Raw genomic sequence first — 144,179 nt, 5'->3', positions numbered from 1 at the left:
TGGTGAAGTCAAGCGCGGTATATTTGACTTTAAGGGCACTAGTACTGGTGATGCTATTAGAATTTTTTAAAGATACCCAGCCCTAGTAATCACAGCATAAAGAAAAGCCGTAACCACAAAGTGCTACATGGGTAAACTCAGTGCTTCAGTCATATTTTATTAACTGGGTTAGACACAGGTCAGGCTAGGACATATAAAACAGAATGTGTGTCAGGTTTCGGTCAGGCTGGGTCACTTAACTCTAGGGCTCAGGTCAGGCTTGAGCAGAAATATGCGGGCTCATGCACACTAAATATTATCTGTAACACTGCATACAATATACACTTACTTTGAGAAGCAGTCAGCTGTAATAAAGAGAATAACATTTTCAAATTTAGTTAAAAAAAAAAGAATTTTGAATAAATTTGTCTGGTTTTAAAACTCACAGTAAATACCGAATTTCTGCACTTCAATGCTAATATGTTACTGGGACTCCAAAGGTCTTCCTCTGTGTGACAACTGTGTGTAGTTTCATCATGTGGTTCCATTTTGTTGTTTTCTCTTTGGTGACTATATTTTTTTCTCCCAAGCAGCTTGCCATGAAAAATTAAATGGATGCTAAGTGACTAATGCATTTTCTCAGTCGTGTGTTGAGACAATAAAAAATTAACAATAGAAATAATTAATTTTGATTGGTGCCTACAGTACTAAAAAACTTGTGTTGTGCCCTTCTAAGTAATTCATATCTCATGCAAATTCTCCCCTTCACTTACATGCAAAATAATGTTGCTTCCATGTTATATAAATTCTGAAAGACTTTTAACTTATGTTCCGGCATGTTGTGATTACAACACGCCCCTGTGCACCTCAGCCTGGCTTTGAAATTTTATTTGCTTTTATTTTGAAGTTCCACCCAGTCATCTAATATGCATTTAACCAGAGGTAAACATGCATCCCGAGCAAGATTTCACTTTGTAACTATTAATTCTTACCTTTCTCCCTGGCATGGCTCATTGTCACACTATTGTAAACATCTCCCCTTTTGTTTTGCTGTCTGCTACTTGGCATATCGCTACGAGCACTGCATGCCTTGGATTTAACTGTCATTTAGCCTAATCCAGCATCCAGTCTTACTTGTTTACATGATGTTAGCCTGACTACTACCACTGTGGTAACATTAGATTGTTTGTTTCCTAAAGTGATTCAACAAATAGATTTGATGCTACCAGGGTACCTACAGTATAAGTGTGAGTCAAAATCTTTACAACAAGAACAGGGATGCTAATTACATCAAGTACATAAAAGTGATGGGTTTTCTATGAAAGTCGGCTGAAGGGTAACATCACATGGTCAGAATTTGAGCTATGGACTGCACTTTAACGGTGTGTTTTTTCACTGGAAGCAGATGGGATTGACTGTTTACACATTCATGGCTACTTTATTGTAATTTTGATATAATTATTTTTTCATTTATGGATTCAAAACAGTATTTCAATAAGAACGTAATGCACTTGCTGCTTTGTGCCCTGTGCTTTTCAAATTGTACAATGCAGTTCCTTTGCAGTGTGTGCCACAGGTTCCAGGTGTCTCACCTGTGCACCATGATCTCAATGGTCTTCAGAGCAGTCACATTTTATTTATGTATCAGCTGTATATGTACAGGAACAGTGAATACCAAACTATATATAAATAATCATGAACAAATATAAGCGAGTATAAATTATAGATGCTTTGGTACCCTATTTAGCTAATGTCTCCTGTACTTGTCCATGTCTAGATATTGGACAGGTAGACATAAACAAACAACACAGTGAAACATAGTGTAAAAATATGTATTTACAACATAACAATTACATACATTTTCCCTCAGCCCTGTCTCCATCCAACCAACACTGACATAGACAAGTAAAGTTCTCCCTGTAAACACTACTTAGCACACACACACACACACACACACACACACACACACTCCTCTCTACCCCTTATGAACCCTTTGTTATCCCCGTATGGCATCTGGCTGAATGAGTGAATCCATCCTGACAACAAATGGGATATAAGACAAAGAATATGTTTCCCTTCACTCCCCTGTATTACTAATAGATAGACTGTTGGGTTGCATAGCATAAATACTTTAACCATGTCGCCTCCATTTGTAACTGTGTGGCCCAAACAGATTCAAACAGGAACATATGAAATATAAATTGGCATTTTATAATGGTCCTTTGTGTGTGTGTGTGTGTGTGTGTGTGTGTGTCTAAGTGCGTGTGTGGCATTGTAGTGATGCTCTGCAGGGACTCTCCAGCCCTTGTAGACAAAGTAAATTGAGGAGGAAGAGAGACCGAGCTTTTCTGTGGGGATTTGAGATGTGATGGTAGGCAGCTTTAGCGGGTCAGTACAGGAAAAATATATTTCATCCAGCAACTTTTCTGCCCTAATTACCCCCCCAAACACACACCCAACCACTTAAGAATCACAAATAAACACATAGGAACTCCTTTAAAACAAGATGTACAAGATGTGTTAAAATGTGATTATTGCATCTATCTATATGTAAATAATGGAGAAGAGGTGTGTATTGATAGATGTCAATCAATAAAGAAGTAAATGTGACACTTGTACTGTCATAATCTTGATGCTCCAAATTTAAAAATCAGTTTGCATATTGGAATATGTCCTTATTATTTTGTGCACACCTTATATATGTTTACACATGACGTTTAAAATTGCACAATGTCAGAAAGCAAGACAAAAGTTAAACAAAATACAGCAAAGCAAGGCAAAATTCTAAAAAGAAAGGGTCAAATGAAGTACTCAAGGAAATGAAGGAAGGAAAGAAGGATGCCAGAGAGGAAAGCAAGCTGCCTGGAGGTGAAAAGTGCTTGTTGCTTACCACGAGAGGAAACCTAGTTAGCTGAGCAAATGCACAGAGCATGTTGACCAGAAGCAACATGGTTTCTCGGCGCTTGTACTACACTCCTGTTGGACATCATGTCAACCCAGGGCTGATCCATCACACTCAGGAACACACGCACACACTCCGGCATCTCCGACTGCAGATCTGTCATTGTAAAGGCTGTAGAACATCTTGTCTGTCTAACGCGTACACCAGAGCTAAACTGCTGTACTACATCTTAAATCAAGGGTCCATCATTGTACTGTGTGAAGAACATCTTGTCCGTCTTGTTACAAACCTAAGGCTGCAAACGGAGGCAATTATGGCTTTCATGGATTTTACACATAAACCCACACGAAGAAAATGTTATATTGACTTAATTATATGGACATAATACATCTGCACACACCATTAAACAGTGACTTAATTACAAGGACATAAATAGCACAAATAAATGACTGAGTGACTGTAAGCTCACCAGCTGACATGTCTGACTGACCAAAGACCCTTCCTTTCTCCTCACGCAAATACATAATTACAGCAGTTCTCCTTCTTAATACACAGACAGACACACAAATGAAATCACACAAGTACTCATCATCACAGAGGCTGTTGGTATATTCCAAATGAAACTAGGCATGTTCTTTTGTTTTCATTCATTGTCAGTATATAATGGTGTCAATGTCAGACTCATACACCTCAGAGTCAGTGCACACTTGTAAACTATAACTGTAACTAAACTGTTAAAGTTAAGATTTCCCTAAACCGATGGCATGACTTTGTTTACTACCTTTAGATGATGGTGCATTGTAAAACTATACGCAAAGTATTTGACATGTCCAATAGCATCCTGTCAAAGGCAAATAAAAAAGGAAATACATGAAATTCTACTTTGAAGCTTTGCTGCTGCCTTTACTTTCACTGAAATCCACATATGAGCTGTCTGAGTCTGACTGTGACAAGCATAAATTGTATTTGGCAAACCTATACCAAGTCTCAGTGGAGATTTGATAAAGCTTTCACAATGAAAGAAGATGCAAGCTACAAACTTAATAACTCTTCAAAGCCACCTCAGAGCCTCGAGAGAGTATTTGAAACCCAAAGGAAATTGAGTGTAAGAGTATTCTTGTCATGTATGTATGCATGCATGTATGTATGTATGTCCTTTGATTTTCTTGACATCCGTTTATCATCTTCACACTTAGCGGGTGTATTGCTGATGACCCAATATATTCTCATAGAACAATATCTTACAAAAATGCAAGCACAACAGTTTGTATCATATCCTACAAATTACTGCCCCACAAATGACATTATGTCCTTGATGTACAGTTACATAATTAACGTAAAGTGAGGTTAGGTTTAGGCAAGTAAAGTTACTGTGGTTAAGTTTAGGAAAAGGGACATGGTGAGGATGTACCTTTAAATGACTCAAAGTTGACTCGAAGTTCACACGGTTTCGATCTCGCATCTCATGGGTAATTTCCACAGGGAGTGTCAATTTTTTGACCCATCCACCACCCCAACCTGCCTCCTTACAAGACCGCTTGGGTCTTCTTCCCTGTTTACCCATGTCAGCGTAGAGGTCACGTGATCCCAGCCTTTCAAAATATGTGGGACATGTTGGGTGCATTCATTTTTGTAGGAAAACATACCAACAGTTTGTGAGAACAACCTTCAGTTCAGTTCAATTGAATTCACTTCACTTCAATTCAATTCAATGCTTTTATTGTCACTGCACAGCAGTACAATGAAATGTTGTGATCTCTGGGCTATTACACATAAAGACAGCAAAAGACAATAAATAATAACAAGTGTCTTGAAATCTACTGCATATATTTATTGGTAGTGCATCATATACACACTGTGTATTTAGAGGGGACCCATGTTACACAACTGAATGGCATGCTGGGTATGGCTCTTAGTCTCTTGCTCCAGTATATTCAAGAACAGATGAAGAAAGAGAGACTGGAGATGTCACATTGTAGCACACTCAAGCATTTCACGCATCAGCAATGTAACTTTCGCAATGGATGCTTTTGTTCCCAGAAATAGCCCAGTCCCAAATAGCGAGCAGTTCGCAAATGACACGTTGACTCCTAAAGCAGAATTTATACTTCTGCATTGAATCGATGCCATACTTACGGCGTAAGCTCTGCATCGTTGTAGAGCCTCTGCTGTACCCTACGCAGTACCCTTTTGTTTCACAGGTTAGAGACAATAAACTGTGAAGACAATAAAGCCTCCACAAAATAGCATTTTAAGTCAGCGTAACATCTTTAGTTGATTATAATGGATGCTCCTTGCTGCGGGCATGCCATGGCAGACATGCCGTGTCGTGACCATGTCCCATGTATTTTGGCCGTGAGTTGTTAAAAGAAAAGCCTCTTCTACCTAGTGTTGTGTCGTTTGCGAACAAATCGTTCAAAAGAACGAATCTGTTGAGTGAACGTACTGAACTGAATCATTTCCGGAACTGATTCGTTCATTTCTCAGTTCAGTTGAGCTCAGCAGCGAGCGTGCAGGCTGGGAGTGGAACTGCTGATTCGGTCTGTGCGAACGACGAATCACTCGCGAATTGCGAGGCAGCCAGGGTGCAGGGAGGGACTGCCTACTGTGCAACGAATCACTTGGTAAACAAATCACTTAGTGAACAACGTAACCCCGATCCCTGCATGATTCAAATAATTTCTTCTCAGCGATACACTTTCATAGGGACGGTTTTCTCCAAGCTAATGTAGCCAGGAGTCAAGCCAAATGAACACAATCACACACCTTCCCATTGTTTTAACAGACTTAGTTTCCAAATAAACAAACTTAAAACGTTAGGCCTGCCAGTAATGAGATTCGCCAGTGGAGGGCAGACGCAGCAGCAGCAACGGAGAGAGACTGAGTCGGACTACGCAGTACACAGTCAGGGCTCCTCCCGCCAAGCACTGAACGATTCAGTGAACGAATCTTTTGAACGAATCTTTTTAATGAACTGATTCTAGTGATTCAGTAACATCTAAAGAAGTGCTTTGCCCATCACCACCTCTACCACCTTAGTTCTTTCATCAGGTGACAACTTGTTGATTCGATCCTTGATTTCCACTGAGTTTTGAAATAAATAAACAAATGTTACCCCTCAAACCTTCATTGGACACAGAGTCACATAGTCTATATCTCAACTTTTTAATAGTTCCCAGGTGAACAGGCTTGAACTTGATACTTTTACAGGAAACAGTCCACTCAAGTGCAACAACTGAACTACAGCCCATCTTAAAGACTTTTGGTTTCTGGAAGAGTGTTGAATAGATTCAGAACAGAGGGAGGAAAAAGAGAGACAAAAGAAAAAGTGAGGGAAAGAGGTAAAGAGACAGGAAGACTGTGTAGATGTGCAAGAAACTGAGAGAAAATTGGGTAATGAAGAAGTGACAGAGAGGGAGAAGAGGAAGCAGAGACAAGCCTGTCCATCCGGCTCAGAGAAGTACCAGTTCAGATAGCACTGCCAACCTTTGATTTAGAGATAATCTCCTTATCCTCTCCTTTGTGATAAGTGGACATTGGATCTATCTGGAGTGACTCACTGCTGCTCTCTGTCTGCCTGCCTGATTGCCTTGTCTGACACACACACACACACACACACACACACACACACACAACCTTGCACCCTTGAACACACAGTCTGACCATGCCCACATATACATGCACACATGCACATGAACAACGTCAGGGTCATTATCAGATCACACAATTTTTCAGCAGAGACACAGTTTTACATCCGCTCTGTCTCTCTCTCTCTCTCTCTCTCTCTCTCTCTCACACACACACACACACACACACACACACACACACACAGTCTGAGGGTCTGGTTGAGCACCCAGGGGATGGATAGCATCACATTTAAACACTTAACTGACCAACTGGCTGTCTTAATGTATCTCAGACTCTTCCTCCCCACCCTACAGCTGCTGTGCGAGATAGACAGATACTGCAGATGTTTCTACTAATGGATCAAAAGACAAATGGGGCTTTAAAAGGGACACCTTCCCCCACATGGGTGGTGTGTCTTGAGGAGATAATTATATGACATATTCTTCGTCTGGTGATTTTTATCATATGCTATTTTTTATTAGCTGAGCTGAAAATGTATTCGGCAACTGCAGCAGTGCAATGCGTCACATTGTATACTGCATGTTTTATGATTTTCTGCAGCCAGTGATTTTGTCATAGGAGGCTGTCATCGTGAACAGCTATGAGAGATGACACCAATTTCATATTGTTACCAGTGAATGCGTATTATTTCTAAGCTGTCAACTAAAGTGTTTGGCAAGTGTGAGGTTTATTTGTTAGCTTAAGTGACCTCATTTGACAAAAAGTTGCATTCTTCTTCTCCCATGGTTGAAATTTCAGTGTCAGAGAGGAAAAAATGAACATCAGTAAGTGGCAGTAAGTCTCTTGCTCTTGCTGATGTTATAGCCTAATATACAGCTGTTCACTGTCCTGTACTGTACTGGCATCTTATTAAAACATATTTTAAAATACATGAAGGTGGATTAGCCACAAGAATCTGATTAAAAAATATTTTCGCATCAGATTTGAAATTTTTAGAAAATGAGAACACACCATTTGCGCTGGAATCGAAGGCTGGGTCCAAAATCATTCACTCATTCGTTACTCCCTACTCACCAAACAGGGAGTTCCATGTAGACTATATAGTTAGCTCATCTGTAACAGGAAAAAACACTTGCGGACACCACCCAGGTCATTTTCTCAGCGCTGTTAATTACGTCATTGCTGTCGCACAATTAAAACATGTCATATCCACGATAGATAACAAATACTGACATGCATATTTGTGATAAAGATGTGAAATTATATAGAGCGTATTTGTTACAAAATACTTTGTGGCCGTCTGTTTAACCTTTCTAGTTTTAAAGGTTGTTTGACCAGTCAGTCATGCAATAACTTGTGAATTTAATTATGCATTACACCATTAAGGCACAAATTAGGGCTAGCAGCAACCCAGCTCGCTAACATTAGCTAGCATTATTAACCTTAATATGTACAGTAACTGTGAAGCACTACAAAAGATCAATTGCTGATTTATTTTAATCTCTTCAGGGACCAATGACTACACAATAAACTAACAATTAATTGCATGGCAAAGAAACTGGTAAAACAAACTTTAACATGCTATTATAAGGTAAACATGTACAGCAGGCTATAGCTGAGTTTCTTGCTCTCCTCTCGTCCATCTCGGTGTCCGTCCCATACAGTTCGTCCATTCTTACAATGCATGATGGGTTATATTGCTTGGTCAGTGACCATCGCTTCTACACTACTTTTCATGGTGCATTGTGGGATACTTTGAGTGTACTATGTAGGATACAATAATTCCCATTATACATTTGGACAGCACTACATAATGGCGAACTCACTATAGTGGACTATATAATGAGTAGTGAGTGACACAGCCTAAATCTCAGAGACAGGGTCTGGGGAAGGGATACTCAACTTGCTTTGCCTGAGGGCCACTTTTGCAGAATGACAGGAGGCCAGTTAATAAACAAACATTTATAATATTTATCATATAAAATTAATTTAAAGACCCATAATTTATCTTTTGTAAAGGTCAGGAGTACGCAGGGGTGTTTTTTGTTTGGAAATGGTCAGCAGGCCACCTGGCACCCCATAAGTAAATTGAGTATCGCTGATCTGGGGTATGGAAAGACAAACATTTTTTTGTTTGTTTTATGAGTAAAGCAACAGAATGGACAATAAAAATACGGTATAATTTTTCATTTTATTTTGTTTTGTCTTCATACAAATATATGCATAACATAAACAGACATAGGAGGACATGACTTTGTATGATGTTTGGTTGTTGTGACTGTGAGTCTTAATGGCTGTGTGGCCGTACCCTTACCAGCCAAAGTGAAATACATACAATATGAAACCATCAGTAGTGTTGTTTCATCTGTTTTAGAGCAGGGAAATGAGGAAGAGAGAGAAAGAGAATGAGAGACAGAATTAAACCATTAGTCAAATGTTATTAATGACTCGCCCATATGCATGTGCTGGACAATTAACCATTCACAGGTGAATGTAACCGATAGGCGCCTTGCTTTCTCTGCGGCAAATCGAATGAACTTCGATAACATCAATGGCATCCCTCTTTTTTTTTTACTGCACTCATTCATTCTGCTCTTTTTTTTTCCTTGTGTTGCCCGCAGGATGCTGGTGTCCCTTTGGTTATCAAACTATCGCCAAAATTTGCTCGCCCATCTATCGAGGCGGAGAGAGGGAAGGAGGGCAGAAGAGAAGGAGAGAGGGAAGAGCCTAATTACTTTAGCCTGTTCCTCTGTCAGGTCATTAATAAAACCTAGTTATCTTCCAGTGACGCCCCAGCCAGGCGCCTCCCTCTGCCATATCTTCGCCTTATCTACTATAAAATATTTGGGAATTTTTTTCTCTGAAAATAATTCAAGAAAAGGGGGGAAAAATATACTGGCCATGCCAGAGATATTCATGGCATAATGGAAAAGTCCCTCTAAGTGTGTGTGCTTGTGTCTGTATGTTTCTATGTGCATGTCTACACGCATGTGTGTGTTCCAGCTGGATAAATGTGCTAGAATTACACTGGCCTCGGCTTCATAAACATTGATGGATCTGGGAAACCTGCAAATGCAGATAAGGACTGTGGAAAAATCACTGGGGCAGCTTTTCTTACTTCTTGGCCAATGTATATTTAAAAAGGAGTATATATGCTATAGGTTACATATGCATTACTTATTCCTTTGCCCACATACATCAATGACAAACAGGGAAAAATGAATAGTCAATAATAGCGTGGTGGGGTTGTCTCATGGAGTCTAGACGTGCATATTTTACACCCACCCCTATCAAATAGAAATAGTTAGGTGATATTGAATTCATTTCCTGTAGTGTAACCTCTTTGGCCTGTTTGCTCGGGAGTCTGGTAGATAGGAAACAGAGCGCAGAGTTTGTAAATCACATTGCAAACATGGGGCAACACTGTTTTTTACTTGCTATCATCTGTCTAGCTACAAGACTGCGACTAAGTTAACATTTTTTATCCATGGCCAGCTGTATCAAATCAGGCAAACAGCTCACCGGACTTGCAAGGTCTGGTTTTGGGCACAGTAGTAGCCGTCAAAGTGATTATTCAGGGTATTATGTTGAGTTTATTTTGGCAATTTTTCTTTTGGTGTGCGATAACAAAGAAAGATCGTACCAACTCAGCTGTCTTATGGCAAACCTGTTCCTTGGGTATCACATTTAAACACTCAAAATGTGTGCGCACATGTGTCAAGTGCGCATGATGTTCCTAAGCTTTCAGATACAACCCATAATACCCATCCATTATCATCATCTCACCCCCCCCTCTGATGACAGCTCGTTTCCAGCTGCTTTGAAACAGTAGCGCTCTCAGCTGTGTACAGGTCTCTGATCACACAAGAGCAGCATTCAGCAGGAAATCGAGTCACTGGATAACCGGTTATGGATTATAAAGGATGCTGCTCACTCAAAATATCCCATCCAAAGCATTCCACTGTAACTCAACTCAGCAGAGGAGGGCGGAGGGGCGGAGAGTTCAAAGGAAGTGTCAAGAGAAAACAGGAACAGGTGTTTGTCTCCTCGTGTTCACTGAACGAAGAGAATGAAAACCTATATTCAGTCTAATCCAAGTCATTATACTGTTTATATGCAGAACAGAAGCAGCCAAATGTTTCTTTGATTTGGTAGCAAAATGAGCTCTATCCATAATTCTCAAGAATGGAAGTTGAATTATTGTGACTTACAATATCAACTGCATCCTTGTATATCCTACTTTGAAATCAGTATTTTTAACTTTTTTTAGTATGTTTTGATGACTGAAGTGTTCTTTGTTGTTGTACTTGCCAATACAGCAGCTCCATTTTGGCCAGTTTATAATTGGCCTTTATGACGAGAGTAGATTTTAAAGTACCTTTTTCTTCTCCATTTACTTCAAGAATCATACCAGTTTTTCTGCGTGCTGCAGCCCCTTCTGTGTATTCCCTACATCACTTTGTCATTATAAAGGATTTATTCGGATTTACCAAAGTCACACAATAGCACAAACAAACTGTGGAGGCAGTGGTAGACCAGCAGCTCCCGTGCTTATTGAGGTAAAGTTATTGTTTTCGTCAATGGAATCTGGCTTTAAAGACAGTATAAATTAGTTTCCATTTTCCATTCAGTTTTAAATCCTAAGGTTGTGGGGAAAATGTATTTGTTTGGGAAGAACTGGGTAAATCAGACTTGGGTTATACTGCACAAGATATTTAATAATTTGTAAATGGATGTTCATAGTTTTGCCCTTGATATACCAACCGAAGTCTCACTCCAAAGTTGTTGAAATCTGGCGCTCAGGCAGTGATGAAAAAAGCCATCCTTTCACATCAGCGGAATATGCAACCGGTTGCCGTTATAGTTTAATGGCACTTGGTGGCGTCAGGGGAAAAGTTAAGGCAGCAAAAGTCCGCAGTAGGATGACTGGGAGGGGTGGTGGATGGGTCTAACAACCACCGACTTTCACCCCAGAGGGCAGTGTTTGCTTCCGCTATGATTTTAAAGCCAAACCCAACCACGTGCATTTGTTGTTGAAGGAAAAAACATAAACACTTGAATTTGCTGTGTTGTACCAACGTAGTGCCTTTATTTTGAAAGAGACTGTGTGTAAACAGTAAATTTCCTGTGAAAACTGAAGTGTATTTTGAAAAAAGGCAATGCATGTAATATGACACGGCATCCCAGAACATCAACAACCAGTACTATACACCCAGGGTACCTTGCACATTGTATCTGGACGTGAAGTCCATGCCCAAATGTCGACACGTGACGAGGTCAGAGTGAGAATGTGTTGGTAATACATGGATCCCAATAACTGAAAATCATAGACAATTTTCTCCATTTTTGGATTCTTCATTCACTTTGAAGGCATGCAAGAAAAACAACGTTTTCTCCATGAATTCAACTTCACACGGGGTGAATAACTGATATACGAATGATTATTTGGGTGGTGAAGTTATCCTTTAACTTTTGGTCCGGCCCTCTCTCATTGAATTACACATTCTTCGTTCATTAATACCAACAATAACATTGTCAAGTTATACCAATTTTCGGCCATCCCATCGCTCTAACATATTTTGCTGTCTTGAAAAAAATGGTCACCAGTACTGTAAAGTGTGTATGATTTATTGGTAATGGGCTGAAACATTAAAATCCCCAATGCTTCACAAATGTATTGCATAACCAGAGCACTATTAAAGCTGAATATATCCTTAAAGAACACCAGAGACAACATACAATCCAAATTCCCTCTTCCCTCTCTGACAAAAACTTGGGAGTGTTGGACATGACCAAAGAACAGGTTAAAAAATAAAGATCACATGTGCTCTTTGTTTGTCTTAGATGGCCCTGTAGATAAAGTCAACATCACAGCTGGTGCGCTGAGTTTGATTCAATCACACTGCTTCCATCTAATATCCCCCACCACGCACACATACACACACATACACACATACGTAACCCACCCCCTCTGATTCAGGGTCAGCCAAGCCCATCTCCTCTGCTCTGCATTTAGGACTCATGAATAAGTAATGACATCTCTCATCACCTCAGAGCACTGACAGTCAGGCCAAGAGCTTTCATCTGCTCCAGCCCATGTTCAATGTTAATGTTCTTCTTCCTTTCTGATCATGTGACAGACAAGCAGCTGACCCGAAACCACCATAAACAGTGGCAACCTGTAAGTGCATGACGGTGAGGAAATGGAAATATCAAGCAACATTATTTGATTTTGATAGAAAGTCATTACTTAGGCAGGGTCAAGGCTCGAGTTTGCATACTTTTTTAAAACCCCAGTATTAATGTTAAGAAACTGAATCTGTTTTATTGTGTATCAAGTTTTTAAAAGCCGTATATGGGTTGGTAACTTAAACACAGCCTGTTTCTGCCAGGAACTAGAATGAAAAAAGAGTCAATAAAGAAGAATGCCCTTAAGTGAGGACTCACAAGAATGAGGTTGCTCTCAGGTCACTGAAAACAAACACAGATACAGTTAATTCAATAAAAACACAAAGGCAGCAACATCTTACTCCTATGTCCATTGACTTTATCAGGACAGTTAAGACCAACCAGCAGTCAGTTTCTTTTTTAGGCCCCAGGAACGATCAATTAGACCAACAGTTTTACAGACGTTTCTTTTACAATGGTGGCCCATGGGGAAAATGCTTTTTGAGCCATGTGGGTTTTTTTTCACTGCAATACCGTGAGTAACCACTGGGAACATTTTCTGCAAAGCTGAGCAGCTTTCCTGGGGATCTGGTTTTGAAAAATGTCATTAAACCTGGAAACTGCAGCAAAACGGTGCACACCTGACTTTTTGGTATTGTCGCAGAGACACTGCTGTGAAATCACAGTGAAATGCAATCACCAAAATAAAAACCAAACAAAACCAAACACCAAAAACAGGGATTTTGCAGAGTGCCAATTTTTTTTAAAAAAAGACAAAAAAAAAAAGAGAGATCTAACACGTGTTGAATGCATTTCCTTCTCTTCGCAAAGCGGGATATTCCCAAAAGTTTGACACCTGCATTGTTGTACATCCCTGCTTATTTGCTAATGATCTTCTTGTACTCTGCTTTTTGCTGCGTGTCTTGGCACATTACCGCCACCTGTAGATGATGAATATAGTGTGCAACGATTTGCAAGAAAGTGCATCCCATCCATTGCGTGCATCCTTGAACAAGCAAAACAGGAATCCTCATGTTAAAAAAAAACAATGCTCCATAGAGCTACTAGTGATCAGAAACTCTACAGCAGGGATACTCAACTTGTTGTTCAACGGACCACGTTTTCAATAATAATATTTATGAGGAAAAATGAATAAATATGAAGGCCCATAATTCATCTTTCTTTGAATGTATTCATTTTCAAGAGGTGGCAAAATAAAGCGTTTCCTGGATTTGAGGACATTCAGGGTGTAGCGAATCCCAGGCCAGATAATGATGAAGCATGCTGATGTTTTCAAGTCTTTATGTTCAGCCATTATCTACATTATTTTAACACCATTGTTAGCTCTTTTTTCTGAAACACCTTTTTTCCTTTTAAAACACCTCTCTCCAGAAAGCACTGTAAGAGCTACAAAGCACACACAAGTAAAAAAAATGAGCTCTTAGCCATGTGCAAACATAACTGTAATCCATAAATACCATATCCAGTGCATAAGCTTACATTACAACATCAACCTTAAACCACCGTGATGGTACCAATATTCAATTAAGTCCGCAGCTATTTTTAACATGATAGCTGCTGCAGCCATACATTTAAATTTAAATACACGCTCACTGTTGAGTCAATTAAAACACATCTCACCACACAAAATCATAATACATTAAATGACACAGTACCTTGTTCCCATTCCAGCAGAGTGCTTCACTATACAAGAAACAAGGGCTTGATATTGCAGAGCAAAGCTGTATGTCTTCCCTCTTTTCTTCTCAGACTTTTCTGCTTTAATATCCTGTTTCCACCAAGAGAAGGCATCAAAATAAAAGTCCCATTGGATCAAAAGGAGAAGGGGACCACCAAAATAAAGGCTGACAGGAAGTAATTTTAATCTTAGCTTCAACCTTATTTACAGACTGTAATTTACCCTTTTAAGTAATGTACCCCAACACACTCTGAATCCAACCTCGTCACATATTGACGTTTGGTCATGGACTTTCCACATCCAGATACGACATGCAAGGTACCTAAGGTGTGTTGGTTGTTGACGTTCTGGGACGCCGTGTCAAGTTCTGCCTGTTGCATGCATTGTCCTGTAGCATGTCAATGAAAAATGGACAGACAAATTTTCCTTTATTTTGCCACCTCTTACAAAGCATACAGTCTCTTTCAAAATAAACCTACTACATTGGTTCAACGCAGTGAATTGACGTTTTTTTTCCTTCACCAACAAATGTGGATAGGTTTAGGCAACAAAAGCATGTGGTTAGGTTTAGGAAAAAAGAACAGGGTTTGGCTTTATAATCTTATGGAACGCGAGCGCCAGCCTCCTGGGTGAAAGTCAGTGTTTGTCCGACCCATCCCACCCGTCCCATTCTGACTTCTGGCGCCTTAACTTTCGTTATTGTCCCGCTGTCTTTCCCCCTGACACCACTGGGCCCCATTAAACTATGATGGTGACCACATGCATATCACGCCCATGTCAAAGGATGGCTTTTTTCATTGGTGTCTGACGTTGTAAGTCAGTGCCCAAGTGCCGGATTTTGACGACTTTGGAGTGAGACTGGGTCGTTCACATGGGGCTTAGCTTGGACCTCTGTCAGGGGGTCCAGGGGATTGTTTGTTGTTGTTGATTTTCTTTTGTAAAGATCTATTTTAATGCATTTGTGTACACTCCAGAAAAGGAAAAGGAACCTTATTTACATTCAAAGTACTAAAAAACGTCTCCAGCATGAATCAGGTTATTTTCACTATGACTTAGAAAATGGTTGGTGGATCAACTGACACCCTATCACGGGCCAAATCTAGCCTACAGGCCATAAGTTGAGTATCACTGCTCTACACATTACCTTTAACATTTAGTTAACATTATGGAAATATTGTGGTTTTGGTTAAACACCAAAAAAGTCAACACTTCCCATGTCGCACATCAGTCAATACCACAATCATTCACCAACATATCACCCAGCAGACCTGGACCTGGTGCTGAAGTAGCCCTACAAAGCCTTGTTAGTGTTTCCACAGGTCTGTTGATTTATCTCAAGTGTTACAGTAGTGATGTATTTTCATCAGTAGATTTATTGATATGTGCAACAATAAATTGTGATTGCGATTTGGCTCCAGAAACATCTTATTTGTCATCTTGAAATATGGTGAAAACCAAAGCATCAAGTGATGGATTTGCCTTGAAGATGAGAATATGGTTTTTAGAGGTAGTAACTAATAATATCAAAGCCGTCCCCATCCGTTATGTCTCTCTCTTTTTCCCTCTCTTTCTCTTCCCTTTCATTTATTTGTCCTCCTCTTTTGTCATTGCTGAAGAGGTTGGCCGATGCCCCCCCCGTCCCTCCTTACTTTTGCATATTTATTTCATGTTAAATTGATGGATTAAGTTATCCCTGGCTCAGAATCAATCGTGGCTTGCTATTCCTTATTCCTTTACACTGGACCGCTATCCCAGAGAGGGAGAAAGAGACTAGGAGAGGGAGAATGCATTGAGACACTGATAAGGCTCAGTCCCATTATATGTCATTTTAAACAAAGAAGCAAAGCAGCCTGTGGAGACTCCCTATCAGCTATTAAACAGAGACGTAGCATGCAGCCTGAGATTGATGATTAGCATTTTCTCCTGGTAGAATAAAGATGCCGGCCTGGACTAGCGATAACCGGAGAGAGTAAAAAAAAAAACAAAAACACTTCCCCTTTTTTCTACCCTCTTTTCCTCCTTTTTCTTTTAGTATTTTCTTGAATCCATAAATATCCATAAATAACTATTCCTTTCTCTTTTTTTTCTTCCGTCCTCTTTTCCTCCCTTTCCTCCCTCTCCCATCACCCCCTTGACTCCCTCGCCTCCCTCTCCCCCTCTCTCTTTACCAAGGCAAATAAATGCACAGGCTGTGTTGCTGTTCTTTTGTCTTTGCGTCCTTGTGTAATCTGTTAGGAGTGGACAACATGGAATCCCTTATGTCACAGCCGGAGACTTGTAAGTCCTGGCCAGATACAAGGCAGAATGACACAGAATGAAAGCGGGGTAAAAGGGGGGATTTAAGTAAGAGTTTGATAGGAGCGTGTAGGGCCATTGTTTTCTTTGCTGCAAGACCAATGTCAACCATTGTGCCGGGACAGTTTTAACACCATGTAAGGGCTGCGAGACAGCTGGGTTTTAGATGTAGAGAAAGGATGTTTCTGCTTGATAATCTGTCTGCTGTTGAATATCATTGTACGCAGCCACATTGGAAAATGACATTAACTCTTCAAACCATACACTGAATTCTCTTGTGCTTTGTTTTGTGAGAGGTTTTGCGAGAAAAGTCTTTTTTTTCTCATAATTACAAGTTATGGAACGTGTCACCCGCAGTCACCAGAGTCAAATGCACACTGACCTTCACGTCTTTGCTCTCTTTCGCAGTATGTCTTTGTTAATGTGCTGTCTGTTTTGAGTTTTTGTCTTTAATTCTTTTAAAATGGACAAATGCATTTGTCATTTTTTCTCATTTAGGCATAGCACACATAATTTAAGCTATAATTACACTGCTACATACATCACTCTATTACAAACAAGGAGATTTAGACTTGGGCAGTTTGTACGGTTTAATTATGTTCCTATATTTGACTTTCTAAGTCATTTTACTAAATTCTGCTCTCTTCAACTTTGAGAATTAGGACTTCATTTGAACTATTGCAATCATTTTAAAAGCTACGTTGGTCCAAATCTCTATTAAGGTGAAAGTTAGGTAGGTTTGGCAGGCTTGTGATGTCTCTTCTGGACTCTAACATTTTCCTGCCTCTTTGTCAGATACTTCAAAAACAATAGATTCACAATGCCCAAACTTAAATGATAGTTTCAAAGTCTTGATGACTTTTAAAGCTATAGAACTTTCCTGACTTTCCAGATGGTGACATCACAACTACTTTTACTTACTGGCCAATGCTGGAATTTCTTTTTCCATCCCAGTATTATCCATCATATATTCCAGAACCAACAGACTTGCACACAGTTTCTTTCCCTGGGCCATCAGAACTCTAAACTCCCATACCTCATAAACTGTCCTAATTCTCATTTCCAGTATGGGTGACATTACATACATTAAGTGCAATAACAACATCTGCCTCTTATTATTGATTATTATTTATTTCATTCTTATTTATTGGTGATGTGATGAAGGTATTTTTCTGGGTTGTCACTTGTTGTTCCTTTAAACTTGCACTATGTACAGTTGTAGCTTTTAAATGTCATTGTTCTGGTACAATGACAATAAAGAACTTCTATTCTTTTCATTTCTGACAACATGACTTTACAAGTTCACCAATATTCAGTAACCTCCACATTTTCTATGCATGCTTGTTCATCTATTGAAAACCCAAAGTTGCATGAAATTTCAAATATAGCACTTCATCAGTGCAATTGTTTTTGTGCATTTCCTCTTTTTCTTGATGCAGCAAATCTACTAAGTCAAAATACAGACATGGTCAGTATGGTTCTGCAGTTCTGGGAGAATCCAGCGGTCATTTTACGCTGCCAACTGCTGCTTGTGACTATGCATGTGTGTTGTTTTTACCTATAGGTGATCTTTCCCTGCTCTAAAGCCAAGCGACATACTTGTGCTAAAATATTTAAACATTGTACAATTCAAATATAGTGCAGCCAATCACACGAAACTCTCAGTCAAGATAGTTTATCATGTGATTCTTCTGAAAACTGGCATAACCAACCAAACTGTACATCATAAAGCAGATGGACCTTGTCTCATTCTGACTCAAGAGACACATTTCACCAACCATACTAGTAACTATATGTCACTTCACAACCGCATTGTTTTTAGTTGATTCACTAGAATTCACATTACCACCCATACACACACAAAATACATATAGGGACATGCACATATTGTAAACAGACATGCATACATATTCACATAAAACCACTCTTGGTTCCCATGCAGAGACAAAATTATGACCACAAAATGCATGTGTATATTTGTGCAGTGTATACACACACACTGTACAGTAAGGAGGCTTACACACACATTCATGCAGATGTAGATCTTCACACACACACACACACACACACACACACACACACACACACGGGGAGACACAATGTTGGTGTTGTGGTCCTCCCAGTGGTCTTCCCATGTGGTCAAAAGAACATCACTAGAGCTCCTCCACTTGCTCACAGCTAGTACTGCAACAAACAAAGTCCTGTAGGACATCCCACTGTGTAGCATGTGACAACACATGTACATGTATCTATTAAATAATAACTCCTAGAAAGAGAATAATAATATATATAATACTGTTGCATGTGTTATCGTTTTACAGTGAATGATAGTCTGATACATTCTTAGCTATGCATCATGCTGTTTGCTGACCATATTTGTTTCCTGTTTGGTATATGTCCTATAATGTGTAATTCACAAAAAATGAGGTCCTAAACGTCCTTAAAATTTGTTTCATAGTAAAAATAAATCATACCACTGAACAAAATAATTACAAAGGTCATCTTTGGATGATGCATTAAATCAATTATTCTTAAAATAAGTGAACATTAAAATAAACATTTAAAGACCAATGAAAAGGTGGCTGATCAATATCGTAATGAAGGTCAGTGCTGTAGCAATATTTCCTCAAAAGACCAATGTGTTTTCCAGACAATATTACCAATTATGTTATATTATGTTGAGCAGTTGGGTTAATTGGTGGTGGTTTGTTTTGAATTTTCCAAACTTCATTCTGCAAACTGCATCTTGTTGTTATTCATTCACATCCTACACTCAAATTCTCCCAAGTCTGAGGATTATAACTGCTGACCTACAGTCATAATCTCTAACCTCTGGGGTTGTCATCACTGCCATAGAGATTTGAACTAGCTGCCCCGGAGAAGATGAGGAAATGGCCGAGGGAAAGAGACAGAAAAGTCCAACAGGAAAAGACAGCATGAAATCAAAATCCTGTTGCTTTGATACCTTTGTCATCACCATAGATGGTCAATTAGACTAAACAGTATCTGCCTTATGGAACAGGATGTGACAAGGGAGTCCGAGAGGGAGAAAGAGAGAAAGAAAAAAAGGGCACATTTGTTGCTGTGTTGACATATAAGGAGACAAGCAAGGGTTTTTCCAAAAAGGAAAAAAAAAAAAAAAAAAACGTACCCGAACATTTGACAAGAAATGTGACATCAACCTTTCACCCATGTGACAGCGAATTTATCCTCTCATGCCCCCCACACTTCTTCCATTCCTGCATTCCCTGACCACTTGTTCCTATCAAAGGAGGGTAATTTTGTTTTGGTCTACATCTTTTCAATCTGCTTGTCGAGAAAAGAATTCACCCTCTGTTTCTGTCTTTCCTTCTCTGCATACTGCACAGGCTTGTCTACTTGACATTTGCCCTATCTGCTGTTAAAGCTCGCTTTTGATAGGCTTATTATGGAACCTGTGCTGCTGCTTTTGTGTGCGACTGAAAGAGAATGAAAGTTAGAAGAAAAGGAACTCACCTCTTAATCACTAACTGAAAATCATTTGGATGCTTTTTAAGATACTTGTGGGTATGCTCGCCTCTCTTTTTGATAGTGTATAGAAAAGAGGTTTACAAGGATCTCAAGTCCCTCCCTATGTTCAAACCAGGGTCATTGCAAACACATGGTACATGTCTAAGTGTCTTGCTTTGGTGTCCTTCCCAACAGGCTGTGCTGCACCTTGCATAGGAACTCTGCTGCTATTAGAGTGTGATGTAATGTGTAAACAAGAGTATAAAGTGCTTTGTCTACTGATGAATAAAGACATTATGTGGTTGCAGTCTATAAACCATTAGGAGTGTAAGCCCAATATGGCCTCCATGACGCCCCATCATCTGGATACTTAAAAATCAATAGAAATAGTTACTTCCTCTGCATCTGTAAAGGAATAGTTCAGCTTTCTTGCAGAGAGTGTAATGAGATCATGGCATGGCGTATTATTTTATTGGCCAGGTTCAGTAACTTCCTGGTGTTGGCACTGGTTGCTTGGCAACTTCATAGTGATGACGAGACTCTAGTCAGGCACATGACCTACCTTTACACCATGACATGTTGTTTTTACACTTTAGTTTTGGTACATATTAAACAAACAAGATATCCTTTTACAATAGTTCACATCAAATCATAACAAAATGCACACATAATAGTTCATATGATATCCTATAAATACGTGTCCCACAACTGATGTTACGTCCTTATCATAAAGTTAGGGAGGTTGGTTTAGATAATTTAAGTTACTGTGGTTAGGTTTCGGAAAAGAAACAGGGTGACGACATACCCTAAATGACTCAAAGTTCACTTAAAGTTCACATGGTTCTGAAGACTGACTTCTGACTTTTCTTGGGGGAAAGTCCTGTGTTTTGTGACCCATCCACTGCCCCAACCTGCCTCCTTACTGGACCACACGGGACCGCTTCCTTCTTTACTACACTCAGTGTTCTGGTCATGTGATTGCAACTTAACAAAATACGTGGGTTTTGCATTAATTACTATATCATCATTACGTGGGATATGTATGAATTGTGGTGCATTAATCTGGATAGGAACATTGTGTTACCTTTAAAATTAGCCAGGCTAGCTGGCTACCTGGTTTCCAGTCTTTGTGCTAAGCTAAGCTAAGCTAAGCTTCATGTTCACTTAACACACAGGAGTGGTATCAGTCTTTTCATGCAACTCTCAGCTATAAAGCCAACATGCTCATTTCCAGAAAATGTCAAACTACCTACTGCAGTCCTTCAGCTCTAATGTGTGATACTACTGCTTCATTGACCACGAATAACAAATAAAGAAAAAAAAAATGTTGTGCAACCTTCGAAATCCCTCTACCGTTTAGTGCAGCACATCTATCTGCTCGAAAAATCAAATTTAACAGAACAAAATAAAGAGTTATCTTTCCATCTTAAGTGCACAGACTTCAACTCCTTTATGTTTCCAATGGCAAACGAGACACAGAAATTAATATTTGGCAAACACAGACCAAATACGGGGCACACTGAAATGACAAATTTCAAAGCAAAGCCAGCTTTACGGTGTTTATCTTCAAGTACCTCACACATAACAGGAAATGTGGACCACTGAAGTGATGGGTGTGCCTTTTAGTGAGTATCATTTAAGCCAAATCATATACATAATGGATTATTCCTACTAAATAATGAAGCATAACACCTGCCACACTGTGATGTTGGCAGTGTTGCTTTGTACTTCAGAAACCAGAGCGATGCTGGTTGAAAGATCTGGTTCTTTAACCGGTGCATCATGATAGTCTGGTGGAGTATCTGGTCAGCATTGTGAAATTATGTTAGAAACAAAACTGAATAAAAGGAAATATCTGAATATAGATGATCATAGCCTGTAGCCTGTGTGTTCCCCTCTAAAGCAAAGCCTTGGGTTTATGTGTATCTCTCATACACACACTCATACACAGACACAGGTCACTGATGTCCTAGTGCCTTATCACGGTTTTAGCACTGAGGCAGATCAGTGCTTTCTGTCAACTAACACTCGACCCTTGATGATAGCACAACGGGGCATGGGTATCTATATTGTGTGTATGTGTATGTGGGTGTGTGTGTGCATGCAAGAGTTTATCTGTTTCCTCTTCCTGCTCTCTATCATCCAGTCACATTCCAAAGCCGTGACCTCCCCTTTCATTCCCAAACAGGCTTATGTCTCTATTTGTTGTCCCTCCTCTTGTTCACTTCGGTCTTTCTATCTTTTACTTTCCTTCGGGAAGCTTGAAAACATCACTGAAAGTCAAGCTTACACAGAGCAGATCAAAAGCATGCTGAAAATCCCAAATTCTCCATCATTCTGTGCTCACGCCGGTCATCCAGCTCTCTCCCAAGGTCAAAGGCCATCTCTTGACTATCCCAGCGACATTTTTCACAAGTGTCAAATGTCACATTCACGTGTTCATCGTGTCAGGTTCACCTCCTGACTGGCCGAGTCTTTTGAGATGGAGGGTGATGATTCTCTTGCGTCAAACATTACCCTTCAGAGGAGGGCACTCAGCACCACTTACTGAATTTCTTCACAAAGAAAACACACACACACAAACACACGCTGGCATAATCCCTCTTTACACGCCCCCCTGTGTAGCACGTCTTTGTTTTTGCCTGTGTAAAATTACAGTTGTACAGGTGTCCAGCCAGCAAAGCGACGCTGACAGACAGGCACGCAAGAGGACAGCCAAGCACTTGTGTTCGCCACAAAGATCTTTCTTGTCTTACAACTGGCTGTCCTGCCCAGCATGTGGCTTTGGTTACAAAAACCCGCTCTTCTAGCAGGAGCCCCCTTCATCTCCCCGAGGAACACAGAGGACGATTGGAAGGTGCTTTCTGAGATGAGCGGCAAAGTGGCTTCCTCTTTCAAAGGGCCGTGGATGTACATGGCTCATGGATTCCTGTGTTAGCTGTGAGATAGCGCGGCACCTGGAGAGGCCAGACAGGAAGAAAAGGACAAGAGACCAGAAGAGAGAGAAAAAAAACCAGAGAGAAGCAGCTTAGATTCGATGCCAGAGAAAGGGACCGGCAGCTCTCTCAGATTTCAAATGTCCGTTGTGTGAAATTGTGGTTTCAAATGCTAACAATCTGACTGCCTCCCCACCCTTCTCCTCATCCTGCTCTCATCATCAGCATATCATGAAATGTGTAGATTAGCGCTTTCACAAAAGCTGAGTATTGTCAATTCCACTTTTACCTGTTGGACAAAATCCCCTCTCTGGAATAAATCTACAGTATTATACATTTTGTTTGAGCTTTTTTTTTATCTTAGAAAAAAAAGTGTTTTCGCTTGGAGCCAAATGTAAAACAGAAAATTCATGTGTTTATATCGCGTACAAAGACAAATGAGACAAAAAGGAAACGTCTTTGTTCTTGAAGCTTGGGACAGGGGTAAAACAAAGGGCCTTTGGTGATTGACACATCCAGAGAGTCCCCTGCCAATCTTGCGCACAATCCATTTCCTCAAGCCAAAGTGTTCTCTTTGTGTGTTGAATATGTTTTGGAACATGCCGGCCATTGATTGACATGGGCGCAGGGGCTGGTAAAACATTACTGTGGTGTGAAGCAAACAACAGTCCGTCTGTCACACGGCCTCAGATGTTTGGCCTGGGGGGGTGTACTGGTATAATAGTGGTACAAAAATCTGGACATTCTCTCTCTTGCTTTCATTCTCTCACCTCCCTTTTCCTTTCACTCATTCATGCTGCATTCCTATTTGTATTTTTGCCCTTTAATTATCTTTCAACTCTCAGCCTGGCTGTCTGCGCTGATCTGCTGCTGTACATCTGTCTCTTATGCTCTACTTTCTTTTGTCTCAGCAAGACACATCCGGTCATCAAATTTCCTTCATGGCCAATTTCATGGGCTGATTTGGCCACGTGCAAGTTTCAATTTTGGATCTGGGTTTAAAAGCACATTGGCAGTGATGGTAAGCCAAACTACTGCATCACTCACATGCCCCTTGGGAAGTGGAAGTACACCAAATTCTCCCCTTACTTTTCCTACAGCAATAAATCTTAGGCTTCATTTAATGATGATCACGGCAGTAACAAAGCCACAAAAATACAGTGATAGTCGTCCCATTTTTGGTTTTGCAGCACATGTGCATGTGGCTTTCTAGTAAATACTATGCATACTAATGATAGTGATGTATTTATACTTGTTTAGGATATTGAAACTTCTTTTTCCCCCCGTCAAACAGTTGGAAGGCATAGCAGTGACACCCAGTGCGAGCCACCACCTTGCACCTTTCTCTTTCCAAATGAAAACAATAGAAAAAAAAATGCTGTATATATAAAATGTCCTGATACTTGTGTATTTCCAAAATGTCATATGGATTGATTCAACACTGGCATTACAATTTTAATCAGCGGTGTAGAACCAGGTGTTAAAACGCATGCGGCAGCCCTCCGGGCCATAAGAAATTGGACAAGGCACCAGGAAATTGTGTCTCCTCCAGAAACAAGTGTTTTGTGATTGTTTACCCCATGTCTTTAAATTGCATTTCTTCCTTTTTAATTTAAGCACCTCAGCTATGGGATTGAGGGAGGGGAAAGAGAGAGGAAAGGGGATGTAGGAGGAATGGGGGAAACCTTTTCCACATTTTTTTTCTCCCTTTTTCTATCCCTCCATCTTCTCCAGTATTAACCCTGTCTGATGTGATTCCTGTCAAATGCAAATGTCACGACCTGATATGGTCAGCCCACAGGGCACTTTGACTACACGTTCCACACCCAAATTAAAATATGAAGTCTAGTAGTGTGTGCGTGTCTGCGTGTATGTACCTGCAGAATCTGCAGGCTGCGTGTCCGTGCACATGCCTGCGTTTGACTGGCTGATCTTGACATGCTTGCAATTACAAAAACCGTAAGCAAAAACACGATTGCCGAGAGGACGAGGAGAAATCAAGTGTGATAAATAAAGTACAGCTTCCAAAATACGGCGGCTTTGTTCACACCACACGCTTGAGTGCCTGTGTGAACATGTAGTCCAATCAATAGGTTTGCGAATAGCGACTTGAGAAACTGCTGTGCATGCACAATCCAGCTTATAAGCAATAGAGTAAAGCACTGTGGTAAAGATACATGCTGCTGTTAGCTTGTCTTTGTCTACAAAAAAACTTTTATTTCCAAAAAAAGTCAGGCTATGATTTAAAGCTGACCTACTTCAGTATGATGAGCACTTCATCACATACTTGGACAGTGGACATATAAAAATTAGGCAAATAAAATGTGACAGCCAGGCTCAAAATTGGCTAACTGTTAGCATTAATCTGAAATAATTGTTGTATTGTCATATTGCCATGAGTTTTAATATCATCATGTCTAAGCACACAATTCCAAATCTTTCTTAACTCTCATTTTAAATGAGAATTGAAGTCAGTTTAGTCAATAAAGCACAATGTTATAATTTAGACCTAGATTCCTTTTTTAAGAATGAACAGATAATGATAAAACAAGGTCACTGATGACATTAATGTTACATTGCACTCAAAGAAAATTTAAATTTAGACAGCACTTACACATTTATTGAATAACAACTTTTTTTGCTGGATATTGTTCTTTGAATCTTTCTGATTATCGTTTTATCCAATGATAGTTTTGTATTGAGGAAAATCAATCCAGCATCATGTGCCATGAAGGCAATACGTTTTTTTTAGCAAGTTACATGTGGGCCATCTCAAACTTGTAGCTTTATCAGTGATTAAGTTTTGTCTCAGTTGGTGATGAGTCCTGATTCTTATCAGGTCGTGACATTTTCTAGCTGAATGCTTTGAATTCAGTTGCTCATCTAGTGAATAAACCTTAACTTTACACCAGTTGTAATTTGATGGTGTTGGCTGTCAATAAGTGGCAGTATTCCATGCTTTGCTTGGAATAATAAGAAAGGCTATACAGTTTTACTACTAGAATTGGGCACCCAAGTGGCTCATCTGGTAGAGTGGGTGTCACATATACAAAGGCAAAGTCCTTGCTGCAGTGGCCTCAGGTTCAGTTCCAGCCTGTGGCCTTTTGCTGAATATCACACCCTCACTCTCCCCCCCTTCAACCAATTAACTGTCCTATTAAATGAAGGCAAAAATGTCAATACATATATATATATATATATATATATATATATATATGTATATATATATATACACACAGTACAGGCCAAAAGTTTGGACACACCTTCTCATTCAATGCGTTTTCTTTATTTTCATGACTATTTACATTGTAGATTCTCACTGAAGGCATCAAAACTATGAATGAACACATGTGGAGTTATGTACTTAACAAAAAAAGGTGAAATAACTGAAAACATGTTTGTTTTTGGAGGCCAGGTCATCTGCCGCAGCACTCCATCACTCTCCTTCTTGGTCAAATAGCCCTTACACAGCCTGGAGGTGTGTTTGGGGTCATTGTCCTGTTGAAAAATAAATGATCGTCCAACTAAACGCAAATGATGACCTGGCCTCCACAGTCACCGGACCTGAACCCAATCGAGATGGTTTGGGGTGAGCTGGACCGCAGAGTGAAGGCAAAGGGGCCAACAAGTGCTAAACACCTCTGGGAACTCCTTCAAGACTGTTGGAAAACCATTTCAGGTGACTACCTCTTGAAGCTCATCGAGAGAATGCCAAGAGTGTGCAAAGCAGTAATCAGAGCAAAGGGTGGCTATTTTGAAGAAACTAGAATATAAAACATGTTTTCAGTTATTTCACCTTTTTTTGTTAAGTACATAACTCCACATGTGTTCATTCATAGTTTTGATGCCTTCAGTGAGAATCTACAATGTAAATAGTCATGAAAATAAAGAAAACGCATTGAATGAGAAGGTGTGTCCAAACTTTTGGCCTGTACTGTATATATATATATATATATATATATATATATATATATGTATATGTATATATGTATATTTAAAAATAAAAAATAAAAAAAAGAACTGGCGTCCATCTATTCAAGTAGGCTAATAGAGGAGAGGGTCAAAATGTACTGCAAAGTAGATTGCATTATCCACAAGGGCTGTATCTGTATCTCCCTTGTGGACGTGTGTGTGTGTGTGTATGACTGAGTGGATGCAGTGTTCCAGTATTTTTTATTGAGATGTTACCCTGGCTGTAATGTGAGGATTTTACCACTAGAGGGAGGCATATAATCAGTTATCAAGAGACATTAAATCCAAATCAGACACAATACTAGAAATGAGTAACATGTCAGAACGTATCAGGTCTCTGTATGAGATGAGTGCACATTGTCAAGTTTCCTATACACTATATGTAATATATTAATCAATCAGTCATATAGTGCTGAATGCATCTATACTTTCATGAAGCTTAGATTAAAGTTTCAGGGATAGTTTTTTTTTTTTTACTGTGAAACATTTATGCAAAAGACCAAAGTGAAATGCCCTCATATTTGGACTTACTTATTTCTCTTTAAGTTTACAGGTTTCATTTCATAATTGAAAAAAAAAGAGGGGTTTCCTCCAGTGCGGCTATAACTTCATTACTCCCAGGGCCCATATCAATTAAAAATAAGGGGACATGGATCTGTATTAATTCAGATTAAAATAAGAAACATTTGGACATAATAAAATGTATACTACCTACTGTCACTTACATCGTTGACTGCTAACTTAGCATCCGTCTACAATTTATAGCTCCACACAATTATGCAATGATAACACATAATTATATATGATCTATGAATATATTATTCATGATGTCATGTTGCATCTGGTTGTTGTGAGTCATTTCACAGAGCCTGTGACTGCACTCAGCGCATTACACCCACTCAATTACTTATGTGTGCGTTCACACACACACACACACACACACACACACACACACTAGGGGCAGATATAGCTCTTGTTGACCATACAACCCACTTTACAGCACATTTACACCTGGCCATCCAATAATAGACACTAACTTTTATGACTCCCACTCATCTGCTCCATGAACGCCAGTTCTAGTTCACTAATAATAGGTCTGACTTTTCCTTTGGCCCTAAGTTAAGCAGACAGTACTGCCTCCTCATTAAGAGCATCAGCCAAGAATAGTAACTGAGTAGATAGATAGATAGATAGATAGATTCACAAATGTATGGGCTAAAATGCATAAATATAAGGAGGTTTTGATTGATTAAGCAGTTACAGTCTCACAGTATTTTAAACATAAGCTTTACAAATGTGTTATAGGGCTACTGTTTTGGTTTACATAAGCCTATTTTGTACTTGAGTTGCTTCTATCTTGTCCATGCCCCCAGCCAGAAGTAGGAAAGAATTCCAAATCTAAGTTGCAGTCTTAAAATTACGATATTTTGGAGTCTTCTGAAGGCACCATCACGTCTTTTTAAGGACAATACGAAGGATGTGCTGCGCATGCGCCCTGTCCGCAGAGCGGAATCGTGGCTCCGTTAGCATCCAGAGCTAGCGGACTGGTTGGGGGGAACGCGGTGTGGAGGAAGGCGTCCTGCGCACTGTAGGCAGAAAGATATCGGCGACTTCAAATATCCCCAGCTAATCCTCGAGCTAACCATTATCCCTCCATGCTGTCCGCGAAAGGAAGATAACGGTAATAACCCTGCACTGCCACCAAAATTAGCCACCGTGCAAGACAGATTAAGGGGAAACTGCGTTTTGCGCGAGGAGTCTTCCTTTGAAGCAGCAGCAGCAGTTTTCTGCTCGGAATATTAACAAAATATAGCTTCAACCTCAACCAACGTGACTTCTTGTGAGAATGAGGTTACCGAGGCATTTTGCGATGGAGGGAGACGGGAAGAAGATGGACCTAGCGCCTCCGTTCAGAAACCCTTTTGTGCACGTCTTGAAATTCACCCCTCTGGAGAAGGCAAAGGTAACGTTAATGTTTAAATTACGCTTACAGGCAAATGCTTTTCTCTGGTACACATACGTTAACATGCTGTTCTAGTAGTTTCTAGTACGGTAACACCTCGGTGCGACACAGTGGAGAGGCTGTCACCATCATTTAACTTGGTTTTTCCTGACTGCATGTAGTCAGCTGAGCTAGTGTTAGCTAGCCAGCTAACTGTAACGTTAGCCATATACATGTTGCTTTCTTCCTCCTGTCTTGCTGCCTTTATTACCTCGCTTTCATGCCGCTGGAGAGGGATGAGTCCCTTTTAAATAGATGCTTTGCTCCAGCTATGAGGTGTATTTCACATATGAGTGTGTAAAACATATACATCAACACCTCTCACTGAGGAATCCGCTAACAAACCATAAGGATTGAATAGCGTTACAGCAATTTGAGCATGGCCGCCTGTCTAGGATGGGCCTATAGCTTGTTGCTCTTTAATTGTCATCATTAGCTTTCAGAGACGATCATGTTGTGTGGTAGCTGTTACTAAGATGTCATTTGGTAGAAACATGCCTGTAGCAGCACACATGGTACCGTTTACTGGCTTCCCTTGCATTTTTTTCATGCTTTATTGCTTATCACTGTGCGCCCCTCTCAACCAGCAACCAACACGTGTGGCTGAGGAGGCTGGAGGATGGGATGGAAAACTGACAGTCATGTCCCCCTCCCATCTATAACTTAGATGTATTTCCCCCAGCTGTTAGAGTTCACAGGTTTCTGCTATTAACTGGCTGTTAAGATTTTATGGTTCTGCAGCATAAAGTAGACAAGCAGACCAGTTACCCATCACTGCTACTGATGATCAGATTTGCTTCAACTTTCCAGCCATTGGTTTTATATCATTGAGCTTCATTGCTCCAAAACTGTTAAAATGCATAATTGGGGATGCAGCCTGCAGAGACGTAACAAGACAGCAGTTTGAAAGGCTTCTTAATCTCATTGTTATTGCACACCTGACATTTAAAATTGTCTTTTTGTGCAAATTTTGCAGCATGTGGCAGCGGGCACTGATGAAGGAAACCCCAAGTCATGTGTTCTTGTGAGCATAATATTATCTGGGGCTGCTTATAAATTTGGAGGCACATGTGGGACCTATGCAGTTCACCTCACATGACCTCTCTGAATACCTTAAATAGTTTGGTGTGTGTGTGTGTGTCAGCCCTGAGCCATGGGTTTGCATTAATCAGTGCACTGAGTAATAGATCCTGCTGTGTTGAAAGAAACATACATTGATACAGCAACGTAGGGATTTAGAAGAGGTTTAAGAGACTTTTAGAAGCTGTGTCCCTGTTGAAAAAAAATATAATATTTCATATCATGTTTAAGTACGAGGTAGCTGACATTCACACTGGAGAATAGTCTAATATGAAAGTATAAAAACGCCAGCATGCATTCTAAAATTGTTCGATACAAGTGTATTGTTTGTGTACTCTTATCACCCATAGCTCCAAGATAAACAAATAAATTATTAAATCTTGGCAAAACTAGTTTGCTTCCTCTTTGTAAAGCTTCCAGATTTGAAATTGGCAGGAGCTCCCCAAAGTTTGATTGACGTCCAGTTGTGCTTTTTTTGTTTTGTTTTTTCCCTGTAAGAATAAAACAGTAAAGCACATTAATTTCTTGCTCAGGCTATTAAATGGTTATCATATAGATTGTTACATAGGGTATACCGTAAAGTATTAGTAAACATTGTGGAATTGGGACACAGCTGTGAGGTATTTTCAGTAACAGAGTTCAGTCCGATGGGAGAGCCTCAGTTTTATGAATGGCGCTACTCTGGCATAGCAGGCATAAGCGAGTATCTTGTTACAAGTAAGAATAGTGACCTAGGGAGGTTCACACGTGTTCTTCCTGGCTCTTTTCATAGAACAGATAAAGGGAGAGTGTCAGGCGGATGCAAGCCAAGTGAATAAGCAGGTTATCAGTTTCTTTTAAGGCTAACATAATATCATATACGCTTGCCATATATTTAGATCACCATACGTGGTGATTATGCGCGAATTACAGTAGAAGTTGCAGAATAATTAATTTTGACGCGCTGTGCCAAAATTAAAAAGCCATATACTGCACACAACTCTCTTATTTTTCCCTTCAGTGGCATGTGCTTGGTAACAGAGCCTTTTCTTGCAGAAGTAAACACTAAGCTCTGTAACAAAAGTGGGCCATTAAATGATGAAAATGAGTTTCGTAGTTGTTCTGATGTAACTGAGAACAACTGTTTTCGGCATGTTGCCCTGGTCTTGCTTTCACATCCGCAGAAACATGAGGAAGACACAACCTGAACTGAAAAATTGAAGACTAGAGCAAAAAGCGACCGTTCTCTCTACCATTTAACTAGCTGACAGGTAGATGGTCTCACAGAATCCTTTTATGGGTTCAAGTAGAAAAGGGATTGTTGTACGTGTCCCTTGTCTATTGTGAAATTACAGTGATGAGTAACAGGCCGTTACTGAATAGCATGAGATGACTCAGGATTGTTTCACTAGCATCACAATTACTGTAATGACACCTATGCAAATAAGGTTTTTTGTGTGTGTTGCAGTAGTTGGTTGGAGGTGGATAGCATTGTCTTTTGATGAGCAAATCGGTTTTGGCATTTAGAAGATCCTCCATATTGCCCACTAATAGGGATTACAGATTATAATAGGAACAGATGAGTTTTCTTGGATTAACCCATGCCACAAGAATATGGTTGATGTTAGACCATAAAGCTACATTACTGCCTGTAAGAGCAGGCTAAAGGCCTGAAAGCTAATTGGCTGTACCTGAATTAAAAGCGATCCTGTTTGCAACAAGCCAAATTGGCATTGTTGCTCACGGTTTAAGTTTGTGCAGTGTAACCCTACAACTGAGAGGAGCTGGGGACGTCTTTGCTAATCTGTGAGTTTTAGTTCTTCTGTGACAAAAAGGGTTGCTGTCCAGAAAAGGCCGCACAAGTGACTGACTAGCTCTCAAATCTTGTAGCAACTGTGGAGACAGTAGACTGTACTGTAATTCAGTGGCATGACCTTTCAATCCATATAAAGATGCTCTTGCAGTTTTGCACCTTGGTGAGCTCATTAATCGATCTACAGAGCTGATTGGTTTAGACCTAATGTGAGAACACATTGCAGTGTTTTTGTTACAGAGTTTAGAAGCATCATCAAACATTCCAACCGTAAAGCCTAAATGTTGGTATGGTGTTAGAAGACAAGCTACTAATGTTAAAGTTGATTTAATTCCAGGCTTAGGTTTGACACGCCCAGTTTTTTTGTGTGATTCATTGGGGAACCCCACAAAGACCCAAATCTGTTTTTGATCCTGCCAAAGCAGCCATGAGTCAATAGCTTATTCCCACACTATATAGATCAGTAATTCCTTGGATTGGCGTCATAAGTGGGCAACCGATTTGTTCCTCACCAGAATAGTCATGCATATTTATCAGACCGAATTTTAAGGCTCAGTTGGCTTAGTGTAAGGCCCAAGGTTGAAAAGGTTAACTCCCAGTACAGCAATTATAAGTATTTCTTGTTATTGAGACCTGAGGATGAGGTTAAAGTGAAGCCTAAAAGGTCTCCTATGAATTTGTCTCTTCTATTGTGTTGTATTAATTTTCATCATCCATTCTTTACTCTTTCAAAGTCATGAATGTATTACTATTTTTCCCCCACCGCTACCTGAAGCAACGCCCACACCAACACAGATCCTTGCTTTTTTTTTTTTTTTTTGTTACAAAGTGCTATTTTTGGTCTGAGTGCCCACTAACAGTGGAGTGACTGGCATTGATCAGTAACTGTTGTGAACCCCTGCCCACAAACAACAATTATTCTTTGCAAAAGCACAGTAAAACATCACTAATGGCCCTCTTAAGTGGCCAGAATGAGGGGGGCATTCCACACTGTTGTTTTTCCATGCATATGGGCAAAATCTGTGTTTATATGCCCCACCACCACACACAACAACCTTACCAATGAGCTTGAGAAACTAAACGCTGTCCTGCCGCTTCTCTCTGACCTTAAACTGACTACAATGATTGAAGAAGTGAAACATCTGCATTATAAAAACAGAAAGCTTTTACACAGGTAGATCTTCTTTTGCTTTTGTTAACATGACTTCCTGTCAAAGTGTGAATCAAGTCAAGAAAAGACAATAGCTCCTTTTACACTGCCAGATGTTTCTGCGAATGTTACAACTGCAGACAGGTTTCAACCTTGCAGGGTCTTCTTCATAAGTGCAGAGATAATAACACCAGACTGGTAACATCTGGTTTACAATCCACTGCAATCGCTGGTTTGCATTTTGATTCTAATATGGCTACACTGTGAGCACAAAGTAGAGTTCTGCTGTTTTAGACCAGTCCTTGATTGTGATACCAAGAAGCCCAAGTTAATTTAGTATATTTACAGTGTCTTTACAATGTGGAGCACTCTTGGCAGCTCCAATATAATTCCCAACTTGCATCAGCCCAAATGAATGTTTATTTTGTTCTCACATCCCCCTTTAAAGACTGAGACAAGCCTTTATTGCATGAATTTAAAGATGCCTTAGCACAATGCCTGAATTCACTCTAACCCCTAATGCCTTTACTTTAACTCTAAGTGACATTCATGCATTCTCATGCTTTGGGTCTGAATAAATCTTTTAACAAATGCATTATACAGTGGCTCTCAAGCATTCCTGGCAGGGCCCCTTTTATTATAGGGAAAAAGTACCAGTTGTTTGTTCTTTCGTGTGCAAAACTGTATGCTTGGTATTTGTATAAAAAGAGAACTGTGTGGTAGACATATTTAATTAATTCATGTATCTTAAGAGGATCTTGGGAAAGTAAACAGTTTGGAGGACTGTGAAAAGAGAAATAGAAATGAGGCTGGTGTGTCAATGTGATAACAGTGGTGGGATTAGTTTGTCATGTAATTTTTCGACTCACTGAAAACGGAGCAAAACAGATCTATAATGTAGATAATACCATCATAATGTAGACGTGAATATTTCTCCGATCAGCGTTATGTTTTTGGGAAAGAAAAAATGACTAACCAGTCTCCATTTAGACTCCAACATTTGATTGCTGCTCATTGTCCGTAATTAAACAGGCAAGCTTTAAAATGATTGATTTAATGTGACCAAGCTGTCAGACAAGAACTCTCCCCAGATAAGATAGTGCAGACAGACTCCATGCTCCTGAGTTGTGGTTTGCTATCAAGACAAATATTGACAGAAGATAAGCGCTGCTATCAGGGAGTCATTAGAGGCTGTAAACAGTCACCATTACAAACTATGTAAGGTTTTGTCAGAACCTTTAAGAATCAAGAACATATGTTATATGTAGCATTTTCATGATTAGGATGTAAGCATATAAATAAGGGCCATATTGTGACCTGAGGGCAGACACAACATCTGATTTAAATTGTCTAACATACCACAGAGCTCTTTATGCAGGATCACTGGTGTTTCGGATTGCTAAGTTGCCATTGACCACTATGATCAGAGACTGTGCTTCAGGCATGCTGCCCTGTGTACTGTATAGGAAGGGACAAACAGCTCTCAGCTTCATAATGCATTGGATGTTAAACTACATATGTTGTTTTCCCTTTACACCAGATGCTAATAGTTAATTGGTTCTCATAAATTGAAGGCATCATTGTTTTCTGATGGGCTGTCTTTTATTTTGCTTCGGCAAAGAAGTAATATAATCAATAATGTTCTTGTCTCTTCCCTCCTGACAAAAAGTGCCAACCTGTCAGTCTGTTTTTAGAGTAAACTTTTTGTAAATGTTGTGATTTTTGGCTCTGACTTGCAGACAAAGCATTTATTGTAAAGCAAATGAAAAAAGTTGTGGAGTTGGCATTAACAAAGGCTAAATACTGCATAGACTTGGGTCCAGCTGAGACGTTAATGGTACCGAGATGACTGACAAAACATTACGGGTGTAAATCACAAGCAACAGCACAACTTGATATAGCGATTCTTTGGACAACAGTACAGTAGTTGCTAATATCACAAAGTCTGCTACAGTACGATTTCTGTTTGCTTCAATTCAGGGTCCTGCAATCATTATTAGTTGCTAATAGTCTTGTCTTTTTCCTGGTTGCTTGCCATTGTCTGCCTGGTGCTAGACTGTTAGCACTGTTTGAATGTTTCGGAAAGAGGTGTGCTTGAACAGAGGTGGTGACACAAAGGTATCTTAAAGGTGATGATACATATTGATGCTTTCACTTTACAGTGATCATACTTGTTCTATGATTCAGTGTATTGTTGCACTCGTGCATAACATGTTGTTGTTTGATCTGTTTCTTTAACCCTTGTCCTTTTCTCTTGTCCCAAATCTCTTCCAGATTGCATTAATGACAGTCACACTGTTCCCCATCCGTCTACTCATAGCAGCATTCATGATGCTGTTGGCTTGGCCTTTTGCCTTCCTGGCCTCAGTAGGGCGCTCAGAGACCACCGTCGAACCCCAGTGCCTCTGGAGGAGGTGGGTGCTTTGTCACGCACTTGTGTGTCTGTCTGTTTGATGGTGAATTTCAGGAAGCACTATAATTCTTACAAACGTGTTATTTACCACATCAGCAATAGTAGAATGCTATGGGCAGGGCATTCAGTATGAAGAAAATCACAAGGGTTGAAAATGCTACTTCAGTCAAGTTTTCAAACAGTTGCACTAAAATGCCTTTTGCCTTTTTTGTGCAGGAGCATCTATTAATAAATTAATTGTAGCATTGGTTTCTAGTAGTCCTTCACGCCTATCTCACTTTATTCTGAGTAATTCTTAAGCTTTGATAGTTCAGATGGCCCACCCTCTGTGTCAGTCTTATTTTCATTGCTCCTTGATTGTGCAATAGTTTGTCAGATAAACCTCCACAGAAACAGCAGGACTCCTCTTTTTAACCACTTGTCTAAAACTAAAGACTGAAAATACCACCTCAAAGGTTAATTAACACGCAGTAGGGTTTCCCACACATTCATTTATTTATGGCGTACTGCCATAATATGAGCATTCGCTGCCACATATAAATTTTCTGTTTTTGGAGCTGCGTCTCTCTCTCTCGTAGCCGAGAATACTCTGGCCACAGACAGAGTAGCAGAGCACCAAGTGCAGTGAAAGTGAAACTTAACTGTCCGTCAATTTATATAGTTTTAGTTTAGTCTATTAATTTTCCAGCCCTACTTTTAGATGAAACTGGCTAAGTTCCCACGGAACAGAAAGTTTGCTTTCACTCACGTCTGCAGCAGCTACTTTTTATATCCATTGATGTGATCTGATCAGGTCTGATCGCTGCGACCACAGACTGATTGAAAGGAAGTCTAGAGTGTGATGGTCAGACAGTATGTTCCTCACTTCTCCGTCTCACAACTCAAACTCAGCAAACTGCTCCTGAGAAAGAGAAAATCGTTCGTGAAGTGGTCTGTCTATGCTGCGTTCATGGACCCGCAAAAACCAGAATGAACACAAAGGGACACTCGCGTACACAGGGGAAAAAGGAAAGAAATAAAACACTAAACAGAAGGTTTGCTGATCAAGTGTAGCTCAAATGTGGCGATAAAGAAAGAGGAGTGTTCAGTGGGCTAGAGGCAGAACAGGGTAATCTACACTTATTCTACGTATGCACTGGAGAAATGCCTCACAGGGTGTAATCAGGGTTATTTCTCGCCATTAAATAGTGCTGTTTTCACTCTTGTCACTACTCACTTACCCTATTTAATTCCTACCACATCAAAGTTCTAAAACTACAGAGCCTTAATCATTTATGTCAACTTTGTCATGTCATTGGACATATGCATCTGTCATATTTTCCAGTGTTATAGATTTTATGTCCATTTGCAGTTTGAAGGAAAATTGCCCCTCACACTTGCATGCTCTTGTTTCCAGAGTGGTGGACATAATTCTGAAGATCATCATGCGGGTCATGTGGTTTGCGGGGGGTTTCCATTGGATGACCGTGAAAGGACGAAGGGCACTGCCCGCAGAAGCACCCATCCTCACCCTGGCGCCCCACTCGTCTTACTTTGACGCCATCCCAGTCACTATGACAATGGCCTCAATTGTCATGAAGGCCGAGAGCAAGGATATACCTCTCTGGGGCAGTAAGTTGCAAACACATACCAGGATGTATTATCGTTGTTACATCTATGACTATGGCCTAAATTGGAAGCGAGAGAACAGGTGCTCTAAGGAAATCTGGAAAAAAGTCATCTCATTCTACCAGGGGAAGGTTAAGTATATACAGTATGCGCCTTGTGTTGTGATGTGCTACTTTGTAAAGGGCAGGTCACAACAGCTTCTATGATTTCGCAGAGAGGATTGCCCAATCCACTTTGCAGCGTTGAAGTTCAGTACAGTTTAGCTAATGTTCACACAGCAGTGGTATACCATAAACATACATGCCAAAAATACACATGCCATGCTGTAGTATATATCCAAACATAGAAACATTGACTTGTCAACACTGACTCAGAGTTACTTCTGTAAACCATTATGACTTGTCAACCTTATGAGTCCTTATGACAGTGTTAAACTCATAAAACCGTCCATGACACAAGGAAGCAAAAATTGAACTTTCTTGTCTAGATAAATGACCACACTCGGACTAGGAAAGGAAACAACGCTCAATGCTATGGATCTGAAGACTTATGGTTCGACTATTCGACACAGTGGCCAATAATAACCATGAATGATTTTTGGTTTCAACCTGCTGTCAGTTCCTACCTTTCAATGAATAATTTTTGGGAATAGATATGTCAAATGAAATCATCCACCTACTGTTAAAGGAGGACTTTATTATGACTTTGTTGTAACACTACTACCAGTGATGGATCCCACAAAGCAGCGGGACCATCCAGATAGCTAACTGGAGCACCAAACAATACTGACTGTTCAGTTGCAGTCAGGACACACAAGTGTAACAGCAGATCCCATTAACTAGCTTATAAGTTCAGTTACCTTTCCAGTTGCCAGTTTAGGCATTTGTTCTCATGCCCCTGGCAGCAGGACATGCAGTAAAAGGCCTAGGTGTGTGTTATTTTAGCTGCACTCTCTCCTCCTCCTGCTCTGCCTACAAAGTTGGTAATTAGCCAGTTAGCTACCTCCAGACTGAGCGCAGCTCGCCAAGTTACTGCAGCCTTACTTGATTGTATTACAGGAATGAAACCTTAATGTGAACACCTTTGCTCATAAGCAAAGTGTCATTATTTGTAGCATGATGTTTGGAAGAAGCCTGAGTAGCATTAGCAACGGTTAACATTTCAGGTTTAATTTATAGTATTATTTTTGGTTAAAGGTATCCGCTAATGGTTCAACTGTAGTTTGACTAGTCATGCTGGCCTTGTGGTAGGAACCAGGCACCAATGCCTGGCCAAGCAAGTGGAATCCAGAATAGGCATTAAGACCTGATCAGCCATGGTGACGTGTGTAGAGTGACTCTCTGGGTACCAGCTAGAGGCCTAATCCCTTCCTGTCGGCAGACAGCTCACAGTTGGAATCAATTTCTTCTCCTCATGGCCTCACTTCATTCGTTCCTCATGTTGAGTTAACCCCACTCCCTGACTTGTGTGTTTCTCTTTCTATTTGACTCTGTCTCAGGGCTACTGGAAAACATTGCTTTTGCTAACTTTTGTATTTTGGGTATTATTAGAGATGGGATGTAAAGGAAAATGCTTCCACCATCTACCCACCCCCTTGCAAATCTAACTTGGAATGTTACCACCCAGTTTTTGTCTGATCACAGTTCCTCTTTCATTTCCTTCTACATTGTTCTTTTGTAGTTCATCTATGCTTTACAGTTTTCACGATGGGGACGCCTGCATTCTCTGCTCTGCAAATTGTACACTATGCAAATATATTTCAGTTGAGTTCTCCCCTCATCATGCACAGCTTTCTGTTAACTGCATTACACTCTGTGTGACCTTTAAGACCGTTCTCTCAGTCTCAATTAAGTCGCTATGCTACAGGAAGTGAAATTAACAGTAGTGGTGTCACTTCGGTGAGAAACCTTTTCTCAGGTTGCTTCATTGTTCTTCAGAAAAATGGAGGTTGAATAGTGGTGAATGGACTATGGTGTGTAAGGTTATTTCCAACATTCAGAGTTAGAAATCTGTTTGTTTCAGTGGTGTGTTTGTTGTAAAATAGTCAGACTTTTTGAAGCAAATACAGTTTGGCTGTGTGGCAAATATCACAATACAAATCATGTTTTTGTCGTGTCAGTATCAATCATGCTTTTTGAAATAACACTGTAGCTGCCACTACGTCACACCTCGCCTGTAATCAGAGAGGGAAGCCAGAATCTGTCTTGCGTTCATGATTAACATGTGAGACTCATCTGACTTATGAAACCAGCATCAAGGAACACATGATTCTGTGTCAAGTGTAGAAAATACAGCATCTAAGTTAACATTTGTGGTGAAGCTTTGCCTTCACCAACAGAAGTTTCTGGTAGCTATACAGATAACAGGCTTTCATCTGTGTTTTACAGTTACATGGATGTCACAGAAACAGAGAGGAATGTTTCAGGACAGTCACATTCCTCCATTCTTCACCACTGTGCATCACTTTTGCAAAGTGATTTGGATTTAAGTGCTGTGTTTATGGACACCATTAGAGTTGTGGTTGATGTAAGGAGGAACTACGCTCTCTTCCCTTGCTGGCTTTTCTTAGCCTGTACAGTCAAGTGTTTGTGCCACCAGGTGTAGCAGATTGTTTTAAAGATGTGATCATGATGTAAAAAGCAATACTATCTACCATATTAGGCGATACAGACATATCCTGTATTATAGGGGTTAAGTGAAAATGAAGGTGTGACTGACTTCTTGCACATTTTACAAATTCCAGTTAGAACCACAACTCATAGTTCCCCTTTCTCACCCCACTTAACACCTAAATGCAGTAGATACAGATAATGCAGAGGAGCTATAGTTGCTCAGCTGTCAGAGGAAATAAAAAAGAATAACTGTTTCTGTACTCATTTGCATTTTCTCCACTCTGTGTCTGCTTTCTTGCTCCCAGCTTTGATTAAGTACATCAGGCCAGTGTTTGTATCACGGTCAGACCAGGACTCGAGAAAAAAGACTGTGGAGGAGATCAAACGCAGAGCCCACTCTGGAGGGGAATGGCCTCAGGTAAACGGATGGAAAGTCTTGCGCACACTTTGTGAGCGTACATACATAACAGCACCTGATTTTAACTATAACAGATTTTATTTGGATATTTTTTCTCACATCTGTGCCTAATGACGGACGACAATATCAGGCAACAGTTATTGTGGCCATTTTAAACTTAAATGATTTACTGACTTTAATGAATCCAAGTTTAAAAACAAATATGTCTGTAGAAAAATACAGTTTATCTACAAAAACACCCTTAAGTTTACAACTGTAATCTCCATTCTCTGATAGCATGACTGACATAGGATATACTCCATGGTGAAATACTGAGCGAATACTTCAAAATAAGATGGACATCACTGAAAAACACAACAGAAAATGGCCATTTGGCCAGTAAAATCTAGTGTTACAGAAAACACAGCTATAACTAACTTCCTATCTGCCTTACAGCAACTTAAATATAATGCACGCTAATGTTTCTCCTTTGTAACATTTCCAAAATGCTTCTCTTGCTGTTTAGGATATGTCCGCTTTTTATAATGTGTGAACCATTTCTTCTTTCCTACAGATTATGATATTTCCAGAGGGAACATGCACCAATAGATCCTGCCTAATCACCTTTAAGCCAGGTAAAGCTCTCCCGTCATCATTTTTTTTTTTCTTATTCAGCTTTCCTTCCCTTTTTACCTTCCCTTCCTTTGAAGTCATGCTGCCAACTCGTGTGAATGCGCTAATATTTCATACTTAACCGAGTGGGCATATTGACACATTATTTAAATTAAATTACACATTGAATTAATGTCCGGTTTAGCTTTAAGTGTGATGTGTGGTCTCAGTCGTCAAGGAACAAGGCTGGAATTCATTGTCGGCATTGGCAAGATTTGAATTATGGTGTGAAAGTGTAAAGGTTGTGTATGCAACAGAGCATTAATATGGCTGCACACCACTATGTGCTATGTACATTTGTAGTGGAGTAATGGCATCCTGAGCAGAGAATGACGTCACACTACCTCTTTGTGTGTGTTGTAATCTGAGTTTCACCATGGTTTGTTTTGGGAGATGATTTGGCTGCGCATTCATGTAAGAGCATGTGTGTATCCCACTGGCAAACTCATTGCTTGCTGCTTCGAACTGTGCTTATTCAGCAGTTACAGCTGACATCAGAGTGGCAATGTCATGGAGTGAGTAGCACCCACCCTCTGGTTCCCCCTTAATTAACACTGTTGGCTCTGTCAGCTCTGTTGATATTGTTTAGCTCTGTTCATGAAGTTAGCACTGTCAGCTGCTACCTGCTGGCTCTGCCTCCTCTATGTTGAGATTCATGTCCAGACAACTCATACACTCGGAACATTGCAGAGGGCCCATTTGAATCTAAGTTTAACCCTGACATTTGCCTTGCGACTGTGATTTTCTGGAAAACAAACATCTCTGATATGCAAATAAGTAATATTTTTGAAATAGGATTGGGTAATTGGCTGTATCTGTGGCTGATGGACTTAACTTGGCGGATGGTTAAATCGCCAAATTATGTATATTTCTGCATTTGTCACTGTGGTGTTTTTGTAATTATCAAGTGCACTTTTTCAAACATACTACTGATATTCTAATGTGTATGTGCCCTTGTTTTCTACCCAATGAATTGTTTATGCAGATCTGTCAAATTGAAATCTTTCTTACTCTTGCAGGGGCCTTCATCCCAGCCGTACCAGTGCAACCTGTCGTGATTCGTTACCCTAACAAACTGGTAAGATTATTTATAGATACATTACTTACACAGCTTAGTGGCACAGTTATTTTTACAAAAAAGATTGTGAGTGACTCTCCTCCTATCTCCTTAATTGCAGCTTAGCATTGTGATATATTGCGAACATGATCGGTCTAACGCTGGTTTCTCTGAACATCAGTCAGTGACCTGCTCACCTCATCTATTCCCATCAGCAATCTTATGAAGTCTATTCTTCAAGTACATGTAGCAGATAGTAGTACTAAGAGATTGTATCAGGTATCTCAACTGTGTCAACATACGATAAGTGCATGTTATTTAAAGTATAAAGTAAAAGCATAATTGTGGCAGTGGTAAGAGATTAAATTACATGAAATGCTTGCAATGCTAAAATCTTAGTGCTCTGTGTTAGCTCTACGAGGCATTTGCATGGCCTATATTGTGTGTGACTGTATGTATACTATGTATGCCCTGTAGCCGGCTTGGCACTTTACCAGAGTCTCACTCAGTGGGTAGGTAAAGATCTTGCCGGTCACGTGGTGGGAAGAAAGATATTGTAGATATATATAGTATCATGAAGGAGAAAATGTTCTGTGTAATGCAGAAAGATTAGCAAACTCAGCAGAATCCTGCATGGTGCTGTGAAATTATCCTTAAGTCAGTGCTTGATGTCGTGGTCATATAGTGTAATTTTTTGAGATTGTTATGCTCTAACAGAACTAGTTCCTATAATGTGTTATCTTACCTTGTCAGAAATCATAAGTGCAACACTCCACGGCTACAGTCCACAGATGTTATGTGGGTCTGTCTTAAAGGCTTTGTAATCTTATGAGTATAGTAGTTATGCAGATACAACGTGCTGAGGGCATATGGGACTCGCGGCCACGACAGCAATGACTTTATTATTTTGTTTTATTTGTGAATCAATAATTTACATCTGTTTATTTAATTTATGATTCAAATTTACATGACATTGTGCTTCACAAACAGCCCATGGCAATAATGATATAAGCTTTCACTGGGAAAGAAGTGAGTTTGCCCTGTTTAAGTTCTTGATGGTAAGATGAGTTTGTCAGTTAACTAAGTTGTGGCTGACTCTGTTGAATAATGGACTCTTGATTCACCTACCAGCAGTCCAAAGAGGCTGATTTAGCTGAAGTCTTTTAAGTCAGGTTATGAGAAGGAGTCGGTGAAGCGTGCAGAGCCACTGAAAGCTTCACTGGGAATCTGGCTAATCACGATATGACTCAGAAGGCAAATCCAATGCATTGCTCAGGCTTGTTGTTAGTGAGGCTGCATGAGGAAAACTAACTGAGGACATTGTTGGAAGGAGTTGTTAGGGGATCTCATAAATCCCGTAAACCTGCACTGTCTTCTGCAGAAGGAGGTAATAGTTAGATGTTCTGCAATATTTGAGGTCAGTTGCAGAAATCACGAATGTATTTGCAGAACTTGGGTGTTGTCAGTTCTGTAAGTGTGGTTAGACTATGTAATCAAAGGAGTCACATGGTTAACACATATAGAGTGTGTAAAAAAAAAGAAAGAAAAAAGATTTTGCTGAGTCACTGTATTAACATGCTTTTTAGTGACTTCTCGCTTTTTGCAGTAACCTGATTTTGGAAATGTCTGTGTAAGCGGGACATTTAAACCTGGTTAACCCAAGTACATCCCTGTTTAGGAAACCTGAGTAGAGTTTGGCCATGTACAGCCTGGGCTTGGATTTTTCATGTCCACATTTGTATTTGAAATAACTCAAAGTTAAAGATGAACAACACTCATTTTCAGAATACATCCATGTTTTTCCAATGGTCCAAAAATATTAGCATACGTGATCAAGTCTCTCTGTAAATCCAAAAACTAGAGTGCTAAAACTCCAGCTTTGTGATGTCATAGGGTATAAAGTCTGTAACTCCTCCAATCAGACAATTGGGTAGGATGTTATAGATGACAATAAGAGCATCCAGGGGATTATTCTGAGTATATGGGTACATTGTCTGTCTTAGAATAAAGGACACTTGAACGGAATAAAGCTGATTTGCGTATAAAAAAAGATAACAAACATTCTGTGGGTCTGAAACATCAGACGCTCATCCATTGTCAATTGTCACGCTTTCCACTTGATGACACCACAAGTTGGAGACTTAAGCTGCGTTCAGAGGGCTCGGAGGTTTCCGAGGACGTAAACAAACACAGCTGTACAAGGCTATCTTTGCTGTAGCCCAGTGGAGCTGGGCTGATGTTGTTAGTCTTTTTGGCTAAATGAAGAGGTCAAAGACGTTTTGCTAATGTATGGTGTTGGCAATGTTACCAATTCTGTGTATAATTATACATGGAATGTTCAAATTACGTGTAGCAGTGGAGAATTTGCTTAAAGACGTCTTTGAGATTTATTTATTTTTTTACCTAAGAAAATTATCTGACTCGCCGGTAGCGAAGGGGGCTGCCATTGCTGTAATGTCATGCCACGTCAACTCAGGGTCCTCGGGTTGCTACACTTCCGCACGATGTTCTGAGCGAAAAATTCTGCTCCGATCACGTGTTCAAAGCACTTTTCCCCCGAGTTAATGGTCGGGACCTCGGAACCTTGGACCTTATGAACACCGCTAAACTTCTCTGGTTTCTGGCTTTGAGAGAGAACAGCTCATGTTCATAAAATATTGATTGAATTGTCCCAGGCCCTGGAAATAACATCGTAATTCCTCATTTAGGTGGTGTTCCCCTTTTTAAATACCTTTTAAATGTACCAAAATTGGTATAACGTTTTCATAGGTGGCTGAGGAATGTGATTGTCCAGACTACATGTAAAGCAGTGTAGAAGAAGAAATGGGAAGTGATTTTGTGGCATAACCTGATTAGGGCTGCAGCTATGGATTATTTTAGTGATCAAGTATTCTACTAATTTTTCTATCGATGAATCGAGTGATCGGATAAGAGACTACTTTACCAGGTGGAGAGTAGGGCTGCAGCTAATGATTATTTTCATTGTTGACTAACCTGTCGATTATTTCTTCGAATAGTCGACTAATCATTTTATCGAAAAATGTGTTAAAATGTTGAAAAATGTCGGTCTGTCTCTCCCAAACCCCAAAATTATGTCATCTAATGTCTTGTTTCATACTCACGCCAAAGGGTTTTAGTTCACCGTCATGGGAGAGTGTGTGAAGCTGCCAATATTTGAACATAAAAAGCTGCAATAGGAGTATTTTAGGGTACTTTTATAGTACTTTTCTATGAAAAATGACTCAAACCAATTAGTCGACTACTAAAATAGTCACAGATTATTTTGATAGTCAGTTAGTCATCGATTAGTCAACTAATCGTGGCAGCCCTAGTGGAGAGTGAGTTGTAGCTCTGGTGACAGACCTTCAGTTAGCAGCTGTAGCAATTCCTGTTCAGCAGGTGCAAACCCTAGCGCTGGGCAGCCTTCATCTCAGCTAGCAATCATATCAATTTACGTTTAATATTAGCAATAATGTTACCTTGTTGTTGGGTCTGCTTGTTGACTGCTGAGATGCTAAAGCATTGACGTCTTGCTATTGTGGTTAGCTAGTTTGGTTTTATAGTAGGGGTACTGTACAGAGTTTGCGTTATGTTTCAGCTTGAAATGAAACCTCTTCCTCCATTTTGCACCACTAAATCACGTCTTCTTCACGTCACCTGTCCACAGTGTAAGCGTGTTGTATGATAGTTATGCATACTGAACGAAACTACATCGATGAGTTGTAGTTATCGCGGTAACTCAAGTTTCTTTAATAAGTTGTTTCAGCCCTAAACATGATTACACAATAATCTGTTTTTGGTCTGCAAATAGGATAAACAGTTTAGTGCAAGAACAGCTGCAGGAAAGAAGTCAACAATTTGTCTTAAAATGCATGCAGAAAATATTGTAATTGGTTTTTATTTCAATCTGTCTAATAATGTATTTGCTTCATGTACTTTTTACAGGACTCAATCACATGGACGTGGCAAGGACCTGGAGCGTAAGTACAGTTTCTTCATCTCACATATGCTGCGACTTGCTGTTAAAGTACAGAAGAAAATGTGTTTACTTTTTTAAAGTTAAAGTGTTAGTAAACAAACCTCTATGTAAGTTCAAATATACAGAAATTGTCTAAACTACTACTACTACTACTACTGTTTTGTGTTCCTCCAGACAGCAAAAAACACCAAAATTATTGTAGAAAAGACCTTATTTTAACCAAAGCACAATATATGATTCTAAAATTACACTGACTGTCATGTATCACAGTAAAGCTTGTCATTTATTACTCTCTAAAACTGAAGTGCAGGCTACTATTTTGGAGATGAAAATTATAGTCTGAACCAGAATCTCTGCAATGAGATCTCAGTGGAGGCAGATTAGTTATGGCTAGAGGAAAAAGACTGCCCTTGTTATCCGTCTCTGTAGCGTCCTCAGAATACCATGTCCTGTTTTGGTTCAGCTTCCTTCAATATGGTGTGTCTTTGAATGTAGTTGGCTGTCTTCCCAGCTCATCTGAGCAGAACTACACTATAGATTATTTGACTTAATCTCTTAAAGATACACACAACCTTGAACGTATGCACAGAGAGTATTAAGTGACATTTCCCTCCAAACATGTCATAGTAAGTTTAACAGTAATACCACATTTACATATGTAGTTGTACTACTTGGAAATATCTTGTTCTTAATTTATTGGACACATAAAAATACCTGGAGATCTCTGTCTAGATCCAGATGTGCACAGCTGTAAAGACACTGCCCTAAAAGATCAGCATGTATTCACAGGGGCAGTTTTGGTTTTGAAAGTAATAAATTAACGATGTGAATAATTATGCAAAACTGTTTCATCTAAATTTGCAGAAAACAAATATTTGTTGCTGATGATGCCCTCTTATCATCTAGGTTTGAAATCTTGTGGCTGACACTCTGCCAGTTGCACAACGAGTTTGAGGTCGAGGTAAGCATGAAATTATCTCTCCATAGTGCTGTCCTTCATGTTGTGAAGATGTTGCCTGTACAACAGCACAACAGCACAGACGGTACAGATTTTGTTTCTCCTTTCTGTGTTTAATGATGATATAGTTTTCTTTTCAGTTGTCCACAATAAAAGAGAATGTTTTTGTGAATGCTTACTCACGTACAATAATAAAATCTCTTGTGATGTCTGAGATTTGGCTAATTAATCATTTCCACCTCTCTCTGCAGTTCCTCCCCATCTACACACCCTCAGAGGAGGAGAAAAAGAACCCTGCTCTCTTTGCTATTAACGTGAGGCGTGTCATGGCCAAGTAAGTAAAAATGTATTGTTCACTAGGGCTGGGCAATATATGTTCAATATATTTCTATATTTTCAAGCAAGATATAGATTTAGACAACACAGTTTATATCATTTATATCCATATAGGGTCAAGTTACTTTACATAACACATACCAGTGTGCAATCTCTACTCACTCACTCACTCACTCACTCAAGAGACACAGAGCTGCTACTCTGTTTAATCTGTCTGTTAATTAGTTAATCGATCTATAAGTTGGAGGTGCTACGCTAAATCAGTCTTGAGGCAAATGAAATTAGCGCAGTAGCACACGTGCAGTACAGCGGCGCACTGCATATGCGTGAGACCGAGCTGCTTGATTGTGTCAAGTGAGCGTTTGTTTGCTAGTTTGTGTGTGAGCTGGATCATAGCGCATCGTCGTTTTTCTTGGTAGTTGTAGTCTATTGTGTGACACTGAGACATTGCCTGGATGCAGGCTAGAGATGTGTTTTTAAAACTGCAGCAACAGCACAGACATTTCATATAAAAACATATATATCGGGGACAGTGTCTCTGTTCCTGTCCGTCCTTCGCCATAGATTAATAGCCTAAGTAAAGAAAGAATCATTTTCCAGTACTAGATTCATTTGAAAAGCCATGGAAAATGACTTTAACACAACCACAAAGATATTATTTGTTTCACACAACATGGATTTAGGCCTACTTGATACTAATATTACAGTTTTGTGTCCTGTGCTGCAAACCTTTAAACCTCTGTAGCTCCAGTGCTACATGCAAAAACGTTAATGTACGGCCCGGTTATTTATTTTATGTAGTTTATTTCATTTACATGTTGTGCAGCTGTATATTTTTAAACAGAAAAAAAATCCCTGTCTTTGCATTTTATTTTGATCAGCCTGTTTTTAGAAAAGTGCTTGTAACATCTTAAATGTGACTTTGACTTGTAACTGAAAATTAGAAAATACCGAGATATATTTTGTATCACCATTTGGCCTGAAAATACAGAAATATACATTTTTGTCCACATCGCTCAGCCCTATTGTTTACATGATGTGTGGCAGTTCATCCTTTGAATGTACAAAAAGCAAAGTTAACCAAAATAAATGAGTTATCAAATAATAACTCTCAACAGTTGTTATTAACTTAGTTGCTTTGTCTTGCTGGCCATCTGCCAAATGAAGTGAAGGGGGTGAGCCATGAAGTTAGAGAACAAGGTTAGCCTTCCTTAAGGGCTGGTAAGGTGGACCGGCTGTTCTAATTGTAGTGAGCCTCTCCGAAGCAGATGATTGAGGAATGTTTCTCCTGATTTAATGAAAAAATTATATTGATCCGAACTCCAACTTCATACATTTATATCAAATATTTTGCTGTTATTTAGTGTTCAGTTATCTCAGTTTAACTCTGATACCAGAAAAAAACGAACAACACCAAAGTGCTCAGGTTTTACCGGCTATACTTGCAACTTGTGTCCTCATTCACTCCCACACTGTGTGCTTCACTTCTTGAAGCCAGAGATGGGAGACGCAAGTTTTGCAGATGGACAAAAAAACCTGTACACATTGTTCTCAACATCAAAGTCGCCATATCGGCTACTACATTGGCCTTTATGAGCCTCCAGCAAAGTTCGTATTGATTTGCACACACTGATGTCCCGTCATTGTCTCCTCTGTGCCACGCTCAGAGCCCTGGGGGTACCCATCACAGACTATTCATTTGAAGACTGCCAGCTGGCCATGGCAGAAGGCCAGCTGAGACTGCCAGTCGACACCTGTCTGCTGGAGTTTGCCAAGCTCGTCAGGAGACTGGGGTGAGTCACTCAAACCTTCCTATGCAATGCTCCCATCAAAGACAACCAAGTAAGGGGCAAAAGGGTGAGACAGGGGCAAAATACTCACCACGCGCCGCAGGGATCCGGATTCAATTTCTGGCGGTGGTACCTTCTGCATGGCTTGCATTCCAGCAAACGCAACTGGTCATGTGCACAGGTGGGAAGGCAGTTTGGGATTGTGTCCTTGTCGCTGTGCTGTTGACTCCCATTGGTTGGTCAGGTGCCTGCGCAGGAGGGGATCTGGAGGGGGTTAGTGTCATTTCTACACAGGGTCTGGTTTTGTGGTGAAAACTCCTCTGGCAGGTGAAGGGAAGCAATTGGCAGCACCATGCGTATTGGTGGAGGCTCATGATTACCTACTCCCTCCCCAGTCCAATAGTTGGCAGCGACAAGGACCACTGACAGTGCAGGGTAGAGAAAAGGGAGAGTGGTAAAAACAGGGGAGGGAAACATGTAAATAATTTGGACAAAATACTGGAAACCAATGGAATGCATCCCAGCAAACTACAGATAAAAGAGTCAAAGGAGTGGACACAACTCCATGGTACAGTCTTTGTTTGGTTTCATACAAATACAGTGCATATTTTTTACCATATTTTCAGAAAATAGGCAAAAGAAAATGCTAGTTTATGTGCTTTTTTATCTACTACTGTTATGCGAATTCTCTGAGTTGATTCATCAGATAAACTTCAAACTTAAAAATCAGATTGTCTTTGAACCCGGGATCAAGGATGGTGGTTAAGGTAGATCGTGCCTTTGTGGTAGCCGCTCCACAGCTATGGAATAGCCTTCCACACCCAATTAAATCCTCCCCCTCCATCAACACTTTTAAGACAAATTTTAAAATGCACACATCTTCAATGGCCATTGGTTGTTTTGGGTGGTTTTAATATTTTAGTATTTTATGATCTGTTCACATTTGTATCGGCTTTATTTTGTTTTATATTTTTGTACTTTCTATATTGCTGAATATTTGTGTGGCGTTCTTTTGTTTTTCGCAGCACTTTGGTCAGCTGCGGTTGTTTATAAATGTGCTATATAAATAAACTTGATTTGATAAACAGCAGGCGACGCTAATTCTGCTACTGCAGAAGATGGTGCAACGAAATGAAGTGATTAGGAGTCAACCCTCAAACAAAGGGAAACAGTGCATTTATAATAAGGGGGAGCACTCTGGACAATGGAAACAGTGTTTTTGAACAGCTGATATTACAGCTATCAGCTCCAGGAAGAGTTCTGTTAAAAGGCCTGTGTGCATAAGCATGTTGAAAGCCACGAAGAGATGACAAAGATCTCGCAGCAGCCTATGAAATGACTGTACATCATGAAAGTACTTAAGCTGTTTCCATCGCACTTAGTCAGATTTATCTTTAATAGATACACAAACTTTCCACCTTCCTTGAAGTGTAAAAACATATTTGCGATATATTTTAAGATTTTATCGATTATAAGTTGTTTACATTAAGGTTTTTTTAATGCGCAAATTGAAAATGCACATATAAACAGATGACTGGAAATGCACCTAGTGTCTCTGCTGTACTGATTGTACTATTTGATTCTTGTTTTTCTTTATGATTGTGTTTTTTCTACATGACCTGGTTCACACTATTGCCAAGTTATTAATTAACATAATGTTTCCTCCTCTTCCTGCCTCAGGCTGAAACCCAGGAACACTGAGAAGGTTCTGCAGGATTATGGGAACAGAGCCAGGAAGCTGGAAGGTCAGAAGCTGGACTTGGACGCCTTTGCTCAGTTCCTCGATGTGCCAGTGTCAGAGATGCTGCGAGACATGTTCGCTCTTTTTGATGAGGTAGAGACTGTGGAGATTTTTCACTCACAACCATGATAGCGCTACACACTTCCTCAGTGGCCACTAATAAATAACCTCTTGCATTTAGTCTGATGATTATGAACTGCAATACAATAATATAGTTACAGTATATTACTACAAATGTGATATGTGTGTAGTAAGCAACATATTATTCAGTTTAGGGCATGGACGAACTCCAAGCATTCAGTTAACAAAGTGCTTCTGTAAAAACACAGCTAAGACCGGAGGCTGGATCCAGTGTCAGATGTTTTTTTGAAACTAATCACAGCACCTTGGTTTCCATCCGAGGATACATTTGCAGTATAGTACCCAAACAAACAAACAAAGGTTTTATTGCAGCAATGTGTTCACAGCCTTAACAACAATCACCCGCAGCTACTCGTGTGAAATAAATAAACAAGTAGCCTTGCTCACATCCTCTGTCTTCATCTTTTGCAATGCATTGTTTTCTCTCGTTTTCCCCAGCACGAAGATAACTGCATGGATATCAGAGAATACGTGATAGCCTTATCTGTCGTATGCAGACCTGCCAAAACTCTGGAAACGATGAAATTGGCCTTCAAGGTATGTTCTTGTTTCAAGCTCTCCGCTTATCTAACCAGCAGGCAGAATAGAGTTCTCTGTGCTCGCTTAGGATCAGCATGACATTTGCAACGCTAAAATGCCACTTATACTGTAGGTCATCTTGTGTTTGGGTTACAGAGTAATGAAATGGCTCTTGCATACTGAGATGTTTACACTGTTTACCTCCCCATGTTCAAGCTCAGATCTGTGTTTCGCAACCTCAGATGAAATCTGCAATGAGGGGTTATCATTATGACCGATCTATTGTTGCAACTGCACGGAAACTAAATGGCTTGAGTTTCAGTCATCTTAATGATTTCACTTGAATTGCTTTTCGTAAGTCTTGAAGTTGACCACGTTCTGTGACCTTCGGGCTCATGAAAGCCATTGAGTATAGTTTTAATATTTACAGTATCATCCGTTATTTAAGAAAAAGGGAACCCACTTAAAGAACAGTGTCACTGGCTCCTAATCTGACAACCCCGGCAGAGTGGCATGCCTAAGAGAGATGACACCTACATTTCTCCCCATTGCGTCTTCTCCAGATGTTTGAGGCAGAGGAGGACGGCGCCATCACAGAGATGGAGTTGGCAGTTATCCTGAAGACAGCTTTAGGGGTGACTCACCTCAGCGTGTCACGTCTGTTTACCGCCATCGATCCTGAAGACAAAGGGAAGATCACATTCGGTAAGAGACCGGTTAAAATAAACCACTCCTGGTCAGCAATTGGTCTAAAAATCTCGTCATCAAATCTTTGTTTTAATGTTGCTTGGTTATCAAAGCAGTGTTCTTCGTCTCAGGTTTTTTCCACCCTCCTGTGAGCAGTAGACTCAACAATCAGGCCACTTGAGTTTTAAGTGCAGTCTGGCTCTGGGCTTTTTTTTAGGCCCTTGTCTCATGTTGTCTTTGTCTCTGGCGCCCTCCTGTGGTCTCTTCACAGATAACTTCAGATGCTTCGTGGAGCAGCACCCAGACTTTGCTGAAGAGTACCTGTACACAGAAAACGCAGGCCTCCACAGTCACCAGACAAATCCCAGCCTGTCTTCCCAGGACCTGCAAGGCACTGCCACCACCAAAACAGCTAACGGTATCTGCCCCGACTTCAGCCCCAACGACCATGACGGCACAATAGATGGACTCCTCAAGAAACACAACTAAAAGAGTTTAAAATTTTAGAGGGAGGAAACGAACACCTCTCCTGGTGAGAGTGTGTTGTGCGTTAGGGCAGGGGGTAGTTGTAAGGAACTTGTTTGAACAGTAAGGGACTACATTTCAGTAACCACAACTACAAAAATGAAGAAGTTTACCTTACCCTTTTTTTTTTATTAGTATTGTATCCATGAATTTTTGAGGTTATTTTCAGCCTGGTAACGAGTTTATTTTATTATTAATTCCTTTTTCTTTTTTTTTCTTTTTTTCTTTTTTCATAGCAAGGATTGTCAAAATGCCAAACATGGCCGTTTCAGAAACAATGCTTGAATACTCGAAGGGCAAGCACTTATGTAAATTCCTGGGGCAAATTTTCTTTTCTTTTATTTTTCTTTTCTCTCCAACATAGTGCTAAATGTGCATGTTTTTAACATGAGGTAAGCAAGACAAAAACAAAAGCCCTAGACAGTCAAGTGAACTAATTTTTAGTGAAATCAGTGTTGGATTTTCTTTTCTTTGTAACTTTTATTTGTTTCCTCTCTTTAATGGTAGCTGCCTTTTTAACTGAAAGTGCAGAATGCATGGGCTCATGTTATTTTGAGCAGTACTGAGGATTATTTATCTAAAGAAGGGAGGCCTGAAGGTACCGGTGACAATTGTGTGACTGCTTTGAGCGTAACGCTCCAGCAGCCACATTTGAGGTGAACTCGGGCCTCTTGTGAGTTGACGGTCATAATTGCTATGAGCCTGTTACATATACAGTGATATATTTGATTTAGCTCAGGGTTCAGTGACAAAAATGAAAAATTTAACTTGTATGATGTCATCATTTTTGGCACTCACTGGGTTATGTGCATGTCTTCGTTTCTTACGACATCAGTACTCTTCTGCCCAGTCATTCCTCACTCACATCAACGTCACATTTCTTTTAGGTCGGCAAATTCAAGTGTCTTTTTTTTATTGTTGAAATTACACAACGTGGACCAAAAATACATTTGGGTGATTTAACGTCACCTGTCATGTTTTGTACTGTCCTTTTCAGTCAGTGGTGTAATGGCTGTAAGCGGGCGGGATTCACAATGTGTGGCCAGTGAAAGCACATTCAGTTAGGTGGCTTTGTTGGGTTTTCTAAAGGCAAGGTCATACTACTTCCCTCTCTATCATACACTGCAACATTGTTATTCATTCCCACTGTTTTCACAGCATATCCTCAGCCGGTCTGAAACTCCTACTGTTGAGATGTTAAAGGATTTAATAATTAAACATTCATCATTCACTGTTAGTGATGGTTTAAAAGAGACCCAAGCGTCTTTGCATCTAATCACAGTCAAGGGACCAGTAGAATTGGAAACTATCGACCTTTAGTAATATGTACGCCTTGTTGTTTTCTCTAATAGTTGTCGAATTGGCACACAGATATTTAGTCACTGACAGTGATTTAAACTTCTCAGTGCATTGATACGCCTGTAATCACAGGTCAGGTAGGCCTGTTTAAGATTACAAATTTTCATCGTAAATTGGTAAAATAATGGAGTTGTTCATTAGCCTTTTGTGGTCTTAATATTGCAACCCTGATTCCAAAAAAAGTTTGGACGCTGGGTAAAACGTACATATAAACAGAATGCAATGATTTGCAAATCCTTTCAACCCACAGTGGGGGAAATTATTCAACATGTCTTTTATTTTTTTATTAAACACGTTTTTAATGCAGCTATTCGTGTGAAATTTAGACCAGACAATGGTATTAAGTCAATAAAACTACACCAATAAAGAAATTGTAACATTTCAATCCACAAAAAATTATGTGCAATAAAGTGGAATGATGCAGGAAAAAAGTTTTGAACGCACTAAATGAAATTTATTTAATACTCTGAGAACGTTTCCTGTATGGAAAAACTAATCTCTCACACTGTATAGGATATTTGGCCAATTCTTCCACATGAGCAGTCTTCAAGTCAAGATTTTGAGGGGCCCTCTTGTCAATCTTAAAGAAATGTCACTTTTAAAATGGCAACAATTAGCGTCCTTAGTCCCCGAACACTTAGAGTGTTATTAAAAGAAAATGTGCTGCAACACAGCAGTAAAACAGTGTGTTGCAGTATTAATTTCAGAATTATTGCATACTTATAAAAACAAAAGTTCATCAGTTTGATCACTAAATAGCTTGTCTTTCGAAAAGGGATTTGCAGATCATTACGTTCACTTATTATCTACGTTTTACAAAGCGTCCCGACTTTTTACAGTATCTGGTTTGTCTTAATATTTTAGGACACAGTTACCTTGATTATTACTGGAAAGAAAGTCGTATTAAAACTTTGCAACACCCCCCTAACATTTTTTAATTTGTCCAATATTCTATATATAGATAGTTTCTTGAAATAAGTTACAAAATATATATATATATATATATATATATATATATAATATATATTTTGTAACTTATTTCAAGAAACTATCTAATTACAATCAAGTTTTGGATGTATCGGCAAAATTTTCACACAGTGATGCTCATTTCAATCATTTGCCAACAATTAATTGGCTGTCTCTAGAAACATGCAAAATAACCAAACTTAAAAACACACACACACACACACACACACACACACACACACACACACACACACACAAAAATTAAAGTTACATTATGCTGCAGCGTCGTACATCATGTCATTTTTACAGCACAATTGTTAAAGGGAATACCTCTTGTGAGCAGATGAAATGAAACACATTGGAATCTGTTTGTGGCCAGTTACACTTGGGATCTTTGCATTCATGGTTCGATTCTGTTGACTCTTTGTTTATGGATATCACACAAACACGTACTACTTTCTAAGTGTTTTTTGTTTTCTTCAAATCCTGTAAGTTCATCGTGTCGGTGAGCTTCACATTCCCATCACATCCACGACCATACTGCAAACTGTACATGTGTGTTTCCATTACGGCTTTCGGTGAAGCAATATTTCACATCTCTTAAGCCTTCTCAAGATGTATGCTTTTGAAGAGTTCTGATATGTATTTTGAATATTCCAAATGCAGGACATTTTGTGAATTTTTGATATACGTATATGAATGATTTTTATTTTCACTGCCATGACAAAGATCTGTGATCTTCTCTCCTCTGCAGATTGTATTGATGGTGAAAAATGAGCCACATTTTTCTTTTTTTGTTCCTTTGTATAATACTGCAGTTGTTTTTGTGCTGTATTCCTCCTACACAGTGTAAAGTTTTATTGTTGTTATATTATTACTATTATCGCTGAGTTGACTGCTTAGAAACAAAAATGCAGATTTCTTATGGAAACCGATAGCCTTGAATCTATAGAATTTTTATGCGAAAAAAGAGAATGTATAGACAATCTTGTCACAATCAGAAGCTCCTCAAAGCGCTGATCTCCAGTGGACATTTTCCGAAGAAATCATGGTTTTCAGATGTACACTTTTTATCCTGTTTGAGCCCTCTCTCCATTGACTTTTTTATGTTTTATGTTTAAGGCATGCAGGTTGAAATAAGCAAAGTGGGAGTGTGTAAGCGCGCCAGGCCTTGAGGTGATGTCTGCCACCACATGACGGGCCACATGGCACAAACACTCCAGACTGTGTACGCACATATAAACTAACATTATGTCAAATTACAGTCTTTTAGTATTTCCCCCTTACTACTTTGTCCTTTTTAAATTATACGTATTTGTGCTTGCACTTTAGATTATTTTCTTTATTTTTTAAGAAGTATCACATTGCTGTAAAGCATGATAAGTTTGTAGGTTACAGTATTGTAGCTCAAATTTTGTTAATATGAACAGTTTTGGCATTCATATATTTGCTGCAATAATGGGAGCACAGAGGAAATTAGGGATCACACATTAAAGGAAGCTGTCCCTTGTCCCACATTTCGTTTTTGTACTTTAAGAAAGAGCTGGGTTAGTTTAAACATCCGAAACACTTTTTAGACCTACTTTTCTGCCTTTTCTCAGGATTGTGGAAATTTTGTAGCTTGAAACGACTTTGTAAACTTGTAAGACTTGGCAGCAACGTACTGATTTGAATGACTGTAAAACTACACGGTAGAATGGATAAGTATTAAATGTACTCCTAAGTGATGTGAATTTACAGCAGGTGGATGGTTATACAGTTCACTCTGCGTGTATGAGGGAGACCATACTGTTTTTGTACATAGGTGGAGAATTTGATTGTGAATTTCAACTGAGACAAAGCATTGATATTTAAGACTTGATCCAGAATGAAATGTATTGAGCCACTGTAACCCCTCGTGCATTTTTGTTTGTTTATTTTAAACCAATATTTCCATGTGAACGTCTAAAGGATGATACTGTATTTCATCAGCAAGTCAAATATGTACATTTATATTTAATAGTTACATCCAAAACGATTTGGCATTGGGGCTATTTGGCAAAAAAGGATGGGTCCATTTCTTTTCGCACTTGTTTCACTTCCCTTTATTTCAAATACCTCTGCAGAGGTGAATTTCCATCTTTTGTACTTGCTATCAATCTGATAAAAATGTAAACCTGCAAGAGATAAACTTGTATTTATGCTACTGCTGCCTGCTTACCACAGTTTGTCCAGCAGTGAGCCTAAGACGAAAGACTTGTGTACTCCGATGGAGCGATAGTGTCTTTCTGATGGCTTATTGTCGTGTGGACCAAGAAACTGAACTCTGTTTTCTCTGTAGCTTTACTTCCTGTCTTTTTCTATACTGAACAGGTTTTATTTTATTAATGCATTTTGATGATGATGAAGAGTCATTACCGCAAGCTACTTTGAAATTGTCTGTTCAGGACTGCTATGATATAACTTGTTAATGTGACTCTTGGATTGAATTAAAAAAAGAAATGTTAACACACAGTTGTGTCGCCGTTACAGTGGTAATTGATGATGTGTGTGTGTGTTTGGTTGAATGTATGTGCATATGACTGTGCTGCATGTGAACGAGTCTGTTCTGCTTCCTCAGTTTTCCCTCCTCATTTGCTGCCTTATTGTAGAAATGTCTCCCTCTTGAGGTAACATAGGGGCAGTGCAGTCTTGAGTGCAATTGCTTGCTGTGTGTTGTTTGTCACAGGAGTCATATCCAAATTATTAGTGTTATTCCTGTTTTGCAAGACCCTCGCAGCAGGACTCCACCTCATCAATATTAGTGGACGTGACGGTCAATACCATTTTTATATACAGTCTGTGGTCAATACCTTTTACATAAAATGTCGATGATATATGATGTAGACCTCAATAGTCAGGTCGAGTTAACCGTCATCAAAGCTCTCCTTTACTAGCCCTGTGTTTGCTGTCATTGATTACATGTTGATATCAATAGGTGATTAGTCTCACGGGCGTGCAGAAGACTATTGTGTGGATTTATTTTATGACAGTGACTTAAAGTGATTTTTCAACTGGCTATATAGTATATTATTTCTCTTTTGTGTTGGTCTCTTGCATGCCTGGCTGTTTTTCATTTGTGTTACACTCCTATTTCTCTCCCTGCAGGTTTGAGTGACTGGCAGACTACATGGCAATATATTCTGGTCCTTTCATTAGCTGTGCTACCTCGGGGCAGCTGGTCCACCACTTTGGTCCAGACTGTCTCAACAACTACTTGATGGTTTGTCATTAAATTTTGTCCAAGCACTCATGGTCCCCAGAGGAGGACTGTGGTAAACCCCTGACTTTTCCTTTTGTGCCATCAGCAGGCTAGAGTTTTCATTTATCCTGGGAAATATCTACACATTTACCCCATAGATTGTTACAACATTGTGTACAAATATTCAATTCGTGGTTCCGAGATGATGTATCCTAACAACTTGGACAGGACGGCAGAGGAGATACCTGCACACCAATGCAACTGGGCTGGACAGCCACAAAAAAGTCCACAGCCTGAGATCAATGCAAAAAAATAGTCAATTTATGTAGGACATCTATGCAGAAAAAGAAAGGTGCTCAGAGTGCAGAAAATAATGAAAAGTGAATAAAAACAGCAAACATTTCAGTCCTTGGCTATCATCAGTGCTACTGACATGAGTGCTTCACAGAACAGACGTAGACACAGACAGATTCCTACCAGGTGTGATGAATAAATCAGCTGGTACCACTAATTAGGTGAGATCAACTCTGAGGAGCAGCCCAACTGCAATGGTGTGTGGGTATCTCCTCTGCTGTCCTTTCTTGTCTATTCTATCAACACATCCAAGACAAACTTCCATGTTGTCCTTAGTAGGCGCAGTTTCACAACAACCCTAAGTCCTAACAACTTTGGTCATCACCTGCGCTACAATTAGTGTTCCTATTTGTTGTCCATTTGAAATATCTCTACAATTATTTGTTTGTTGTATAGCCATTCATAGCCCCCAGAGGATGACACCTGATGAACCCCTGACTTTTCCCTCAGTGCCATCAGCAGGTCAATGTGAGAAATATCTACACATTTGCTACATGGATTGTTACAATATTTTGTAGAGACAAGGAAGGTTCCCAGATGATGTATCCTAATAAATTTGGCCATCACCTGACTTTTCCTGTACCGCTGCAATTAGTGTTCCTGTTTGTTGTTGAATTGAAATATCTCTACAATTACTTGATTGTCATGATATGTTTGACAGTCATTCATGGTCCCCAGAGGATTACTCTTATTGACCATTGCAATCCCCTGACTTTTCCTCCTGTGCCACCAGCAGGTCAGAGTTTTCACTTATCCTGAGAAATATCTGCTCATCTATGACATGGATTGTTACAACACAGACATTCATGGTTCCCAGATGATGTATCCTGACAACTTTGGTCATCACCTGACTTTTCCTCCAGTGCTACAAGTACTGTTCCTATTTGTTGTTCATTTGAAATATCTCTAAAATTATTTGATTGTTCGTCACGAACTGTTGCACAACCATTGATGGTCCCCAGAGGATGACTCCTGGTGAACCCTTGACTTTTCCTTCTGTGCCATCAGCAGGTCAGAGTTTTCAGTTATCCTGAAAAAATATCTACATATGTACTACATGGATTGTTACAACATTTTGTACAGCCATTCATGGTCCACAGAGAATGACTTCTATTGACCTTTGTGATCCCTTTCTTTTCCTCATGTGCCACCAGCAGATCAAAGTTTTCACTTATTCTGAGAAATATCTGCTCATCTGCTACATGGATTGCTAAAAGTAATTTTTTAGAGCCATTCATAGTTCCCAGATGATGTATCCTAACAACTTTGGTCATCACCTTGCCCTCTAGCGCTACAATGAGAGTTCCTATTTGTGGTTTTGAGTAAAATGGCTCAGCAGATATTGGATGGATTGTAGTGAAATTTGGTACAGCCATTCATGTCCCCCTTTCGATTAATTTAAAAAACTTATTCTGTATCTTTTCCACAACGTCATCATTATTATCTTTTTTTTTTTTTTGGTTTATGACCAAACGGCCATTATGCAAAACATTCTAATCAGTAGCCTCACAGAGCTGTCTGCATAAGGTGTATACAGGTGGAGAGTGATTACCCTCCTGAGACCTTAGCTGTTGTTTGGTATGCATTTTTAATTTCTCCTGGCTATTTAGGATCAGTAGGATCTGGATTGTATAAAAAAATTTACAAAGTCAATAGTAATAAAGTCCCCATATCCTCAAACCCGATGATAATAAATTCCCAATGTTTTCAAATGACTACTTTTTAATCAATAGTAACATTTGTTGGCATATCAAACTACTATCAACTATTAATCATAAATAAACAAGTCTGAACTATTTAATGTGATCAGGTTATGTGCCTTGCCCACTTATATTTTGGGGTTGGCTGCAGACTGACTTGGCAGTGATGTCTGCCATCTTGTTTTTATATGGATTTGTGTATTGTGGTCTTACTACCACTAGATGGCACAAAGAAGTGTCCATGAACGAGGACAACAGGTCTAAGTTAAGCAGAATGGAGTATAAGATGCAGTAAACCCCAAATGTATTGTCCTCACGTGAGGACCCAGGGTCTCATGAGGTTACTGATATTGCCTTGTGTGCAATGGGGTATTAGCTGCTCTTATTCTTGGTATGTAACTTCAAACAAAGTATTTTCTCATTACCTCCACAGACAATGTAGTGAGCACCAATTAAATGTTTTCCTCTAATCAAGAAATATTCTCTCTTGCAGATTGTATCATGCACATTTATGACTGAATGAGACTTAATTAAGAGTCCCCACTGTGTTGCTCAGCAGGTAAAATGGTCGTCTGTGTTTGGGGGGTAAGTTCTAATTGTCTGGAATCACTGGTTATGGTCATGACTCAATAGACAAAGAATTTGCCCTCATTCCTCCTTTGTGTCTTTTTTTTCTTCCTGCAGGAGTAAGCTCACACACAAAGCAAGACAAGTGGAAGGAAACCATGTGGTACACTGATTCTTAAAGTATATGTTCTGCCTTATAGATTCAGATCCAACAGCTTCAACAGAGCAGAGCAGCAGAACATTCTTGTTGCCAGCTAGTATGCAGTGTGTGTGCATTTCCGTTCTATTTCAGGACAGCAGGTATTAGAGGTATTATATGAGCAAGCTAGAGCAACCGTTAGTTATTCACATTAATTACAGCAGCTTTCATTTAGAAAGACAGGTGATTCTTAAAGGCCCAGGGTTACATAATATGCACAATATAGAATGCATTCACTTTTGCCACCACTTTTTGTCCTCCCCTTTGTTTCCCCTTGCACCATTCCTCCACCCTCTCCTATCTCTCTTCCTCCCCTGCCTCACCCATCTCCTGCTCTTCCCCCCTCCTCCTCTTTACCCTTCTCCTCTGGGTCTCAGCTGTTGCATTTATGAAAACAAGACACTCGATTATGTTCACCTCATCGTTGTCCGAGCTCCATCGGAAACCTCATACATTCAGCGCGGCCTACATCAACCCACCAGTTTCTGATATGTGGCCCAAGGCTTGATAGATGATTGCACTTTAGAGGTGTGTGTGTGTGTTGTGGTGCCGGTGCTGGTGTCGGGGATTAGTGGCCGATTGATCGCTACGATTGGCTTGCAAACAACAAGCTGTCATTCTGGACATGAGGGTCATAAATCTGTCCGTGGGGAGCGGGCTGATTGGGTTATTTAAAGCCCCGGCCCTGTTTTGGTTGAGTTGAAATGGGAGAGGTCTGGGTGACAGGGTTGATTGTGTTTAGGCCTGTTGGACATTACAGGTAATGAGATTTCGGCCTATTGACAAGGTGGGCTGGTGGGTCATTGGGGTCTATTGAGGGGTGGGAAAAGAAGCAAGGAAAAGAAAAAGGATAAGGTGGCAGGGAGGGATTTGTTTTTGTTTTATAGAGTAGAGTTAACACTGAAATTAGAGGCCCTGGAAACTTATTTGCTCAGTCAGCGCCTACTACCGGTGATGGCGTCCTACTGAACTGCCACAGCTCAGGTTTTTTCTTTTTCAATTGAGAGAGTTCTGCATTTGTGTTAGAATGAGGGCTTTTCTGGGCTTGGCCGGAAAATGTTGATGTCACTTGATCCTATGAAATATTCGAGATTTAACCATATGTGAATCAGACCCTGATCATAGTTGTTGGGATCAAGTTGCTAGGACATAGTCAGTCAAATCCTAGCACACCATACTCAAACAATCCAGATCCATATTTTTATGTTAAATGACTGAACTTGCTCTTTTTTTTAAACCCTAACTGTGATCATTAGTCTGAGTCAGAAATGTATAGAGCTATTGAGAACAGCTTAAGACAGGGATGTCAAACATAGGCGGGGGGCCAAAGGGTCCAATCCGGCCCACGGCCTCAGAGGCTTTTCCACCCTGCTTGGAATACACTTCTCTAAAATAACAATGAATGCTGACTGTGGTTGTATCTAAACGATACTAAACATTGTGCAAAATATTGTCAACCAGCAGCTTCAGTACAAAAGAATCTGGACCAGACTTCTATCTTAAAGCAATATGGGTGAAACCCCATTGCTAAGGCACTGAAAAACTTCAGATTTGTTCATGAAATTTGCACATATTTTTCTCCATATATCATCATTTGTTTTGTAAATGGATGAAAGTTTTTATAATGCACTTGAACATCTTTTAATGGCGGATTGGCCATCGGGAAGTTCGCGACGAATCCCGCGTCCCACCCATGTTGTTTGACTGCTGTGAGATATTCAGAGGGAACGTAGATGTCAATCTTGCTTGAAGGAGGGGATAAGAGCGGCCTCCTCCAATAGGAAAGAGGTCCTCGTTTTTCTTGAAATCTGATTGGCTCAGCCGCTGTGATCAGTTATTACTCACGGCAGACCATGCTAGTGTGACCCTTAGTGCTAGCTACTGAGAAAAGAGAAAGACAAAAAACATGGATAAAGCCGGTAAAAAAAGAAAGGGTGGCGCGGAAAAAAACTCCAATAAAAAAACTTAAATCTTTACAAGAATAGGCAGTAAAGTGCTCCAACATAACCGACCTATTTGGCCGCGGCGTTGGTTGACGGGCTGCTGGATGGAGCTGGAGCCGACGGCGCTATTATAGCAGGTGCATTAATGTTAGCTAATGTTCCTGTGTGTGTAGGTTGCAAGGTTAGCTTTGGCAAATTACTATTTCTTCTAGGTGTCTACTATTATTAGACTACTAGGTATTGCATTAAGTCATTATAAATCTAATTTAAATCTGAACTAAAAGAAAATATGTGCTTGCTTTTTTCCTGTGGGTGCATGCAATTGTCATTAGGTGGTGCTCCCAGTCCTAAGGACAATGAAGCTGAGGGACAGACTAACCCCAGTCGTGATGATGAGGAGGATAAGACCAGAAATATGACAGGTGCAATGTGAAGGCATAGCCTAAGCCTACTATGCATTACATTTTAGCCAGAGGAAAACCTGTTTAGTAGTATTAAGTGGGATTTTTTTGTTGTAATAACTTGACTTAAAGTCGACTATAGGGCCTATTGCCCAATTTATATCTCCTTTGTTCACGGCTGTGAGCCATGGAGATATAAATTGGGCTTATGTAATACAAGAGCAGGGCTGGGCAGACATTTATATCGTGCATAAAATTACATGCATTAGGATAGAGTCATATGCTCTTATTTTAAGTTAAATAATAAGCACATAGCCATTTGTGGCCAATTCATTATTGCATTTACTTTATAGTCTGGAATTAAACAATAACTGCTGATTTTCGTATGCAGTTGATTCTGAGGACAGTGTTTGTGTAGTGTGTACAAGCATATAGAGGATTATAGGTAGAAACGTGTGGGCTGGTGCTGAATTTGTGTCCCAGTCCACCCCTGACTTCTTTACACTATAAAGGGGGAATATTTTGAAGGGATTGTTATTTATAGGTTATTATGCAGTGGTTTTACTGGTCCGGCCCACTTGAGATCAAACTGGGCTGTATATGGCCCATATGAGTTTGACACCCCTGGTGTAAGATTTCAGACCAAGTTCTCAGGGGCTTTAAACAGTGTTCACATCTTTTCTCGCAGACATAACTTATCACAAACAACATCCTGCTGCACTGATTACTGGTTAAGGAGTTTACACCGGTTTACTGCCAACCCTGCTACAGTTACACACATTACTTAAGTTACTTTAACATAATAACAAGAAGCTTTAGCCACAACTGTCACACTGTTGCACCACCCTCAGGGTTAATTGGAGAACGGATGCAAAATTAAGATCTCCATTCGAATCAATAAGACAATTAATAATAACTTTTAAAATCAAAATCCAGAAACAAATGTCACTATGTTTTTATTTGGGATGATTTTAGAGGTGAAAGAAATGCAGTAACAATCACAGTTTGTATTTGCATAGGGACAATGCAAGATTTATTTATTTATCTTTCATCTCCCAAGAGACAAACTCTACAGGTATCACTTTTATTTATTTATTTATTTATTTAACATAACATGGTTTATTTTCATGTCATGCCTTGTTGTGACAACCTACAACTGCTCTTTGTGTTATGACTTGGAATCCTCAGTCCAGTGAAGACTAGATCATACTGGAGGTCGACTACCTTAAAGCTACTGCCTCAGCAGTTGTATTCTTGGGCGATGAAAGATCCATAATGTTCTTCCATTATATACTGGTTACCTTAGCATCAGGTGGATGATAGTCAAGGCAGACAGAATATTTCAAATATGGCACTTACAAGAAATTTCATTGTATCTGTGTGTTCATGTTGCAATATTTAATTTGTTTATTTTTGTGTTTACTTAACAGATTAACATTCAAAAAGACATCCAGAAAAATTCTTAAATCAGGTGAGAAAAAAATGCAATGACTGGAGAGAGAGGAGGAGGAACAGACAAAGCTTGGGTAAGGTGGGAGGGAGGAGAGTGACGGCGATTGGGGGGAGTTGTTGATTGATTCTCATACAAGAGTGGTAACGCAGACAGATCTCCATACCAGACCACAGGGTACTCTGGGCTCTGTGTGTCTGTCACTGGAGCCAAGGAGGGTGGGAGGGTTTTCTTCTACTCCTCTTAGATTACCAGTTCCTCTCATCTTTTTCTGTTTTACTGTGACTCTATCGCTTAATATCTTTTTTTGTTCTGTCAGCTTCCCTCAATATTTTTGCCTCAGTCTGGATCCGAGTCCAACTTGTCAAGGACGGTCTGCGTAAATATGATCAGCACCAGTTTGCAGCGCAGTGAAGACTGTCAGCGCGACTGGAATTAAATTGTCCAAACTGAAAACAAGAGGAGCTTTCACCTGTCATATTTCAAAGGTGAGTGTTTTATTCCCTAGAAACAGTTTTTTTCTTTTATGAAATGTTCCTTGAGTCATTTTATTTCTAATAATGTAGCATTTGACCTTAAACTATGGTGTTATCTCTTGTCTTATGCTGACAGGAAATTTACAGAATACATTATTTGCAATTTGCCATCATCTTTAGCAGTTCAGTGGAGTAAGAGAGGTTTAAATTATATTGAAATGCTCACATAAGCCTTGCAAGATCAGATGGATATTCAGTTTGCAAAACAAATTTTAGACTAAGTCAAAAAAACCAAACAAACAGAAATATGTTACAGCAAAAAAAAAAACATATTTTCAATTGTATAATTTTAAAACAGTGTTTTTATGATCACTTTCTTACAGTTGAAAAATGAATAGGGCCTAATACTGGTACTTTTTCTACTAAAGATCAATTTAGTGAAAAGTTTGGAGCGGGAATTTGAACAAAATGTGGTGGACAACATGTTGCGGAGAGATGGGGTTAGTAGACACTGGGCCAAATCTGTGTGCAAAATGGCGATCAACAAGAGTGAAATTAAATGAGCACACTGCGATGGCTTGGTGGAGACGCTCTCCTGTTGCCGTCAGCCTGGATCCCACTTTCTGTTGCTTTTTCTGTATTTTATATAGCAACCTGAAATCTTGATATGAAGTAATATATTTAATTACCCATAATCCTTGTGTATTTATCTCCCATACAGTCTGCTTAACATGTTGAAAGATTAATCAGATTTTTTAACAGTTTTTAGTGCTGAATTTCTCCCTTACTGTTGTGTAGAGCCCCATTAAGTCTGATTATATTTGCATAATAACCCATATCCCAAACAGGGAATAATAAAGTTCCACCTTGTGTTTTCTCCAGACTCTACAGCTGCACTTACTGTCATCTCTCCTCCATAACCGCTGGCATTTCACTCCCGAAGGCTGTGCACCCCTCCATGCTGACAGAGAGAGTCCCTGTCGGCCTCATGTCCTCGGTTGTAGCCCCAGAGAAGCCCACCTCCAACACCATGGGCCCCAAAGAGGTAAGTGCAGATCTGACACACATGTAGTGGATTAATGGCATACAATTCAGTCTGATTAGGAAAACCCAATTGAATCCCAGCACGGGGCGAGCTTCTTAATTAAGAGCATTTCTTTCTGATTTGGTGTGTCTGACTCAATTTATGCAGACCTAAAAAGCATTGGGTTGAAAAAGAACCATAATCGTGAAGAAAATTTGAATTTCCTGGAGACTAAAATGAACTTAGTGACTTCTTGAATATAATTCTTAAAATCTACAATTAACTTTGTCAGAGGACAGAATATAAAGCCTCGACTATTGCATGAAGAATTGATGAAATGAAGGTGACTGTCTCCGTCTGTCATGTGTGGGTAGCAGGAGAATGAGACTTTGGCCACTAAATGAGTTTTTAAATCACCCTAGTGTGTATTCAGCTCCTACTGCATCTGATTGAGTATTAGCTACATGACTTCTAACTCATTAGGTGGAGCTGATCCTGGTGAAAGAGCAGAATGGGGTCCAGTTCACCTCAACCACCATAGTGGCTCCGACTCCTCCTCAGACCAACCAAGAGGAGGAGAGGGAGACCTGGGGGAAGAAAATCGACTTCCTCCTGTCTGTGATTGGGTTCGCAGTGGACCTCGCCAATGTCTGGAGATTCCCCTACCTCTGCTATAAGAATGGAGGAGGTGAGCTAGATTGAAGGGGTGAGGGGAAGAAGCTAATGTTGGCCCATGTCTAAAGAGGGTGGATGGTGAAGGGAGTAAGGAAGTAAAGGAAGGATGTAGGATGTGCTTTATGTGAGAACAATATCATCCTCCTCTCCTACAAAAGTACTGAAGGAATGGTTAAAGGAGTGTGTGCGCGTGGTTGTGTTGAAAAGAAGGTGAAAAGAAGGTGAAATGAAGGTGGAATTTATTCACATGTGTTTGCATGCTTTATATTTTCAACTGCATGTATACATGCAGTCATGTGCATACACATTACTTGCACATGTACACAGGTGTTTGTGTGTGTGTGTGTGTGTGTGTGTGTGTGTGTTTCAGCTCCATGTGCTCACTGGTTGTTGTTTGAGATTTTTTTTTCAGCCCCTTCACAGAGATCAAAATAGGGGAAAAACCACCACAGCTGCTCCGAATAGATTAGCTCTAACAATCACTGCCACTAATTATGGCTGTTTAACATAGAGCCCTCATTATGTTTAAGAGCTATAAACGACACTGTGGCTTCCGTCAAGGCTGACCATATGTCCCTATATTTTACAGAATGTCGCATGTTGTCATACCTGTATGTAGGGAAAATATTACTGAGTTAACCCAGTTACTTGGGGTGGGGGGGTGGGGGGGGGGGGGGGGGGGGGGTGGGGGATGACATGCAACAAAGGTTCCTGGTTGGATGCAAACCAGGGGTGTTTTGGTTCATGGTCAGCGCCTTAAAGTTGTAGTTGGTAACTTTTATGAAAAATAGCTTTTATTTTATTTGCTGCAACTGTTTCAGTATTCACACAGCATTAAATGAGACTGATAATCTATCAAAACAAATAAAAAATCATATTTATATATATATATATATATATGTATATATATATATATATATTTTAGTGTACTGTTCAGCTGTAGAATGAGAATGTTGGTCCGGCTGGTGAGCTGTGCTTAATACTTTCCAACATGGTGGGCGGGTCACAAAAGTTCTCATTTTACAGCTAAACAGTACACTAAACTATGTTTCTGAAAAGATTTAAGGTGAGATTTAGGCAATGCAGTAACGAAATCTTGATTCACATTTGATCAGTGCTCCCTGGTTTGACAGTTTGACCGCACAAGAGTAGTACAGCTGCGTTAGAGACTCCTCGGCTCTGATTGGCTGTTGTTAGTGTGCTGCGGTAAATTCCAGCAAAATTCACTAGAGGCAGTAGGAAGAAGGGGAAGGGCATTAACCTCCAAGCCACCAAGGTGCTCTGAACCCAAACTATTTTTAAGAGTATTGATAATCACCATATTCCCTACCCAATGACTGTACAGGTGCTCTGTAAGCCTATCATTTTTGGTAAATTATAATATCTCCAAAAACCTTTCAAAGGCTGTTATACCTTATTTACAAAAGGGCCCTGAACAAATGTCACTAAAGTACTATCCACTTTCATACTTTATAATTGATATGGAGTCATTAAACTTTTCATTTTCTCCTGAATGTAATTTTTCATCTCCAGATGAAGTTTTACTTGTCTCTTTATGTGTGCAGGTGCGTTCCTAGTGCCATACCTGTTCTTCATGGTGATAGCAGGCATGCCTCTCTTCTACATGGAACTGGCTGTGGGGCAGTATAACAGAGAGGGGGCTGCAGGCGTGTGGAAGATCTGTCCTATATTTAAAGGTAGGGAGGACACATATTCAGATATCAGGATTTCTGGAAATGTTTTGAATGTATATTGTTTTGTCCATTGTTTAAAACATGTTTATAAAAATCCCAAAACATGTCGAATGTTACATAAAATATGTTACTTGTTTTACTAATGTAAAATCTAGTGCTGCGCTGCGTGACCATTGAGATGTAACCGGTATCAAGTAATACATAAATGGCGTCATAGTCAAGGCCATACCCCCTTTTGGGGGAAAGAAACACGCTGTCACATCAGGACTGAAACATGACAATGCTGAAAAGCTGTTATGTAGCAAGTTAACCAAGGCTTTCATACTGAGATTCGACCCACTTAAGATTCGTGAATATCCACTGTCAGTGTAGTAAATGGCTAAATGATGCTGCTGACAGTTACTACTGATGGATAGCTAATGCTAGTCTGTGTGGGAGGCTGCTGCAGTACAGTCATGCAGTGTAGCAACATCAGACTGTCATCTCCAACTAAATCTTAACCTAGATCAAACAGTTGGCTGTTAACAGTCGACAATATCTGGTGATTCAATCAAATATAGGCTGCATATTTGATTGAATCACCAGGTATCTTGATTCAGACATGTATACATGAAATATCCACCCACTGTGTTGGGTCATTGAACCACTTGGATGGGGGAAGACGGACGAGACATGACGGTGGTCCATTCATTGAGGTATCGTGAACACTCAGGCTCAGGCAAGGCCACAAAACAGTCATTAGACATGCCTGTAAAACAAATGTTTGTTTAACAAGAAATAAGTGCAAACTGACATGCCAAATTTATAATCCAGACATGTCAAATTGCATTGACATTTACACAATCTTCAGTTTTATATCCCCTAAAAAGAAGCACAGCCTTGATATTTTGTGAGGTACCCTCATGTGGCGGTCTTCCCTATTTGCAGCTAGCTGGCAGCGGTTATGTCTAATGAGGGAGTAAAGTTATTAAACACTCGCAGTTTTCTTCAGAAATGAGTGTGTGTTTCATAAAGTATGGCTGTATCACGATGTAGGTTGCCCAAACTACTTAAATAAAGTTGAGGAAATGGTAAAACATTATGCAAAGTTACGGCAAAGTTCTGAAAGTTCTTTGGTTGACATGTGTGGGAACCTTGACATATACAGACAGACACATGCCCACCCCGGGGGGACGTACACAGGCAAATTCTTGACCGCAAATGCTTTACATATTTGAAATCTGTCCATCATGGTATGTACATGCCTGTCTGTCTGTCTGATGATAGACCTTTAATATCTACATGTCTTTCTATCTGCTTGTCTGCCCACATTGCCTGTCTGTCCACATGCCAGTCTCCTTTGTCTGCTCATCTCCCGTGTTGAGCGGTGCGACAGGCATTGTTTATCCTCCCCAGAACATCAGGTTCTGTTGGCACTCAGATGGAAAGCAAATGAAAATTGGGCTTTTAGACTCTTGTCCTGATTGTCCAAATCCTCCTGTCAAACACTCTGTGAGGGTACTTTTCAACACATCGATAAGCAAAGCGCAGTTTGTCATCCAAACGTACGCTAATGGAGGAACAAACATTAAAAGCAATTCACATTTTGGAGCAAAGTCATTGCTTGAAAAATACACCTTGCTTGGTTCAACTTCTTAGTCTCTACACACAGTTTACAAGCTCTTGTGTGTATTCATCTGTCTCTGTCTCTGTACTGTATATCCTGTTCTGGTAAAGTTATAGTTTCACTTAAGTCCATATTTAACTCCTCACTATGAATCTAAAGATGCAACAGAAACACAACCTCAAATACCATTATTATCAGCAGACCAGCTGTTGCTTCCCAGTATGATGCCATAGTGCTGCTTTTTGTTAGATTATGTCCTTGTTTGTCTGAAGGTGGCCCGCAGTGTGTACTGCACTGTGCTCTTTTAGGGTGTGTGTGTGTGTGTGTGTGTGTCTGAGCGTGTGCCTCCTGCGTGCGAACATGTGCCGTCTGTCAGGGACCACACTGAGTAGGTTGACGGTCTAATCACACGCTTCACTCTCTCTCTGTCTCTCAGCGGGGGGATAACAGTAATTATTCAAACACACACACACACACACACACGCACACACACACATGCCCATATTGACAGTAATTATTCTGATCAACAAGCTGGTTTCCTCCTCAGGATCAATGCATTTGAAGAAAATGACTGAGAAAGGCAGACTTGAAAGGGAGAGATGGCACATGGCAGCATGTGGCGCTAATAAGAGGCATGACTCCCTGTTCAAATATCACATCCACATTACAGAAGGAATCAATAAGGCACACTTGTGGTCATGGCTTTCACCAAAGGTCAACAATCAAAGTCAGTCTTAGAAGAGTGGACATTGTTTTAGATTTATAGAAAGGGTAGATGTGTTGATAATTAAGGCATGAAGAGGCAATCTTTAGAAGTTTCGGTGAGGCCGCCGCAGGCATGTGACATAGGCTACTACTCGCTGGTTGGCACTTCAGTGGTGGGATCTGTCAGGAGTCACTGTTCACACAACTTTGAAGCGTGTGTGGAACATTGTACTTTTTCTGCTGATTCACAATGGTTCCTCATGACCAAATACCTAAAAATCACTCATGACTTGATAACCTTTAAAACATTCCTGCAACTGAAAGACAGATAGGAGCATTAACACCTGCACTGCCACTGTTAAGGGTTTGTATGTCATTTGGTTCACTGTATGTGTATGACAAAAGCATACAGTATGTAAGACTGCTCTGGTAAACTGTTGTAGGACAGTGTGAAAAGGTGACTCATCCAAAAGTATTTAGAGGTTTGGTTTCTTCAGCAAGACAGTACATTATTTCCTAACAGCTAACATTCAATAAAATAAGGGTTACAATGCTAATTTGTAATATTTTTTTGATTGCATTTTTATGTGCATCTTCTTACCCGGACATCCTCAATAGTGAATACATATTTAGGCCTTTAACTGAAGTCAAAGTACCAATATAACCATATATGAGTACTCCATTACAAGTAAAAATCCTGCATTGAAATCCTACTCAAGTAAAAGCATAGCAGTATTATCAGCTAAATGTACTTCAAGTATCAAATGTAAAGGTGCAGACTAATTGTGACTGATTTCTGGTTGTGTATAACAGTATTAGTGTTATTGATGTTTCAGTGTGCATCAGCAGTTTACTATTGTAGCTGGTCAGTGATTAGCTATTTTTAACTACTTTATCTGTAGTAAACTAGTCCAGTGGTTACCAATATACCAAAGGGGGCTGCCTGCTTTCCCCACAGGGTGACAAGATATCAGAGGAAGCCAGAAGTGACCATAATTAGACAAGAGGCTGGAGCTGTGGAGGAAGTGAGGGGTTGATCTGACTCATAGACTGTAGCGACACCCTGCAGACAGCCTGTCACTCAAGCGGTCCCATCCTTAAAAAAGTATGCATAACTTTAGGCCTTAATAAAATGCAAATGGTTAAGTTATATATACAAAATTCACATCCCACACAACTGTTTTTTGCACCAGGCTGTAAACATGTTTATTTCTGCTGTAACATTAACGTTTTTAACATGGGGGTCTGAGGGGACTAACACTGTTTTGGAGCCAGCCTCAAGTGGCCATTCAATGAACTGCAGGTTTGAGGACTTTTGGATTGGCCCCTCAGCCCCGGAGATTGCTGTTTGGTCGGAACTTGAACAGTTATTTAAATGCAACCATCTGCAAATGAATTATGTTTTTTGTGGGTGTTTTATGCCTTTATCTGACTTGAAAACTTTGCCAAAAAAGGTTGAAATTCACTGGTTTAATATTTAACAGTGCATTATATTTTATAAGATTATCTTACCTTAATCTGAAAAGTAACAGTGACTATAGCTGCATGTCCCTTTGAAATGTGGAGTAGAAGTATACATCAGCAGAAAATGGAAATACTCAAGTGAAGTAGAAGTACCGAACAATTGTGGAGGAATACACAGCTTCAGAGAATGTACTTAGTTACTTCCTACTACTGAGTGTCTTTGCAGCCATGGGAAGCAGTACTCTATAATTCAGAAAAAAGCATGTGGGCTGTTAGATTCCACTGAGGTGCCCATTTCGATATCTAAGGTCCTAATTTTTTGCAGTGAGCATAGCCTGTTTCCCCTTCTTCCTATCTATGTATCTCTGTCTTTAATAGCTATGAATATTAATCATTTGTTTCCCCCTAACAGGTGTAGGCTTCACAGTGATCCTCATCTCCCTCTATGTTGGTTTCTACTATAACGTCATAATCTCCTGGGCGTTGTTCTACCTCTTCTCCTCGTTCACCAGCGAGCTGCCGTGGGTCCACTGCAACAACACTTGGAACAGTCCTAACTGCTCCGACCGGGCTGACAACAGCTCAGTCAGTGACATTTACAAGCCCACGCCTGCTCATGAGTACTTCGAGTAAGTTGGCCTGAACTAAGGCTCTAATATTTATTTATTAACATTTGTTTAGTATCGTTAATTCTATTTGAGGAAATACAGTTACATAGATATGTAGTCAGTTTAGAGGCCAATCACGCTCTTGAAAATTCTTATGCCATTGTCAATGATATGTGACACATTGGTGCAAAACTGTACTGTATATCACCCACACATTTGCTCTGCCAGAAGTGCACAAGACAAAACTTCAGTGCTATGCAGTTATGGTGTTAAATGGAGTGGAGCTGTCTACAGAATAACTGAAGTTACTGTAATTACTTTGCCTAGATTTAGAAATGTCATAGACTGTCTAATTATGGATACTTCAAACATGATAACATGTTCAAAAATGAACATCAGGAATGTTTTCCTCAAAATGGTTCAGTTTGGCTGCATTTGGCCAATGCACCTTCCCAGCCTGTGAAGCTGACCAGGTGTCTCCTCTTCCAACAAGTGAGGGGTTGTTCTGTTGTGACAGTTGAGACATTTGATCCATGCTAGTTGAAATGGCAGTGTGCTATTTACACAGAACCACCTGCAGACAATTTGACCACATTGGTTGATCTTTTTCAGTCTCATCTGTAAGGCTGTCTCTGAAATTATCTGAATCAAGGCATCAACAATGTTCAGTCTCTCAGGTGACACATGTAATTCAACGTTGCAGGATGTCAAATGAAAGTAAGCTTTTAAATCTGCTACCTTTTATTGCCAGCGCAGTTTTCCCGTCTTGGCAGGCTGACATAATCTCTGAGACCTTTTTAATTTGCTATAATGAAACTTTTGCTGCAACAGATGTACCAACACTTCATGTATCATCCATCTGGCCAGATTGCCTTGGGGTTTACATGTCTCCTGTCACTGATGAACCCCCAGGTACTGAGCTTCCAACAAGGCCAGGCGTTTATTGTTAAGCCAATTTTATGCAGAATGTCAAGAACCAGATCCAGGTGTTGTGATGTTGTGAATAATAATGTTGTAGGAACACTTGTTATTCCATGTACATACTATGATACTTTTATTGTAGCACAATGCAATGGGGAAATTACTGGTACCCCATCCCCATGGCTTCAAGGACAATATCCACCATCCCTTTGATTGCTGTCCATGCGTAGGGTTAAAGAACCAACCTTGAACTTTGGTGAACACTAAACTGTATGTGCCCCAGAGACAAAATATTTGTCACCATGTACTGTATGCCTCATACTGTACATTTGGAAGTAGGATGACTATTACTACCATGGCGGGAACCAATATGTTTCGGGGTAGTCCAACTGTTCGTACGTACGTCCTCTTCTCATGAATGCAAAATCTCAAGAACGCCTGAGGGAAGTTCTTCAGAGTTGGGACATATGTCCACTTGGACTTAACAATGAAATGATTTGTATTTGATTGAAATGATTGAGTATTTGGTGGTCATAGGTCAGAGGTCAAGGTCACTGTGACCTTGTTTGTCTCATTGTCGCAAATGCAGTGTATCAAGAATGCCTTGAGGGAATTTTCCTCAAATTTTGCACAAACATCCTCTTTGAGTCAAGGATGCACTAATCAGAATTTGGTGATCAAAGGTCAAAATCACTGTGACCTCATCTGTCTCATTGTCACGAATGCTGTATCTCAACTACACCTTGAGGGAATTTCTTTAAATGTGGCACATATGTCCACTTGGACTCCATGATGAACCAACTATTTTTTGGTGGCCAAAGGTCAAAGTCACTATGATCTCATTTGTCTCATTCTCACAAAAGTGATATGTGAAGAATTTTTTTGAGTGAATCTTTTTCATTTTAATTTGACAGAAATGTCCACTTAGACTCAAGGATGAACTGATTAGATTGTGGTGGTCAAAGGTTAAGGTCACTGTGACCTTGCATTCATCTCATTCTTGTGAATGTGATATCTCAAGAACACCTTGAGAGAATTTCATCAAATTTGGCACAAACACTCTGAGTCAAGGTTCATGGTCATTGTGACCTCGCCCATTGCATTCTAAATGTAGTATCTCAAGATGCAGCAGCACAGTGATGCAGTGGTTGGCATTGTCACCTCACAGCAAGAGGGTTCCTGGTTGGAACTCAGGGTGGGGGAGCCCTGCTGTGCAGAGTTTGCATGTTTTCCCCATGTCAGTGTAGGTTTTCTCCGGGTACTCCGGCTTCCTCCCACATTCCAAAGACATGCCGGTTAGGTTAATTGGCGACTCTAAATTGGCCGTAGGTGTGAATGTGAGCATGAATTGTTGTCTGTCTCTATGTGTCAGCCCTGCGATAGTCTGGCAGTCCAGGGTGTACCCTGCCTCTCGCCCAGTGTCAGCTGGGATAGGCTCCAGCCCCCCTGCACCCCAAACAGGATAAGCAGCTACAGAAAATGAATGAATGAATCTTTGCTTCCCACCTTGAAACTGTTCTGATTGTAAATGATCCTCTGAGTTGTCGGTCAGATATGTGTAATGCATCCATGTTTTTGCAACTTAATGGGTTGGCAGAGGTGCACAATTGCAAGGTGATAATTCTAGTTTGTACACTGTAAATGGAGACCTAGGATTGGTCAGGGTTCTTACCACAATATTCTTTTTCTTTAGACGAGGGGTGCTCCACATCCAGGACAGTAGAGGTATTGGTGATCTGGGCCGTCCACGCTGGCAGTTGACTTCCTGTCTTGCTGTAGTGATTGTTCTGCTCTACTTCAGTCTCTGGAAGGGAGTCAAGACCTCTGGAAAGGTGGGGAATGACACAGTAGCCATGTTTCTTTATGTGAAAACCACAACAGAACTACAATTCCTATCCGAGCATCTCTAAATAACTCAATTTAAGCTATGGAATCATGTTTAGGAAATGCTGCTCCTTCTAGTCCTGTTAAACGCACTCAACAGTTTAAGACGACTGTGTGTGTACGTTAATACGTACAGACATTTTCACTTTCTTGCGTGCGTGCATATGTTTGAATCTCATTGTGTGTGTGTGTGTGTGTGTGTGTGTGTGTGTGTGTGGCCGTTTTTCTGTTTAAATGTGGGACTGTTCGTTTGTGTGTCTGTGTGTTTGTACCTTGTGCAACCCTTTCAGGTTGTGTGGATCACAGCCACAATGCCCTATGTGGTCTTGACTGTGCTGCTGCTCCGCGGAGTCACCCTGCCTGGAGCCATCGATGGCATTAAGGCTTACCTCTCTGTGGACTTCCTGAGACTCTGTGACGCCAAGGTGAGTGTCGATGGGAGAGACGGGGGGACACGAGTGAGGTGAGAGTGGTGGGGGTGCAGGAGAAGAAGAAAAAGAGGCACAGGGGGGTAAATGGGGGCTGATAAACACTATAAAGGAATGTTTTGGCATTTTAAGTTTTAGTTTTATGTTTTATCTGAAACTAAAACTGTGTAAAGAAAACTGCAAAAAGGCTTGGCTTGTATCCTATCTCGACCAAATATGCTACAAGACACAATTATAGATTAAAGCTAGTCTTAAAATGGCAATGGTACATAGTAACATTACATTATTACCAGTGCACACTACATACCAGTAATAACAGCAGTAGAAAGCAAGCATAAAGGTTAGCATTAGCTCATTACAAATCCATATTCACAGTGGGATAGGGTATATTTTACAGAATGGTTTTGTGTTTATCATCATAAACTCTTTAGATTTGCATACTTAAAACTTTAGCCTATGTAACACTCATGATAGATTTATTTATTTTTTTTTTTTTTTATTTTTTTTTTTTTTTTCACTTTTTTACATATTTCAAATTAGTGAAATAGCACAGTCTTTGTCATTGATTGTACCGACACACAGCAGTCAGGCAATGGCTTCTGCTGGGGTACGACAAACCATATGCAGAACTGTATTACACCACAGTACTAGAACTGGTAGTAATAATAATGCCAGTTTAAACAAATCAAATCCCACCTAGGTCTCAAGCCTATTTCTCGTGCTCTTCCCATCACAACACTTTTATCCCATCCATTCTAGATAAAACCTTCTGTACATGGAGTGACTTAGGATTACACAGTGTCAAAGATCTATATATAGCAGGTACATTTGCCACCTTTGCACAACTACAAAAGAACTTCAATCTTTTAAACAATAATTATTTCAGACACTTACATATTAGAGATTACGTATATACGAAAACATCTAATAGGATTTGAAATTGAGAGTGCTGACAATAGACAACTGTCTTAAAACGTCACCAATCTGAGATAACTTCATCTACCACCCTACTATCATTAGTCTATCCATCTTCTGAAAGTTCCAAAGCCAGTTGGGAAAAAGAAATAGGTATTAAAATGTCAGATGACATATGGGAAGAAAGCCTTGAACACATAACGCTCAAACAACACCATACACAGACTCCACAACTCCAAGGCCAATACACAACATATCCAAACATGTCACCAACTTCAGATTCAGATTCAGATTCAGAATACTTTATTAATCCCCGGGGGGAAATTGTTTTTGTTCCAATGCTCCGTGCAAAGTAGAAATAGAAATACAGCATGAATGGAAACAAGAGATAAAGATGAAGATATAAGTAAGATACTAAAATAGACAATGAAATAAATAAAATAAAATATTAAAGTAGACATTAAAATAAAATAAAATAAAATATTAAAGTAGACATTAAGATAAAATAAAATAAAAATAAAATATTAAAGTAGACAATAAAATAAAATAAATAATAAAATAGTAGACAATCTGAAATATATACAATATACAATGAAATGGTTGTAGCGTTATAAATGAAATAAGAATGAGTAATTATATTGTGTGTTTTGTTTTATAAATAGCCAAATGAGTCCAATCATCAGAGGGAGGAGTTGTACAGTTTAATGGCCACAGGTAAGAATGACTTCCTGTGGCGCTCAGTGGTGCATTTAGGAGCAATCAGTCTCTGGCTGAAGGTGCTCCTCTGTTCGACCAGAGCGTTGTGGAGAGGGTGAGAGCCATGCTCAAGTATCGCCCGCACCTTTGACAGCATCCTCCTGTCTGACACTGCTGTCAAAGGGTCCAGCTCCACCCCCACAACTTGTGATAAATGTCATTCCTCAGAAGCAACTCTTTCTCACAGCTTTGTCTTGTGCCCTAAGGTTTCATCTTTTTGGTCCGATGTCTTCAACAGCATCGCAGAAATTAGTAATATTTCACTAGAACGGGAACCTATATTAATCATTCTGGGTGTATCTGAATCATTAAGACAACTCTCCATTGCCTAACAAAAATTCCTCTCCTACTGTAACATTATAGCAAAAAGCTATTTCTTATATCAAGGAAATGAACAGCAGTTTCATCCTACAATGTGTGGCTACATGGCCTAACCAGCACACACTGGGAAAGGATAAGAAACATCTTAAAGGGCTTTGGCTCAATAAAAATAACTAGGAAAAAAAGAAAGAAAAAATAACAATAATGGCAGTTTGTTAAGGTTATTTTATTTTGCATTTGCTTATAATTATTTTGGACAACACTGTGCAGTTTGCTTGCTGTAGCATAGAATTTTCTAATCAGTCTAGGATATGGACCTTTAGAAGATAGGACACAGCGGGACTAAGTTTAAAGGACAGAGATGAAGGCAGGGCTGGGGTGAGAAACAGTAGAAAAGTTGTATTAGGTGAGACACAACAAAGCCACAAACATCACACACTACACAACTGTTGTCTGGCAAAATGTACCATCTTTAATGTTGAACTACAGGGGTGACAAAAGCCTTAATGTGGAGCTATTCTTGTGAGCTCAAATCACAAACTGTTATGTTCATGCATAAAATCTGAGAGATGTTAATTGTCAGTTTCCTCTCATTGTACGCTGCAGACCAAAGAATTAAGCACTGGTTTACAATGTGAAGTATCATTTGACTGGGATTTCCTCGAGGAAAAAAAAAAGCGAGAAAACTGTTTGTCTAACCTGTTTCTAATATTTTCCCACCCTGTGAAAGCTGCTGTCATAGCACTGAGAGGCTCAACAAGTAAGCAAGCAGGACTAAAAGGCTCAGTTATGGAGAATGAGAGAAAAAAAGCAAGAAGGAGAGCGAAAGAGACATGTATGGCTGCAATTGGAGAATTAGATTAGATAGATTCATGGAACAGTAATTTGCAAAATTACCCCCCGTATTCACTAGCGTCTTTCATCTACTGCCGTTGAATGAGTTTCCTGCAATTATCCCTAATAATGGCTTTTTTCCTCTCCTGTGCCTTTTGTTTGCCGCTTCACACAAGTGCGCTTGTTCTGTCGCTCCCCCAGGTCTGGATCGAGGCAGCGACACAGATCTGTTTCTCTCTGGGAGTGGGGTTTGGTGTGCTAATTGCCTTTTCCAGCTACAACAAATTCAGCAACAACTGTTACAGGTAAAGACACACAAGGGGACGAAGGAGGGGATTCACAGAGACAGACAAGGGATGGGTGGAGAGTTGCTTCTGCACACACATACACACACACACACACACACACACACACACAGGCACACACATGCAACATAAGCAGGTGAATTACAATAACCTTTGAAGCTCCTCGAAACCCGCCATGTCTTTGACACCATGCTGTGCAACAGACAGCCATAACACCAATCAAAACTGTCGCCCTCTTTGAAAATCATCAGCGTCCCACAGGAGGCTTTTATCTGCCTTTTTTACCCTTTTTAATGTTTATGATAACTGACACATGACACTGTCCACCTCGAGGATTCCTCGTGAGCATAACACCAAATCGAATAGTTATGCGGGGTTGCACATTTACTGTAAGCCAAAGCTGTTAACTTCTTCATGTGTAAATCACACATCCTGTTGTTTTTTAACACTAACCAACTCATTTATTTATCGATTTTCTCTACTGACTTTATCATTTTTGCAATTGAAGGGGTTTTAACTCCTATCAGAAGGCAGGAAGTCAACTTGCTAGTCTGTCACATCATGGGCAAATCATTGACTACCTGTCAGCAGTCTCTAAACTATTCTGCAACCCAGACTCATTATGGCAAGCCAGCATTCTATCCATCCTTGACCCATCCTTGACCCACCCATGACGCACTCTCTAGTTGACTGGCTGCCAGTTATGCTGATATTGACTTCATACTGTTTTTCATGTCATTTGTTATTATTGATCCAGAGACGCCATCATCACCAGCTCCATCAACTCTTTAACCAGTTTCTTCTCCGGCTTTGTGGTCTTCTCCTTCCTTGGGTACATGTCCCAGAAACACAACATAGCCCTGGACAAAGTTGCCACAGATGGTATGGTTTTATTTTACTGTGTTTGTAATGTTGTGTTTAAATACAGTAATAATAGTATTAAATGACACTGCGAACAGTTCAGCAGAAGCAGGATAATGTGCCTTCGTTGATTATGTCATGAGTCAATGATAATTCTAATTTGTGTGTATTTTGTGCTGCTTTGTATTTTCCTTGCTTGAATTTGTTGCCCTGTAGGTGCTGGTTTGGTGTTTGTCATTTACCCAGAAGCCATTGCAACATTACCTGGATCGTCGGTGTGGGCGGTTATCTTCTTCATCATGCTGTTAACACTGGGTATTGATAGTGCTGTGAGTATGCACTCACACATCCAAAAACACACACTCACACACAGACACGTTATTTCAGATGTGCGCCTTTTTCTTATTTGTGATATAAATATGTAAATAAAGGTGTTGTTGTATAATCTCTGCTGTTTATGGGTATTTTAGTTCATGTGCTGTAATGTTAAATGAAATAACAGCATGCTTTATGTAAAATAAACAGTTTTCCTTTGCAGTTTTTATGTTTTTGAGCTCTAGTGCAGCAATTATGCAATAAAAAAGGACATATACAGGGACTTGCTGACTTTGTGATTTATTCTAATGTCTTCTGTCGTAGATGGGTGGGATGGAATCGGTGATCACGGGGCTGATTGATGAGTTTAAATTCCTCCACAAGCACAGAGAGCTGTTCACCCTCTTCATTGTGGTTGCCACCTTCCTTATATCTCTCTTCTGTGTTACAAATGTAAGTATCACACTGGGCAGACATACGCACAGTTTCATACGTACCTAGTATCTGCAAAAGCCGTGAACTGAATCATTAGAATTTAGGTTTTTTTTTTAGTTTGTTCATACTGTAACCTGTGTGATAAAGCTTATTAAAACAACACAATTATTACACATTCATCATGTTTACTGTCTCTCTCCAGGGTGGGATGTATGTGTTCACTCTGCTGGACAATTTTGCGGCAGGAACATCGATTCTCTTTGGAGTGCTTATTGAAGCCATTGGCATCGCATGGTTTTACGGTGAGAAAGATGGACACAAGGAAAAACAGATGATTCATGTTTTCATGGTCAGCAAAGCTGATGCTATATTAAGGGTCTTATGAGAAATCTTTTGGTAGAGGTGTGCTGTGCCTCAGTGCAACACAGTTCCATTAGATGCTGCAGCTTTAAGGGTTGTTCTCATTAATGGTTTTGGCCTCTTCAGCCTCTGTGCATGTGTTGTTAAGGTACAAGGATAAACTGTAGCTTTGGTGCTCATAAGAGCTCAGGGGGGTTAAATGGCCTGCGTTTTAAACACTGCCAGTGTTACCTGTCTGTTCACTTGACAGTGGTGAGCCACCACATGAAGAGAATTGCAGCTGAAGAACACACATCTCCCATTTGTCATTGACAGGAGTCACACAATTTTGACATCATCTCTCGAATGCATTATGTTTTACGTGTACCACACCTCCAACACACCACTGCAAATCACTGTTTGCCTCTGCTTGAAATACAGTAGAGAGTAGAGTGGAGTGGAGTGGAGTGAATGACATGTATCCTGGCTGAATATTTATGTATTTTTCAAGCACTCTATCAGCACGATAGAGTAGAAATACTTGATGTGATGTGGGTGCATGTTAGGGCCCCAGAATTCAACCCCTTCTGAGCTGATTAGTGACCTATAGTTCTGTAGATAATCACAGTATAGTTAGCCATTTTGGGTTTACTCCATTTCCTTCTTCTCTGGTTCAGTTGTAAATTAATAGCTAAAGACCAACTGCTTAATGATGGATGCTTGCCTTTGCATATATTTTTACCGACAGCAGTACCACCTGAAAACAAGAAAAACTGGCTTTTCATAGAGTGTGAAAAAGCCCGTTCTGAATCTCCAGAAGGCACAAAATATTATAAAAACAATCTAAAGGTCGGGGAAAATGGCTGACCTGAACTTCTGTATTGAGTTTCTTGTCTCATGTCTACTGAATCTGACTGTGGAGGGATCTATAAAGGGCTAAATACTAACCAGGCCTCAGGTGGTGGGGTCAGCATATTGCCCCACTTTGGTGGGTCCCGACCTTGGCAAGCCAGATAAATCAAGCCTAAGGCTTCAGTGGGCCTTTTTTTTCCCATCCTCATAACTGCTGACAGGAACCCTTGACCCCTGGCCACTGTGGTCTTTCGTTCTGCTGTCTACTACATAAGTACATTTAGCTGTGCTGAATACCTGGTCGTCAGCCCGGATATAGTCCTCTGCAGTGAGAGATGCCTTCCAGGCAGGTAGAAAAAGAAAAAAAACAGTACAGCCAGGTTTGTGAGAGACAAAAAATCTCTCACAAACCTTGCTTTTGATTTACACTCATGCATGAGGACCATATACAAATGCACCTACTGCCTTGATAATATTTTGATATTCAATTTTAGCAAAGGCCGAATGTAGCCATGGGTTGGAAGTAATACAAAGTATTTCCATGTGTTTCAGGAGTGGACCGATTCAGTGATGACATCGAAGAGATGATTGGCCAGCGACCAGGCAGGTACTGGAGACTGTGCTGGAAGTTTGTCAGCCCCTGCTTCCTCCTGGTGAGCCTCTATATGGACTTATTGTACATTTTAAACCAAACCAAGGCAAAGGTTAAAAATAAATAGCAGGACTGTGAGTTTACAGGAAGAGGGTTCCTGGTTCGAACTTGGGGTGAGCCCCCGTGCTGAGCTTGCATGTTCTCCCCGTGTCAGCATGGGTTTTTTCTGGGTAAAAAACAGCTGGGATGGGCCCAGCGTCCTCAGAGAGGATAAGCGGTAATGGAAGTGAATGACGGATGAGTAAACATAGTCAGATAAAGTAAAAAAAAAAAAATAATCAAGTACTACAAAAGTTAAGATAAATGAATTTAGAATAGCTGTTTATATAGCTGTTTATGTGTATTTTTGCGGTTAATTTCCCTGGGAAGGCTGAGAGGTGTGATTTAATGATAGCTGGAACACATGGCTTGGCACTCAACACACCCACCACCTTTTACTATGCACTGTGGATAATTATAATGGTTTAACAACAGAAATATTGCCACTATTTTTACTGCTAAGTAAAGTAACATCCTGTATCAGAAAATTACACTCTACCACTGAATTAATTTGCTTGAAAGAGGACTTAAAATGATCTTTTGAAGTAATGGTTTATAAAGTCTTATGTATTCACATTATTTTCTTCAATAGTTTATGGTGGTGGTGAGCTTTGCCACATTCCACCCTCCAACCTACGGCACCTACATGTTTCCTCCATGGGCTAACATGGTGGGGTGGTGTCTGGCCATTTCCTCAATGTCCATGGTGCCTCTCTACGCCATCTACAAACTCTGCACACTGCCTGGAAAGTTCTGTGATGTAAGTCAGAAAATAGAGTGAGGGGAAATGATATATATTGTCATTTATGGTATAACTGGACCTTTGATGAAATATGGAGGATTCTTTTTAAATAATGATTTAGAACTTTTTTTTAATATGTTAATTGTTTTCCTCCTTTTTTCCTGAAACAGCGACTGGCTTATGCCATCACCCCAGAGACAGAACATCACTTGGTAGACAATGGGGAGGTTCGGCAGTTCACAGTGAGTGTTGTCTTAATTATGATTGATTTTTATTGTTATCAGAATTGTTTACTGCTGTTGTAAGCTCACACGTCTGCAGGCTTTAGATAAGTAACTATATTAATGATATTACTGATATTAAGCCCATTTTAATTGAGGCTGGAGTGCGGGACTTTTACATATAAATGAACGTCTGTGATATTCAAGCCCTTGCCAAATAAGTTCACCCAATGTGACGAAGTCAGAGTTGTCAGGGTCGTGGTGTCTGGTGTGTGTGGCGACTTTCCCTCAGTGGCACACCAGAAATTATGTGTATTATGCCTACCAGCCAAACTTAAAGGGGGCTAGAAGGGAGGAGAAACCACAGCAGCAGAGCAGCAGCTAGGTTTATGGTGCATGCTATGGCAGAAAAGTGTCCAAGTAATGCACACTGGAGTGGATGCTCCACCTCGGCATTTGGAGGAAGGACATAAGTTTAAAAAAAGAAAAAAAAAAAAAAAAAGCAATAACGGTGACGGCGAACACGGAACACCATCTGTATGGCTTATAGCCCCTTTTACACAAAGATTGCACTATGGGGCCACTATGAAGTCCCTTTGTTACACCACTTTTGTATTTTTACACAGAAGCAAACAACAGCAGCGTCATGTCACACCCGTGTGTGATTTTAGAAAGCATGCCGGCATCCTGGAAGCAAGCATCAGGTGTGATGGGAATACCGTGTATTACATCAACATTGGCCTCTAGTGTGACATAGTGTGACAATATCTCAGCACTTTCTAAGGACGCATTCACACTGATGCTATTTGGTCCGCTTTAAACGAACCCTGGTCCTCTTCTGCGTATAGTTCTGTTTAGGGATGCACCGAATATTCGGTAACCGAATATATTTGGCCAAATATTGCAAAAAACACACATTTGGTATTCGGTGGAATAAGTTAAAAGCAAGGCCAAATAATAGTGGTGTGTTTTGATAACGCAATCAAACAGTGTGCCGTGACGGGCAGAGTAAAATGTCGGCAGTGTGGCGATCTGTGTGTCACCGCACTCACATTTGCGACTAAAAATAGTTTTGAGCGAGCAAAATAGGCTTAAATCATTCAGCACGCTGTGCGAGCAGCCTACAGATTTCAACCACCAGCAGAAACGAAAGGCGAATCCCATCGGTTGTGGGTTGAATGGGGGTCACAGACACAGACAGTAATGTATTCCTGTCAATTACGGCGGCCATCGGCTTACAGGCGACGGAGAAGTCGGCTCCAATAATATCCTCTTCTTGGCGTCATGACTGCCCAAAAGTACCTGAACAGCTGAGCCAGCCGAACACAGACCATACGTGATGTGTCAGAGGAGAAACGAGCCGTTCACGGCCCACAAACCTCACCGCACTGTAGGGACTGTTCTTTATTTATGAAGGGACTGTTCTTTACTTGTCAGGGGAGGAGGGTGGCTGGTTGATTTTTATTTTATTTATTTATTTTATTTTGATCCCCCCCTATGTTCATCACTTATTGATGCTGTTTTTGAAGTATGAATAAGTCAATAAGTAATTTATTCCATTGAAATATCATTGATGTATTATAGAAAAGTGATTTATCTTTTTATAAATGACAAAAGGCACATCTGCCTCATTTTCGTTGTGGTATTGTGATACTACTCAGAACCATGATATTTTCATTGGTATCGTACAGTGGGATCCAATTTTGGTACCGTGACAACACTAATCTGGAGGGGGTTCATCTGCAAAAACTAATGAAAAACTAAACAACGACATTTGGTATTCGGTACTCGGTATTCGGCCAAGCGCTTAATATTATTCGGCTTCGGCCACAAATTTTCATTTCGGTGCATCCCTAGTTCTGTTCGTTTGGAGTGGTGTGAACGCTCATTTGAATTCTGGTGCGGACCAGCAAACCCTGATCCACTTGAAAACTGGGGGTCTCGGTTCACTTGCAAGTCAACCCTGGTGTGGTTCGCTTACAGTGGGAAACGCAAACAGACTATCCAGTGAAGCAAAGAGAGGAAGTGAACCAAAGAGAGGAAGTGACGTAGAGCGCAATGCATTTTGGGTAGAAAAATATCAAAGCCAACAGCGCAAACTGCGAGAAGCAGATGTAAAAAAAGAAAAAGTTGGAAAATGTCTCGTGGGCAGACGTGGAGTCATGAGGAGGTGCAGGGGCTTACCCCAAGTCTGCATAAATTTGGTGTTGCTCCGTTGTTTTTGTGGTTACCAAGCCAGCTGAGGGGGATGGATTTCCATTTTCGGTCCTGGCCAATCGTTGAGCCGGGGTTTCCTCTTCCTCATGTTTTTTCTTCCTGGTCAGTGGTCGTTTTGGGCAATACCGCCCCCAAACGAGCAGCTGTTTTAACTGCGTGACGTCCAGGCGGTTTGGTCCGCTTTAAAAAGCGCTGTGTGAAAGTGAATTGAACCAAATGAAGGAGTGAAATTTGGCATTCCCCGTCCAATCGAACTAAGTCCCCCAGACTATCCTGGTGTGAATGCACCCTAAACAAAAACAGTAATGTTACATGGCAATAATAATAACCGTTCATGTTGCTACCCAGCTTGTGAAGGGGAAGCAGAATAAAACCAGATGTTTTGGGTGAAAATAAAGTTATTCATGAACAAAAGATGTTGAGGATTATTGTTACAAACAAAAGTGAGGCAAACTACAATGGAAAACGGGCTCATGGCTGCTGCTCAATTCAAAGACAGAATTATAACCAAAAGAGGACTCTTGAAAACAAGAGTTATTAATCTTATCTACTAAAATCAAAAGCAGAAAAAACCCTTTCTATCCCTAATTGCTGAGTGAAAACGAAAACGCAAATTAAACAGCAGCCCTGCACCTAGTGACTAACAAAAGAAATGCTGGTGGCTGTGAGTGCACAGTCAGTTTTGAGTTCTATAAACCTGGCCCAGTCCCCAAAATGGCTACATTAGTGCCTCGTAACAGTTCAGTTCAACAAACTACGAATCTACTTCATAGCAGTATCACCACATACAATAAGTAGACTCTTGGTCCCCACTGCACCCATAGAATTGGAGACGCCAGATAGGATGCCACTCCAATCACAATCTCCACCCCCAGGAGAAGGCAACACTTTATCGTTGCCTTAACAATTTACCATTCCTGTTATGAGGGCGCTGATCTGTTTTCTCCTCTAAGGGTAAAGAGCTCCCAGACCTCACTGTCTCCTCAGTTTGTGGACATTTAGGCTGTTGTTCTTCTTCTTTGAGTTAGCTGCTAACTGCTATTAGCTACTTTTTAAATCTCCTGGTGGTTGGTGACACACATAACATGCTGTCAAAATGTCACCCCTGCCCCGCCTATGTTCCCGTCCTGTCAGCTGTCCCTAATACATAGGAGTTGATTTGATATTGTTACTACCTCTACTGCTAGGTTAAAGGCAACTCTGTCCCCCCAGTCCGCAATTGTACCTTTTCTACAAACGTCGAGGTGGAATAACGGCATGATATTCCCACCTTGAACAGGCAGTGTAAAAGGGGCTTCAGACAACATTTCGGGCATAAATGATTACCTCATCTGATGACTCCATCACTTGGCCTTTTCTTTCCCTCTGCCCTTATTTGCATAGGAATACTTAAAGAGAGCACACCCAGGGGTGGAGGGGGGTGGTGGGATGAGCTCACATGCAGGCATACCACAGAGGCACTTTCAAAGTATTTGTGTAATTACTCTCACTGCCAGAGGGGGGAGACAGCAGTCCCACACTGCAGGTTTAAGCAGTAAAACAATACTGTGTTTTATTTCATGGGCGTTTTCCATTTTTCCCACAGCTGCATCACTGGTTGGTGGTCTGAAAAGTACAGAGAGATAAAAAGAGTGAAAGAGTGTGTGTGTGTGTGTGTGTGTGTGTGTGTGTGTGTGTGTGTGTGTGTGTGTGTGTGTGTGAGAGAGAGAGAGAGAGAGAGAGAGAGAGAAAGAGAAATAAAATGGAGTATGGGCAGTGGGTGGATGAATGAATGCACAGCAAAGGTCTGAAGAACTACAAAGAAGAAAGCTATGGCCATTTAAATCGATCACGATGGCGGCGGTGGTGGGAGCAGTATAAAAGTGCCGACACAAAAAAAACATAGACATTGTAGTGTGCTTTAATTTCAACAGTGGATGTGTGAAGCTGTGCATTGACCCTCTCCACTATTGTGTTGACACTGGTGAACGGGATTCAGTCAAACATGTAACGTGGTGTTCAAACTGCTTCTTCCATAAATACAAAATTCTTCCTTAAAGGAACAATAAAAAGATTCAAAATTTTGTTTATATTTAATGGGGTGAAGATGTTGAGTAAAACATATTTTTAAACTGTATTTGGAAATGACTTTTTTTAAGATCATTTGTATTTATTCTATATTTTCTCAGTCAGTTATTGTTAGCAGTAGGTGTCATTTTTTAATTTAATTTTCAACTTGTCATTCTGCATTACAACGATAAACAATATAGATACAAATAAACTTTTTTTAGCAGTCAAATGTAATGAATGCCACAGGTTTTTACTGAATCCCACTTGTTTATTACTATCATTTATTTGCTTGCTCCTCTTTAAGACTGTTATGATATACACAATTCATACAGAGGAAAAGACACCTACTTTTGTTTACATCTAAACAGTTTATACATATTTATACAATTATATAAGAGCTGCTACAACAACAGACCAAAATAACATCATCTGAAAATCGTCTGAATAAACATTACCTGAGCTTTCTCACTACACAAAAATGAATCATCAGTTACAAATCAATAGAACTGATCGTCTGAAAATTGAAGTCACTTCCTCTCACCATGTTCCTGCTTTTTAGTCATGTTGGATGGACCGACAAAAAGTGTCATTCTAACACATGGTTGAATATATTCTAAAAAAAATAAATATTAAAACTGTCTGTAATCAGACTTAAACTGGTTTATACATCTCTGAAGGCCTATCAGCCTAATAAGTGAACAAACACTCCAAACTCGCCAACTTCCAAATAATTGTCACTGACACACAAAAACACCATCAGCCACACTGCTGACTTCATCAACCAAAGACTGAAATCAATCTCTTTCTTTTAACCAATAGACCGCTTGATTGTTAACTTATTGTACCGAGTCAATCTCTCTTTCCCCATTATAACAAATTATCGCCAATGCACATTTCATTTTTATTCAATTAACCATTCGTTGTGTTTTTATCCCCACAAAGTTTCCAGTGGTGATTCAAAAGCTCAGACTGTCACATTTCCAGAAAGCATAAAGCTTTAATTTTACCGTTTACAGAATCGTATTAGGTGTTTCAAAAATACTGTTTAAAAAGCTGCTTTTTATTGAACTGCAAATGAATAGTGTGTAATGTAATATATAAAGTAATTTAAGTTATATATCTGTGTAAGTAAATGTAATGTAGAGGGGCTTGTATCGTATTGTACTGTATGATATTGAATAACAAGACCACTACTGTATATATATGGGTTATTGCTTTGTTACCGTGAAGTTGAATCTTGATGACAATTACATGGCATGGATAAATCCATATATACTTTCTCCTTATAAACTCTCTCTGTTAAATCAGAGAGCATAAGACGTTTTTTCAAACTGGTCAGCGATGATCGGTTGTCACTTTGTGGTACATGTAACACATTGAAGGGTAAATTATGTCCCAAATTGTATGCCTGTGCTGCTGTACTGTGCCTTGTGGTGTTTCTGACTGTATGACTTTGTTTTGTACTGTCAAATAAAGTATAATTAATTAAATTATTACATTTAAAATGTTAAAAAAAGTTGCCATTTTCTTTATTTAATGTTGTGATTACATTAAAATTAGCAGCAGGTTTTCTGTAGAAGCAAAAGAAATATACTCAAAAGTCTTAAAATGTTGTCTTCATTAGTCACAAAAGTGTCAGGGTTTCTCTTTAACAAGTGTGCAGCACAACGTGATCCATCATAATGTTGTGTTCGATATTCTAAAATGAGATACTGGTCGTGAAGCCTCCAAACAGATCTTTATGCATGTCTCCCATCCGAGCAGAGTGAGCACAAATAGAGAAACACAAGGAGAACATTATTGTAGTGAAGGGTGCATATAATCGTTGTGAGCTTTTTCCAAGATTGGTCAGCATGACCCTGAATCAACAGTGTTCATTACAGTAACCAGAGAGTCAAAACACACTGTCTCGGGGACAATCCACACAGACAGAGGACCCAATATACACAGCAGACAACATTTGGGGATGATTAGTGTCTAAAAAGCTTTCAGATATATTGACATCTGCTCCAATCTGCGTGTGGCCTGGGTATCATTCTTGAGTCAGGTATTTTAAAGGTTAACACTATTGACCTTGTGCAAAAAAGGAATCAGTCATATTTATTTAGGGCATGTCAGTCTGGCCTCCTGTTGTGTGTGTAGGCGTAGTGTCCTATAAATACAGTCTTTCTCAGTTGTTACTTACAGGTTTTTTTATTGGACACTTAAAAGAGGAAAAGACAGAAATAAATAAAATGTGTCATTGTCATTTCACCCTATTTCATCCCTGACCGAGCGCAAAATCACTCCCACACCATCTGTCACTGTGTGACCACGTTTGCTTGATATCTTTGCAGTACCCTAAAACAAGTTGCAGCTGGGCAGAGGGAATTACCGCTGCAGCAAATACATATATTTGTTTTTGATTTTTAATTGTGTCCCTATTAATGAGAGGGTTTTTAAATGTAAATATTCACTTTGTAATTGTTCTCTGTAATCCACAGTAATTACCCACTCAGCATGTCTCTAATGTTGGCACACTGCAGCTTTCATAGAAGAGATCAGATGAACTGGGAATGGCACATTAGCATTAAGCTACATTCATACAGGGGAAATATTGTTGTAACCACTGACTCTAACTCCAGTTACATGTGTGCAAGTAAACCTCTTGATGTCACTCATAACATCTTATATTCTATATGTCTTGGAAGAGGGTCCTTAATGAATCTACATGTGCTTTTATGTCACCTTTCCTCCGTTTGTTGACACTGGTAAAGGGCTGTGATAGCTGTGGTTTCTCCAAATGTTGTCAGGCAAGGACAATTGCAAAGCAATTTTGGCCATGTAAGGGTGGGATTTAAAAGGTGCCATTATCACATCCAATAAACAACAGCAATTATGTATAATTTCATGTCTTGCCACAGACGTTGAAACTGGAAGGATACACACAAGGAGAGGTGGAAGCAAATGGGATTTTCTTATTTAGGGGACACTGCACTGTATGATATTGGCCTGGTTTTAACATTAGCCAGGTTTCCATCCAAACTACATTCAGAAAGCTAGTAAAAGAAAAACATATTTGTAAATATGTCATGTTAATATTAGGATGTGGTTCATCAATATCAGCAGTAGGTGGCACTAATTCTCCAGTCAAGTGGCATGATTGCAGAAAAAGAGGGTGCAGATATAATTAAAAAAAAAAAAGCATCAGTCTCCCATCACACCACATATACTTTAATCTGCCATTTTTTAATCTCTTCAGAGGAAGCTTCAGTGGACATTAAAGTTTAAGTCACATGCTTGATGCATGTCATGGCTTTCTCACATTTTACACCGACTTTACCACCTCATCATTTGTTTCTCCTTCCGGGCGCCATACCTTCCGGGTGACATACTAATATTCTAAACTGTAGACAGTAGACACTGATGACTTGTAAGAAAGTGAGAGACAAACAAGCATTTTCAAACCAATTCAAGCCAAATTTACTGATATAGAGCCAAATCATGATTAAAAAAAAAAAAAGAATCTCAGGACACTTTAATACAGAGCAGGGCAGATGTCTCTGCATGGGGGAAGTGAAATGAGTTTCTCTGTTAGAAAATTTAGGGAGATGGAATTGTCCTCCCAGCCCTTAATCAGCTCCTGGAAGTTAAGTCCAACAGGATCTGCAGAAAAAACACAAAGAGTTTGCACTTTACACATTATTTTTAGATATTCAATTACAGATATATAGCATCCCTGTTTCCACTGGAAAACTTCTACAGGTTTAATAACTTCTAACATGCATTCAAACATCAGGTTAAATGGAAATTCATGGTTTAGACACTAAGACATTACCAAATATCCCACAATGTTATGCACCAGCCTGATCCACAGGACCATGAGCTCACACCAGTTGGCAGAAGAAAAGCTCTTTCTGGTGGATGAAGTTCAGCATCTTGGCATGTCAGAGTTATGTTGATGGCTGTGTGCTCTTTCACACAACATCTGGAAATACCTGTTAGAGGAAGAAGATGATGTAAACTGAATGTAACATAAAGGTGGCTTCAATTTATCAGCCCAGGTATGCTATTATTACACAGTTATGATTGTCTGTCTTACCTGAAAGGTTATATTTATGAGCGCATACCTGCTCTTTGGTCCCAGGTGCATCTCTGGTTCCTTCTCAGCTGAGGTCTCCACATGGCTGTAGGCTGTAGATGGAGGCTTGGCTAGGCTCTCTGTCAGAATATGAAGGTGAAGACCGCATCTGCATGTTGCTGACAGAGGCCTGGTTTGAGGTTTGCCAAGCTGTCTCTCAGAATCTGCAGGGAGAGGTGGAGGCTGCAGGTTCCTGACAGTGGCTGCAGATGCAGACTACAGAGGCTGTAGATGGAGGTACTGAGCTGTCTGCCAGAATCTGCAGGAGGGGGCGGTGGCTGCAGGTTGATGGCAGAGACTTTAGTTGGACATTTGACCAAGCTTTTGTAAGAATTTGCAGGTGGAGGCTGCAGTTGCATCCTGCTGGCAGAGGCTTCATTTGAGGTTTGGATAAGCTGTTTGTCAGAATCTGCAGGTGGGTGCTGCAGGTTCTTGACAGAGGCTGCAGATGGATGAGCTGAGCTTTCTGCCAGAATCTGCCAGTGTGGAAATACCTGTTAGAGGAAGAAGATGATGTAAACTGAATGTAACATAAAGGTGGCTTTAATCTATCAGCCCAGGTATGCTATTATTACACAGTTATGATTGTCTGTCTTACCTGAAAGGTTATATTTATGAGTGCATCTCTGCTCTTTGGTCCCTGGTGCATCTCTGGTCCCTGGTCAGCTGAGGTCTTCACATGGCAAGGGGACAGAATTCAGCAGAGGCTGTACATGAAGGCTTGGCTAAGCTCGCTGCCTAAGTATGCAGGCGGAGGCAGCAGCTGCATGTTGCTGTCCAAGGCTTAGTTATAGGTTTGGCCAAGCTGTCTGCCAGAAACTGCAGGTGGAGGTGGCGGCTGCAGTTGATGGCAGAGGCTGTAGATGGAGGAGCTGAACTGTCTGCCAGTGTGGAAATACCTGTTAGAGGAAGAAGATGATGTAAACTGAATGTAACATAAAGGTGGCTTTAATCTATCAGCCCAGGTATGCTATTATTACACAGTTACGATTGTCTATCTTACCTGAAAAGTTATATTTATGAGTGCATCTCTGCTCTTTGGTTCCTGGTGCATCTCTGGTCCCTGGTCAGCTGAGGTCTTCACATGGCAAGGGGACAAAATTCAGCAGAGGCTGTATACGGAGGCTTGGCCAAACTCTCTGCCTAAGTATGCAGGCGGAGGCAGCAGCTGCATGTTGCTGGCAGAGTTGGAGGTTTGGCCAAGCTGTCTGCCAGAATCTGCAGGTGGAGGTGGCAGCTGCAGGTTCCTGACAGTGGCTGTAGATGCAGGCTGCAGAGGCTGTAGATGGAGGAGCTGAGCTGTCTGCCAGATTCTGCCAGCGTGGAAATACCTGTTAGAAGAAGAAGATGATGTTAACTCAATGTAACAGAAAGGTGGCTTTAATTTATCAGCCCAGGTATGCTATTATTACACAGTTATGATTGTCTATCTTACCTAGTGCATCTCTGCTCTTTGGTCCCTGGTGCATCTCTGGTCCCTGGTCAGCTGAGGTCTTCACATGGCACAACGACAAGATTCAGGGGCGTAGATTTCCAGATGATGCTGTAAATGAATAATTAGCCAAACCTGCAACAACAGCAGTCTGTCGACAGAGGCTCTAGTTCGAGGTTTGTCAAGCTGTCTGTCAGAATCTGCAGGTGGAGGCAGTGGCTGCAGGTTGCTGACAGAGGCCGTTGTTGCAGGTCTGGCCACAGCTGTCTGCAAGAACCTGCAGGTGGAGGTGTCAGTGCTGCAGGCTGCTTGCAGAGGCTGTAGATGGTGGTTTGGCAACGCTGTCTGTCAGAATCTGCAGGTGGAGGCGGCAGCTGCAGGTTACTGACAGAGGCTGTTGTTGGAGGTTTGGCCAAGCTGTCTGCCAGAACATGCAGGTGGAGGCGGCAGCTGCAGGGTTCTGGCAGAGGCTGTTTTTGGAGGTCTGGTAATGCTGTCTGTCACAATCTGCAGGCGGAGGCGGCAGCTGCAGGTTGCTGACAGAGGCTTAAATGGAGGTTGACAGTGGTGCGAATGGAACATTGGTCTTCAGCACTCTGACATGGTGCAACTGATGGAGACAGCTGCTGTAGTTTGAATGCAGTTTTAATTTAAAGTTGCTGGAGAGGTCATTGGTGTAGGGTGGAGCAGGACACTTTAGAGGCGGTAGTTGGAAGCATGGTCGCAGCTGTCTACCAGAATCTGCAGTTGGAGGCGGCAGCTGCAGGTTGCTGGCAGAGGCTGTTGTTGGAGGTTTGGTCACGCTTTCTGCCACAATATGCAGGTGGAGGCGGCAGCTACATGTTGCGGGCAGAAGCTTACGGTGGAGGATCATTGAGGTGCAGATAGAATATTGGTCTTCAAGACTTTGATTAAAATTGCTGGTGGAGGAGGGTCAGGCAGCAGATGACTGCTGCAGTTTTGAACACAGAATTTAAAACTGAAAGTGAATCTAAGAAGCTAGTATTGTCATGTGGAGCAGGACACTTTACAGGCAGTAGATGGAGGTTGCTGGTAGACGGTGTCGATGGAAGTTTCAGTGAAAAGCATACAATTCAAATAAATCTAACTAAATCTCAGTAAATGCGATAATGATAATGAGAAAGCGCTTACCTGAAGACTCACCTTCAGGTTTAGCTGTCCTCTTCCGCCATTGGCTGCCAGTCTGTTTCCTCAATCTAAAAACATTCTGTACCCACCTTGGCTTAGGGCCCTTTGGCAATGACTTACCTGGCTTACCTGGAGCTACAGGTCCTTTTGAGGGGCCGGCTTCCACAGGCTTACCTGGTGCTGGAGGTGGGTCAGAGGGACTCAGGGTCACAGCCACGTGGGGGGACTGGTGCAGGGACCCTCTGGGGGTTAAGCTGCGGGCTGACGGGCCGGTCCAGGACTGGAACAAGGAGGCTGGCCCACGGGTCGTCCTCGTCCATCTGAAGGTAACAACAAATACAAACATCAGACTACTGCTCCGCATCATGTGAACAACTTTCATTTGTCCATTGTTTCAGTTTCTAACACTATGTGTTATGACTGTGCACTGACGACACATTTTCTTTTTATCTGCATGTTAGACAATAGACCATATCAGGTCAGAATACAGTTTCTTACAGTGTCTCCCAGCAGACTGGACGTGTCTGAGTCTCCGGTTGGGGAGCCAGATGGTGAGCGACTGGGGGAGGTCGGTGCCGGGACCCTCCGGAGGATGGGCCGCGGGCTGTCAGGCCGGTCAGGGTTTGGAACCAGGAGGCTGGTCCATGTGTAGCCCTTGTCCATCTAAGGGTAACAACAAACACAGCCGCCAGACTACTGCTCCACAATATGTTAACAACTTCAGTTTGGCTCCATTGTTTCAGTTTCTAACACTCTGTTTCATGATTGTGTACTGACTACACATTTTCGTTATATCTGCATGTTAGACAATAGACTATATAAGGTCAGAATACAGTTTCTTACAGTGTCTTCCAGGTGACTGGACGTATCCGAGTCACTGGTGTCGGAGTCAGATATGAAGCCAAAGAGGCTGGCACACGTGTAGTTCTGGTCCATCTGAAGGTAACAACAAATACAGCCGTCAGACTACTGCTCCACAACATGTTAACAACTTCAGTTTGACTCCAATGTTTCAGTTTCTAACACTATGTGTCATGATTGTGCACTGACAACACATTTTCTTTTTATCTGCATGTTAGACAATAGACTAGATTCGGTCAGAATACAGTTTCTTACAGTGTTTCCCAGCAGACTGGACGTATCCAAGCCAGATGATGAGACACTGGAGGAGCTCCACGGGATTTGAGTGACACTGTCCCAATTGTAGCCCTGGGCCATCTGATGGAAAACAATAATCAAACCATGAGACCACAAATTTATCACATCATATATTTAATTGGCCCATTAGCACACAGTCAGCACTGCTAAAAATTGAGTGTACGGAGTACAATTAAATGTAAGATTTCTGACTGCAAGTTAATGCCAAACTCAAAAAATTCAGTCACAATCTACTTTTGAAAACTAATTCAAACTGAAGCCTTTCTTTTAGTCACAAAAAATTGTTATTTCTAAACCCAGTTTGTCCCTCTAAGAGTCTGAAAGCTTTCTGACAACATACTTCTTGTCATGGATGGATTACTAAATGGACCTACTGGGCACAGGCCCAGGGACCTACAGTGTCAGGGGGCCCCTGCAAAATGTCACTCAAATTAACACGTACTGAAGAGGGAGACACTCAAAATGACCACAAAAAGATGCTAAGGAACTGAAAAGACACAAAAACACGACAAAATAGACAACTATTAGACACACAAAAAAGAAAAAAGACACTAATTGACCTCAAAGAGACACAAAATTACCCCAGAGAGACACCAAATTACCTCAGAGAGACACAATATTGCCTCAGAGAGACACAATATTGCCTCAGAGAGACACAAAATAACCCTAAAAAAGCCAAAAAATGAGCACAAAATTAGTAAAATGGCACAAATATACCTCAGAGACACACAAAATGACTTGAAAGAGACACAAAACCACTGCAGACTCAAAATTGCCTCAAAGAGACAAAAAATAACTACAATGACACAAACTGGCCTCAAAAAAGACAAAATGGCGGAAAATAACCACAAAATGATCCTAAAGAGAAAAGTTCCTCAGCCAGACCCAACATGACCTTAAAAGACACAACATGACCCCAAAGAGACACAAATGACCTTCAGGGGACACACAATGGCCAAAAAAGATGCAAAACGATCTCAAAGACACACAAGATGACCTCAGAGAGACGCAACATGACTAAAAAAGATACAACATGACCTCAAAGAGACACAAATGACCTTAAGGGACACACAACGGCCAACAAAGACCTAAAATAACCAAAAACAACACAAAACGACCTCAAAGACACACAAAATGGCTTAAAAAAAGACAAAATGGCAGGAAAAAAACACAAATTTATCCTAAAGAGAAAAGTTCCTCAGCCAGACACAACATGAGACACAAAGTGACACAAATGACCTTTAAGAGACACACAATGGCCAAAAAAGATGCAAAATGACACAAAATGACCTCAAAGACACACAAGATGACCTCAGAGAGATGCAACATGACTAAACAAGACACAACATGACCTCAAAGAGACAAAAATGACCTTAAGGGACACACAAAGGCAAACAAAGACCTAAAATAACCAAAAACGACACAAAACGGCCTCAAAGACACACAAAATGGCTTAAAAAAAGACAAAATGGCAGAAAAAAACCACAAAATGATCCTAAAGAGAAAAGTTCCTCAGCCAGACACAACATGAGACACAAAGTGGCACGAATTACCTTTAAGAGACACACAATGGCCAAAAAAGATGCAAAACAACACAAAACGACCTCAAAGACACACAAGATGACCTCAGAGAGACGCAACATGACTAAAAAAGATACAACATGACCTCAAAGATATACAAATGACCTTAAGGGACACACAACGGTAAACAAAGACCTAAAGTAACCGAAAACGACACAAAACGACCTCAAAGACACACAAAACGGCTTAAAAAAAAGACAAAATGACAGGAAAAAAACACAAAATTATCCTAAAGAGAAAAGTTTCTCAGCCAGACACAACATGACTTAAAAAGACACAACATGAGACACAAAGTGACACAAATGACCTTTAAAAGACACACAACCGCCAACAAAGATGCAAAACAACACAAAATGACCTCAGAGACACACAAGATGACCTCAGAGAGACACAACATGACTAAAAAAGATACAACATGACCCCAAAGAGACACAAATGACCTTAAGGGACACACAACGGCAAACAAAAACCTAATATAACCAAAAACGACACAAAACGACCTCAAAGACACACAAAATGGCCTAAAAAAAGACAAAATGGCAGAAAATAACCACAAAATGATCCTAAAGAGAAAAGTTCCTCAGCCAGACACAACATGACCTTAAAAGACATAACATGACCCCAAAGAGACACAAATGACCTTCAGGGGACACACAATGGCCAAAAAAGATGCAAAACGACCTCAAAGACACACAAGATGACCTCAGAGAGACGCAACATGACTAAAAAAGATACAACATGAACTCAAAGAGACACAGATGACCTTAAGGGACACACAACGGCCAACAAAGACCTAAAATAACCAAAAACGACACAAAACAACCTCAAAGACACACAAGATGACCTCAGAGAGATGCAAAGTACTAAAAAGAGTCAAAACCAGCACAAACTCTGTGTGTCTTGACCCTGTGTAGGAAAGCTGGTGCGGCCTTTTGCATATCTGTGCCCAGGGGCTCATTGTCTCATAATCTGCCCGTGCATACAGTAGACATAGCTGTCTGTTACAGAGCGACATTTTTGCTAGATATTCAACAACATGCCAATTTTAAGCTTAAGAGTCAGACCCAGAGAGGAATCTTGAAGCGTGGGCATCAGAGGAACAATACACAGTTTTACCAGGTTTCTGAGATGAATGTGTGACACGCAACTTTCAGCGTCAACATATTATTGCCGTTTGAGAAAACAAGGAAGACTCCAAGGCACTCTCGGTTGAACAAAGTTAAAAAACCTTTATTTTAATGGCTTGGTAACATTTCCCTTTAAAAAAACTCTGACGCGTTTCGGCAATTAAGCCTTCATCTGGGAGTCAAACAGTTCTCAACAGGAAGGAGAGTTTCTTAAAGCATAAGTCCACCTATCAGAAACCTCCACCTGGCAGGAGTGCTGGTCAGGTGACAATTGCCATTACATAAAAGCATCCAGCAGATGTCATCCTTACAACACAGTCAGAGATAAGTATCATACATTTCTCAAGAAGGTCAGACATGAATATAGAAGGTCAACATGCAAAACACATTACAGTCAGGTTAAAAAATAAACCATGCAGAGAGTGAACTCAAACAACATAAAACAGACAATCAAATGAAGACACTAAAGTTATACACAGACAATCAAATAAACACACTAAAGTCAAGATCCTCATTCAGGCCTGGATATTTAGTGGCCTGTAGTTTATAAATCCAAAAGGTTTCCCTCTGATTTAACTGTCTCTGTCTATCCCCTTTCCTCAAGGACAGTGGAATGTGATCAATCCCACAAGCCTGTAAGGTGGATGGGTCACTGTTATGATGTTCCATATAGTGTCTTGCCATGGGATAGTTTATGTTGCCTGTGCGGATTGCATATTTGTGTTCAGCCAGTCTGTCTTGTAAGTGTCGTTTAGTTCTTCCTACATAGAAAACTTTGCACATAGGGCATTCCAATCTATAAATGACAAATGAGGTTTTACAGTTTACAAATTGGTTAATGGTGAGTTGTCTTTGGGATACAACATCCTGAAATGTTTTGGTTTGCATTACATTAGCACAATGATTACAGTGGTGGCATTTGTAACAACCACTAGGCCTAGTGCATAACCATGTTTGTTGGCAATCTGGTTTGAGGTAGCTGTGGACCAGTTTGTCTCGCAGGGTAGGGCATCTTTTAAAACTTACCAAAGGTGGTTCAGGAAAAACCTGGCTCAGAAGATCATCACTCTCAGTGATACCCCAATTCTTTCTTATGATTTGCATAATTTGTTCAGCCTCTGTACTGTACATAGTGACAAATACTGGTCTGTCTTTTGTCTGTTTATTAGTCTTTCTTTTCAGTAGTGATGACCTGTCAGTGTGTTTAGCTCTAGTGTAGGCCTTTTGGAGAGTGGTGTTTTTATACCCCCGTTCCACAAACCTTGATATCATTTCTTTAGATTCACTTTCAAAAACCTTGTCTTGGTCACAAATTCTCCTTACTCTTTGGAACTGTCCATATGGTATATTCTCTTTGAGCCAATTTGGATGGAAACTTCTGGCATGTAGAGGCAATGTACTTCAAGAACATATTCATTTCACAATTAAAGACAAAATCTTCTTCCCATTTGCCCAAGAACAAGCCTGCATATGACGGGCTATAACATGCCCCCATTGCACACCCTTTTGTCTGTTTAAAGATCTTGTCCTGGAAAATGAAGATGTTGTTAGTTAAGGTCCATTCTGTCAATGAAAGTAAAAAGTCAGTGGGTGGCATTTCAGATGCAGGTCGCAACTTTAAAAAATGTGTGAGTGCTTCAAGACCCTGTTGGTGTTCAGTGTTCGTATACAATGCTTCCACATCCATTGTGACAAGAAAAGATTCAGGGCCTATATTTTGCAGTTCTTTGATCTTGTTCAAAACATCAGTTGTATCTTGTATATATGCAGGGAGAGAAGGTAAAAAAGGTTTGATGAAATAGTCAATGTACTTAGATACTGGTTCAGTCAGGCTTTCATTTCCTGAGATCACAGGTCTGCCTGGTGGGTTGTCAACACATTTATGTATCTTAGGTAGCAAATAGAATGATGCCATTTTTGGAGTTTCGTTCCACAGAAATTTAAATTCAGGCACAGATATCCACCCCTTGTCCTTTGCCTCAAATAGTATTCTTCCCAATTCCTGTTTGAGTGACGCCGTTGGATTGTAGGTCAGGGGCTGATAAAACTCTGTGTTATTTAGTTGACGAAATGCCTCTTTTACATACATATTTCTGCCCCACACAACAATAGCACCCCCCTTATCTGCCTTTTTAATGATTATTTCATCATCTTTTGATAGTGTTTCCAATGCTGTCTTTTCTTTGTGGGAGAGATTGCTTAGTTTGTGAACCCTCTTGTTCTTAAATAAATTGTCAGTATCAAAATTCACCTTTTTGGCAAATGTATTTAATGCAGCATTTTGAACCAATGAGCAGAAAGTAGATTTGGGCTTAAACTGTCGTCTACTAGAAAGAGAGTCTATCTGACCTGTATCTGTGAAGCTTACAGAGGCCGTGGCATTTTGCTTGTACCATGTCTTGAGATGGTCGATCTTTGTATCAAACTGCTTAGCTGAATGGGTTGGAGCAAAAGATAATCCTTTGGAGAGGACTTGGATACTCTCCTCTGACAGAGCCTTGCCAGAGATGTTGATTACGGCTCGTGCCTGGTTCTGCTCCTTGTCCTCCTGGGCTCCTCGTTTCCTTCTACCCCTCCGCGTTCTCCTCTTCCTCTGCCTCTGCCCTTTCCCTGTCCACGTCCGCTTCCGCGTCCGTGTCTCAAAGTGCTCCTTCCTCTGTTGGGATAGGATGGGTGTTCTAAAAAATCCTCTTGGGGGGTCTCGGGTCCAGAGGTCATCAAGTTGCCCTCTTCTTCACTGCTGGTGAAGTTGAAGGAGACTGTTCTGGGCCTTGCTTTTGCTGATGGGCCTCCATCTGTACTCCTCTGTGTTCTCTTATTCCAGTTGTAGACTTTGCCCTCTTTGTAGTCTGTGGCATCCCTCTGGAACTTCCAAATCTTATCCTCTTTGAGGCTTTGGGTGTACTTCATCAGGTCCGTCTTCAATTTTTCATCAAGTTCTTGTTTGATGGTATTAGCTGAGTGTTCTGCTATTGTCTTTCTCACCTCAGCAATTTCTTTCTTAAGTTCTTCTCTGTCTTTATTTGACTCTTCTATCAACAAGAGCATTAAATCAGATGAACATTTGTTGAGAATGGCTTCCCACTTGTCTCTGAAATGCTTCTTGTCATCTCCTCCATAGGCTGGGAATTTCTTGATCCTCAGTCCTCTGGGGATGTATCCTTTTGTCCAGTAGTCTGACAAAGTAACTGAGTTCAAATTGAATCTTGTGTCTTTCTCCAACAGGTGCCTCAGTTCTTTAAAAGCTTTGTGTAGATCAGCTCTGGGTAACTCACCGCCAGGTAAATCATCCAGCAGTGATGTTGTTGTGATAATCCTTTGTCCCTCTTCACAGGAGTAAGAGAAAGTATTTTCCATCTTGAAATGGTGAGTATCAAAGGTCCAACACAGAACACTATAGCTGTATAGCAGCTCTATTGCCGTTTGTTGTGAGTGAAACTCTGATCAGCTGAAAATAGACACAAAATGACTAAAACTACATCAACTGACCCTTAAAATGACACAAAATTACTTTTAAGAGATACAAAATGACCTGAGAGAGACACAACATGACCTCAGAGAGACGCAACATGACCTCAGAGAGATGCAAAAGAACCACAGCAACACAAATTCACCTCTGAGACACATAATTATTAACATGGCACAAATATACCTCAGAGACACACAACATGACTTCAAAGAGACACAAAACCACTGCAGACTCAAAATTGGCCCAAAGTCACAAAAAATAACTACAATGACACAAACTGACCTCAAAGAGACACAAGGTGGCCTAAAAAAGGACAAAATGGTAAAAAGAATGACAAAATGATCCTAAAGACAAAAGTTCCTCAGCCAGACACAACATGACCTCAAAGAGACACAAATGACCTTTAAGAGACACACAATGGCCAACAAAGATGCAAAACAACACAAGACGACCTCAAAGACACACAACATGACCTCAAAGATACACAAATGACCTTAAGGGACACACAATGGCAAAGACCTAAAATAACCAAAAAAAAACACAAAACGACCTCAAAGACACACAAAATGGCTTAAAAAAAGACAAAATGGCGGAAAAAAACACTACATTATCCGAAAGAGAAAAGTTCCTCAGCCAGACACAACATGACTTAAAAAGACAAAACGTGAGACACAAATGACCTTTAAGAGACACACAACTGCCAACACAGATGCAAAACAACACAAAACGACCTCAAAGACACACAAGATGACCTCAGAGAGACGCAACATGACTAAAAAAGACACAACATGACCTCAAAGAGACACAAATGACCTTAAGGGACACACAACGGTAAACAAAGACCTAAAATAACCAAAAACGACACAAAATGACCTGAGAGACACACAAGATGACCTCAGAGAGATGCAAACAACAAAAAGATACAAAACCAGCACAAACTCTGTGTGTCCTGACCCTGTGTAGGAGAGCTGGTGCAGCCTTTTGCATATCTGTGCCCAGGGGCCCATTGTCTCATAATCTGCCCGTGCATACAGTAGACATAGCTGTCTGTTACAGAGCGACATTTTTGCCAGATGTTCAACAACATGCCAATTTTAAGCTCTCTTGCTGAATGAGAAAAAGCCAGTGCCATATCAACATTTTTTTTTCTAGAAAAATCTCCTTGATACACACCTCTCTGTTGCTCTCACAGTATGATGACATAGTATTTAAATTATGTTTTGTGTAAAATACTCAAATGAAAAACATCCTTAATATTGAGAAACATGTTGAACTATGAGCATATTCAAATAATAAGGCTTCAATGCTTGTGCTTGCAGCACTGATGGCCTATATCACCAAGAAGTTCAAAAATATATTAGCTATATTTTTATTAGCATGTTTATGCTGGGCTGTTTGTTGGACAGATAAAACAGACAGTAGCTTTGGATTTACTTATTCAAACTTGGTAACAGTCAAACGTCAGTCCAGTTTGATTCATTTACACTAAAATAGTACTGATGTGGGCAAAATATTGCCATATTGGTCATACTTTGCTTACATCAGTACATTTTTGGATAATACACACAGAAACCAACATGGGAAGTGTTGGTATCAGAAGATGAATGCGTGAAACGCAATTTTCAGCGCCAACATATTATTGCAGTTTGTTGCAAATGAAACGCTGACCAGCCGCACTGTGATGCAGGGCCGTAATACTTATTTAGCATTGGAGGGACCAATGTAAATCACCACTAACCCCCTCAGGTGAAATTTTAGAAACTAAACAGCTAAACTGACCATTTTACAGGAATTTGAAGGAAAAATCTTGGACCGGGACTTTTCAGAGTTTAGATGGCTGAGTGCCATTTTAAGGAGCCAGCATATGATTGAGGGATGCACAGGAAGCAAGTGATCACTGTGGGGGCAGATGTAACATTTGACTTCTACTTTTTCAAAAATGTGGCTCTAACATGGCTTATAAACTGAAACTAAACAACTGATGACTGTCAACAAGTAGAGCACAGATACGGATTCTTTTGTACTGAAGCTTCTGATTGACAATATTTTGCACATGTTTAATATCTTTACATATGACCACAAATAAGTATTCATTGTATTCCAGAGAACTGTGTTCAAATACTGATGCTTGGTCAAAGGTCCTCTGTGTCTCATACTGAAATATTAGAGGCACTCTTAGGGTGCGTTCTGAATCGCAAACTTTTGTACTGCAGCTGCGCCTAAAAAGTGGGTCTTGTTGCATGCAGTATGCACACAATTGAGACATACTACTGTCTCATAACGTTATGCTCTAAACTTTGCCAAGAGGTTCAGCGCTGACGATCAGAGGAGCTGGTAGCAGAGTCTTGTTCTCTGATAGGTTCAGTGTCCTCCTCCAGAGCAGACTCCTCATTCACACTTTCAGCAGAAGTGGTTTCGGCCTCTGTACCATCCACCATGTCTGCTGGCTGGCTGTAGTCCTTGTTGGTGTCAATATCAACAGACACTCTCTCCTGCTGTAACATCAGCGATGGTGTTTAGCACTTTTGCTCCAAAGCATTTAGGCTTCTTCACCAGGACGTCCTGAGTGTAACCCTGTCTAACTTTCTCCAGAATACACAGGACCATGTTGGTTCTGGTGACCTGAACGAGCAAAGTGGACAGAGCAGCGAAGACACGGTCCACAGCGGCTTTTGTTGAAGGTGATGTTTTTAGGAAGCAACCAGAAGCTCTGTGGGACATTTGGAATGACCTCCATCACCACCTCCTGTGGGCCAAGCAGTTTAAGGCTGGGGGCCTCCTGGTGCTGCTCTGTCAGGCTCCTGGCGTACTTCTGAGCCTGGCTGATGAACTTGGAATGTCTGTAGGATGCAGTCATTCAAACTTTGTCTTAAAAAGAGACATCACTACCACTGTGCTCTAACTGAGAGTAAGTGTATGTAAAATATGACTCACTGAAACTGAGGAGGGACGGCTTCTGGACAGCTGAGCAGCCTTCTGGCTTCAAACTCAGCGTCTCTCATCTTCATGCTCGTGTTCACTTTCCACACCTGAAACACGGAGAGAGATATGATGGGTAGATTTAACATATTACATTCATGTCTTCCAACCACAGATAGGTATGTTACATTGTGTGTTTAGGCTTAGGCACAAAAAACAATTGCTGTGGTTTGGAAAAGATCATGGTTTGGATAAAATACCCTGTTTGGGGGCCACAATCCCTGCAGGAACAGCAGCGATGTCTCAGTAAAAACAACGGCTCTTTGTGACTCTATCCCTGCCAATGGGTCGCTACAAACTACCCACATTTGAAGCTTAACAAGCTAATGACAAAAACACCTGCAGGTTGCTACAAAACAACCCATAAATGAAGCCCAAAAGGCTGGTGGAAAAACCCCCATGGGTCACTGCAAAAACACCCATGTTTGCAGTCTAACCCTTCAGACAGACCTTTAAAGGCCTGTTTAAGGGTTCACACTTGATTTCATGGTCCAGGTTAGGTAAGGGGCAGGGGAAAGCATTACATTACTGAGAGTCATCACGAATATAGAAGCACACGGTATGCTTTGACCTAGTATGAGAAACTTTTGTTGTTGTCCTACACTGCCCTCTACTGACAAAACACCTGCATTATACATCACTCATTTAGAATATTTTTTGCAGTCATCACACATAACAGTTAACAAGTTCATGCAACACCCCAGCCTGAGTCAAAATAAAGAGCACATCTTTGGCCTATCTTTCGCAAATGAGCCATGAATAGAAAATATTTGTCAAGCAACTGGGTAATATCAAATTGTAATCAATTCATGACCAACAGAAACTACAACATTTACATTTGAACCTACATGTGTTTCAGGATCAGGATAATATTCTGGGGTAGGTGCCAGTTTATTGTTCTATATCTTGGTATACACTCACCAACCACTTTATTAGGTACACCTTGCCAGTACTACAGGGTTGGACCCCCTTTGCCTTCAGAACTGCCTTAATTCTTTGTGTGATAGATTCAACAAGGTGCTTAAAACATTCCTCAGAGATTTTGGTCCATATTGACATGATAGCATCACGCAGTTGCTGCAGGTTTGTCGGCTGTACATCCATGATGCGAATCTCCTGTTCCACCACATCCCAAAGGTGCTCTATTGGATTGAGATATGGTGACTGTGGAGGCCACTGGAGTACAGTGAACTCATTGTCATGTTCAAGAAACCAGTTTGAGATGATTTGAGCTTTGAAACACGGCGTGTTATCCTGCTGGAAGTAGCCATCGGAGGATGGATATACTGTGGTCACAAAGGGATGGACACAGTCAGCGACAATACTCAGGTAGGTGGTGGCATTTAAACGATGCTCAATTGGTACTAAGGGGCCCAAAGTGTGCCAAGAAAATATCCCCCACACCATTACACCACCAGCAGCCTGACCCGTTGATACAAGGCAGGATGGATCCATGCTTTCATGTTGTTTACAATAAATTCAGACCCTACCAGCAGAAATCAAGACTCATCAGACCAGGCAACATGTTACTAATCTTCCATTGTCCAGTTTTGGTGAGCCTTTGTCAATTGTAGCCTCAGTTTCCTGTTCTTAGCTGACAAGAGTGGCACCTGGTGTGGTCTTCTGTTGCTGTAGCCCATGTGCTTCAAGGTTCGATGTGTTCGTTCAGCATACCTTGGTTGTAACGAGAGGTTATTTGAATTACTGTTGCCTTTCTATCATCTTGAACCAGTCTGGCCATTAACCTCTGACCTCTGGCATCAACAAGGCATTTTCACCCAGAGAACTGACGCTCACAGGATATTTTCTCTTTCTGGGACCATCCTCTGTAAACCCTAGAGATGGTTGTGCGTGAAAATCCCAGTAGATCAGCAGTTTCTGAAATACTCGGACTAGCCTGTCTGGCACCAACAACCATGCTACATTCAAAGTCATTAAATCACCTTTCCTGCCCATTCTGATACTCGGTTTCAACTTCAGCAGTTCGTCTTGACCATATATGCATGCCTAAATGCATTGAATTGCTGCTCGGTGGTTAGCTGATTGGCTACTTGCATATATGAGCAGTTGAACAGGTGTACCTAAGAAAGTGGCCGGTGAGTGTATTTGAACATGTAGTCAACATTCCTGTATGATTTTCTGCAGCTCCTCTCCTGCTGAACATGTTTTCTAATCCTTACACTATAGCACCACCATGTGGGCTCAAGAGAGAAACGCAACAGAGGGAGTATATTGTGGAACTAATAGCTAAGTGGTGCAGCTGTGCGGTTTTATCCACACTGTTGCTGCTGGCAGAGCTAATTATTGTGCACCCTATACATTATATCGTGTATTGCCTCATCTGCTTATGTAATATTTAAGCTCAAGCCTGACTTTACTGTTAGGCCATCCACAACACTTCCCAATGGAGCAGTATGATTGCTGATTGCTGCTGCTGATGACAAAGGTCATGAGGCCTATAAGGTGAAGGAGGAGGGAACAAATGAAGAAGAGGTTTTGGTGATAATTTGCTCTGGCACCATACAGCAACCCTGCTTAAAGAAATCATGGAAATAAACTGTATAGGCTGTGCCACAATCTTATGGTAGGCTGTATGGTTTGAATAAATAAATAAATAATATAATGTTGACATATTAACATGCACAAACACCTAGGAAAATGGATTTAAAAAACAAATTCAGTAATTAATCCAGACATTTACATCATGAACCCATCTGGCTTTTAATTGCTGTGACAGGAAACGCGCACCTTGACAATAATGTGTAAAAGGACACAGAGTACAGATCTCCCTGTTGTTACGCAACACAATAATAGTACACAAAACAAACATGTTTTTGGTCCCACTTTTGGGATGTCACCGCCGGGTTTCCAACTGGTCTCTTGATGCCCAATTAACTTTCTCACGTTGCTGCTGGTGAGATTCACACCATCTAGGTCAGATGTGTTTTCGTTTTATTTTATCTCTGCTCACAGAGCTCCTTGTGCATCTTTGAGTATGTTCCTACTTTACATGTTTTTAATGAAATATGCGTATTGTTTCTCATGAGTTAATGATGACTACCTGTTGACGCGGCTGTGTGAGGTTCTTGGTAATCGGTGAGAGAACTGTGACGTGTTCCCATAGATACATCCCAACACATGAGCTCCCGTGATACCCAGCCTTCATCGTGGGGAATCTACAGAGACCCGTTTGGCTCTTTCACCATCACTTGCTGCGTAGCGGTGCACACGGGGCGGACAACTCTGCGACGTTTCCTCTATAGCGAATTGAGATTCTTACAGCTTAATGCACGTGCTCATATTTTGATTCAGCAACTTCTCCAACTTTGCGAGTAGCCGTTGACCCTGAACGCCTCCGTGCCCAAACTGCTGTCCTCCTCGAAGATCTGCGTGCCGTGATCAGCCCCACTCAACCCTAAACATTTGGCTAGGATGGAGCAGCTCTAATGTAATTATAATGGCCTGTAAGCTTTTGTCTCGCAAGTGGGATCAACCTGTTGGACGTTTATTATAACATAGATCTCTTCTCCGCCGCGCGCCAGCCTGCTTTTACGCGCAACGATGAGCTCGGAGAAGCCAAACTTTCTGGCACAGCCCGTAGTGAAGAGCATTTTCATGTACCGAAACGGCGACCCTTACTACGAGGCACGACGGATTGTGATAAACCAAAAGAGGGTGTCCAGCTTTGAGACTTTGCTGAGAGAGGTGACCGGCGGGATACAAGCCCCGTTTGGAGCGGTGAGAAACATCTACACACCGAGGGGAGGACACAAGGTGGACTGCTTGGACAGCCTGCAGAGCGGGGAGCAGTACGTCGCTGCTGGGAGGGAGAGATTCAAAAGGCTGGAGTAAGAATGACATTAAAAATAACTACTTTCTAATTGTTTTCTCAGTGACTAAGCCTAAATAATACTTAATGCAGACATAAATACTACCGTTTTACATGCATACAATTATGGTTGGTCAGGTTTAACCCACAATACGGTAATACCTGCAGGAAGGCATGCCGGTCAGTTGTAATTACTGTCAATAATCTCAGCTGAAAAACACTGCACACACTAACTGGGTCCAGTGTTGTCGATCAGCCATTATCCACACATTTATGAACTCACTGAGCATCACACCTGTTGACTTTAAAAGTTTATCTGACTCAGCAGTTTTGCACCAGTGTTGAATCCCAGCATGAGGCAGATGAGATCAGCACTGTAGGTTAAGTGTGATCTCTGCTCCGGCCTAAAAATAAGTGGACTTATACTGCAGATAATGAGATTTGTGCAGCAAGTTATTCATAGAATGTGGTGGAGAAGGAGTTAAGTGGGGAGGTATTCTGGGGCCGTGGAGTTTGTTTACTGTCACAGTGATCTCTGACATAGGTATTTTTAAGTTGCAAGGGGGAAGATGTGGGCGCTGTAGATACAGTATCATCTGCTGCAGAGCTGATAAAATATAAAATGCACTTCCATGTTATCCCTTTCTTCTGCATACCATATTGCTGCTTCAATACCCAGAGGAACTGGGAGGCAAATTAGAGATGTTAAATACATGAATGATTCACTTACAAACCATTTAGTTAGAGTAAATATGTGTGTGCTTATTATGCTTAATGAGGAGCTCCACTCTACATACTCAGCTTTGACTGTTTTATGGCAGCACAACTAGCAGCCACAAAAACCCAAGAAAATGGGTATCTTATACTATAACTTAACATGTCACCACATTCACATCCCTAATGGAATATTGTAATATTTGAGTGTTGTGTATGATTAACCAAGGCTAACTCCAACTGTATGTTTTGTCTGTAGTTACCTACATATTGGCTCCAGAAGGAAGAGGATGATGCAGACTCTTCCAGCGCAGGTAAGGCAAAAGTGCTGCAAATGTAAGCATGCCATCTTTTGTTTAATCAGAAACTCATTCATGAGTCAAGTAGGGCTGCAACTAATGATTATTTTCATTGATGACTAATCTGTCGATTATTTCTTCAGTTAGTCGACTATCCATTATATTGAAAAATGTGTTAAAATGTTGAACAATGTTGGTCTGTCTCTCCCAAACCCCAAAATTATGTCATCTAATGTCTTGTTTCGAACTCACGCCAAAGGGTTTTAGTTCACTGTCATGGTGTGTAAAGCTGCCAATATCTGAACATAAGAAGCTGCAATAAGAATATTTTGGGGTACTTTTATAGTATTTTCTATGAAAAATGACTCAAACCGATTAGTCGACTACTAAAATAGTCACAGATTATTTTAATAGTCGATTAGTCATCGATTAGTCGACTAATCGTTGCAGCCCAAGTGTCAAGTCAGTCAAGAGAGGTATGTCTTAAAGTTCCCCCTCAGCTTATCTCATCTCATCTCTTTTTCTTATGTTTATGTCCCCTAAAGTGTCTAAACTTGACTATACTGACTCATATTTCTGTGAAGTTTTCACTAGAGAGGTGTTTTTACATTTCTCTACTGAAGAAAAAAAATTGCGATTCAGTTGTACACCGGGCCATGTAAGCCAGTTGTAGTCCAATACGGGAAACACATATTGACTGTGGAAAAGACTTGAAAGACCTGAAACCTGCAGCGCAGAATGGACTTGTCAGTAGGCTACAGAGAGCAGAGTTAGCATAGTGAACGTTTTGACAGCAAACGTGGTGGAACCTGAAGCTTCCTTCCACTCTCTACCCATAACTCCATCGTAGTAGATATTATTGTATGTTTCACAACCACTAACACTGTTTCAGCCACTGCCATTTAACCTACAAGCTAACAAACAACATAAACAAAAGATGCTAACAACACTTAGCATTCTGATATGTGTGCTAGTCGCTGATTTTGGTGCACAAGACACTCCTCAGCTGAGTCTGGGTCTGAATGAGGCTGAGTATGGCTAAATCTCTCCGATGTTTCCACTTACACTAACGCTAGCCATCATGATGCGCACTGGTCTTTTACTGGTCAACCTAGCATGGGCGGTGCTGAGGAAAGCATAAGCAAAACCTACATCAAGCGGCGGTGGTGGGTGAAGCAGAGGCCAAATCTAGAATTTTCCATTGAGGGAGAAAGAGTAGATGTTTTCAGAGTTTCATTTAACTTTTATGTAGGAAAACTATGTTTAACAAAATATTAGCAGGCTATTAGTATACATATTAATAGTACTTTAAATTAAGAAGTGTAGTAGCTGCATTTGCTATAAAACTTGACTTTAGCTTTAAACAGATGAATTCATCCAGATCCAAGATCCAAGTGTAATAAAAGAGAAGTGTAGTAACAGAAAGTCATGCCTAGTTTTAATGCCTGAAATTTCTAATCTGTATAATTTTTATATATGCATTTCATATAATCACAATCTGCAGAGTTGACACCTTTTATCATACTTCACATCATCTTGTCAATAACCCAGACAATCTCGGGGTGTGGTGCCTCCCCACATCTTGCGGGTAAAGATCCTCAGGTTCCACTCCACCTCCTGGTTCTTTTAGTTTTAGCAGTTAAAACCACTGTTAGCCTCACATGACTGAGTTTGTCAGTCCCTCACTCACTCACTATAGACCGGACAACATTTTTAAGCCAGTACACGCTTGACCGGAATCCTGGACACAAAAACTCAGATCACACTGAACGTGTTTCTTTGGTGTTAACATCCAGCTCAGTTGAGGTTTAGTAGCCACATGAGATTGAATACCTTCATTAGGCACACTGTTCAAATTGCTTTTCTGTTATTGCATTACATCATATGTTCTTTCAGAGATTAATAAAACCCTTCACAGGCTGGGGTTTCAGTCACAATATCCTCACTTAATCCAACTTCTTAACATTTGAAACTGCCACTAACTGCAAGATACATGAGGATTCGCCTGTGCACTCCTGCCCCCACCCACAGTGTAAAGGTTTTAGAAAGATCATTTAAGCAAGGTGTTATGTTTAGCATTCCCCTCTATTGTTCTCTGTGAAGAATCACTTTGTTGTTGTCTCAATGGCCATGCATTATTGATTTATGGATCATAATCATCCCTTCTTTCAATGCATCTTTAATCACCAGCTATGAAGTCACAGCCAAAACAAGAGCAGCTTAAAGCCCTGATCCAGGGTGTATTGTTTCTTTTTTGAAAGTCAACTGCAGGTCCTCTTTCCAAAGTAGAGTTACTTTTTTTTCATAGTATTTCTTTTTCCTTGTGAAAGCACAGATATCTGTACTGGCAACCATTACTAAACCGAATGAACTCCATTCATGTTTTGGGGACAAAATGGAAAAACAAAAAACAGGTGCAAAGGTTTGACATGCTGATTTTAGCCAGAGAAAACAATGCATGTTTAAACACAAGGTCTTTGTCAGGATCATCTGCTTTACAAATGTGCAGCCAATTTTATTCTTTGACTTTGACCTTTGTCTCTGGCCGCACACAGCATTAACTGTGTGTGCCCTGCCTCTATCCACTGTAACATGTTAATCATACAAAGTGAATCAGGAACTGCTCTCTTGATTTCGTTTTATCGCCCCACTATAAGCTCATTCATCACAGATAACCTCAAGGGCTTGTTGTTGCTGCTGTGATTACGTGGCGAGCATAAAAAGAGCCAATTAACTTACAAGGACCTTGCTTCCCCCTCACTACCCCTCTTAACCTGCCTGATTGTGTTGATTAATGATGAGAACTCTTAGCCGGCTGGATTGTTTGCAAGTTTGTTTCTTGTCCTTACTCATTCTGGAGCATTATAGGAAGTGCTAATTATAGGAAACCACTTGAAGTTGTGCTCAGGCCTGCTGGTTACAGTAATGTTGGTAGACATATGTAGTGTTTAAGTGCAATGACCAATCACCAGTCAAGATCATAGACTGTACAAAAATAAAAGACATAGCCAACTTCAATTAAAAGCCCAAGCTATCATTTGCTTAAATCACGAACTCCACAGGCTTATATTGGGGACAGGCCTTCAGTTCCTTTGACACAGAACTGTTCCTCAGCAAAGATGGGAAAAGCGATCACATTGTTTATTTGAGCCAGTATGAATATTGCTCGTACAAAAATGAGGCTACGAATAACGTATTAACGTAACACACAACTTTGTGTTATAGTAAGATTTTCTCGGCACCCAACGATAACGGCACCCGGCATACCTACGCAACACCACTTTATCCTGTTGAAACAATATTCATAACTTGGATGAATTTTCATTAAAAATACACTTTTGATTAATTTGATTGGTGTACCCTTAACGACTAAAAGAATATAAATAAGTTACCAGGTAATCGAGGAATGGACACATATTCTGACTTTATGACAGCTTCAGAAAAAGGGAGTCACCACTTGTTTTTTCATCGTGCTGGTAAATCTAAATGACTTACGGACTTCTCTGGTGCTCATGGTTTCAGTAAAATGAAATCAACCAAGCTAACAATGTGTAGCATCTCCATATTGACAAAAGTTTAAATGTTTATATTAGTATGTGCAATCTTAACAGCTAGTTCAAGTCTGTAGTCAATAATCCAGTTTTATACATCCGAAGAACTTCTATAAAAATGAACTGCTTGGAAAAAAGATCCGGCTTCTAATTGCAGCATTTATTTGTCAAAATGTGTAGCTACACTGGGCTAGTAAAAGGGACTGGGCGTTTAATTGGGACCACACTTTTAATTTAAGTTTTACGGTAATTTTGAATGGGTTAAGTGGGCTATATAAAAATTCAAACCTCCCCGTGCAGTTGTCACGAATGGAGAAATTAGCTATGGAGACCAAAACTGTCTTTTGTACCAGGCTGTTTATTTCTGCTGTAAAGTTGTCATTTTAACACATCTGTGGGGACTGACTCACACTAGAGCCAGCCTCTAGTGGTCATTCAAAGAACTGCGCTGTTTTTGGCACTTATTCAGCCATGGAGTTTGCTGCTTGGTTAAGATGGAGTAGCCTAACTTGTGATACATGCAATCCTTACATCATAAATTAGTGCTGTCTTTGCTTATTAATTAGCAGCTGCACACTCTGGATTGAATCGAGTGGGTGTGAGATGTATCAAAGTGTATGAGCAGCATTGAAAGTACAAGGTGTTTCCTTGATCTCATGGTTTCCCTTCAAAGGCACCTGCTTACAGTACAAAGTGATGTTTATTTATTTATTTATTTATTTTTTTACCAACCGTGATGTGTACATGCACACTAAAATAAGCCAAGAGGACTTCTCCCGCTGTGCAATCAAAGGTCATGTGCTTATAAAAATTATTGTCAATAGAAACCAGATCTAGTGCTTCTAATAGCTCCCCAAAGAGTGAGTCATGCCTTGCCCTGACTGTTTCTGTTTATTCCTAGCTTGCATTGGTTACTAGCTAAATGGTTTATACTAGCCTGTGTGGTTTGTAGTACATTTTAAAGTGTAATGGTTAAAATGCAAATGCAGTTGTATTGCTTTTCAATGAGCAGCATTGCTTTTTTTAGCAGTTATGCAATATTAAATACATTTCATTATACACTAGTATTTTATGCAGTCAGCATATGTGTCCTGTTCTCACGCCTTCTTACTGGTATACCTCTGAATGCATCCCAAGCCTTGTTTTTATGGAGCAAGTTTTTTAAATTCTACTTCTGCCCTTCACATCTCTGTTGCCAGGGTGCACTCACATGCCCCCAGAAGACTTTTAATACACCTCCTCCCTTATTTCTCTGTCTCTGAGGATCCAGATCTTAGTCTTAGAGTCACAGTGGGTTAGGTGTTATGGGATGAGACCTGCAGTGCTCGCTCTTTGCAACCTCACAACCTCAAAGGATTACAGAGGGCTCATTCTTTTGCTGTCACAGAGATGAGAGATAGATTCTTTTAGTGTGTACAAAAGCTCTTTCTCTTTTGCCATCAGGGGTAAAAGGTTTTGATGTCAGGCAGTCTTGTTTTTTTGTACCTTGTAATAAAATCTCTCGCATCAGAGGCAAGAAAAAAAAAATCCCCAAAGAATTTGAAAAGTGGATGGATTTTTAAAATGAATACTTATATTGTTGTCTACAATTAACACATTATGCTTCGTCAGCCTGTTGCCATTCTTGGTGAGGACAAACAGTAGTAGCCCTGTTGACTGCCCTGACATGGGAAGCTACATTTAGGAGCTTAAATGTTGTCCTAAACAACTAAAATATCAAGAGTGACCCCAGTGTTAGCGCTGGTCCCTAATGCAAAAGTCCCTAAAGTTTGCACAGGTCTGTTGTGCTGAGTCTCCACTTGGAAACCAGCACTGTCCTGAAATCCCAACTGGACACACTGATCTGCTAACAAGCTTTCAAAGCAGTCTTCAGCTATATATATGCACAGTATTGGTCATATATAGTAGGAGTTGAATCGACACATCATAGTATCCCAATATTTTTGTGTGGCAATATTGATATCGATTTCTTATTATATAAATTATTAATTTTACAAACACAAATTAAACTTTAGGTAGCCTACTTAGCCTAAATTCCCACCCCTAATATATAGTGAATGAGCCAAGCATTATTCCATGTTCTTTCATCTTCAATGCCCATATCAGATGCATCCATGTGCCAAATAATCTTGAAAGATATAATATGCCTGTATTTTCTTAATTTCTGTGTTGGAGATGTTTAAGGGTGTGTACCCCCACAGTGCTCAGGTGAGGTAGGTGCTTTATAAAACGATGGTGAGCAGCTGCCAGAGCATGAGCAGCAGGCATTCAGGCAACACAGTGCAAAAAAAAACTGCAAATAGGCGAGGGGAATGCCAAACAACAGTCAATCTGGGGTTGGCTTTTACTTTCACTCCTGCTTGGAAGCGAATTAACAAACAGTAACAGACAATCCTTAGTATGCCTTTAAAGATTTTTAAGGAGCTGACATATTGTACTCTTTTCATCCTTCTTTTCCAGGTCAAGCCACTGCCACCAAATCGAATCATTGTGTCAGCTCGATTCCTGAAACCTCTTAAGGAGCCATGTACAATATTGTAAGTTCAATATTCCCTGTCTACATGAACCATTTTATGCAGTTTTAATTGAGTTATTATTATATTTTTTATGCCATACACTGCTGATTCCTGATACATTTTAACTTAAATGGATACTTTTAACTTACTGAACTCAGAGGGAATTCCTGACAAGTCTGTGTCAGTGTTTGCTGTAACCAAGTGTGTTTTATCTACTAAGCGTGGTAGCAAATGGGGATGTCTTGAACCCTGCCATGAGGCTGTTGATCCACCAGAGGATGCTCGGACAGTTTGACAGAATACTAGAGATGATCACAGAGAAGATGGGTATGAGAGTCCTTGGGGGTGCCAGAAGGTACGGCTAAAAAAAAAAAAAAAAGCTCACACTTCACATATGGACTACGTTCTTCCTACATTGTGATATAATTTCTGCCTTTACTAGATAACTCAAGAACACTACATAACAGCAGTTTCACTTTTCTTTGTAAATATGCATACTGAAAAAGTCATTAACGTTAGCATGGATGCTTTTTAATATCTTTGCTGTGGTATATGAACACAGTATGTTGACACATGAAAACAGTATGTGCTTGTCAATGCTTTGACTATCCTAATTAATGACCACATGGTGATTATGAGAGGATATTTGGCAACTCAAGTGTGTCTTGATTTGACCAACTGGTACAAACACATTATGGAAACCTTAAAGCTTTTGACTTTGTGTGTGTTTTCCAGTCTCTACACCTATGAAGGCCACCAGGTGACTGACGGGAATCAGCTGGAAAGTGGTCAGCTGTACGTGGCTGTGGGAAGAGAAAGGTTTAAGAAGCTGCCGTACAGTGATCTTCTCTTTACTAAACCCAGAGGGACAAGGAGGGTCAATGGGTAAGCACTATAGAAAATACACTAGAGTAGTGGTCCCCAACTGGTGGGACCGCGGGTCCATTCTGAATGGATCGCAAGGTTGTTAAAAGCACATTTTATTTTTAAGCATAGTGAATTTCCAGCACAGAGCTTTTATTTTGAAGTGCTGTTTCCTGCTGTAGAGTGAGTGACTAACGGACAGCTGCTTGATAGAGACAGCAAACTAGTTTTGACAACATGGCCAAACACAAGTATGACCCCAAACATATTAAACTGTGTGAACCTTGACCTAATGACTAAGGAGAAATCTGGACCCCGTGGCTGGACCTGTTGGGAACCACTGCACTACAGTAACATGTTGTCAGTCACAACTGCAATTTTGTGTCATTTGCCTATAAAGAAAAAGCTTAAACTCACTTTAACAACATCTTTGAATATAAAAATTCCTTAATCAGTGGCTTTATATTGAGCAAGCTATCTTAACTTATTAATGTAAACAACATTGACCAATAATACACATTATTACCACCCATCAGCATGTAGATTCATGGGTCCTTTGTAAGGAGATGGGGAAAGTTAAAACTACAATACTATGGCTACCAGTGTTGGTTCTTGGAGACCGTTTAGTTTGTGTTTGTCTGTGTTCCAGTGTGAAAACTAATTACTCCTCCAGGGCTAAATTCTGCTTTCTCTTGGAACCTAATAATCTTAGTGCCAATATTATTTTAAGGATGGATAACTTGCTGCATGTGAATGAGTGTTGCCTTTCTTATTGTAATGTAAAAAAAAATGTATATTAACCATTTCACATGCACATACACAAAGCTACAGTGTCTTAAACACATTAAACTAATATCAAACAGTCCAGTGTTCAACCATCCAATTTTTTATTTTCAGATAAACTTTAGTTCAGTTGTAGTTTACACAATTACATGATTGATTTGAGATGTCTTTGTACATAAATCAGTGTTTTAAGAAAAGCACTTAATATGATGTATGTTAATAAGATTGTTTTTTGGTCTGTTTTGTTTACAGAATGAAAGCTTACTCTCTACCGCCTATCTACAGATTCTCCAAGCAAAATGGAAATGTAAGAATCACGTGTGCCTTTTGCATTAATTACTTTAATGAGTTTAGTTTTGTGTCAAATCAAGAACAACAAATTCAACATTTTAATAGCTTGCACATATACATTGCTTAATTAAACTTTTTACTTGCATGAAAATAATTAGCACCTCATGAACGTACACAGAAAAGAGGAAGTGTTTGATTTTCTTTTATGATTTAGTGGCTATTAGTTCATTTAATGAGGGTCAAAACTCAGCCTAGTTCCAGAGTATATTATTTTGCTCTGTTTGAATACTGAGACGGCACAGTTCTTATTTCTCCAGTCCTTACAATACTACTAGTACAATACACTTGTAAAGTAAAAGCATCCATGCCAGGTGATAAACTTAGTTATAGAGAAGCAGATAGTTACGTACATTTTGTTATATTCCAAAACTGCATATACAGTGGCATGCAAAAGTTTGGGCACCCATGGTCAAAATTTATTTTACTGTGAATAATTATGTGAGTAGAAGATGAACTGATCTCCAAAAGGGCATGAAGTTGAGGATGAAACATGGTTTTCAACATTTTAAGCAAAATTAATGTATTATTTTTTGTTTTGTACAATTTTAGAATGAATTAAAGGAAAGTTTGGGCACCCCATGACATTTGGGCTTTTAGACAACTTATACCAGGCTCTCAGACCATAATTAGATTTTAAGGACTATGGCTTGTATACAGTCATTGTTAGGAAAGGCCACGTGATGCAAATTTCAAAGCTTTAACATACTCTGACTCCTGATACCTTGTCCCAACAACAGCAGCCATGGGCTCATCCAGACAGTTGCCTAGCACTCTGAAAACTAAAATAATTGATGTCCACGAAGGAGGACAAGACTATAAGAAGATAGCAAAGTGTTTTCAGATAGCCGTTTCCCCAGTTTGTAATGTAATTGACAAATGTCAGTTAACAGGAAGCGTCACACCATCTTTAAAAAAGCTGAAGATGAAGAGAGGGTGTCTTCTAATCCTCAACACATCTCAAAATCCACAACGTACTTTCTTAATAGGTGCAAGCTGAAGGTTTTGCCATGGCTCTCACAGCCCCCCGACCTAAATATCATTAAAAATCTGTGGATAGACCTCAAAAGAGCAGTGCATGCAAGACATCCAAGGATCTCACAGAGCTAGAAGACTTTTGCAGGAAGAATGGGTGAAAATCCCCAAAACAAGAACTGAAAGACTCTTAGCTGGATGCAAAATGCGTTTAGAAGCTGTGATTCTTGCCAAAGGGGGTGCTACTAAATACTGACCATGCAGGGTGCCTAAACTTTTGCTTCAGGCTCGTTTCCTTTTTTGTTATTTTGAAACTGTAAAAGAAAATAAAAGAAAAATGAAATAAAAAAAAAAGTAGTTTTGCTTTAAATATTAAAAAAATGTGTCATCAACATTATGCCCTTTGGAAATCAGGTCACCTTTTACTTGCTTAGCTTTTCACAATAAACCACATTTTGACCAGGGGTGCCCAAACTTTTTCATACAACTCTACCTTTATTGTTGTTCATGTTTTTTCTCAACTAAACCAGACTTGTATTTCCTTCAGAGTAAGTCCATGGTCCGATGCAGTGATAGCGGAGGTGGAGACTCCAAGGCCTCTCCTCCAGCCCACAGCGGCAGCAACAAGGATCACCTGTCCTCCATCGTCAGAGAGATCTCTCAGGCCAGACTCATGACCCTCAGGAAGAAGAGGAGTGGACAAAGCATGACCCTTGGCATCTCTGATAACGGTAATGCAGACACAACTACAGTAGGATGGTATGGAAGAGAGTGGAGTATGTTTATACCTGCTAATTCCAAACAGGCCAGGCAAGAACAATGGGGCTGTGGCTTTGGAGCACTGTAGCTCCTATAATTGTGGATTTTGGTTTGATATACATGAGAGATTTGTTGGATAACACTGTGAACAAAAAAATGACTTTTTTAATAGTTAATTAGCTGACTTGCCTATTGCCTTATTTTTATTAATCAATTAATTATATTAATATTACACAGTATTAATAATTACGTCCTGCTGCTCTTTGCATTCATCCAACATAAGGGTACATTAGTACATTTTTAAAAAGGGGTTACCAAAGTAAAAAGGGGTTAAAAATGAAAACTATTGTATTCTCATTATCCTTGACATTCATCGTCACCATTTACTAGTTTCAACATATGCTACTTAAAGTGGGAGAGAGTATGCGTGTATGTGTGTTTCTGTTTATAGATCCATAATAAGTGAATACCCACAACAGTGTGCGCTTACTGTCTGGTTGCATGTGCTCGTGCAATAAAGAAGATGAGTGCCTGGTTTAACCCTTTAAATCCTGTGCAAATTTTCTTGGTTCCTTTCAAAAGCATGGGAAGAAAGCAGAGAGCAATGGAAGAAGAAATTACCCCCCCAAAATTAGCAATATATTAGTAAAAAAGAGAAGATTGAAAATAAGAAATAAGAAAATTTTAAAAAAGAAAAAGAAAAAAAGAAACTAAAAACAAAGAAGGAAATGACCTTGAAAAAAAGCTTAAAAAATAACATAAAATAATTCTGTAACATTATTTTAAATATAAAATGTTTTCCCTTAGCTTTTTTAAAAATCATTTTCTACATCTATTATTTTTTTTGCAATTTGTGGAACATTTCTTAGCAAGTTGCTCATTGCCTTTTCCCCCCATGTTTTTAGAATAAATTGTACCAATTTGCTCAGGGTTCAAAGGTTTAAATACTTGCGAAAGGCATCTGAAAGCAGCATAAGAAATGTGATGTCGCTCCAGGTTTCAAAGGTTTAAGGACACCTCTCACAAGAAGGTCACATTATTACAAGTGCTACCTTGCCTTGTAATCTCTGTCTGTCTGTATTACCTTCTCCCATAAATCATTTCCATAACATGCACAAATAGGGCTTATTTACACTGAGGATGAAGAGACATACAGACATATGATGTAATGTATGGCCTTTGGAATCTTATGTAACCTGCTATATTCTTAAATGCCCACATAGTGGCACTGTTGCTCTGCAAAAAAAATATAGCAAGCAATATTGAAAGTAGGTCTAGCATGATGACATTAACTGCTATTACAAGAAACACATTACGTCACCCTCTGGGCTTGTGATCAGTATATTAAAATGTCCTGCAGAAACTCCAGTTACTCTTTCCTCAATGGCAGCTGGCACTCCTCTGAACATTAAGATATTTTGTTGCTCTGGGACCCAAACAGATGTTTTCTGTGAATGATATATGCATTGTATGCAACACTGTCAGAGGGAAGTGAGAGCAGTATTTCTATTTCTTTTATAAATATTTTACAGTAAAAGGGATTTTGATTTTTTGCAGACTGCTGCTGACCTTATTATAACTCCTACTGCGGTACGAACCACATTACGTCATCTCGTCATGATAGATGTTGCCTGTTTGCTCCTCTGGCAGGAGAGTTGACAGCAGAAGCCCAAAGGAGCGTGGAGAATTGTGTCCGTGGTTCAGGGGAGCTGGCATTTTGCATCAAAAGAGAGAGGGATGAGGAATGTGTGTGCGAGTGTCTTTTGTCTAGCGCGTGTGCGTTTGAGACCTGTAATGTCACCCTCAAAATCTACCACGCGTCACATTGTGTGGCATGTCGTATTATTATAGGCAGAGAGAACCATGTTGCATTATTGGTCCCCTTGGGTGACATTGACCAAAGATTAAATTAACAGACAGACAGCTCGGAAAACAAGATCAGGCATTAGAAAAGATCGTTGGAATGGCCTGGAGAGCATATCGCATTCTCATGCACCCTTCACAGTTTGACCTATAAAGTCTTTTTCAAGTGCTGTCATGTTTATAAGAAACATTTCTTTATTTGTCCGGCTAAGGTGGCTCTGCATGGCACTTAGTCCGTCTCTGTCCGTGGTGCTGAACAGACTTTTTGTAAAATACATCAGGCTGAGGTTTCCCAAATGCATCTTTAGTCTTTTTGTTCATCCTTTCTCCCACAGCAAATCAATGCTAAAATGTTATTTGTGCATTCGGTTTCTCAAAAGCAAATGAGCTGAAATCATTGCTGCCCATCGCTACCAACACCAAATTACTTCTGTACCCATTAGCCGCTAAGTTTAGTAATGTGGTCCTGTTCAGCCTCTCAATGGGAACACAGTGTTCATATCACCTTTTGTTTAGTGATTCACATCAGCACAGGAGTGTTTCCTGGTGTTATCATCCCTTTGGGAAACCCTGCCCCGGCTGGGTATGAGGTAAACACATCTGATTCTGTTGCCAAAAGGAACACAGCCAAAAAGTTGGCTGACTGGCAGAGGCTGTGGAAAGAACACAGCATGAAAGCCACACTTCAGATCTCTGGTGTGCTGGAACATTGGAATGAAAACAAAAAGGATTATTGTACAGGTGTCATTATCGATGTATTTTTTCAGAGAGGGAGGGGGAGAAAAAAAGATGTAATGATGTACAGACTGAAAGGCTTTGAAACGAGCAAGTGATGGAGAGAACGAAAGAGAGACAAATGAGACAGAGTGACCCCGTAACTCGAGATTCTCCCTCTGTTCTGTGCCGGCTCTGTTGTGACAGGGAGGTTAGATTTTGTGTGTGTGTGTCCATGTGTGTGTGTCGGTACGCCAGTCCCCATTATTCACTGTCTATCAGCTGCTGGGATCCAGACTGAGTTTAACTCCAGCAGTTTCTGTCTGGTGTATTGTAAAGCTTCTGACTTTTCTGCTTCATTAGAGTGAACACAGCGGTGAGTGACAGCAGAGGCGAGGGGGAGGCGGTGCGACAACTCATGCAGCAAAGGTCACAGAATGAATTTGAACTTACTATAACAAAGACATTTGGCTTAAAAGACTTAACCAACAAGACGCATTGCCTGTCATAGGCTCAGCCCGACATAGTTATATTTTATGGAAGCTCTTTTAAGTGGAGTAAATTATTGGTCCAATTTGGCCAGTGATCAAAAACGCATTCATGTTCAGCTTGTATATAACCAATCAGCTGTTGTTGCTAACCTCGAAATAGAAATAGGATGTTTATCAGTGTTCTCCTTCTTAAAGGGCCTTTGTGACCAGTTCAGTTAATGGCTCCCCTGAGCAGAGAGGAGAGAAGAAGAGGAAGTAGAAAGAGAACCAGCAGGAGAGGGAGAATAAAAGATAATAGAAAGAGAAAAGACGTGTTTTGACAGGTGAGGGGGGTTAGGGTGTAAAGAAAAGGGATGATAAAGGAAAAAGGAGTGAATCAAAGGTTGAAATGATGAAGGGAGGAGGACATTATGAGGAAGAGGAAGAGAAAAAAAAGAGTACAGGTGGAATCAAATAGTGAGTATGATGAATAGCCTAAGACGGTGGAGCATGAGCATTGAGTGGAGGGGGAAAAAAAGAGGCACAGAGATATTGAAGGGTAGAGGGATGGGTGGGGTTTGGATAATTGCCTTTCATTTGGATAATCTCTCCATTTAGAGTCATCAAAGCAGAATTTTACTTGCCTCTGCCCCTTGCTGGGGCCAAATTGCTGTTCTGAAAATCAACAAAAGAGCCTTGCACTTCAGGAGAGATGGACAGACTGAAAGGTATGGATAAGAGGAGAGAGAGAGGGGAAGGCAAATAGAGAGAGGAAGCAAAGGAGAAGGGGAAGGAGAAGGGGGTCTACTGATTATCCGGACTCTTACATGCATTTTATATGTCTCTGTGCATGCATTAGTGAGGGGGCTTTGATTTGCAAAATGATGTGTGTGTGTGTCCTTTCCGGGTCTATTCTGAGCATGATTGGTATCTGCCAAAATAAGCCCTCTTTAGATAATGGTGAGAATCCGGCCAAGAACTGTACAGCACTGATATGTGACGTACAGGTGCTGCTTTACAACCTGTAACAGTGTAGTTTGACTTTTGGCACAGATAAGCATGCATTGGACTGAATAATGATTCCTGAGGCTTGAGGCACAATGCAACCAATACAATCAACATATAACATTATGTACTACAGGTATACCTTTTTTAGTGATGGTTGCAGAGCTGTGCACAGTGCAGTGATTAGTGTTGGAATAATACTTCCATACAAGGGGCTGATGATACCGGGGATATGGTGTCTCTATTTAAAACACAAAACACACAAAACACAACAACATTTTTTTTTGTAGTGTTACAGACCTGTGTGTTAATGACAAAAAGAGTGAAAAAATTGAATTTCTCCTCAGGGGGATTAATAAAGTATATAAAATTTAAAATTTAAAAATTTAATTAAAAAACAAAACAAAAAAACATACGGAAGCCCAGAGGGCGAGAAAAAAGAAGAAGAAGAAGAAAAAAAAAAACAGCTGAAAAGAAAAGGCCCGAATAATCTTTCTAAGTTACCTATTTTAATTTTAATTTTTTATTTTAATCTATGGAACAGATAAAAAAAAGTTTAGCCAGGAAATTTTTCTACCTTCTGTATTTATTTATTTTTATTTATCTGTGAAAACAAGTGGAAAAAAGTTTGGGCAGGTAAAAACATTTTTGTCCGGTGAATTTTAATGTCTCCAAAACCCACATTGACGCGGGGAGAACATGCAAACTCCACACAGAAGGTCTCCCCCACCCCAGGGTCCGAATCAGGAACCTTCTTTAAATGATTCTGGCAAAGTTGATATTTTCACCTAGCGATTTTTTTATCCACCCATTTAATAAATTTGGGGGGGGGGGGGGGGGGGGGGGGGGGAACAAAGAAAAAAACAAAACTGTTCTTAAGTCATAACACAGCAGAGTAAACAATTTAGATCCGACTTAGAAAATGGATTATCAGATTTTTTTCTTTTTCTCACTTGCCTCATGGGGCTTTTGTACTTGCCACTAGTAGGTGACAAAAATGTTTCTTCAAAGGAAGAAACTTCTAGCTAAACAAAATCATGTCGTACTCTGTAGTGATTTACAGTGCTGTAAATCAAACGATTTTTCACATGTATAGTTATGCTATATATGCTGTAAGAAATCTTTTGGAAGCTATGGTTTCTACACAGTCTCACCTGCCATGAAACTCTGCAACATAGTAAAAAGAAACAACTATTTAAAAATCTAAAAGCAATTTCAGTTTTAAGTACATTTTACAAAATCAAGAACATGGAGAGACACGCTCTAAGGCCCTATTCCTGTGCTCTTTTACACACAAAAACCCACAGAGCAGTTTTGTGATCTTCAGTTGTTCAGTCTCAATATCCCAGATTCATCTTGTCTTTTGTTAGACTTCTCTAAGTTTGGAGACAGTGAGTTCCAAATAACCCAGGTGAGCTTGCATTGAAAGCACAAGGACATCCACTTTACACAGTATCTTATGTTCTGTGTAGCCTGCCACTTCCTTTTCATGTACAAGGCTGCATCTTTTAATGTAGCAGGAGCAAATTCAATTTGTACCACACTATGGGCACACATTATGTCCATTCCTATTATTTTCCTTGAAGGGACTTTGATTTGAAGTCAAGGGAGCTTTAAGTTGAAGTATTTTTCAGAAAAACTAATTTCTTAAACCTCAAAATGGAAAAATTCTTGGTATTATTTGTAAGTTGAATGAAGAGTAAGTAAGATTGCTGCATGTAAGCATGGCATGTGAGCGTGTCTTTGTGTTTACACGTGCATTTGCACATGCACGAGCCATCCGAGCCAGATCAACCTTCTGCCTCTGGTGTCATAAAATGTGATGCTGCCTTGGGGAATTAGCCCTGTTAGCATATGTATCTGTAGTGCCTGTCAGAGTGAAATAGGGTTCAAAACAGCATAGGGAGGCAGGAGACATGCACACAAAGAGACTATGTGTCGAAAAATTGTGTGTCTGTGTCAAAAAAAAAGAGGCTCAGCAGCGAAGGATGAGAGATGGCAACATTTAAAGGAAGTTTTTTTTCTTCTTGCCAAGTTCTTAGAAAGTGTGGTTTGCGAGCGCTGTGTTAAAAGTATTTATGTGTGTGTTATGTGCGTGACTGTTTTTATGTGCGCACGCTCGCATGTCACATTTCAGACAACACGGCCATCCTTCCCAATCCCCTCCTTCATTCTTCCTCTACTTTCATCTCTCCCTTTTCACTACAGCAGGAAAAAGGTTCTTCATGACCCTTTGATGCAGGATTACTGGATTAAAGTGCAGGGTAGCTGTACTAATCTGCCACATTAATCTGTTAACAAGTGTTTCAGCTGTGACATACAACAGAGCCGGCTGTGACATGTAAAGTATAGGGTTAGGGTAATGTGTGACACTTTCAATGACACACATTTTCTTAATTTCAGTCACTTCTAATCTAGCCTGCTTTGCGTGTTTTAGCATTTTTTTCTTTTTAGCAAGTAGACGCACATCTGGAGTAGCTGTGATAGGAACACAAGCATCTGCAGGATTTGTATCAGCCCCAGACACTGAAACAGTTTGACATTCAACCCAAATGGCAAGAGCAAATATCTGACATTTGTGGAGATCTGAAGTTTACATGTGTTGGAGCTGGGCTTCAGAAGTTGCTGTGTTGCCAGAGCGAAGAGCTCTGTGTCCTTGTAATGCAGCTGCACACACATTTTCAAATATTGTAAATTTTATATCATCTATCAGTGAAATATGATGCGATATAGGGCTGAGCAATATGACCAAAATCTTATATCCCGATATACTAGGTCATTTCATATTCTGATAACGATACCTATCCCGAGCCCACACATTTTAATCCAATGAATAAAAAGTAGCCCCATCACAGCGGTAAGTGCCGCAAAAGCTTCGCAAATTAAAAAGCCAAGAAGAGTAATGTATCAATTTGATCCGTGCAAAAGATGGACAGACTCCAAATGACGAAAAATATTGCGTAAAAAATGTAATTTGCGTCACAACGATATAAACATGAAAATATGAAACGATAAAATATGAAACGATAGACATTTTTCTCTCGTCACACGATGTATATCGTCATATCGCACAGCCCTAATACGATACGATACAATACAATGCGATACAATACAATACGATGCAATGTACTTTATTGTCCCCACAGGGGAATTTGTCTCGGACCCAGGAGCTGCACAAGTATCGCTGCTTTACAATAACAGTCCAGAAGAAATGATGCATACACCATAAAAACATAAAAACACATACTACACATAACAGTATTGCACATCAGCCACTCATGTATTGCACATAGCACCAGCACACATCAGAGCACCATAAGCAAAACACAGCAGTGTGTTTTGCACAGCATCAAGTTATATTATTTAAAATCTTAATTGAGGTTTTCACAAATTAATTAAAAAAAATAAAATAAAATAATGCAGTTTAGGGTGCAAAGAAACAGTAAGGCACATTGCCCAAAAAAAATGAAAATATATATATAAAATTTACTTCAACACAATGTATTTTTTAGATGATAAATGAGAAAACTATTTCTAGTTGACAGAGGGCTCTGCTTGTGTTCATAAAAACTTAGTCCCATTTTCATGACCTATATTATTTGGGTGAGTACGTTCCATCATCAATTATTCTGATTCTGAATGCTGAATGTTACCAAAGTTATTGGTTACTAAGGCTTTTATGACATTTGCATATATAATAGCTGTATCTGAAAGCATGCAATCATGTTTTTTTGCCTTAAAAAAGAAAAATCTTATTTTAATATTTACTCGTATTACACTGATTAGACAGAAGCCATTTGGAATGAACCTTTCATATGATGAAAACACTGGATGGTAAGGTTTCAGGCAACTGTGAGAAAAATGAGAAAGAGAACAAACTCCATGAATTATTAAAATATTTAACTGAAGCCATGACCTTTATAAATATTACTCTGCCTGTCTGACTGCAACATTGTTAAGCAGCTCTTTCCTCTGATTTAATGTCAAAGGTATCTGAGCACACTACTGTAGATAAGAGGCATTTTCTACACTACTAAAAAAGTTCACTCTACAGATAATAATGCACAGTGTTCATTTCTTCAGATGCATCTTGAGAACAAACCTTTGAGTATGTTATACACTAGAAATCCTTTGTATTATTACTGTGAAAAATAAAATAAAATAAAATGGTAGATTAATTACACTGGAGGGCTTGGGTAAAGAGGCGATAGGGGGGTTTCCTGGCAACAATAAAAGGGTGCAGCAAGCTGTTTTTTTAATGGTGCCTCGCATTTTGCAACCTGTATAAAAGCTTCTGTGTGATCAGGGCCTAACGCGGCCCATGCCTTCAACCTTTGTGGTCTCAATGCTTTCTCATTTTTTAGTTACTTCGCCTGTCACAGTTAGCCTTGTACATACTGTAGGGTTAATAGTACTCACCGTGCATTTTTGTATAGTGTTTTTGACCATCCTGATAATCACATGAGTGTCGTTAAATAGCAAGGTTAGCCAATCAGCTAATGTAGCTAGCTGCTAAAGAAAAGCACCTCAGGTTTATGAGGAGGGCAGTTAGCTCTATGGAACTTTACTGCTTGATTTTGCAAGAACGTGTAGGTCCGTCATTAACTGCTCTGAAAATGTTTTGTGCTGCACTGAGTGACTAGCTAATGTTGCTAACGGTTAGCTAAGACACAGGTGATTCTCAAAAGGATCACATACAATACATACAAAAAACAATATTATAAATGAATGCTTTCAACAATATGTCAAAGGTAACTGAAAATTTAAGTAACTACCTTAAGGGTGACAGGGCACTGTAAACAACACATTCTCACTCAGACCTCGTCACGTATAGCCAAGTGGTCGTGGACTTTTCACATCAACATGTGGAGCCTGGGTGTGTCTGTTGTTGACAATCTGGGACACCATGTCAGGTTCAGCCTATTACATGCATTGTGTCTTTTCAAAATACACTTCCATTTTCACAGAAACTGAACAATTTACATACAGTCAGTACAAAACTCTGAATTGACTTGGCCAGGTTTAGAAAAAAATAACAGGTTTTGGCTCTACATGCATAAGGGGATTTTGCTCGGCCTCCTGGGCAAAAGTCTGCAATTGTTGGATGCATCCAACCCCCCTCCCGCCCATCCTAGACAGACTTTTCACCCCCATAACTTAGGTTGTTGTCTGGACGCGTTTCACCCTGATGCCATCGGGTGCCATTACATGCTGATGGAAGTCACTGCCCAAGTGCCAGTATTGACGACTTCAGAATGAGCCCGGGTTGCTGTAAACACTAAGGTTGGATGTGATGATAATGTTACTGTAGAGCTGACAGAAAGTCATAAAACAGATATATTCCACACTACATGGTACAAGTAGAGAATAAAAAAAACATCTGTCAATAGAAAGACTTCTTCCAGTTCAGGTAAACTTGAACTTCACTTGTAAAATCAATGGCATGCATCTCTAAATGAAGTTGTTGTTGTGACCCCTGAGCCACAAATGTAGCATCTACAAAGCATTGCAAATAAGATAAGTTTGATGTGCAAGTGTGATTCGCCAGATTGCTGATCACAAAACATGCATCACCCTAACCTTAATGACTCTCCTGATATCTTCACAGTTTGCTATTTTGTCTCATAAACCTATGCATTACATTAAAATATATTGTCTGTATGCATGAGAGAGAGGGAGAAACAGATGAACAGGCAAAATGTGCAGTCATCAGAACTTAGAAAGCAGCTTGGTTGTTTTTTTCTGTGTCACATCACTATAAACCCAACACCAACTGGGCCTTTCTATTGGTGGCCGGCCATACAGTCATTAAATGTTTTAACAGGACCCAGGCCAGTGACTGGAGCACACTTGCTGAGTGGCAACATTTCATAATTACCATTCAGAGTTACTACCCATGTTGTTTTACACCCCTCCATAACTCAGCCATGTGCTGAGTGGGTTAAATCAGCTGGGTGTAAATAAGCAATATACTGTACTGTATGGTGATATACAGGGGGTGTTGTGTGGAGTGATTTAGGTACATTAAGTAGTACGTCAGGTGTTTATTTAACACTGCAGAGCTAATCCACTGAAAGTGGAATTGGCTTGTGGAGACCATGTCAACAATTTTTCCATGCTGTGGTTTATAAGCAAAAATACAGTTTATTTATTAAAATTACAACCTCTGCTACTTAAGGATTGATTTTTCAGAAGTGGCTTTACAAGACTAAGGATTCTGCTCTCCTTCACACAAGAAAAAAAAAAACACAAAGTAGCACTACCATGGCATCCAAAGCATGTCCCAGTGTGCTTATGAGGCAGCTGTCATGGTGCATCAGCAGCAAGAAGGATACAATAACAGTGTGTATTCCAGTGAAGGAATACCGTGATGATTTTCCAACAGATTTGTGTCAACAATGTAGGTAGTATGTGTAAATGACCTATGGTAAACTTTCCTCTATCCTACCAGCGCCCAACTCTCCATGCTCATCTCCCAGCTCAAGTCTGCTTAATGATGCATTTTGCATCATCCAATAGATTGACTACAACTACAACTCTCTTTTATTCAGCATAGCGTTAGTTCAAGCAGGACACAATGTCAAGCTCAGCTCACCTCAAAGCTACATCAGCTGATCTCAAACAGCCCAATAAACAGGTGGGTCAGCTGATTGTTGGATGGGAGTCAGCTAATAGATCACATGATTCTTTTCTATGTAACCAATTGGCGAATCTCAGGGCCCCCTATTTAACCTACTCTGGCCTGCCTACTATTGCTGCCCCCTCTGCAAGCTGCTTTGCAACCCACCTCCACCCCAGCTCCTCCTTTTTATGTTGTGTCTGACTTATCAATGTCTTTTCTGTTTGTCACTGGTGCTGGCGCTGTTCTGTTGCCAGGTCTTTGCCACTGCTCTCTCTGCCTTAGGCTTTCCATGTAGGCGCATGGAAGGGCAGGGAGGTGTGCTCTCTCTGCCTCAGGCTCTACTCATTTGCATGTGGAAGGGCAGAGAGGTGTGCTCTCTTTGCCTTAGGCTTCCCATGTAGCCGCATTGAAGGGCAGAGAGGTGTGTTCTCTCCACATTAGGATTTCTACGTAGGCACATGGAAGCGGCTTTCTGCGTAGGCCTAGTAAAGGCAGAGAGGCCCCAGAACAGAGCCATATCACCAAATATAATACTGCAAACACAAATAAAGGTTTCCTTGACTCAAATGTTCCTGACTGAGCTACATTGCATATGCCTGCCACCATAGACACAAAGAGTTAAGAAGCAGATTGAGAGAGAGAGAGCTGCCACGACAATTGGTGCACATGAAGCGGACTCCTTACTGTTTCCTGTATTATAAAAATGGAGGTTAAAAACACTTAAAAAAACTTTAATTTTAAAAAAATTAAACTGTGAAACTAAAGGCCAAAACACACCGGCGCCGTACGATGCGCGTCAAAACAGCCGCCCCCATTATTTTCTATTTACAAACCCACACTGGCAGCGGCTCGACGTGCGTCGACGTGCCGCACTGTGGCACTTTGTGCTATTGTCCTATTTTTCCAGCGTTGCCGCCCTTGAAAAAGCGCTATTTTGTACTTCCCAGCTCCTGTGGACTGGAGTGTGCAATAGAAATCCGGTTGACGCCCCGCAGCGCGATGCTTTTTGTGTGTGTCGGGGGCGGCATTTGACTCGCGTCAATGATGCCGGCGTCAATGACGCCGCCGGTGTGTTTTGGCCTTAAGCAGTGCTGATCAAATATGAACCAACATTTTCTTACTGCATCGCCTATTTCCAACCTAAAATGTTTTCAGAAACAGACTTTAGTGTACTGTTTAGCTGTTATTCGAGATTGTTTGTTACTACTACTGTGACCTACTGTGATTAACCTACTGTGGATGTTGGAAACACGTTTGCACAGTAAATGCTTTTTTCGAATTATTCTTTAAAAGCACTGCAATAATAGGAATACATACAAAAGAGGCAATGTTTTTTTGTTATTTGATGTTTTGTTTTTGACATTTGTAATACTCTCTCTGAGCTGAAAACCCTCACTAATGTGGTTTTCCAGCAGTGACTCCAGACTAAGAAAAGCTTTATTTAGTTCAATAGGTTTTCCCAGAAGTGTCAGAGCACTGAGAGCATCTTATAATCCTAGAGAAAAAAAATGACAATTTGACTTCTGGTGAAAGTGGGATAAATTATTTGCACAACATTAAAATAAAACAGAAGGTTTCTCCAGGATAGTGACTTCACAGCTGTTAAAAGTAACATACATCCTCGACAGACCTATTTGCAGTTCCATTTGCAATGAAAAATAAAAGTATTCATGCCGTGGTCTCTTACAGATTTCCTGTGGAGTCAAGAACTTGATTGTGCTGTGGGTTTTACTCAGAATTCTTCCTGGAGGAGTGGAAAAGCTTTTAAACATGATATTAGACCCTGCGAGTCTCTGCGAGACATTATTGCCCACTCCAACTCCTCAGTGGAGGACTGGAGAAAACACTGATGTAATGTACATCCATATTGTCTCATTTGCCTGCAGAATTACAAGTTTTTCATGAAAAGAATACACAGTGTAGCTCTTTCATTTCGTCCAACAAAAGAAACGCTTTATTCACACGTTGATTCATTACCCGAACCCCCTGCTGAGTTTAAAGTCATTGCTAAAACTTCTGTAAACAAGAGAAGATTGGCAACGATCTCTTATACCCAGTGGGGAGAAAATGAGACAATGCATCTGTTTGCTTAGACTGTGTTGAGACTTGGATTTGAAATAAATAAAAAATCTAGTTCAGGTTCAGGGTTCATCTGAGTACAGGAAACCACGGGGGGTTGTTTCTGCTGTGATACATATTGTTGTTTTATTAATTGAGTTGATGAATATAATCCATACATATTTCATGGAATAGTATTTACATCATGTTACCTGGTGTAAACTGCACACTGGATTCCCCCAGTGTGTTATGGGGCTACTAGAATTGGATGAGCACATCAAATGGAAACACAGATCAAAGCAATGCTGCACAATGTAGCTGTATGCAGCTGAGGTGTGGAGACAGGGATCACAAAAGTCCTGTCTTTTTATTTTTTATTTTTTTGTTTTACAAACCAGTCCCCTAAAACTAAAATCCAACAGCAGTAAGGCATAATGTGTGTGTGTGCATGTGTGTAAAGAGAGAGATGGAGTTTGCTTGTCGAGGAGTGGGAGGATATTGTAGTTTACTACCTGCTATCACTTCATCTTCAGTTGTGCTTTATTACATTTCTCTGAAGCAACAGTCATTTATAACTTTACGTTTCATAAGAATGGCAGCTAGAGCCATTCTTATGAGTAATTATACACACTTACAGTTGCATCCTTGTTTTACCTCACACTGATGGATGACATGTAGCATTACCTCGGAAGTGTGGGTGTGCTCTGTCGGAGTTTTTGTGCCAATAGTGTGTAGGGGGGGGGTGTTTGCCAGATTATAAAAAAAATGACAGACACAAATTCACATTTATACACACTCGCGCGCGCACACACACACACACACACTGTCAAGCCATTCCCAACACCACAACCCAAATCTAGCGGATTTAATGAAGAGCAAGGAGGGGAGATTCTAAATATTGTGTTTAATTTGATTTAGCATTTTCATGAGCCCGCGCCTCATCCTCAAATCACGTTAAGATGTTTAGAGTCGCGGCGGCTCATCCACTGCTTGCTGCTTACACTCAATCGTCCGGCCCTTGCTGTTAATGAATGCGGGCGATTTCCATAAAATATTCTTAAAGAGGTTCGTTATTATTACCATAACGTTTCATCTCCCACCATAGCTAAACTTCAATCAGTTTTGCATTTGAAATGCATTAAATGTCTCCATAAACTCTTCTAATCTCTACCCGAGTCATTTTTCTTCTTTAACTGGTGTGTGTAGAAAGGGAAACTAATATTAAAGACATTAATTACACTGTTCCTTTCTCTCTCTCTCTCTTTTTTTTCTCCCCACTCTTTTTGCCGCTTATTTCTGATTGGAAATTTCAGTCTCATCCAGTGTTTCAAAACAAGTGTGTAATTATGTTGTTTATCAGAGCGTATAGTTGTATTCCTCTTATGATGTTTAGGGTTAATTACTCCAAGGCCTTTGATGCACATGCTCACATGAAAACTGAAAAAAGCTGTATTAATTTTGCACTCCAACAAACCTGCCTTGCTGAGCTGATTGCTTCAGTAGAAGTGAATGGAGCTGGTATTGGACTGTGGTATGATGTCTTCATTTAAACACCAAAATCCACAGCATCGCGATGCAGCGGTTTAGACAGTAAATGATGACAGGTGATTCCTCGGGGGGACTGGGCAATATATGTTCTTGTAATCTTGCAGACTATTATTATGACAGATTTTTTTTACTGTGTCCAATCTACTACCCTTTAGGTGTTTTATTCAGTCCGCTTTACACAGTGGAAAAATGTTCAGTGCAGATTGCAACAACACTGATAAAAAAAATATCGAAGATTAAAAAAGCTTCCACAGACTAAACCAGTGATTTCTACAAATTAAAAAGAAAATGTGGGGCCTATTTCTCCCTTCAAGTTGAGTGCCTACATTGAAAGCCAGTGTCAGGGACAGGCATCAGCACTGGTGGTAGGAACCTAAAGGAATCTCTTTAATGTTTGTGTGTGTAAAACGACATCTACCTTAATACCCATGGGGATTATTAGGATGAATGCTGCAGTGGTGATAATCATGATGAAGATAATTTAATGCAACATTTGTATTCTGAATCTTCTCATGACCTTAGACCTCCATAATGTGCTCTTTTCCCTTCCTGGGTGTGTAAAAATGTTTTCTGTCTCTCTCTGCTACACTTCCATTGTCTGGGGAAGTTGTTTACTTCCCTGGAAATAGTCTCGGGTGTTTTTCCTCTTTACCACCAGGTGTCACTCTTGTGTCGTGTTTTGCTCAAGAGCGACTGGAAACACAGCTGTGGTATAAAAGATGTATAATTTCAACAAGTCACTTACCAGAGGATGAATAAAAGCTCCCTTATTTATAGGAGAGGTTTTTTTATGGATTTGTGAAATGATGTAATGGAATCTGACTGGGTTTAGGGTCTTGAAAAGTCGTCAGCAATAGTCTTTATATTAAACCTGTAAAATTACACCAGAGAATGAGAAACAAACTATGTGGGATGAGGATTTTTACAGAACAAGAGTGGCAATAAATTTATCTGAATTGGGATTGTTTGTGTCAGACACAGTGCTGTGATGTGTTACTTAGGATTCTGCTTTATTTAGTCTCCTTGTGCTTCTATAAAACAGAATGTTGTATCAAAGCATTATGTCTTTGATGTAATTCATATGATTTTATCACCTCTCCATCTAGATACATCCTTTTAAGCCTGTGTGAGATAGAAGAAATTATGCATATACACTAGGATAACACCTATCACCCACCTCCATGTTATATTGTCCCTAACAAGCTCATTCAGGACACACTATCTCACATTAGATGAAACACTTTGAATTATATATGTCATGATATCACTTTCTTTGTTTATTTTAAAGAAACAGAGGCATTTTCTGGGAAATCAGCCAGCACGTCTGTGATGTCATTTGCTCAGTGAGTATAACTGTGTTTTCGCTCTATTTCCAGATGACCTGGAATCAAAGGCTGATGATGGAAACACTGAGGACAAAACACCCCAAGACCAGCCAGCTAATGAGGTATAGATTGACAACAGTGTACATAACAGACTATTACAGGAGCAAGTAATGGGTCCTTGTAAGAAGATATATTTAGATCCCGTTGGATGCGACCTCTCAGTAGGGCACACAGCAGGCACTTGTTCTGACATAATGTTGTGCATTGTCACATGATGCCAGTAGAATGAGAGTAGTTTTTGAGATTAATATATATCTATATATATGAGCAAAAAACATCTTCTCAACTTTATCTTATTAATGCTTTTAAGCAGTCCTATTATATTTTCCCTTACACTCATCGGCCACTTTATTAGGTACACCTTGCTGGTACCAGGTGGGACGCCGTTTTGCCTTCAGAGCTGCCTAAAATCTGGCAGATTTAACAAGGTGCTGGAAACATTCCTCAGAGATTTTGGTCCACATTGACTTGACAGCCTGAACCGTTGATACAAGGCAGGATGGATCCATGCTTTCATGTTGTTTACCCCAAATTCTGACCCCACCATCTGAATGTTGCAGCAGAAATCAAGACTCATCAGTTTTCCAGTCTTCTATTGTCCTATTTTGGTGAGCCTGTGTGAACTGTAGCCTCAGTTTCCTGTTGTTAGCTGACAGGAGTGGCACCTGTTGTGGTTTTCTGCTGCTGTAGCCCATCTGCTTCAAGGTTCGACGTGTTGTTGGTTCAGAGATGGTCTTCTGCATGCCTTGGTTGTAACCAGTGCTTATTTGAGTAGCTGTTGCCTTTCTGTCATCTTGAACCAGTCTGGCCATTAACCTCTGACCTCTGGCATCAACAAGGCATTTTCACCCAGAGATTTGACGCTCACTGGATATTTTCTCTTTTTCAGACCATCCTCTGTAAACCCTAGAGATGGTTTGTGTGAGCGTGAAAATCCCAGTAGATCAGCAGTTTCTGAAATACTCAGACCAGCCCGTCTGGCACCAACAACCATGCCACCTTCAAAGTCACTTAAATCACCTTTCTTCCCCATTCTGATGCTCGGTTTGAACTTCAGCAGGTCGTCTTGACCATGTCTGCACGAATAAATGCACTGAGTTGCTGATTGGCTGATTAATAAACCTAACCTAATAAAGTGGCTTGTGAGTGTATATTCTGTCATATATATAATGGTAAAGTGTCAAATCGTAAATATGGCCGAAGTTTCAAATAATGAGGTCAGTGTATGTAAAAGCAGCGAGCAAAAACCTCAGGCTTCACAGTACTCTGAATACTCTGTTTCCAACATTTTTTTTTCTACTTTCGAAACAAGCCAATGTCAGCTTGTGACACATTTCTTTATATGGTCATCTGCTTTAGGCATGCTACTACAACTGTTAACATAACAAAACCTACACTGCTACATGTAGCCATTGGCTAACACTAGGAAAACATGTAATTATGGTTGCCAATGCTGTTATTTTCTCTGCAATTTTAGATCATATTCCTGTTGGAACATGCCCTGTTGTGAAAATTTTGGTTTTGCAATTTTTGTTTGTGATTTTTAAGTGTAGAAAGTGCAGACATACTGCATTTAGTCCTTCTAAAGGTGCGGACACACCAAACCAACATCAAAGAAATAGCGGCGACAAAAGTCGACTGTTGCGTCCCCTCATGTAGAAAAGAATTGCACATGAACACACCGCAGAGACTACTGCTGATGGCCAACTAGCATGTGTGTTCTTCACCTGTGTGAGAGGAAATAACTCTTCACACATGTGGATGGAGATAGTCTGTAATCTTTGTTAAAAAAAGGGAAGCCTGAAGACGGTTATGATGCTAGTTAGCCAGTTAGCACATAAACAACACAATCAAATGCTGAAAGAACAAAGCACCAGTGAACAATAACACAAACCATCGCAAAATGTCTCTGTTAAAGAGCTCAGTGGCTAAAGAAAAATAATCTTACCTTATTTGACAAGTTTGTTTTGATCTCACTCCCTTTTGACTTTAGCTGTTTGTTTACTTTCCTCACCTCCGTTTCTCTTCTCATGCACTGAGCTGAACCATGTGATTTCATTTACCAATGGGCTCCGCCATTTCCAACGCCAATTAAACATGCTGAATTGGCTGAAAAGACGCTGACAAGGGCAGAGGAGGGCCAACAGTGGGGGACAGCCCGCAAAGACTAAGATAAGAATAGACTGGGCTTTTTGGGGAGGGGGGCTTAAAGAGACAGGCGCTAAATGGAGCGTTTCAGGCAGAGGATGAAAACAGGTGTTCCAGCAAAGACAGTATTAAAAAAATAACGTGTTCTTTGAACATTAAAGCATGTAAACATGTTTTAGTAGAAACCAAAAATACAAGTATGAAGCTGAAAATAATCAGAATAGGTCTCCTTTGAGATACAGCATTCTGTTTATCGCTAACATGTTATGTGATTAGTTTGAACCATATTTGCCAACTAATGTATTACGCCAATACTTGTTGCATATTGACTGACATGCCATAAAGGGTTTTGAAAAAGAAAAAAGAAACATAATGCTTTGGCTCCATTTGATTTGTAAGTGCTCATGACTCAACAGCGCTGCCACTCTCTTTCAGGAAAGTGTAGGTCACATGGAGAGTTATTGTAAACAATCCAATTACACTGTGTGCCTGTTAAAATATTTAAAGCTATGAATTGTTTCTGTGGTTTAATTGCATTACAGAAACCTGCAGAGGATGATACACAAGCAGCAGCAGAGGAGAATGGTGACGAGGCGGGAGAGAAGGAAAAGGCTCCTGCTGATGAAAACACCACAGAAGAAGACACTTCTGCTAGCAAAGAAGAAGCAGAGGAAAACCCGGAGATGAGTGGTGAAAAAGAGGGAGTGGAAGAGAAGAAGGAAAATGATGAGCAGAAGGACCAAAAAGAGGGAGAAGCAACAGCAGGATCTGAGGAGAAGGAGGAGGAGGTAAAAGAAGAAGTGAAGGAGGAGATCACGGATGAGACTAAGGAGGAGGTTAAGAGTGAGGAGCAGGGGTCCAGCAGTAGCAACAGTGATAAGACACAGGACAGTAAAGAGAAAGAGGATGGAAGCCATCCGTCTTCTGAGGGTGAAAAGGATGAGGGAGACAAAAACACAGAAGACGAGAAGCATGATAAAGACAGTGGAAAGGGGGAGAAAAGCAGTGAGAGCCACGCTAATGATGTAGACACGGGGGAGAAACAGAGACAGACAGAAAACAGCAGTGACCCGGGGAAGACTCAGTCAGATAACGAGACAAAAGAGAATGATAACGGCAGAAGCAGCACTAGAGGCAGTAACCAGGAAGAAGATGTGAGCAAAACAAAAGAGGGAGCCACCAAAGAGTCAGGAGAAGAGGAGAGAAAGGTGAACGGAGAGGTCAGCGGAGAAGATGATGAGGTGGAAAGTGGAGCAGAGCCGGACGGGGACGAGAAATCAGCCAAAGATGCTGCGGCGAATGGAGAGAAAGGGGAGGATGATGATAAAGATGATCAAGACAAAAAGAAGAAAAGGGAGAAAGAGAAGGATTAGGAAAGTTATTTAATAATCAGTTGGGCAAACAGTGAGCAAAAGTTTAAAATGCAATCTAAAAAGCCATGTAGGTGGCAGGGCAAATTCACAGCCAGCAAAAGCAAGAAATGTTTTACAAGACAGCCATGCACCCAAATGTCAAGCAATTAATAGAAGCTTTGAATGTCTGCTTAATGATGTCAGGTACAGAAACATCATCAAAATTTCAGGTATGTATTCAAAAGCTATTTATCAAAACATTCATAACCATCATGCCTGAAACAGTCAAATAAAAACTAGAGTAATATATTCTTATTTTTGTTAAAGTCTTACCTCTTTGGCTGCTTTATCAGTTCAGTACACACTGTCTGTGAGCACTGTAATGAATGATGCAGGGGATTTGCAATAACCTTACAGGCATACATTAAAGAAAACAAATTATATATTTATTTTTCACAGGTATGGTAATATTAGTTGCTTGTTTTTAAAGATGGTTTTGTATGTCAGGTATTTTTGTCTATTTCCCAAAGCAAGTGATGCATATGAACTTTTTTTTAAGTAAGTACAATAAGCTATGTGTAACAGTGTAATCATACTGTATATGTCTGAATGTTATTTTAGTCCAAATCATAATCCTTTATTACATAGTCATTATGTTTAATGCGTATTTGTTTATTTACAGCTATCTTCTACCATAAAGAGAAAAGAGAAAATGACACTGATGCTTTAACCAAACAGCTTTGTTTGCTGTCACTGTAAAATGACTGTAATCAAATTTGTCAGAATATAATAAAAGTAATGCTGAAAGTGTGATCATGCTAAGTTTTTGCTGCTGTGGATATGCTCAGAATCGACTTTACTATAGACAGTTGTCAGTGTGAACAATATGTGTGAAATGGATGAGATGCAAATATTGATGTTCACTTCAGCCAATATACTATGAGAGATTTCTTAATACTTCATTGGTAAGTCCTTTCGGTAACACTTTACTTGAAGGTATCTACATAAGGGTGACATGACACTGTCATAACTATGACATGACACGGTCATGAATCTGTCACGAACATTATGTACATGTCATAAACGTTTATGACTGCTGTCATTAAGTGTCATTTGGTTTTTGTAATGACAAGTTGACATTGTTTGGGTTGTCTTGATTATGACAACTTGACATTAACCAAGATGACGTTACCAGAAGTTGTCTTTGTCATAACAACTTGACATTGAATTTGTTTGGGATGTCCATATAATGACAACTTGACATTAACCAGGATGACATTACCAGAAGATGTCTTTGTCATAACATCTTGACATTAACAAGAAATGCACCTATTTTTGTGTTTATGAGTTATAAGTTGACATAGTGATAGTGACAAAGACAACTTCTGATAATGTCACTAACGTCAAGTTGTCATAATCAAGACAACCCAAACAATGTCAACTTGTCATTACAAAAATCGAATGACACTTAATGACAGCAGTCATAAATGTTTATGACATTTTCATAATGTTTATGACAAGTTCATGACAGTGTCATGTCACCCTTATGTAGATACCTTCAAGTAAAGTGTTACTGTACTTTGGTACTTTTTATGTCATTTGCTTAAAGGAATACTCCGACGATTTGGGAGTTATGCCCTTTCTCTATCATTTTCATAGTGAGCCAACATGATCAATATCTTTTTTGTGTCTGTACGTCCAGTGGCTGGGTCTCAGCAGTTAGCATTGCGGCTTAGGTTAGCAAATACAATTGAAGTCTATATGGGGTCAGTAGCCTACGGTAAAAGTGAACAAATAAATATTACAGAAACCCTGAAGCTGGCATTTCTGCACGTGCATTTAAAACAAACATGTTTAAATGTTAATTAGAAAAATGAGAGTCAATTGTCAATTGTATTCGTTAGGTAAGCCAAGCCGCAATGCTAACCGCTGAGACCCAGCCACTGGATGTACAGACACAAAAAAGATATCGATCATGTTGTCTCACTATGAAAATGATAGAGAAAGGGCATAACTCCCAAATCGTTGGAATATTCCTTTAAGCTTGTACTCACACTACAGCTGGTTTATTTGAATTATGTACTTTTGCTTTCATTTTGGGTAAGTTTAAAGGAACATTTCACCTTAAAAAAAAAAAGAATCAATTTCTCCTCTCACCTGTAGTTCTGTTTATCAATCTTGATTGCTTTGGTGTGAGTTGCAAAGTGTTGCAGATATCAGCCCTCGTAATGTCTGCCTGCTCTCCAGTGTAATTGAACTAGATGACACCTAGCTTGTAGTGCTCAGAAAATCCATGGATGTCGTGAGCAGTTTTATTTAGGGACTATTTTCTTTCTACCAAATTACACCTGCCAACACACCGCCACATAGAAAGAAACAATGTGGTTTTTGGTGCTTTAAGTACCACTTGCTGAGTGTGAGTTTCAGTGAGATTCAGTAACTCAAAACAAAGCAATCATGATATACACAGCATAGGTAGCACTTATGGTAAGAGGAAAAATGTTTTCCCCACTGTACTTACTAATGTTGTGAAAGACGTACACTGCTCACAAAAATTAAGGGAACACTTTACCACACATCAGATCTTGATGAAAGATTTATTAAAGGTGTAAAACATTATATAATTTGTTGAGAACAAAATGGCGTAATAACTATCATCAACCCACTGAGGCCTGGATTCAACGCACTGACGATCAAAGTAAAAAATTGAAATCAGTGGCTGATCCAACTTGTGGGAATTTTATCAACTCATAATGTGACTCAGTAGTGTGTATGGCCCCTGTGTGTCTGTATGCACTCTTTGCCACCCTCATGGAGTCTGTTTCTGACAGTTTGGTCAGAAACATGCACAACAGTAGCCTGTTGGAGGTCATTTTGTAGAACTCTGGCAGTGCTCTTCCTGTTGCTCCTCGTACAAAGGAGCAGATAGTGGTCCTGGTGCTGGGTTGATGCCTCTCTACAGCCCTGTCCAGTTGTCCTTGTGTAATAGCTGGTCTCATGGTGTCTTCTCCATGCTCTTGAGACTGTGCTGAGAGACACAGCAAACCTTCTGGCTACCACACATATGGATGTGCCATCCTGAAGGCACTAGCAGAACACAAACCAAAAAAGAGAGCAGTTGTCTGTGGCCACCATATGTAAAACCATTCCCTTTTTTGGGGCTTGTCTTGCTTTTGCCTCTCCATTGCACCTGTTGTCACGTTCATTTACACCAAAGTAGGTGGAACTTAATCACAATCACTCGAACTTCCTAAATGGATAGATTGATATCCCTGAAAGTCTTACAATCATAATTTTACTGCACAAGTCATATCAAAATCAAAGGTACTTGTTAAGCAGTGTTTTAATATCGTAGGTTATTGATAGGCTCCCTTTATGTACTGCTGCAGCTAAATTGTAGAACAGTTTTTGCATGTTCATTATAGGTTTTCAAAATATAAATCTGCAAAGTAACCAGTGACATGATAATCTGTCAAACACTGGTTCCAAATCCAGCACAAACAGCAACCATGATGGTGTCCATGTTGCTACGACAACTAATCCTCAGAGCAAAAGGCAAGTGCATGTTAAGTAGATGGTGCTGGAGTTAACATGACAACATGTTTCTATCTTTCTTTTGTCAGTCAGAAGAATACATCTCCAGTAGCTCCTCTTATAAGCCACTCTTTTCATGCAAAGCAGTCATTTGTTGAGTTGTGTGTGAGATGATAATGTCTGCACAGTGCTCACAGTAATACAGTAACATTTGGGACTACTTCTTGTACCAATATAACAATAATGTGTATTAGCCATCTATTTAGGCCTGCAATTCAATGAGGAATGAGGATGCAAAGGTTTTTAACTAATGGTCTTGAGTGTTGAACAGCTATACTAACAAAGACGAAAGAATGTGATGTATGTAACACCTCTCTAACACATCTCAGTCATTTTGCCTCGCTCTTCTCCAATGAAACAAGGTTGCATAAAGCCACTATAAACAGCCTCCCACAGACAGGAAACTATAGTGTGAACTGTAATCTAATGCAGTGTCCAGGACGGCCTCACTGCCTTCTCATCCCTGCAGCTGTTCTAATTGGGATTCATGGAGTCAATGTGTTTCTGAGTCACCATCTCACGAGAGAGAGAGAGAGACATGGGTGAGAGAAAGGGTGAGGTAGAAGGAGAAAGCAAAGAGCAAGAGACGCAGAGAGAGGCAGAGGAGGCGGGTGTGTGTGTGTGTGTGTGTGCCTTAGAGTGTGTGTGAGTCATACGGCCTGACTGGTCGAGGTGATGATCCTCGAGCTGCTATTTCTGGAGTTACCATCAATTTTGTCTTATCTCCTCCTCTGGCTCCTTTTAGTGTGTGAGTGTGTGTATGTGCATGTGTGTGTGTGTGCATGTGGGTGTGTTAATAAGCCCCTGAGCACCCCTCTGCGCCTCCCTTACCTCAATGACTTCACTGATTGATTACTGTAAGAGCTTCTACACAATGTAATGAGGGCTCAGTATGTTGGAACACCATTGACAGTTTGAAGTGTTTCATTAATGTAAAGCCAAATCCTATAATGACTCATTCTGTCTCTTGTTTCTCTCTGTGACATGATGGGGGCACACTTTATCCTTAAGAACAAATAAATAATTAAAGAAAAAAAAAAGAAAGACTTGTTTAAACATGACAGAACCAGCCCTGTATTTCAGGGGCCGATTGCACAAAACACCTTAAGTTAAGATTATTTAAGGTTTCCTCAAAATAAAATCAGCTTCACAAAACACCCTTAAGTTTTCTCCTTAAGGTTTCCTTAAAATGTTCACTTAAGTATTTATGGTTTTCTCCTCATCTTGGACTTATGCTTAAGGAATCTGAAGACCATTGCACAAAAGACCTTAGCAACCACAGCAAGGTTAAAAAAAAAAAAAAAGAAAGAAAGAAACACTTTTGATTTTACATTATAGATTTGACGGAATTTGTTTTCGTTGCTTCTTCCTACCATCATTTTCTGTTTTCTGGTATTTTGTAGTATGTGCTTTCTATGATTGTATTCGGAAATTTCATCTTTTCCTCTTCTGACCATTATGGTTTTCATTTTATCTAACTATAAGCTAACTTTGTGAGACGAAAACAGGCATTACAGGGGCCCATTGCACAAAACACCTTAAGTTAAGATTTTCCTTAAAGTCCTAGTTAAGTTTTCCTTCTCCTTCTGTCCTTTCTTCTGCCATTGTATCTAACTATAAACTAACTATGTGAAATGAAAACAAGCATTACGAGCATGAGTCCAAGCAAACAAACAATCTCCATGGAAACTTTTACTGCCGTAAAATCTCTTTCATCACAGTAAATGAGTTCACATTTTTCCTTAACTACGGAAACCTTTTAAGGGATTATGTGCAACTGTGT

General features: G+C 40.1%; 3 protein-coding genes across 3 annotated transcripts; all 3 read left to right on the top strand.

The window, feature by feature from the left end:
- Positions 1-28,528: 28,528 nt before the first annotated feature.
- On the top strand, positions 28,529-54,804 carry LOC117265283 (lysophosphatidylcholine acyltransferase 1). Its single transcript, XM_033639694.2, has 14 exons — positions 28,529-28,991; positions 35,327-35,466; positions 36,862-37,076; positions 39,991-40,103; positions 40,657-40,717; positions 41,774-41,832; positions 45,757-45,791; positions 46,697-46,751; positions 47,000-47,082; positions 48,752-48,877; positions 50,555-50,708; positions 51,195-51,293; positions 51,839-51,980; positions 52,234-54,804. Exons 1-14 carry the CDS (start codon positions 28,875-28,877, stop codon positions 52,449-52,451), a joined length of 1,617 nt encoding a protein of 538 aa, XP_033495585.1. The 5' UTR covers positions 28,529-28,874; the 3' UTR covers positions 52,452-54,804.
- Positions 54,805-64,812: 10,008 nt separating this feature from the next.
- Positions 64,813-89,422, top strand: slc6a3 (solute carrier family 6 member 3). The gene is made up of 16 exons (XM_033640089.2): positions 64,813-65,134; positions 66,005-66,167; positions 66,630-66,834; positions 68,387-68,518; positions 72,703-72,919; positions 75,513-75,651; positions 75,994-76,128; positions 79,159-79,262; positions 80,020-80,144; positions 80,340-80,452; positions 80,763-80,891; positions 81,076-81,175; positions 82,617-82,717; positions 83,348-83,515; positions 83,668-83,739; positions 87,521-89,422. Exons 2-16 carry the CDS (start codon positions 66,081-66,083, stop codon positions 87,542-87,544), a joined length of 1,851 nt encoding a protein of 616 aa, XP_033495980.1. The 5' UTR covers positions 64,813-65,134; positions 66,005-66,080; the 3' UTR covers positions 87,545-89,422.
- Positions 89,423-108,221: 18,799 nt separating this feature from the next.
- On the top strand, positions 108,222-139,608 carry LOC117265531 (uncharacterized). The gene is made up of 9 exons (XM_033640067.2): positions 108,222-108,847; positions 109,802-109,856; positions 115,853-115,929; positions 116,129-116,263; positions 116,644-116,793; positions 117,808-117,862; positions 119,426-119,609; positions 135,294-135,364; positions 137,993-139,608. The coding sequence occupies exons 1-9, from the start codon at positions 108,561-108,563 to the stop codon at positions 138,821-138,823; spliced, it is 1,845 nt and encodes a 614-aa protein (XP_033495958.2). The 5' UTR covers positions 108,222-108,560; the 3' UTR covers positions 138,824-139,608.
- Positions 139,609-144,179: the final 4,571 nt, after the last annotated feature.

This window comes from Epinephelus lanceolatus, chromosome 10 (assembly GCF_041903045.1).
Source record: "Epinephelus lanceolatus isolate andai-2023 chromosome 10, ASM4190304v1, whole genome shotgun sequence".
In the NCBI taxonomy this organism is placed as follows: Eukaryota; Metazoa; Chordata; class Actinopteri; order Perciformes; family Serranidae; genus Epinephelus; species Epinephelus lanceolatus.
The sequence above is the reverse complement of the archived record's forward strand: the minus strand, read 5'-3'. Positions and strand labels throughout refer to the sequence as shown.

What these genes read in the sequence shown, in the direction of transcription:
- LOC117265283 (XM_033639694.2), top strand. Translation starts at nt 28,875, where the DNA reads ATGAGGTTACCGAGGCATTTTGCGATGGAGGGAGACGGGAAGAAGATG. An exon ending in ACAACGAGTTTGAGGTCGAG is followed by an intron (nt 46,752 to 46,999) that starts GTAAGCATGAAA and finishes CTCTCTCTGCAG; the next exon opens with TTCCTCCCCATCTACACACC. An exon ending in CGATGAAATTGGCCTTCAAG is followed by an intron (nt 51,294 to 51,838) that starts GTATGTTCTTGT and finishes CGTCTTCTCCAG; the next exon opens with ATGTTTGAGGCAGAGGAGGA.
- slc6a3 (XM_033640089.2), top strand. Translation starts at nt 66,081, where the DNA reads ATGCTGACAGAGAGAGTCCCTGTCGGCCTCATGTCCTCGGTTGTAGCC. An exon ending in CTGCTATAAGAATGGAGGAG is followed by an intron (nt 66,835 to 68,386) that starts GTGAGCTAGATT and finishes TTATGTGTGCAG; the next exon opens with GTGCGTTCCTAGTGCCATAC. An exon ending in GATCTGTCCTATATTTAAAG is followed by an intron (nt 68,519 to 72,702) that starts GTAGGGAGGACA and finishes TCCCCCTAACAG; the next exon opens with GTGTAGGCTTCACAGTGATC.
- LOC117265531 (XM_033640067.2), top strand. Translation starts at nt 108,561, where the DNA reads ATGAGCTCGGAGAAGCCAAACTTTCTGGCACAGCCCGTAGTGAAGAGC. An exon ending in TGCAGACTCTTCCAGCGCAG is followed by an intron (nt 109,857 to 115,852) that starts GTAAGGCAAAAG and finishes CTTCTTTTCCAG; the next exon opens with GTCAAGCCACTGCCACCAAA. An exon ending in AAGACCAGCCAGCTAATGAG is followed by an intron (nt 135,365 to 137,992) that starts GTATAGATTGAC and finishes ATTGCATTACAG; the next exon opens with AAACCTGCAGAGGATGATAC.